At 45.6% G+C, this 142,457-nt stretch overlaps 5 protein-coding genes, 2 non-coding genes and 1 pseudogene across 18 annotated transcripts; 7 read left to right on the top strand and 1 right to left on the bottom strand.

The window, feature by feature from the left end:
- Nucleotides 1-21,412: 21,412 nt before the first annotated feature.
- Nucleotides 21,413-22,544, top strand: LOC129326895 (carbohydrate sulfotransferase 5-like; annotated as a pseudogene).
- Nucleotides 22,545-30,992: 8,448 nt separating this feature from the next.
- Nucleotides 30,993-85,181, top strand: MGAT1 (alpha-1,3-mannosyl-glycoprotein 2-beta-N-acetylglucosaminyltransferase). 9 transcript variants are annotated; one of them, XM_054976118.1, is made up of 4 exons: nt 30,993-31,035; nt 31,958-32,520; nt 35,304-35,385; nt 80,347-85,181. In XM_054976118.1, exon 4 carries the CDS (start codon nt 80,422-80,424, stop codon nt 81,769-81,771), a length of 1,350 nt encoding a protein of 449 aa, XP_054832093.1. In that variant the 5' UTR covers nt 30,993-31,035; nt 31,958-32,520; nt 35,304-35,385; nt 80,347-80,421; the 3' UTR covers nt 81,772-85,181. The 9 variants fall into 9 exon arrangements, with proteins under 9 accessions (XP_054832093.1, XP_054832097.1, XP_054832096.1 ...); XM_054976121.1 differs by having other exon boundaries at nt 31,025-31,093; XM_054976120.1 differs by lacking the exon at nt 30,993-31,035 and adding an exon at nt 31,059-31,118.
- On the top strand, nt 66,220-66,309 carry TRNAY-GUA (transfer RNA tyrosine (anticodon GUA)). Its single transcript is given in 2 exon segments — nt 66,220-66,256; nt 66,274-66,309. It is a non-coding gene; the product is annotated as a tRNA-Tyr (tRNA).
- A 6,002-nt stretch (nt 85,182-91,183) lies between the features above and the next one.
- On the top strand, nt 91,184-91,273 carry TRNAY-GUA (transfer RNA tyrosine (anticodon GUA)). Its single transcript is given in 2 exon segments — nt 91,184-91,220; nt 91,238-91,273. It is a non-coding gene; the product is annotated as a tRNA-Tyr (tRNA).
- Nucleotides 91,274-99,543: 8,270 nt separating this feature from the next.
- LOC129328388 (uncharacterized) lies at nt 99,544-110,772 on the top strand. 2 transcript variants are annotated; one of them, XM_054977418.1, is made up of 6 exons: nt 99,544-99,690; nt 102,311-102,460; nt 102,597-102,710; nt 105,772-106,353; nt 108,622-108,702; nt 110,135-110,772. In XM_054977418.1, exons 2-6 carry the CDS (start codon nt 102,427-102,429, stop codon nt 110,575-110,577), a joined length of 1,254 nt encoding a protein of 417 aa, XP_054833393.1. In that variant the 5' UTR covers nt 99,544-99,690; nt 102,311-102,426; the 3' UTR covers nt 110,578-110,772. The 2 variants fall into 2 exon arrangements, with proteins under 2 accessions (XP_054833393.1, XP_054833394.1); XM_054977419.1 differs by lacking the exon at nt 99,544-99,690 and having other exon boundaries at nt 101,252-102,460.
- Nucleotides 110,773-113,966: 3,194 nt separating this feature from the next.
- LOC129328555 (uncharacterized) lies at nt 113,967-122,676 on the top strand. Of its 3 annotated transcripts, none has more exons than XM_054977692.1 (3): nt 113,967-114,153; nt 115,418-115,531; nt 119,370-122,676. In XM_054977692.1, the coding sequence occupies exons 2-3, from the start codon at nt 115,453-115,455 to the stop codon at nt 120,740-120,742; spliced, it is 1,452 nt and encodes a 483-aa protein (XP_054833667.1). In that variant the 5' UTR covers nt 113,967-114,153; nt 115,418-115,452; the 3' UTR covers nt 120,743-122,676. The 3 variants fall into 3 exon arrangements, with proteins under 3 accessions (XP_054833667.1, XP_054833668.1, XP_054833666.1); XM_054977693.1 differs by having other exon boundaries at nt 113,967-114,251; nt 115,418-115,519; XM_054977691.1 differs by having other exon boundaries at nt 113,967-114,251.
- A 3,064-nt stretch (nt 122,677-125,740) lies between these two features.
- On the bottom strand, nt 125,741-126,223 carry LOC129329007 (histone H2A-like). Its single transcript, XM_054978389.1, has one exon. The coding sequence runs from the start codon at nt 126,221-126,223 to the stop codon at nt 125,741-125,743; it is 483 nt and encodes a 160-aa protein (XP_054834364.1).
- Nucleotides 126,224-132,923: 6,700 nt separating this feature from the next.
- On the top strand, nt 132,924-133,406 carry LOC129329035 (histone H2A-like). The gene has a single exon (XM_054978430.1). It carries the CDS (start codon nt 132,924-132,926, stop codon nt 133,404-133,406), a length of 483 nt encoding a protein of 160 aa, XP_054834405.1.
- The last annotated feature ends 9,051 nt before the right edge of the window (nt 133,407-142,457 follow it).

Genomic DNA, 142,457 nt, shown 5'->3' with positions numbered 1-142,457 from the left:
GGATGTGACCCAATTGGTTGTTGTATGGAGTTTGACCAACTGGGAATACTGCTTTGCAGACAGTCTCTCACAAGATTTTGCTTGGAGATGTATGTGTGTGTGCCTGTGTATTGGTGAGGATAGTTTTGACAGAGATAATCATGGGCATTAAGAACATAAGAACTGCTCTATTGGATATAATACCAAAGATCCACCTAATCCTGTATTCTGCTTACCACAGTGATCATTTAAGTATTTTTGGAAGCCAGCAAACAGGGTTGAAAGGCAACCCTGCTGTAGCACAGTGGTTAAATGGTTTGGCTGTGTATCAGCACTCTACTGATTCAAATCCCACTACTGCCACTCCTCTCAGCCCCAGCTCCCCAGCTGTATTGTGGGGATAATAATAACACTAACTTGTTCACCGCTCTGGGTAGGGCACTAATCTGTCTAGAAGAGTGGTATATAAGTGCAGTTGTTGTTGTTGTTTTTGTTATTAACACTCTTACCCTATTCTTGCACCCCACCAAAACTGGTATTCAGAGGCTTAATGCTACTGAATATGGCGGCCATGTTTAACTTGTACAGCTACAATAGACCGCTCCTTCTCCACAGATTTGTCTAATTCAATTTCCTTCTGCATTGTATGGAGAAGTTGTTTTTGTCCTGGCTTTGAATGATTCAACTAAACAGAGGTTTTTCTATATTAAGGAATACAAGTTGGATTTTTAAACTCTCCTGCTATGGATAGGCCGATGTATACAACTGTATAAATTTCAGCCAAGGTGTCAAGCAGCAGCACTGCTGCCCAGCAATGTGCGCAACCACTTCCTCCCTCAGAACACCAGATATCACCCTTCTCTTCTGACATGTATTGTTGACATTGGATTTGGAGCTCTTCTGGGCTGATCCATTATTGTGCAGATAGCTGAAGCCTGTTTCTTGTTCCTGCTTTGCCCTGGATTATACTTCCCCTCAGGGCTACACTTTAATAGTCCTGAACCACCCATTGAGCACATACACCTGTCCAAGACAGTGTCGGTCTTGAAGAGGAGCTTACTCCTGCCTGAAGGAACCGTCTGAGAAAGGAAGAAGCAACAACCACAGAAGGTAAAAAACTGACCTACAATCTACCCCAAAGAAACGAGAGGGGGGTTATTATTGATTAGTAGGTATGTTCACAGCCTTGGAGGTGTGAGGCCAGAAGAACTGAATACCATGGGGGGGGGAATGTTCCTGTGTCTACTAAATGTCAGTGCTGCTGAGGAGAAGCGCATTTACAGGAGAAGCAGAGCAGTAGGTAGGGGAGAGGAGGGAATCATTACTCTGCCTCTGCCAGAAACACAACTGTCTAAAGGTGGTGGAGAGGGGAGAATATCCTGAGGGAAGGGTTGAAGGAGAAAAGGAACAGTACATGGAAGGTGAAGCATGATCCCTCTCATGTCTCCAATGGACACGTCCCTCTCCTCTCATCCTTCTCCCCATAACTCACATTATTTGGCAAATGTGGGGGTTAGAGGGATGTATGTTTGATAGTTTCATGTGTAGTTCTAGTCTAAGAGAGTCACCTAGCAGTGTGTGAGTACTTAATATACTTCTCATCTGTGGTATTCATCTTGATTGGACTATTGTAATACACTTGGGTACACTTGAAGACTGTTTAGAAGCCGCAACTAGAGCAGAATGCTGCAGGGAGACTGCTCGTTGGGGCTAGATATCAGGAATGCATGACTCCATTACAGAGCCAGTTTGGTGTAGTGGTTAAGAGTGGTGGGACTTTAATCTGGAGAACCAGGTTTGATTCCCCACTCCTCCACTTGAAGCCAGCTGGGTGACCTTGGGCTAGTCACAGCTCTCCAGAGCTCTCTCAGCCCCACTCACTTCACAGGGTGATTGTTGTGGGGATAATAAAAACAACGTACTTTGTAAACTGCTCTGAGTGGGTGTTAAGCTGTCCTGAAGGGTGGTATATAAATTGAATGTTATTAATGTTGTTAACTACCGATCCACTCCTGGGCCCAATTCAAGGTGCTGGTTCTATTCTATCCATTAAAGCCCTACATGGCTTGGGACCATGGTATCTAAAGAACTGTCTTCTCCCATACATTCCTGCTCAAGAGTTAAGATCACAGGGAGAGGCCCTCCTGTCTATCCCATCAACCAAGAAGCCTGGGTGGTAGGTATACAGGAGAGGGCCTTTTTGGTGGCAGTTCCACAACTGTGGAACAATCTCCCTAGGGAGGTGTGCCAGGCCCCCTCACTCTCTAGCTTTAGGAGGCAGCTGAAGACTGTATTATTTGGGACATTTTAAATGTATTTTAACTGTGTTTTAACTCTGTTTTTAACTGCTATTTTGATATTTTATATTGTAAGCTGCCTTGAGCACCTGTGAAGGAAAGACAGGTAATAATTTTTTTTAAATAAATAGATAAATAAAATAAATTCTGTGGAGATGGATTCATGTGAAAAAAGTTTTAATGTATGCTGAGAATGGTGGCAGAGAAAGAAACTGCCAACAGCTGGGAACCATCAGGATTTGAGTTGCTTCTTCAAGGTTTCATCTTTTCCCTAAGAACTTGGCAAGAGAGTATTGGCTGCTAGTGTGTATAAGCAAAAAAAAAAAAGAAGGTCCAGGAAGTGAAAAGAAGTTAGGCTCTCCCGGTTCTAGTCAGACAGCTAGTGGGGATAAGAGGGCTCTAACTGCCCATTCTTAGCTATGTTTATTCAGAAGTAAATCTTAACTCAAAAACAGAAAAAAACAAAGATTACATACCTAGCAAATTTCAGGCTAGAATGGCCTCAATTGTCTGTGAGGGAAAGAAAGAGAAGTTTTAATTTTTTAATTTCCCCATTTAAAACTTGGCTCCCTGCTTTGATATTAGCTGCCATTGTACAAGTCTGCAGTCCTGAACATTATGGATAGAGTTGACCCAAAAGCAAGGTCTTCATTGGGTCATCTCAAGCAGACCTCTATAAATTTGCTAAATACATTCCGGATCTAAATAAATCTCATCTTTTTCCAAGTCCTGATTATATATATTTTTAAGATAACAGCCAAATGAATTATTGCTTCTGAATGTGGAAGTTCCTTTTAGCCCCCTTACATAGTAGCAATGATGGATCTCTCCTCCACGGATCTGTCTAACTCCCTTGTGGTTATATCACTACATCCACAGTGAATTCCACAGTTTAAGCACTGTTTGGATAAAGAACTATTTCCTTTTGTCCATCCTGAATCTACTGCCCGCTAATTTCATTGTGTGTCCCTAAGTTCTATTATTTTAGAAGAGAAAAAGCACTTTCTCACATTCTCTCTCTCTCTCTCTCTGCCCCTTGCATAACTTTATAAACTATAATGCCTCAGCTTTAGTTCTTTCTTTTTTAAAATGAGAAGTCCCAGACTCTTCAGTCTTTTCTCACAGGAAAGGTGCTCCAAACCCCTCATCTTCTTGGTTGCCCTCTTCTGTACTTTTTCCACCTCTGCAGTGTCCTTTTTGAGATATGGTGACCAGAATTGCACACAGTATTCCAAATGAGGCTGAACCATAGATCTATACAGGGGCAGTATAATATTGGTGTTGTTGTTTTCAATTGGCGGTGTTGCCTTTTTCACCTCTGCCACACTCTGGACCAACTTTTCCATTGACCTATCCACTAAGACCTCAAGGTTTCTTTCTCTCAGTCTCAGCAATTTCAATACCCTATTAGCTTATACTTTTTTTTTGTTCCAGTGTGCATCAGTTTATATATCAGTTTATCCATTCATCAGTTTATCCATACATTGAACTTCATTAATTTTTAATGTTATTTATAGACCTCCTTTCTCACTGGGATTCAAGGCAGATTATACAGAGTAAATTAATCCAATCAACAGGATGGGGTGTCTGATAAAAAAATGAAATAGGATTTGGACTGTAGAAATCTGGAACCAAACAGGAATCTGAAACAGAACTGAAGCAAAGCATAAGTATTAATATGATGTGTTAAACAATGCAAAAATGACATAGTAGGATCCTACATATAGCAACAGACAGTACAAGCTATACACAGTAGTGACTACGGTCCCTAACCCTTTACCCAAGTATCTTTTTGAAGCACTTTGTTACAGTGCTTTTATCTATTACCACATTGTTGTCCACTTACTCAACTTGTGGAGACAATCCTGGAGTTCTTCACAGTCAGCCCTGGTTTTGACCATCCTGAATAATTTTGCCATCTGCAAACTTGACCAGTCCTCACCACAAATTCCAGACCATTTACAAACACATCAAATAGTATTGGCCTCAATACTGATCCTTGTGGGATGTCACTGCTTACTTCCCTCCATTGTGAAAACTGTCCATTTATTCCTACTCCCTGTTGTTTAACCAGTTTTTAATTCTGACTCCTAAAATCTAAACAACACATTATGTTTTTTAATGAATTGGGTTGGGGATACCCAGATCTGATGTGGCGTCTCTGCAGTCACAGCACCTTCAGGGAAAGGCAGTTTTAAAGCCCACAGGAGCCCAATTCTGCTCAGAAGTCCAGAGTGAGAGGAGAAGAGACTCTTCCTTCCACTCCATAGGGTTTTCCCAGGCCAAAAGGTCCCTTTTGCAGGAAGGTCCCTTTAAGCAGGAAGTAATTTGCATAACTTTGGAGCTGCATGAATAATTTCGCCTTACAGCTCCAAAGTTATGCAAATAACTCTCTTCTGGAACTGTTTAAGCTCTGGAAAAACACCATGGAAAGGAAGGCAGCAGTCTCTTCTCCCATCGTGCTGTAGCTTCAGGCAGAATTGGGCTTTTGTAGACTTTAAAATGTCTTTCCTCAAGCTGTGTAACTGTAGGGAAAGTGTGTCAGGTCTGGGGAATATATCATGTAGTTTAGCCCTAAGTCAGGAGTCTTTGGTGAGGTGCCTTGTCAAAAGACTTCTAGAAGTTCAGATATATAATGTCTACCAGATCATCATTATCTACATGCTTGTTCACTTTCTCAAAGAACTCCAAAAGGTCGGTGAGGGAGAACTTTCTTTTGCGGAATCCATGCTGATTTCCCCTCAGCAGGCTTTCTTCCTCTATGTGCCTGATAAATCTATTTTTTATTACAGTGTCTACTAATTTGCATGGGACAAATGTTAGGCTAACTGCCCCGTAATTTCCTGGTTCCCCTCTGGATCTCTTTTAAAAAATTGCAGGGCTCAATTCAAGGGGGAACGCGCAGGAACGCAGTTTCGGCAGTTCCCCAAAGAGGTCACATATCAGGTGGCCCTGCCCACCTGACTCTCGGCCATTTTGGGCCCGTTTCGGCCTGGATTGGGGCGGAAACGGCCTGGATCGGGCCTCTGACAGGTGGTGGATCACTCTCCCACTCATCAGTGGCCCAATCCTGACCATTTTGGGCCCATTTTGGGCCATTTTCAGCCCCTTTTTGCCATTTTGGGCCCAATTTCAGCCCTGAATGGCCAGGATTGGGTCCAAAACAGCCAGAATAGGTGATGTCAGGGGGTGTGGCACATGCAGATCAGTTATACTAATGACACACTTCCGGTGATGGCAAGAGGTGTGGCATATGCTAATGAGTTGTGCTAATTAGTTATGCTAATGAGTTCCTCCTGCTCTTTTTCTACAAAATGACTCCTGAAAAATTGTAATAATGTTCCTGTGGTACAGAGGCTGATTTTAGTGACAACTTACATATACTGGTTAGTTGGTCAATAATTTCACATTTGATTTCCTTAAGAACACTTCGGTGGATGACATCTGGACCCGGAGACTTACTGCTTTCTAATTTTCCCAGCAGTCCTAGGACTTCATCTCTTATCATCTCAGCTTGACTCAGTTCTTTGGACTCACTTCCTGAAAACGGTGGCTTTGTTGTGGGTGTGTGCCCTGCACTTGCCAAAGTGAACACAGATACAATACATGTATTTCTATGAGATTGTTGTGACACTTTTTAAGTCCAAAAGGCTCTGGAGGTGAAGCATTGGAACCCTTTCTGACTTCAGTTTTCTTCATGTAGAGTTGCCAATAGGCCTTGAGAGAAAAAAAAACACATCAGGTCCCAACTAGAGATGGGCACAATCCGCATTACGATTGAAAAAAACTCACTATAATGACGATCACGCGATCGTGACCCGGTGGATCGTGATCGGCCACGGCCAACGATCCAGCGATCAGGAGAGGCCTGGATCGTTACGTTGAGGCTCAGATCGGGGATCCAGACACTCAGGCACCAGCAATCTATTCCCCTGGCAATGGAGCCAGGGGAAAGCCTGAGCTCTGTTTGCCCGCCTTCTGTCGCCCTGGAAACCCGAATGGAAGCCCAGCTTTCCTTGATCAGCAGGGCTTCCTTCCAACCACGGAGCAGCAAAGCAGTCACAAGTTGGGAGAAGACAGCCAGGGGAGGGAGGGGGAAGGGAGTGGGAGGGATTTCAGGGGAGTATTAATGCCATACAGTTCACCCTCCAAAGCTACTATTTTCTCCAGGGGATGGATCTCTGTCCTTTGGAGATCACTTGTAGTTCTGAGAGATCTCCAGGTCCCACCTGGAAGCTGACAACACTACTGCATGAACTGCTTTCTTTCTATAGGAAAAAGGTATGGTGACTCCTGTCTTTTCTCCTGCAGGGGACAAAAAAAGCTTCAGGAAAACTTTGACCAGAGTAACAGCTGGAAAGTAATGGGTTAACCTCCCCACTTCTCATTTGCTGAACAACAGCAGCCTCCTGATTCTGCTTTGCATTACAATGAAAATAGTTATAATTGTTCAATCAAGACATTTTTAAAAATTCATGAAACACTGCTTTATAAACATCTTAAGCAGGGGAGGGAGGGGGAAGGCTGTGTTCTGTAGCCATGGGCACTCCAATCTCATCCCTGAAAACCCTGATAGGCAGCTCTGACGGCCAAACACAGAGGGCCAAACACAAACACAGATGCCGCCAGCATCACCCACCGTTCCTGTATCGCTGGGAACAGTGGGGCACCCCTCCGTTTTTGCCTCCACGATCCACGATCCACGGCTCAGGAACAGGAGATGATCGGCGCGGATCGTTAAATCGGGATCGCCGTTGGCGCCGATCCACAATCCGCTGGATCGTTAAAATTTTTTGGATCGTGCCCATCTCTAGTCACAACTGACTCACGGTGATCCCCTCATGGTGTTTTCAAGGCAAGAGATGAGCAGAAGTGGTTTCCCATTGCCTGCCCCTGCATAGCAACCCAGGTCTTCCTTAGCGGTCTCCCATTCAAGTACAAGCCATAGCTGACTCTGCTTAACTTCTGAGCTCTGACAAGGTCTGGCTAGTCTGGCAAAATGCGGCTGCTCTTGTCTTGACCCTTTAATAGCGTTTTAATGTGTGGAAATGGACAAGTGAAGCTTTTCATCACCTGGCAAGTAACCTGCCATCCAGCCTCTATTTTTTAAAAAAAAAATTTTTATTGGATTAGAAATCATTATAATATCCATTACAATCAATTTCCTTTAAATATTCCAGCTCTAACCCCCTCCCTTCCCCCCCTTTTGTTGACTTCCAAAAGTTTTCCGACCCCTTATCCACTCGTTTCAAACTTATTTTATTCTATTAAGCATATGCTTTCACTCTCTTCTAAGCTTATCTATTATAACACAGTGCTATCTCTATTCCCTTTCCCACTTAACTTATCAACTAAGTATTACATTCCTGGCGTATATTCTTTAATAATAACAATCATTTGTCTAATTTTTGTACTCTATATTCTATCTTATTCATTCTAATCTCGTCAATATGGGACAAACAATTTGTCTCTTATTCTACATAGCTTTAAGTACTTCTATAAACACTGTATACATTCAATATAAGTCAATCAATTTAACTTGTACTCTATATGTTGCTCTTTACTTCCTTCTATCTTATATTCATTCTATTTTGATTATATAATTTCTCCATTATCCAGTTGTCAGCCGGAAATGATCAATCAATTTGACCCATACTCTACATATTTCTAAGTACTTCTGTAAACTCAATATACATTAGGCATAAGTCAATCAATTTAACTTATATTCTATATGTTACTATATATTTCTTTCCGCCTTTCTTATATTCATTCTATTTTAGTTATATAATTTCTCCATTATACAATTATCTGCCAGAAATAAAATTAGTTAGTTTCTATCCTTATAATTCTTATAATAACACCTCTATTACTTAATACTATATATAGTAGTCAAATAAAATAGTTGCTTAGAATTTCTCATTTAACTTTCCTCCCCCCCGGTAACTTTCCTCCCCCCCTCCCCCCCATGTCGTAATCTTCAACGTATTTTTCCACAAGTATTCCCACGCCTCCATTGTTATTTCTTTGTTAAAGTTTATAGCCCTAGGTATTCTGTTGTGTTTTAATAATTCAGTTCATTTATTAGTTTGGGAGATATTTGGTAGATGGGTCATTGTTGTGTCTTAAAAATCAGATTGTTGAGTCTTCGGATGTTGAGAGATGCAGTGTCCTTTTTAAGATACAGTGACCAGAACTGCACACAGTAGTCCAAATGGGGCTCCACCAGAGATCTAGAAAGGAGCATTATAATATTGGCATTTTATTTTCAATCCCTTTCCTAATAATCCCCAGCACAGAGTTTACCTTTTTCATTGCTGTAGAACACTGAGCAGACACTTTCACTGAGCTATCCGCTATGACCCCAAGGTGTCTTTCCCTCTCATTCTAAGCACATTCAGACCCTATTAGGATATAATAAAGTTGGGATTTTTTGTTCCAATGTGCATCACTTTACACTTGCCTTCATTGACCTTCATTTGCCACATTGTTGCCCACTCATCCAGTTTGTAGAGATCCTTCTGGAGGTCTCTTCACCATCCAAAATAATTTTGTGCCATCCAAAAACTTGGCCACTACACTGCTTACTAGGGATGTGCGTTTCGGCATTCAGAATGCCGAAAGAATGCCGAAACAAAAGTGTTTCGGCATTCTTCAAGAATCCCGAAACGTTTCGGGGAATGCCGAAACGTTTCGGGATTGCCGAAAGAAAAACCCGAAACGTTTCGGGATTCTTTCGGCATTCTTTCGGCATTCGAGAATCGCCATTTTGATTTTGCTAGCCGTTTGCCTTAGCAAGCGGCTAGCAAAATCCTGCTGGAAGCAAAGGCTTCCTGCAGGCTCTTAGAAGAGGGGAGGGGGGGAGAAGGAGTGAATCACTCACTCCTTCTGTCACCCCCCACCCCTCTTGCAAAGGAGGATAGGGAATCCTGCTTTGCCTTGCAAATGCAAGGTGCAAGCATTGCATTGCACTTTGCATTTGCAAAGCAGCAGAGATTCCCGCCAAAACTAACAGGTAGGGGAGGGGGAGCAGGAGGAGGGTGGCTCTTGGAGTGTGGGTGGGGAAAGGCAGGGGACTGGGGACTTTAGGAGTCACCAATCCCACTGCTGCATTCTCATGCCAGCCAATAGATTTAAATCTTTGGCTGAGGCTGCAGCAGGGGATTTAAATTTGGAGCAAGACTGTCTGGAACACTTCTGTTGCTGCTGCTGCTGAGCTGTGACCGAGAGAGGAGAAGAAGAGAGACTGCACCTGGAGCCTGGAGGACATCTGCCTGGAGGATCAACTGTGCTGGACATCCTGAGAGGACACCTGGTAGGCCTTTTTAAAATTTTTGTAAATTTTTTTGATGCTGGGCAATGTGCTGCTGTGGCCTGCCTCTGCAAAAAGGTGTTGCAGTTTATTCTTGGCATGGCCTGGGGGACAGGTTGGGCAGACAATGTTTGATGGTGGGGTGGGGGTTTCAGCATTGGTTGTTGTGCTTGCCTTCTTAAAGCTTGATCCACTGTTTTAAGATTAAAACAAGAGTGTGCCAGCTTTGGGCCTACACAGGCCAGAAGCCTTTCTTCTGGCTGGCTCTCACAGTTGTGCTCCACAATCTGGAATGGTGTGGCTTGCTTTTCTGTGTCTGGTCCCCTGCTTGCAAGGATTCCCAACAGGCTCCGTCCTGATCAACTGTGCCAGCCTGTGGGCCACACACAGGTATGGCCTGGGGGACAGGTTGGGCAGACAATGTTTGATGGTGGGGGGGGGGGTTCAGCATTGGTTGTTGTGCTTGCCTTCTTTAAGCTTGATCCACTGTTTTAAGATTAAAACAAGAGTGTGCCAGCTTTGGGCCTACACAGGCCAGAAGCCTTTCTTCTGGCTGGCTCTCACAGTTGTGCTTCACAATCTGGAATGGTGTGGCTTGCCTTTCTGTGTCTGGTCCCCTGCTTGCAAGGATTCCCAACAGGCTCCGTCCTGATCAACTGTGCCAGCCTGTGGGCCACACACAGGTATGGCCTGGGGGACAGGTTGGGCAGACAATGTTTGATGGTGGGGGGGGGGGGTTCAGCATTGGTTGTTGTGCTTGCCTTCTTTAAGCTTGATCCACTGTTTTAAGATTAAAACAAGAGTGTGCCAGCTTTGGGCCTACACAGGCCAGAAGCCTTTCTTCTGGCTGGCTCTCACCGTTGTGCTTCACAATCTGGAATGGTGTGGCTTGCCTTTCTGTGTCTGGTCCCCTGCTTGCAAGGATTCCCAACAGGCTCCGTCCTGATCAACTGTGCCAGCCTGTGGGCCACACACAGGTATGGCCTGGGGGACAGGTTGGGCAGACAATGTTTGATGGTGGGGGGGGGGGTTCAGCATTGGTTGTTGTGCTTGCCTTCTTTAAGCTTGATCCACTGTTTTAAGATTAAAACAAGAGTGTGCCAGCTTCGGGCCTACACAGGCCAGAAGCCTTTCTTCTGGCTGGCTCTCACAGTTGTGCTTCACAATCTGGAATGGTGTGGCTTGCTTTTCTGTGTCTGGTCCCCTGCTTGCAAGGATTCCCAACAGGCTCCGTCCTGATCAACTGTGCCAGCCTGTGGGCCACACACAGGTATGGCCTGGGGGACAGGTTGGGCAGACAATGTTTGATGGTGGGGGGGGGGGGTTCAGCATTGGTTGTTGTGCTTGCCTTCTTTAAGCTTGATCCACTGTTTTAAGATTAAAACCAGTGCCAGCTTCGGGCCTACACAGGCCAGAAGCCTTTCTTCTGGCTGGCTCTCACAGTTGTGCTTCACAATCTGGAATGGTGTGGCTTGCTTTTCTGTGTCTGGTCCCCTGCTTGCAAGGATTCCCAACAGGCTCCGTCCTGATCAACTGTGCCAGCCTGTGGGCCACACACAGGTATGCTGCTTTGGCCAAGGTAACCCTTTTTGGTTGCTGGCCTGGCACTCACAGTTGTGCTCCACAATCTGGAATGGTGTGGCTTGCGTTTCTGTGTCTGGTCCCCTGCTTGCAAGGATTCCCAACAGGCTCCGTCCTGATCAACTGTGCCAGCCTGTGGGCCACACACAGGTATGCTGCTTTGGCCAAGGTAACCCTTTTTGGTTGCTGGCCTGGCACTCACAGTTGTGCTCCACAATCTGGAATGGTGTGGCTTGCGTTTCTGTGTCTGGTCCCCTGCTTGCAAGGATTCCCAACAGGCTCCGTCCTGATCAACTGTGCCAGCCTGTGGGCCACACACAGGTATGGCCTGGGGGACAGGTTGGGCAGACAATGTTTGATGGTGGGGGGGGGGGGGGTTTCAGCATTGGTTGTTGTGCTTGCCTTCTTTAAGCTTGATCCACTGTTTTAAGATTAAAACCAGAGTGTGCCAGCTTCGGGCCTACACAGGCCAGAAGCCTTTCTTCTGGCTGGCTCTCACAGTTGTGCTTCACAATCTGGAATGGTGTGGCTTGCTTTTCTGTGTCTGGTCCCCTGCTAGCAAGGATTCCCAACAGGCTCCGTCCTGATCAACTGTGCCAGCCTGTGGGCCACACACAGGTATGCTGCTTTGGCCAAGGTAACCCTTTTTGGGTGCTGGCCTGGCACTCACAGTTGTGCTCCACAATCTGGAATGGTGTGGCTTGCGTTTCTGTGTCTGGTCCCCTGCTTGCAAGGATTCCCAACAGGCTCCGTCCTGATCAACTGTGCCAGCCTTCGGCCCACACACAGGCCTGCTGCTCCGGCTTTGGTAACCCTTCCCGTTTGCTGGCCTGGCACTCACTGTTTTGCTTCACATTCAGGTTGTTTATCGTTGGTGGACCTCTTCTGGACTGGACTGCACTTGGTTGACATCGGCCTGCAGATCTCTGCGTGGAGGATCAACATTGCTGGACATCTGCACTGGTGGACTGGTAGGGTTGTTGTTAAATTTGGTTTTTGAGCTTATGTCTGCTGCTGTGCCTACCTGCGAGCATATGCTTTGGCTCTGTCTTTATGGCTTGGGCCGGGGGGGGGGCATTTTCTGGTTGGGCAAGAGGATATTGTTTGGGGGTTAGGGGGGCCAGCATTGATCGCAGTGCCTGCTTTCTTTCATGTTTCATTTTTCAAGTTTGAGTGTGGGGTGGGCATGAACTGCTGTTTCACAGGACTAAAAAATGAGTGTGCCAGCTTCTGGCCTGCACAGGCCAGAAGCTCTGCTGGGTGGATGTGTTTTGTTTTGCTGCTGGTTGGCCCTAGCCTTTAAGGGGGGGGGGGCTGACTTGGCTTGTGCAACGGGGCCTTGAATTTTGGGGTTGCGTGTGCGGCGTGTGGTGTTGACTCTGCTAACATTTCCAATTTTCTTGACAGCATCGTGGAGGAGAGGAGGACCAGCTGCAAGACCGCCTGAACATCGCTGGACTGCAGGACTGGTGTTACTGTGAGCGAGTCCGGGTTCACATTGCTACTGGAGGGAGAAACAGGTTAGATAGGGATTGCTTAGGTGTTTTTATCAGATGAACTCCTTGTAAAAAAAAATTGTAGAAGAATTGTTGTACTGTTTTTTGCAAGTTGATGTTCCGTTCATGTAAAAAAAAGGAAAAAAAACCAAAAAAAAAATGTTGTGATTATGTTTTTTAAAAGTTGATTGAATGTTCATAAAAAAAAAAAACCCAAAAAAATGTTGTGATTATGTTTTTTAAAAGTTGATGTTCCGTTCATGTAAAAAAAAGGAAAAAAAAACCAAAAAAAAATGTTGTGATTATGTTTTTTAAAAGTTGATTGAATGTTCATGTTTAAAAAAAAAAAAATTTGATGTTAATGTTGGGTTTGCATGGTTGGGGGATGCGGGTAGAGTGGTGGATGGGCACCGGCCAATGATGATCTCTCACAGATGTTCCCAGGTAAATTCTGAGGCTGGTGTGGGGGTGGGGGGAGACCTCTGCAGAACCGCTCCAGAAATACCATTGTCCAGTGCCTTGGAAGTGCCCAGTTCAGCTTTGTGTGTCTGAACTGAAAGCACAGCCACAGGAAATGACATAGGTTCTGCTGGACCCTGTTGCAGTGGTTCCCCCCCCATTTAGTCATGTTATGGAGGGAGAGTTGTATTAGGCTGGTAGTTATGATCATCTTCTGTTTCCATGCCCTGTTGTGCCCGCTCACTATGTAACCTGCTGTAATGTTCAAAACTTTACTGTTTGTCCATTTCAAAAGAAAAATTGTGTTTAAGATTCTCTGATGTGTAGTTAATTGTGTTGTGTTGTGCTATGAGGGACAATAAGTGTAATATGTTGTGATTTGTTGACCACTTGTAATTTGAAAATGAGAAAATAAAGGTTTTTTAAACTTAATGATTGTGTGTCTGTGTTCCCTTCTTTGATGGGAGGTTGGTTCCCAGCATAGGGAACAATGGGGCAGGCTGGCCAGCCTGTTCCTGGGGTACTGGGTGTGGGGCAGCTGAGGGTGGTTTTGGTTCTGAGACGGGCTGAGTGGAGGATTTGGGTCTGTGTGTGGCAGCTGGGGTGGGGGAACTGGGTTTGTGTGGGGCTGTAAGGAGTAGACTATGGGGGATGAGAGCACTGGTTGTCCCTTGTGCCCAAGTAGGCCCCTGCTACTGTCCTGGTGTGGGCTTCCATGCCTCCATCAGTTGCTGGCCCTCCTTTGCCATCTTTTTCTGAAATTTTCCTAGGGCTGCCAAACTCCTGGTTGGGCTTGAGTTCAGGTTAGAGAGAGTAGTTCCCTACAGAGAAACTGGCTGCTTCCAAGGGCAATCTCTTTAGAGGGCAAATGCGGACCATGGATTCTGGGGGAGATCCCTACTCAGATTTTCCTTTCCACAAGTCCCACCCCCAAATTGCCAGTAACTTCCAAGGCCAGAGTTTGCCACCCCAGAGAGATCCCGTTCCCACCCTCTTAGCCTTGGCATGAAAGTTGTAGCCCCCATGGAACGCTTCCAGGTTCCTGATTCCAAGCCCAATGACACCAATGTAAGACAATCCAGACCTCCATCAAAAATGGATTTTAAGTAGCAGTGGGATTGGGCTGCATTTCAGTCATTCACATATCTGGTTGTGTTCCCAAACATTTAGCTTATGTTTTTTTAAATCAGCGTATGGCACTTAAGGACACTTTTAAATGGTTCTAAAAACATTTTTTTATTATGAAGTATTTAATGTGGCATTGATCAAGGGCAGGCCTTTTGGCCAAATGAGCAGTATCAGTACAGTAAAATTAAAGCTCATAGGAGGAAAAAGCATTCACACTGTGAAGTGGGAAGAAAGTTTCAATTTACATGTACCATGGACTCCGAAAAAGACATGTAAGTGGGATCCAGACCAAATCAGGCCTGCTTTCTCCCTTGAAGATATCAATTGATGATAGTGCTTATGTCACATCATGAGAAGACAAGGTTCACTAGAAAAGACAATAATGCTAAGAAAAATTGAAGGCAGTAGGGAAAAGAAGAATACCCTAGATGTGGTAGATTGACTTCGGTTTGCAATACATGGACAAGGTTTTTGGGATACTGTGGAGCTCAATATAATTCTAAAGTACACCACAAGTGATTTGAATGCATAAAACATACAGACACATACACATAAAATGTATATACCCCCTCCCCACCAAATTAAAGGTTTATCTTATGCCCCGGTTTTCTCCCCCATGGGAACCTAGAGTGGTTTACACATTGCTGTTCTCCCTTGATTTGTTTCACCCTCATCACAACCAGGCTAACAATAGACAGCTGCTCCATGCCTCACATTGGAGTGACTCCACCGATGGCCTTCTTAGTTGTTGGAGGGGGTGGAGGGGGGGGAGGAAGGAAACAACGCACTCCTGCCCACTCTATCTGGGGCCTAGGTGACCAAATTGCTTGGCCTTGGCAAGGAGCCAGTGGTGGGGCGGCACTGGTTCTGGGGCCCCGTCCAGAACATTTGTCCAGGGCCCCAAAATCACGTAGACTGCCTCTGGAAAACACAACACAATTGTTTACTTAGGCTGAGCCAAGAACATCCATCAAGCCTACAAGGCACAGAATCAGAGTCTGCCAGATTCTAGACCAACTCTCTAGCCATTGCACTACAGTGGATATCTAAAAACTGTTCATACCCCCACCAGCAACTTGAACATTTTTCTCCAAAAGGCACAACTTGGCTGGGTCTCAAAAAGGACTATGATGCATGGGCCTGTCAATGCATACTGGTACTAAGGCTCTGGCCGGGGGGAGGGGGGCATTGTGCCAATGCCACCCTGGCTTTGGAAGGGGACAGTAAAATAGAAGAAATAATCTAGCTTCAGTGCCTCCCCCCCTTCTCTGTCTCTCTCTCTCTCTATAATGTGAGTGAAAACATTACTATACCATCACTGAAGCCTACAGGATACTTAGGGTCTGTTCACACACGCATGATCATTTAATGGCAATGCTCTGGCATGATGATGTTTGTTCTAGGAGGTGATGTGATCATCACACAAGGCTGGGGAGCACGCACAATTCACAGCAGGCAGATTTGGGCCACAAGGGATCCTGCTTTGGCCTGTAGGGCCCAAATCAGCCCACTGCAAAGCACAGGCATACTCTCAGGGCAGCCAGATGACATCAGTGACATCACGGCAGCAGCCCCTGGAGCGTACCTTGAAGGCTCATTCACTGACTTTCCCCCTTCGGGGTGATAGGTGAGAGTGGGGGATCCCCCACCAAGGGGAAACGGATCCCTAATTGTGTCTGAGGTTGTGGAAATCAAATGGGTCATTACCTCCATATTGCTTCTGTCTTTGAGGGACTTACATGCACATTATATTTAACTCCAGATTTCTTGATTGTCAAGGAATGCATGTGGTGGGGGGTAGGGGGGAAGGGTGGGAGAAGGGCACCTGAGGGTGAGGGTGGCATTTGGCATGCAAAATGCCACCCCTGGCAAGACAAGCCTCTCCCAGCTGTCGGTGGTAGAGATGAGAGCAGAGCACCCACTTGGGGAGGCCATGAAATGGCCCCCCCAAGTGGGAGCAGGCTGAGCCTTGGTGGGGGGATGGGAGGAAGGGTGGGAGAAGGGCCCCAGAGGGTTGGGGGGGGGATTTTGTTGCTGTGGTTCCCCCCCATTAAGTCATGTTATGGAGGGAGAGTTGTATTAGGCTGGTAGTTATTATGATCATCTTCTGTTTCCATGCCCTGTTGTGCCCGCTCACTATGTGACCTGTTGTAATGTTCAAAACTTTACTGTTTGTCCATTTCAAAAAAAAAATTGTGTTTAAGATTCTCTGATGTGTAGTTAATTGTGTTGTGTTGTGCTATGAGGGACAATAAGTGTAATATGTTGTGATTTGTTGACCACTTGTAATTTGAAAATGAGAAAATAAAGGTTTTTTAAACTTAATGATTGTGTGTCTGTGTTCCCGTCTTTGATGGGAGGTTGGTTCCCAGCATAGGGAACAATGGGGCAGGCTGGCCAGCCTTCTCTGCGGGTTGTGGGGGGGTCAGGGGGGTGGTTGTCTGTGTGCCAGGGCAGGTGCTCTTTCCCAGGGACGATTTGGCACTGCCACCATTGTGGCACCCCTTGTCTGTGCAGAACTGCCCTGGGAAAGAGAGTTTAGGGGTTCCCAAAAGGGGAGGGCAGGCCAGCCTGTTCCTGGGGTTATGGTGGGTGTGGGGCAGGTGGGGGTGGATTTGGGTCTGTGAGGGGCTACTGGGGGGATTTGGGTCTGTGTGTGGCAGCTGGGGTGGGGGAACTGGGTTTGTGTGGGGCTGTGAGGGGTGGACTTTAGGGGCTGAGAGCACCTACTTGGGGAGGCCATGAAATGGCCCCCCCAAGTGGGAGCAGGCTGAGCCTTGGTGGGGGGTGGGAGGAGGGGTGGGAGAAGGGCCCCAGAGGGTTGGGGGGCATTTTGCATGCAAAATGCCACCCCTGGCAACACAAGCCTCCCCCAGCTGTCAGTGGTAGAGATTAGAGCACCTACTTGGGGAGGCCATGAAATGGCCCCCCCAAGTGGGAGCAGGCTGAGCCTTGGTGGGGGGTGGGAGGAGGGGTGGTAGAAGGGCCCCTGAGGGCTGGGGGGCATTTTGCATGCAAAATGCCACCCCTGGCAAAGGAAGCCTGCCTCTTCATTTTTTCCCCATAGGAAATAATGAAGAGAGATCAGCAGCAGCATGCTAACAATATGCTGCTCCTTTGCTTTCTTATGGGGAGGATGGGGGGACCTGCTTTGGGGGGCCATAACATGGCCCCCCAAAGTCCAATCTGTCTGAAACTTGGGTAGTTGTTAGAGAAGGGTTAGAGGAAGGTCCCCACCAATTTTGGGCTTATTTGGTGGGAAAATGCCTCCTCCAGGCGTCCTGAAAGACGGAGGCATTTTCCCAGCAAAAAAACCCGAAAGAATCCCGAAAGAATGCCGAAATAATGCCGAATCCCGAATCCCGAAAGAGATTCTTGTTTCGGCTTTCGGCTAATGACGGTAGAGAATCTTGTTTCGGGTAATCCCGAAACAAGAAAGCCGAAAGTTTTTTCCTTGCACACCCCTACTGCTTACTCCTAGTTCTGCATCATTTATGAACAAATTAAATATCACTGGCCCCAGTACCAATTCTTGTGGGACCCCAGTGCTTACTTCCCTCCATTGTGAGAACTGTCCATTTATTCCTACTTTGCTTCCTGTTGTTCAACCAATTTTTAATCCATAAGTTGATCCATCCGCTTATGCCATGACTGTAAAGTGGTGTAAAGCTAAGCTTATTCAGAAGGCTTTTGAAAGTCCAAGTACATAATGTCTACTAGGTCACCACTATCTACGTGCTTGTTCACATTCCCAAAGAAGTCCAAAAGGTTGGTGAGGCAGGACTTCCCTTTGTAGAACCCATGCTGATTTCCCCTCATTAGGCTTTGTTCCTTTATGTGCCTAACAATTCTATTTTTTATTACAATGTCTACTAATTTTCCTGGAACAGACATTAAGCTATCTGTCCTATGATTTCCTGGTTCTACTCTGGATCCCTTTTTAAATATTAGTGTAACATTTTCTAATCTCCAGGCTTCTGATACGGTGGCTGATTTTAGAGACAAATTAGATATACAACAATCTCACATTTGAGTTCCCTAAGAACCCTTGGGTGTACGCTGTCACATGCCATTACTTCCCTGCATTAAGCATCTACTAAAGGGACAGAAGTTTTTATTTTCTCCAGGTTGTTGGCAACTCTGTGGACAATAGATTCTCAACTGACAAAAGGAAGTACTTCTTTACATTAATGAGTAATTATATTGTAGAATTAACTGCCAATGGATGTGAGCAGATAGCTTTAAAGGGGGATTTGACAGATTAATGGAGGAGAGATGAGTTAATGGCTGCTAGCAATGCTGACTATGGGAACCTCTGCATCATGGGCAATAAACCTCTGAATATCAGTCTTAGGAAACAAATATCAGGGGAAGGTCTTGGCCTCTGTGCCGTGCTTATTGGCACTGTATGATGGTGGATGCTGGACTAGACAGACCACTGTCTAAGGTTCTTCTTACGTACTTGTGTTCTCGATGCTGTAATAGATCTTTTACCACATTCTCCATTCTCTCTTGCTATTCCACTGCCCCTTTACAATTCCCCTAGGGATAGGGTTGCCTGATTGGTTCAACAAAAATACTGTACAAACCTAACAAAAATTAGTTGACCTTGCAGGTACCACATGGCTTCTCATGGCAGCTCGCTGAGCAGGAGGCAGAGAAAGAGGCAAGCCGTGAAGTGCCACCGCTGCTTTGTGTGCCTCATGCCACACCAATGCTGGCAGGCAGATCCTCACCAGACAGGGGTGGTTTAGTGATTCTGGGGTCCCACCCACCCACCCACCCACCAAAAAAACCCACCCACCAAAAAAACAACAACACCCCTCCTTTATTCCTATCCAACTCACTGACTTGAACATACCTCACAGGTTTATTGTGAGGAATTTCATCTTGGCTGGACAGACTGTTATAGGGCATGATGGGAATTTAAGTTCTTCATCTTGCCCACTCCCATTACGTCCACTTTGACTGTACTTCCCTGTTCTTTCAGCAGCTACCTCCCAGTGAGTGAGTGAGTGAGTGAGTGAGTGAGTGAGTGAGTGAGTGAGTGAGTGAGAGAGAGAGAGAGAGAGAGAGAGAGTCTGCTTTTTTGCCAATTGGGAGCCGGAAGAGGCCGCTAGCTTGGAGAGGGTGCTTGGGGGGGCAAGGCAAGCAAAACAGCTCCTGAAGTGAGAAGGGGACAGGAAAAACACAACACAAATGACCACTACTCTGTACCTTGCAGCACAGGGGAGAGCCACATGCCTTGCAGCAGGGGAAAAGCCTCAAAGCAGGGACAATAAACTGTACCCACCTCTTTTTTGGGGGGGGGGGAGGAGAAAGCATTGTTGTTCCTTGAAGAAGGGGAGCTTCATCTTCTTCTCCCAAGTGGAAAAAAATGGAAATGCTAGAAACAGCTACATTTTGCCTTCTACCAGCCCACCCTCCACAGCCATTTTAACCAACCCTCCGTTTCCATCCTCCCGAATTTTCTCTTCATTTTTTTGACATACACTTTCAATATGAAAGCTGCCTTAAGTCTTCTGAGAAAGGTGCAGTACAAATGTTTGACATACATACATACCATACATGTATGCATGTATACATATATTCCACAATGGCGGTTTTAAAAGAACTGGGCAAAATACTATACCTAATATACGGAGAGGGATAGTGATATAGTGACAGAGCATCTACTATGTATGCAGCAGACCCCAGATTTAATTCCAGACATCTCCTGTTGAAAAGGATCAGATCTTAGGATCTCTACCTGAGACCCTGGAAAGCCACTGCCAGTCAGAATACACAGTACATACCTTCACTGACAAATGGCCTCAGTAAGTATAAATAAGGCAACTTCATGAGTGGATGAAAGTGTATTCTGCTTCTGAAACTTCTTAAAAACTTTTCTTTCCTATTTTCAATTTCTTTCACCCTTTCAGTTTAAGAAAAGCAGTCATTAGGGAGTTGCCATAAACTAAAAGAGCAACATTTTGCAGATACAACAGTTTCCTCCTTTGTCTTAGAAAGTCTGGTGTTTTCCTCTGCTCCCATCTTCTAGCTCAAGATTACTGTGCAAACTGATCCCAGTGAATATGAAGTTGCTGCCCATTTTCTATCCATCACATCTTTTTCTTTACATTACAGAACAGGGTGATGGGCTTCGTGCACTGACATCTTACTCTGCATCGGTTGCTCCTGAAAATACACGGCTTCATTCTTTTCCAGGCTGGTTAAACAATATTTTTCTATCACAGCGCTCTCTCTGTCAGCATCATGAAGCTAAAACCTTACCTTTCTTCTTTTCTCCCAAGCCACTGAACTCCTGCCAAGTCTCTCAGTTGGGCCTTATGCCTATTCATAAGAATTCCCATGGCAAGCGACCCAGTGAGCAAGAAAGTCAATAAACTATTTGCAGAGGTTTTCGCAGAGCATTTCTGAATTGATTTGCCAGTTCTGGAGGGATTCCCTTGTTCCTGTCTTTTCCTGTTAATCTTGCATATATACCCATGCAGCTTCTTCACTTCCAAGTGATCCCAGAAGGATGTACCTGCCAGATGTCAGGAAAGCCACTTAGGTTGCTTCCACAAGGGACAATTCCCCATTTTACTTGTATTGCTGCATGGAGACACGCCCCCCCCACACACTGCTTCCCTAGTATTTCCTACCTGATGTCCTTTAATTAGAGTCACCAAAGGCTTTCTGCATGAAAAACTTGTGTTTTATCACTGAACCATAGTTAGGGTTCCAACCTCCAGATGGGGCCTGGATATCTCCCAGAATTAAAACTGAATTATAACTGATAGCCCGATGACAGAGATCTGTTCTGACAAAGAGAGCTCAGACTCTCAAAAGATCATACCCTGGAAATCTAGCTGGTCTTTAAAGTGCTACTGGACCTGAATTTCGTCCCTGGAGAAAATGGCTCCTTTTGAGGATGGACTCCATGGAATTAACCTGCTGAGCCCTCCTCATCCTCAAACCCCTCCCTTCCCAGGATCCATCCCTAAATATCCAAGGATTTCCCAAATCAAAATTGGCAACCCTAACCATAGTTCTTTATAGAACATGTAAATGCTATAAAAAAGCATGTCTATATAGAATTCTATATGTCTAAAATACCGAGAGGAATGCATTTCTGATTCTGGTTCTGTTTCCTGCAGGCCACTCTTCAGCCTAGAAAGATGCTTATTAGAGTCAACACATGCTACATTCTCACTGTCTCAGCATTGCTCCTGCTCTTCACGATCTCATCTTGGAGAAGACTTCAGCAACACCAAGGAGTGCAGCCCTGTGCTCCTAACAAGACCCATGTGCTGATTCTCTCTACCTGGCGTTCTGGATCCACTTTTGCAGGCCAACTTTTCAACCAGAACCCAGAGGTCTTCTACTTGATGGAGCCAGCAAAACATGTATGGAACCGCATGCCTTGGGGCAGCCCTGAGCTCCTCCAGGGGCCCCTGAGGGACTTGCTGCGCTCCATATTTCTGTGCGACATGGCAGTCCTCTGCTCTTACATAAAACAGCCCAGGAAGGTGTCCCATCTCTTCATGTGACCCATGAGCCGGGCCTTGTGTTCTCCTCCAGCCTGCGAGGACTTCAGCCGATCTGACATTATAGATACAAAGGACTGTAAAGCCCGTTGTGGTCACACTCCCATACAGAAGATTTCAGAGGCCTGTGTCACTTATAGCCATGTTGTGGTCAAGACTGTATGCTTTTTCCAGCTGGAAGCACTTTATCCACTCCTGACTGATCCTTCCCTCAATCTCCATGTTATACACTTGGTTAGAGACCCCCCGAGCGGTGTATGCTTCCCGTCAGATCATCTCCCTTTTCCCCGATGATCTGCTCATCAGCAATGCCATCAATGTCACCCCTAGTACCAATGCTGTCATGCGCAAGATCTGCCACAGCCAGGCCATGATGTACCTCACGGCCTTGTACCAAATGCCTTCTGCTCTGACTAAGCGGTATCTCCTAACACGATATGAAGATCTAGTGAGAGATCCCCACAGACAGTTGGCTGAGTGGTACCATTTCACTGGCTTGACTTCTTCCCAGAAGCTTGAGACTTGGCTGTACAACATAACTCACTGGCCCACCAGCAATTCTGACAGTATCGAGCCCTTGGGAATACAGAAAAATGCCAAAATAGTATCCCAGGCTTGGAGAAAGCACCTCAGCTTCCAGGAAGTGAAAGAAGTGCAAGCCATCTGCAAGCTAGCCATGAAAGTCTTCGGTTATAGACAGGTGGAGTCAGAGGAGGAGCAGAGAGATTTGACACTGGGTCTTGTCCTTCCCCAAAAGGATTAAATCCTAGGCAAGAGAACTGTAGACATCACATGAGGGAGCATGAAGAAGGTGAACAAGCCTTGTCCATTTCTGCCACATTCCTTACAGAAGTGTTGTGCTGTACGAAATGTTGGTGTAAATGTTCCAGTCTTCTCTGGACAGTCTCTAGAAGACCAACCAAATTATATCCTTTTTGGATTAAAAAATGAAATAAAGATATAAGAAATATATACATCGGTGTATACTCCTTGTGCCCTCAGAATCATTCCATATACATAGGATTTGAAATTTACCTTTCAAAACTGGTATCTAGCCTTCAGAGGTCACTTTGGAGACACATTAAATGTCTGTCAGATACTCAGTAGGGAATTGTTGCACCGCACTCCCCCCCCACCCCAATTCAGCAGTTTTAAATTGGGCACCTTTTAAAAAATCATCCCTCTTCCAGGATTTCTCTCACTCCATTCTGCAGTTTCCCAAATGTGTTTTGATATTAACTTTCCTGAAAGATTGTACTCAAAGTAGATTTGGGGACAGGGCAGATGAGAAGATTTAAATTTCCACACCTCCCTGTCCACACCCCCGACAAGGGGAAAGAATGGAGAAAATCTCCATTTGGAGGCTGCCTTGTACCTGTTAAATGAGCAACAGTGAGAGCAAGAGAACCAGTGATGGCTTGAGTGATGGACTAGGACCTGGGATACCCAGGTTTGATTCCCTGCTCTGCCAGTGGAAGCTCGCTGGATGACCTTGGGCCAGTCACATACTCTCAGCCTAACCTACCTCATGGGGTTGTTATGAGGAAAAAAATGGAGGTGAGGAAAACAATGTAAGCTGCTTTGGGTCTCCACTGTAGAGAAAAGTGCAGTATAAATATAGTAAAATGAAAATAAATATATAAATAAAAATGGGGGCCTGTCCCTATGCAAAAGCCACCTCAGAAAACAAGTGAATTTTTTAGGGGGGAGGGTTTCCAGTAATCACCAGTCCTTCCCTCAGACTATTGTATCTGCCTTCCCACAGCTTGCCTATACTAAACTAAACTAAACTGTACCACTTTTCCCTGCTCATATTTCCCTTGCTTTCTTTTCTTGGGGGGAAGCACAAACCTAAATGCCATACAAACTGTGAGAAGCAGAATAATTGTAGTAGAATTCTTCTGCCCCATTGCCACCAGTAAATAAATGCAATTTGCATACTGTATTTTGAGAAAACGATTTTGGATTTAAGACAGAACCAAAAAGAAGGAACAGTGACAAATACAACTGTGTAAACTGGGCTCTCAAAACTTCTGCTCTAGCTGTGCTTCAATGCCCACCTCTGACATGACTGCTTTAATGTTCTTGTGCTTATGGGAAATACCAAATGGACCTTTTAGCCATCCATATACTTGAGGTGGCCTTCAATTCTCACAAACTTCAAATAGCCACAGGCCAATCCCAACAGTAAAAGTTATGAAGTGTCTTTTACTAAGACTGACCAAAATATCACAATATACCTGATTGTCATTTTTTCAAATTTTCATATTTAAAAAAAACTAGTATCAGGTACATCAGAGTGCTAAATTGAGGGAAAGGTTCTAGAATGAAGCAGCATGGTTGTGTTAGTGCCATCCACAATGGACCAAATTGTCTTAAAGAACAGGAAGAGGCACTTGGAGACATGATACCAATAGAGCAGAAGAGTCTCTTGTGCCAACATTTTCAAATTCAGGGGTCCCTCTAGCTTTCAACATAGAACCTGTTTTTAATTCTCTCTCTCTCTCTCTTTCCCTGGGTTTCACCTTTTCTGTTTGTTTCTCTCCATCTCTTCCTCTTAAAAATACTGTATATATATATATATGGACAAGAAGAAGAGAAAATGGAAACAGTGCCACAGACCAGTTACAACCAGTTCCAAAGTATGTTTCATCCCCATACACAGTATTACATTGACTATCAGGTGTGTAGGTATGTGATTTTTTTTTTGCAATTTTGCAGCAAACCAACTATTTTCCTCCTCCCACATTTTAAAATAATTATTTGTTATGGTGTGCTAACAATAATAAATTCTGAGGTAAAATGAAATAAGTGGGAGCAAACAGAGAGAGAGAGAGAGAGAGAGAGATCTGGTCTGTGGGGGTGGATTTTTATGGAGAATACAGGACTTTTAAGTGCTGCATCATGTGGAACTCCCATTTCAAGCCCGCTTGTGGGAAAAGGATGACTGAACAGCAGATAAATGTTGTAGCATAGAGCCAGCCTTGCTCTGATTTTTTGTTAGATATTTCATCAGCTGTCCTGCACTGTGGAGTGATCCCTTGTGATATAAAAGGACTACCTGCCTAGCCTGATTTTTAGGTTGACTTAAATTGCTTTTTGTTTCTCTATACAAGGTGAATTATATGAGAATGCTCAAGTGAAAGGAGATGCAATGTTAGCTGGGAAGCTGAGTTTTAAAAGGCAGATCGGAAGGCTCTGTCAGTTTCACCTCTCTAGAGCCAGCAAAGATCACTCCTCCTCACAGGGTTTTTTAAAATTTCATCTTCATGTCCCCGAAGGCTTGGTCAATTTCACCTCTGTGACAGTGCCTTCTGATCTGCCTTTTAAAACTTGGCTTCCCAGCTAACATTGCGTCTCCCTTCACTTGAGCGTCCTCGTGTAATTTGTCTCATGTAAAGAGACTTGGGGATGTGTTTCATATAAATACATCAGAGAACTGTTTTCCTTCCTACAAGACCACTCCGTAGGGGGTATGCAGTATACCCCTCCTTAGTCAAAGCAAAGGTCAGCCACTTATGAGAGCTCAGTCAAATCTGTCTTCATAACTCTGAAGTGTAATAAAGTATAATAAAGTATAAAGTATATAAAAAACGTGTCATTTTTAGAACTTTTTACCTTACCAATGTCACATAAATTCTGATTTCTTTTATAATAAATTCATTTTCAATTGTTGATTGCTGCAATTCTGTGCCTGAGATCATTCAGACTGTACCTATAATCTCTGCAGGGTCACGTTAACAAGCGTAAACCCAGATAATATAGGGGTACTTTTTTTATAAGGCATGTTCAAGGCATTTCTACGGCAATTTATGACCATTTGGTGGCACCTCCAATGACATTTTTAGCACTTTGGGGGGGGTCAATGTGATAGAAGGGGGTTGAGAAAGGACAGAAATAACTGCAGAACCACCTGTAGGGCTGCTTTGCTTATATGGGGAGGGGGGAGACTATCAGTGTAATATTCCAGGAACCCAAATCAGCCAGGACAGTCAGGTAATGTGCTGCTGAGATAGTAGTAACATTCCTATTCTAATCAATTATTTTTGTTTGCATTCTTCTGAATAGAAGGGATTCTCTCCCCCCCCCCACCCACCATGGGTCCGATAGTGCTGGGGAAGAGGGGTGGTGGATTTCCAGAATGGTTTGGGGAGAAAGGGTTAAGTCCTCTTTCCCCAGCATTGTGTCCCCAATCCAAATTGCCCTCCCTCGTGGCCACTTTTTGCCTTTTATAAAAAGGAAGGCGATCCTAATCAAGCCTCCCTCCCCCAGGTCTCATCTTGTGTGGGTTCCCTTAAAGGATACCTTTTTGTCTTTTGTTTTGGAAAGAAGCCAACTTTCCTTTTCCAGCACAGATGGCCCATTTGGCAGAGCTGCTGAATCCAAGAATGTTCAAAGAAGTTGTTACTTAGGTCTACCCCGTTGGGAGAAGTTAACAGTATCACACTGACCAGTGCCCAGACTACGAGGAGCCTCAGCACAATCTGGAAGTAGATATATTTGGAGACAAAGGCAGGGAGGAAAAAGGTAAAGCTCCCAAATGATTAAGTGTGGTCAAGGATTTCATTATTTGGCATGAATCAAACTAACCATGCCTTTTCACATGGACAAGTTGTGACTTTGTGTTGCAATTACTCACGGACAGCCTTGTGCACTAGGATCCTCCTTACATATTATACAAGTTTGACTGTTCTAATTGTATATCTCACATTAATACTTTAATTAAGTGGTGGTACTTCTGCTGTGATTTGGAACCCAAAAATGGGTTATGCCTTTCTCATAGGTGGATCGCAAAGCCAGAAGGAAGGAGGTGGGATGGGGGAGATGAATGGGGAGGCATTGAAGGGCTTGATGGCAAATTGGAGTTTGCCTCTGCAGAATGTGCAAAAAGACCGTGGAAATACAGCCTCTTGCTCAACAATGCAATGCATTCACAAATGCTAAAAGTGAAAAATAAAATTTGTTCATTGTTAAGCTGACATGATATTCTTGCATGTTATGTTGTATGGAGCTTCTTCCCACATGGTTTTGAAGATGAGTTATGTCTTTCACATAGAAGTCTGTTTGCACTATTTGGAAAATAGACACATCCCTCAATCTTGTTTAGGACCCATGGACTTCTGATGCCTCCTACCCAATTATTTCTTTGGTTGTCAGACTGGCAGTTACACTTGCATTAGCTAGGCTGGGGTATTATTATCTTTATATTCTAACTTCCTTCTCCCTTACATGAGCTCCTTAGAAGACCTAATGATCCTGGCACTGACCAGACCCAAGCCTGCTTAGCTTCAGTAAGGGTGCTGATCACAAATCTTTCAACTGTTCTTTGGTATTCATGCCCTTTGTGCACACATGAAGACTTGGCTAGAGACCCAGGACAGCTGCGTGAGTTGTATAACTGAATCAGACTGCTCGTCCCCATCCAGCTGGGGATGTGGATCCATAAAACCACATACTGGGCCTGGCCATTTCCCAGTTCACTCCCTTTCCTTCAGTGTGGAACGATGTCTGTTGGGTTTCCCAGGTCTGGAAGCATCACCTTAACTTTGAAAGAATCCAGGTGGTGCAAGAGCCCTGCGTGTCCACCCCTGGAAGCATTTGCATAAAAGACCATTGAATCAGAGAAGGAGCAGAGGGACCTGTATACTGTTCTCTAGTCTCAGGTTTCAGAGGGGGACTATGAGAGAGATCGAGAGGTCTGTTAATCCTTCCTTTCTACTATCCTGGTGCTATCCCTTTAAAGTTCAGATTGGTGCTCTTAAGGGCTTCCTCCCTTCCAGTTTCACCTCCCTCTCTCCTCCCTCTTTGTTCTCCATCTGGCAGCCTCCTGCATCTCTCAGCATCCTAGCTTACATCAGAATGCTCTTTTTTCGGCTCTACTCTTTCCTATCCAAAGTGGAATTCCTTACAATAAAGGACTCTTATTTGCTAAAGTTAAAGCAGGCTCTGTATAAGCTTATTTCCTCAACAGCACACATGCGCGCACTTAGCTACATCAACCAGGATGTTCTGCTTTCAGGACCAAACTTGGAGTAGTGTGACCAGTGCAGTGTAATAATGACTACAGTGACAGACTGGGAAGCCCTGGATTCGAATCCTACAAACCAAAGCTTACTGAACCAATCACTCTGTCTGCTTAACCTACTCCACAGGGTGGTCCTTGACTTGTTGAAAGAAAGGTGGCATAAAAATGGTATTTGCTACCATTGAACCCCAAGGAAACAGCACCCTGCCTGTGAATTCAGCCTAACACATACATGCCTGAGCTCTATATTCACACTCGCAAAGTCCTAATGTCTTCCACTGGGCTTACTGACAGAAATGTTCTGAGTGTTTTGTGCTTGGAATTTAATTATTTCCAAGTATGCAAGAATTCAGCTTGGATTGGGACTGTGGCACATAGGGCAGGGGACATAGCTCTCCTCCCTGCAAGAGTGGACTGGCTGTTATGGCCAGTGGAACTTTCCCAGTGGGCCCATAGCCTCCCCTCACTGGGGTCAGGCCAGCCCAGTGGCAGAAGGGCAGCACCCAGGCCACCTGGCAAGGGTGAAGCCACAACTGATCTGCTGGAGCCTTGCATGGCAAAGAAAGGCCACACCTGGTCCACTAGGAGGCAGGGAAAGGCTTTTCCAGGGCTGTTTTGCTCTCTTAGACTGCTCCTGCCTTCCATCCATGCCCTTTTCCCAATCTGAAATGGCCCCTGATGAGCTGCTATTTGTCTGGTTAAGGAAATTTACATGTAAGCACCACATGTAAGTTCCCAGCAGTGTAAATAGCTTCCCAATAGTCTGTCATTCCTTTTAGGATTCTTTTTCTCAGTAAAAAGCAAGACTTGTTTCCAAAAAACACAAAGGGTATGAACCAACGTAAGTGGGGCAACAACCACTCACCAGTCACAGGCACAACTCCCTACCAGCATCACCCCTGTATATTCTGGATTCTATTTGTTGTGTGTGTGTGATCCTGTTTAGCTTCTGAGATTTGGCAAGATTGGGCTAACCTGGGCCATCCTTTCGTCACTTGAATAAAAATAACATAATTTTGCACCCTGGCTTCAGCAGTTACCATCTGCATATCAGAAATATTCAGTCAGTCATTTATTATTACAGCAAAAGCCAATAAAACAAAACAAATCTGTGATAAAAAAATAAGTTATTACATCAGGGCATAACAATAAGATCAAAGCATTAGTGATGGGAGAACTGATGAAATAAAAACAATGAAGATAAAAGAGAATTAAGAAAAAATTGCAAAAGCAATTATACCACATTTTCAGCTAAAGTCTCCGTTTCCTAATGGCTAAAGAACAAAATCTGGCCACGGCATAAGTCACTGAGCTCTGAGTGTCTTCTAAAAGGAAATTATGCAAGATTTCTGGTCTAAAGTCAAGATAGGACTGCAAGGGGTTAAATTTAGACAAGAGAGGCAGTATAAGATAGGCCCTTTCCTCTTGATATAGTTCGCAGAATAAGAGAACATGAGTGACCGATTCCACCATGTTGGTCATGCATGGGCATAAGTGTTCATGCACTGGCACACAAGCAAATTTACCCTACAATACGGCAGAAGGAAGTGCCTCAAATTGGGCTCTGTAAGGCTCATGAGTGATATTGGAAAGGTAAGGAGCAGCAATAAAACTGGGGCTGGATTTTAGACATTTGAAGTACTTGGGCAACAGAGCTTCTTCATTTTGTAATTCAGTATCAAGAAGTCTCTATCAGAAATATTACTATAGGAAGGCTATCTGCAGATTCTTTCTTGGCCATCCTTTGAGCATATTTGAAGTATGCCCCGCTGAACACAGCAGGACACACTGTGCAGGTTAAACACGCAGAGGCGCTGAACTAACCATGGTGCAGTCCTATACAGCTCGGAACTTTCATTAGTGGACGAATATATATATAGTTTTGCCATCAGCAAAACTTTCGTGCAGCAGTTTCAAGACTAAAATGTCAGTCGCATGTAGGGTTGCCAGCCTCCAGGTAGTGGCTGGAGATCTCCCAGAATTACAATTGGTCTCCAGGCCACAGAGATCAGTTCACCTGGAGAAAATGGCTACTTTGGAGGGTGGACTCTATGGAGTTATGCCATGCCAAGTTCCTTTCCCTCCCCAAACCCCACTTTCTCCAAGTTTCTCCAGCTTTCGCCCCTCAGATCTCCAGGAATTTCCCAACTTGGAGCTGGCAACACTAGTTGCGCCTGGCACCCAACCATCTCAACCAAATACACACACGCACATTTTGCATTCGTATTGCCGTCTAGTGGTCGCATGCTATTGATACAAGGATGGAAAGCGGCAAGAGCTGGAAGGAAGTTCTCCCCATGCTGGGCTTCGATTTGGTTTCTTCCGTATTCTTCTTGTCTATTCCTGGTCTGACCTATCTCACAAGACGGGGCAGTATGGGGAGAATGGGTAATTCTTCCTCATCCTGGCAAGACTGAGACGAAAAAAAAATCTGACACGCGTTGAATTTGGGTTTATTTCATCTGTATTGGCTTGACACTCTGAGAAAATACCATCTTCCCCCTTTATCAGCGTATTCGAAGCGTCCTTATGTGGTCCAACCGAAAGAGTTGGGCGATTCCATTTTACTGAGTTCAGCTCGGAGGAGCTTGCAATGTGATTTAAGGCATTCATAAGACTTATGTGTTCTAGCCTGTTTCGAGATTGTACAACTGTGATTCTATTTGCAAACAGCCGTTGAAAGCCATTAGGGGGCATAAGAGGCACGCGAGCGAGTGGAAGCTCGAGCTCTGTCGTGATTGACAAGAGGCAGGGTAACATGGGCGTGGCTTATGCTCTGTGGGCAACGGCTGGAAAGCGGCGTTACACCCGCAACTCACGTCCCGCAGCGCTTACTTCCCTTCAGAGCATGCGCACACAGGAGAGACATAAATGGACCAGTCCTTTTTGACTCCTCCCCTTGATGCGAAGGAGGCGGTGCTTTTGACGTGTCAGGTCGGGGATGGAGGGAGTCATTGGATATCGTATCCACCTGGTTTAGATGCGCCCCCTTCGTTAGAGGAAGGAAGGGGCGTGGCTGCTGTTGAGATAAGTGGCTGCCATGGAAACTCCCTAGGGCCTGCTTCTACGGCTCTACTCATAGGAAGTGGGAGGGTAGGCGTGGCCTGAATTGAGTACCGGAGAGCGGGGGTGGGTGGGACAGCTGGTTGCCATGGGTTCGCTTCCGGCGCTGCCAGGCGGAAGTGGCTGGAATTCTGGTGCTGGCAGGCGTTTGCTGCCGTTGCTCTTGGTCAGTGTGAAGAGAGGGAAAGGGGAGAAGAAGAGGGGAGTCGCGCGTGTCCTGCCTCGTAAGGGGAGAGAAAGGGCCAAGGGGTAGGGAGATTGTGGGCAACGGGGGCGCGCGAGGGACATGGGGCCGGGGAAAGCGCAATTCTCTTTCTGTGTTGTCTGTCATACTTTATTTAACCGGACTTGCAGGAGAGAAGGAGGCGGCGAGTGTGAGGAGGGCTTGAGACAGAGGAGAATCCAGTAAAAGAAATGGGTCTCAAAAACAACCCAAAGAGAAGGGCAGCAGTGTACTATATTGCTCATCGTTTAATATATTATAGACTGATTCTAGCGGTGTGTCCATCTAGTTGCAGATGATCAATTTTGACTATTTCCCTTCATACACATTTAGTATGTTTATGTATAAAGACGTTGTAGGTAGTTACATGGGTCCAAAGCAGTTTTTTTTAAAAAAAACCATAAAGGCCCATAATTCCTTTTGTTATTTTGGTTGCTACTAATAATAAGTATTAAGTGTTTTTTCCTTTTGTATATACATAATTATGGGGAGGGGGGAGAGTGTCAAGCAGCCCTTTTCATCTTCAGGTAAAGGCAGCATTTTTAAGAGGATCTGGGTTTCCTCTGTCTTTTAGGCTGATACTCCTGTAGCATGTGTCTGTGTTCTTCAAGGAAAATTGTACACTTTATGGGCAGGTGGAGAGGCGAGTGTTTCTGGGTTTTGATGCAGGGTTAAGATATATTTTTCTTTCTAAATGTAGATAGTGCAAATAGTTTTTAATTGAGCAGATACTCTGTGAAGCAGTAGATCTGGGTCAAGGGAAAGTTCTCAGGCCAGGTCATAATCTGGGTAATATTAGCAGCAATCCGCTTCACGTGGGCTTGGTCGTCTAATGGTTTCTAATCCAAATTTATATGCTACACAGGAGCATGGTGGCTGAGGTTGGCACAACAGGAGGTGCCATGTTGTGCCTCCTTCTGGGAGATCACCCCTGGACAGTTTAAATCCAGCAGAGAACGTAACAGTTTCTTGAAACTGAGTTTGAAAATAATTGCTGAAATACATACAGAACTGCATGTGAGATCACCAACTGTTCAGAGCAAGTGGATACTAATGACGAAGAGGTATTGTGGTCTGTGGATTTTCAGGGGCATCGCTAATGATCTCTGGTGAAAACGGGACATCCTCACAGTGTGATGGGAGATTCTGCAAGAGCTGTGCATTATATTTGTTTCAAAAGACCAGACTGCCACTTCTTGGGGCAGTAGTGGAAACTACGAAAACAACTTTATTTCTGCATTTGGATATATGGGAATTGCATAACCAGTTGAAGAAGCAACAGGACCTCTTCTGATTTATCCTCCTGCACTGATTCTTCAAGGTGGAGTCTTTGAAGGGGGAGGGGGGTGCCAAGAGACCCCCCCTCCCCCAGGAGAGAAGAACTTTAGGGTGGCCACCCTGCATCTGTGTAAAGATGTCAACTGTCAGGTGAGAGTCATTATCTTGGATGGATAGCTACAGTTCATAGATACCTTACATTTGTTATATACTGTAGCAGACTTTCTCTTAGCCTGCTTGCCAGTTACTTTTAAGCATTAGTCACTATTTTATTATAGTGTGCAAATGTGAAATAAATGGATTAAGCCCTAAGCTTTGAGCCCTCACTTTAGAGTCTCCTGTGAGGTTGGCTGGGTGGGACTGGTGGGTTAACTTTATGTTTTTCTACATAGTTTCTAGTCTGCTTTCCCTTCACCCCTTTTGGTGTTGCAGTTCAGCCCTAGTAAATTGAATAAGTTCAGTAGATCTATGTGAATCTTTCTTTTTCTGGATTTGTTCTAGGCTCAGAATTGCCATTGACTTGGTGCAAAATAGTGGAGTTTTGCTCTAAATAGGTGAATTCTTATGCAGAGGAAATAATAGAAGAGATTTTTGAATGCTCTTTCATTAGATTGGTATACTTCACTGTACCAATTAAGCACAGTTATAAGGAGGTTGGGACTTATTCTTTTCATGTGGGTAATGTAAATGATAATGTTATGGGCTTCTGTATATACTTGTTCAGTATAAGCTGTTTCCAGTGGGTCCTTTGTAAGGACATATTGCTATTTACTAGTTTATATAAAGTGAAGAAGCATAAAAACAGGAAGAAAACAAGCACTCACAATTTAAGAGCAGCATAAAATAGAATAGAGGTATTTGGTTCCTAGCATATTAGCAGCACTGTAGAATCAATTCAAATCACTTTAGATCAGCAATATAAAATCCGGTTAAATCCGTTTAAAAGATCTTCAGTCAACCTCAACTCACAACAATTAAATATGAAAGGCCTTTCAGAAAAGAGGAGGTTTAAAGATGTCCCTGGATTGTCAACAAAGAAGAGTCAGTGTGTGGTGTAGTCGTTACAGTGTTGAACTAGGGTTTGAGACACCCAGATTTGAATCCCCACTCTGCCTTGGAAAGCGTGTTAGGTGACTTTTGGATTGAATTTAACCTGCCTCAAAGTATTGTTGTAAGGATAAAATGGAGGAGAGGAGAATGATGTTAAGCCACTTTCCATTCTCATTGGGGAAATAAATAAAAAGGGATAGTCATCATGTGTTGATGGGGAGAAAGTTCCACAGTTTGATGAAGCCCCTGCAACATGGTCTGTGTATGAGCTTGGGACCATTCAGATTCATATAAGCAAAGATGGTCTTTCTGGGGCAAGATCTTCCAGAGGACATGACAATTACAAGTTTCCTACCCAAGGAAGCTGCTACCATTGATTTCTGAAGGGCTTGATAGTGGTGTAGCAGGAATAGGATGGGAAAGACAGTGGCAGAGGGTTGATGATTCAGGCGAGCAGATATTAAGGGATTTAAAAATCGTAGAGGGAACTGACACTGAACAGCGAGGGCTAGTCATGGCAGTAATAGGACACAAAGGTAGGAGATAGCAGATGAGCTACAGCAAAACAGAAAGAGCTAAGATGAGAAGTGTAAGGAGATATAGGATAAAGTATTGTGGTGCCTTAATTCTAAAGGCTAAGAGCTTAAAATCAATGCATATTTCAGGGCTTGATGCATCCTAGGTGCCATGGTGCCCAGAAATGTTATTGTAGCACTGGTATTTTCAGTGGTTGATTTTTGTAATGGTTCTTGGTGATTCTCAGTAGAAGTACAAAGCTTATTTAGGTGATGGATAGAGGTTAGCTTTTTGTGATAACCAGGGTTACCCTGTGTTTATTTATATGCTACAGCACTTTTGTTGTAACTGTTAAAAAATGACAAATTGTGAAGCGTTAGGATAAGACTTTGTGGTCGCAGTTATTAGAAAGTATGGTCATTTAAATTATAAAACCCTCAATGTTAATAATAATAATAGATTTATATACTGCCCTTCAGGATGACTTAACACCCACTCAGAGCAGTTTACAAAGTATGCTATTATCCCCGCAACAAAACACCCTGTGAGGTGGGTGGGGCTGAGAGAGCTAGAAGCTGTGACTGACCCAGGGTCACCCAGCTGGCCTCAAGTTGAGGAGTGAGGAATCAAACTCGGTTCTCCAGATTAGAGTCCCGCGCTCTTAACCAGTACACCAAACTGTTGAAAAATGAGTGGCTGGGATGGCTTGGAAAGCTGAAGAAAATTTGTCAAGGCCTGGCACAGCTTTTCTTATAACTGATGTGCGCTACACACTTTAGTGTACCTGTCCACTTTGCCCCAATTACTTTGGTATCCAATGTGGAACATGTAGCAAGAGTGCTGTTAAGAAATGCAGACTACTGATAGCTTTTCCAAGTTGGGTGGCAAAGGCCTATGAAAGGGTTCCCAAGCAGAGCAACCTTTTCCTCATTTGTGGCAACAAATGAGTAGCTTGGCCATGTGCTACAAATACAAGAAAAGCCCTGCAGAGTATTTTGCTTCATAGTCAATATCCAAATGGTTTCAATTTCATAGCAGGAATGAATTTTTCTGAACATCATATTAGTGCACAGCTCTGGGAGGCTTTGTTTTGCTTCACACGTAGTTTGGCTCACTCACTTGAGTCTTATGGATAGCTTCTTACATAGTTTACTAGAACCAAACAGATGCTTCTTGCATCAAGCATCTTGTTTACTTCTAGTTCCTTTATTTTCTTCTCCATATATGAAAACTTAAATTAAAATCATTCTTGCCCAGCCCACAGCTTTCGGATGAAGCTCTTGTATGTGGGTGGTGTTAATAATAGTAGTATTTACATACTTGCTAGAACTTTCTAATTGCTTTACTTTATTCTCTGTAACCCTTAGGGTAGATCAGTTTTGTCTTTCCTGTACTGAAGCTTATGATGCTGAGAGACGGTTCCTTGCCGCCTGCTGAGTTCATTCTGAGGTGAGATCTGAACTAGAAAGTTCCTAGTTGAAACCTTGACCACTTTTGCTACAGTTGTTTGGGACCTGTCGAACCTGAACCCCCTCAGTCCTGTTGTGTCTGTGAAGGACTTCTGCAGCTGTTTCATGTTCTACTACAAATGCGAACATCATTTTGACTATCTGGCACTCATGATTTTGAGTTACCACTCAAGATTTACAGTCGTAGTTCTGCACTGGAGGCAAGAAAAATGGGGTAAATAAATAGTGGTCTAATTGATACAGATAGAGTTGTACTCAGTGCTTTCTCTGCCAAGCTCCTGACTATATCGACAAGTGGCACAGACCATGCAGTGCCTTGTCTTGATGCAGCTTGATGTTTGTTTCAGAGGGTTTTTAACCCCACTTCATTACCATATATGGTCTTCAAAGCAGTTTATATCAAAAATATCAGGTAGCAACAGAAATGTAGTGGTAGTCAGCTATTCTTTAAGTTCCCATTTAAAGTCATGTGCTACTTATGCTAAGAGCAGACAAAATCACTTTTCATAAATGGTACTGGGTCCTGACATGATGGAGGAGTGCTTGACTACTTCTTTCCTTCACTCTGAAGGTGCCATTAATGGTGTTTGGTAGCAGGAGTCATCACGAACTGAGGGAACACCACAACTCATGATACTGCAGAAGTCTGTATCTGTATTTTCACTTTTGTAGCAGACCACAGAATCAGGTTGTTAGTCTGACTTGGGTAAACCTGGCAGAGAATAGTTGGTCACGTCTGAAAACTTGACCACTCTTCCATCATTCTTTGCTTTTGATGTTCCCACAAGCCTCATTCTTATATTCCTACTCCGATCCTTGCTAAAATAATTTGTTTCTCAAAACCCTGATTCTTGTTAGAGGCTAATATGCATATTAAATCTCTGTGCGCTTTATTCTGAGTACATGATTTATTCTGAGTACAGCAAATCCATAAAGAGACAGTTTATTCCTAGAGCTGGATTTGGGTTTTCACAGTAGAGAAAACAATTGTGCGTTTAGCTTAGCTCTGGATATCCTGTTATAAACTGGCCAGTTTTGAATTGGGGTGTGAGAAATATTAGGAGATATCAACCGAATAGACCAGGGTGCAGATCTATGCGCCTCTGCTCTTCTGATACCATGGAGCAAAGATTATCTTGTTCTCTATGTCTGATCAATAATCACTAGACTGTGGACATCCTCCATATTTTCATGTTCCAGTGACTGCCTTCAAATGGGCCCAACTTGGGTTTACCATAGGATAGAATTGACCACATACAGTCAGTCAACTATACAGCTTAAACTAAACTGGCATTTTGGGTGTTATCTCAAAGATCAGGGATACTGAAGTGGTTTCAGTGGTAGATGAGGCTTCTTGCATGATGCTTCTGCTACACCCTGTTATTCACCAGAGGTTTGCAGCTGGTTCTGAGATCCACCCATTTCTAATTACTGACATAGTCATTAATACTGACAGGGAGCAAGAGGCCCTGATTATCTTTTATATCTCACGATGAAGGAAATTAATGCAGCTTGGCGAATAGTTGTGGGCACTGGCTCTGTAGAGTTTGTTAAAGGATCTCACCTTGTGTTACCTAGTCACTGTCTCACAGCTTGAGTACAGTACAATATTGGTCCCTATCCTAACATGAGCACAATTGGAACAGTTAAAAATATTATTTGAGCTGTTCTCCTCTCTGCTGCCATTTTTAAGGGTTGGTTTATAATTCCTGTGTTAATTGTGTGTGGTGGCGGGGGAGCCAAACTTTCGTAGTGTGCTACCCTTAACCCGGGACAGGTGAACCCACTCAACAACTAATGGTTTGACTGAATTTCTTACATTCTTATCCCCTCTTTCATCAGTCAAGGCAGTATAATTGCTTGGAGACAGTTGCAGACAAATACTGCGTCTGTACAAAAAGGTATTTCAGTTATGTTTAACCTGTTTACCCTTCTAAAAAGCAGTCTCAGGTACTGACCATCACTAGTTAGTGGTTATCACACAGCTGAGACTAGGTTGAATCCTGTATGTTTGGAGGCTTGTGATTGCTCCTGTACTGTATGTAAGAATTCTTTCCATTAGTGTTAAGTGTTAGTGAACGTAATTTAAAATAAAACTGTTTCATGGCAAAATGGCAATGTTTCTTGCATTCAAAATCTCGCTAGTCTTTCTGCAAGTTGGTTTATAATCCAAGGGTCTAGAAACCTAACTAGTTAAGATGAAGTTTATGGTTCAGTTATTTGTGCCCCCCAAATCTCTTGGTCAAATATTAGTAAAATATTACGGTGTTATTTTTTTAGAATAGTAGCAGCAGAGAGGATTCTGCACAGTTGCAGAGACATCTAGAATCCAATAAACTTCAGGCTTCAGTGCCTCCAAGGAGCATCAAGAGCAGATAACATGAGGGCCTAATTCAACTCCTAGAGAAACTGTCTGGAGCGGTACAGTGTGCAAATGTTTGCAACTGCAACGTAATACTTTTCATGTCGTGTGTGCATGCACTACACTAATAGCCCAGATCTAAACCCTGGGTACAGATCCATTGGTGATTCTGCTAACAGGTATTCGAGGTTCACTCACAGAGGGGGAAATGTATACAAAAAGACCTAATTGCTCTGAATTTTGTAGCAGCCCTGCCACAACACATCACTCACAACTGGCATGGTGGGGATACCCCAGTAACAACCATGGATAAAAGCAGCCAATCAAAGTATGCTGTTGCCAGCATGTCTTCCTGATATTGCACCTGATCTGCCCAACTATACTCAGACACAACATAGTAGAGAGAGCAAAGGAAACAGAGTGTCTCCCTCCTGTAAGTTGGACTGTGGCAAGATCAGAGCCCTAGTCAGTATCCTAAGTTATTCTGAGACTGAATTTCAGATTCCCTGGGGGAAAAAATCTGTCACCACTTCCATGCACATTAAAAGCAAAAACTGCTATGGTGGAATTCCTTTCAGCTTTACACCCTGTAATACTGACAGCTGGCTGAACTGGTACTATTATGATCAAGTTGGTAAATTTAGGATAGCTGGCAACCTGTTTGTGTGCTTGCTACCTGCTCCTTTTCTGACCTATATCTCTGTTCCTGTTCAGAAGTTAAGCAAATAACCAGTGGGAGAAGTTAGGTCATGCAGGTTAATTGAGGAAGAAGACAGAAGCACAGTCTCCCTTACAACCCCTTTCCTTCTCCAGTTGCAGGAGGGTGGGGGGTGTACATATGCATGTGTAATCATGTCTGCTACAGGCCTGAGGAACAAGGCGTCTTCACTCTTGCTATCAGATGACACCAGAACGCAATAAAAAAGGAAGGCTGCCACTTAACACTAGAATGTTTTTGACTATATGGTATATTTAACATTTGAACAGTATCAAATAATAGACTGTTACTTGATATTTAAATTGTTGGCTGACTGGCATCCTGAGCACAGCAACTTCAGTGGACTGTTCTTAATATCATACCATAAGCCTTTACTGATGTTGGTCCATTTTCTCATGATTCAAACGACCTCTTTCTTATTTTATTATTTAACCACCTTTATTATACCTTTTATCTTTACTAGGTGTTAAGAGATACCAAAACTGACCTGTCCAATCATCCATTAAACGAACTATGGTTCAAGTCCCCACACTGAGAATCTCACCTGATTTCTTATACTATACCTCTCTCTGTTGAACTCCTCCCTCTTTCCCTCTCTGCTTCTATAATTTTCTGTAAAAATGAGGAAAACAAGTTTCTTCCCCTTATAACTGAAGAAGGTAGTTCTGCCTCACAAACACTCATACTGGAATGAATGTTAGTCTTTTTTCATTTTAAATTTTTATTTGAAAGTAGAGAAAAACAATAAACAACAAAGACAGTGAACAATAGATAAAATAATATAAGCAAGCTATATTCTGTTTTTATTGTTTTTGTTTATTGTTATATATAACAGCCTATTGTACTACAAAACTATTTCTCCTCTCTGTTCCCTCCATTAGGGTGCCACTGGACTTCTGGTTTTATTTTGTTGCAGTAGACTAACACACACTTAAATTATCTTGAACCCAGACAAATTAGGTTAGAGTCTGGTGAGCATACTAGCTTTTTAAAAATACAAACACTTGAAATTCAGGGAGCTTCTAAGTTTCATGTTTTTAGTGAAAACCTTGTACAGGATAATACCATCAGAAAAGAGCTTTTAATCACTGATGGGGCGAGGTCAAGGCATAAGTGCATCATGTGTTGTCAGAAGGCCCTGAGTTATTTTCGAGGAACCCACAATGACCTCTGTGACATGAGTTTGGGCATTCTGAAGTGCTTAACACCAGCAAAACCCCATGCAACTGTTCCTAATGGCGTAAAAGACAGATGCTGAAAGTGAAAGGCTAATACAGAGGCTAATTTCCATCTGAGATAAAAACGTCACAATTCAGAGCATAGATCTTAAAATATTTTCACAACAGAATTAGGACTACTTTATTCTGCTCTTCTTACCTTTGTGCTGTATCTTGGGGCAAACTATATGTGATACAAGTGACTCGATTCCCATATGTTTAATTTAGCAGCAATTACCCCCTAATTGACATCCCCTAATATGTATTAGGACCACAAAACTGGGGAGGGCTGTGTGTGCCATGGTACAATAGGGGCACCTGTATTTTTCTCCTTGTAAAGAAACGGGATTGGAGGCCCCCAATATTAAAAAGTAGTATTGTTGCCCCAATCATTCCTTTCCTTCTGGGATCCATTCACGCATATTCAGTATTATATCTACTTTGTTCCTCAGCAATCAAAGTACAATACTGAGGTCATTGTGACGCATGTAGAGGCTTAAAGAACACGCCATTGTCACATCTATTTTTTTCTCGATACTTTTGGGAAGAGCATGTAACCTGAACACCTCGAAGAGTGGGAATTATATTACAAGTTGTACTTAAAAGCATGAATATTTTGTCTGTTTCTGAGAAAGGAGTAGTTGCTGGTAGTTCACTATGGGTTCCAAATAGGCACATGTCTCTTTGGGAAATAGAAAAATACATACCTGGCACCTGTTTACACTTGGAAAATGCCTAGCAGCAACACTTGTTTTGACAAACTTGATTTAACGAGTAGCTCTAGAATTGATCTAAAGCGCTTATTTGGATGTAAATCAGTGGCTATGTTCAAAAGTTAACTCTGCTTGCGTTAATCTGACTTCGTTCAATGAAAAACTCTTCATAATGTACTTGTAGTAGTGTTTAAGACATTCTTGCAGGGTAGCTGTATGTTTTGTATCACAGAAGGGAACATACAGCCTGTGCAAATTCTTCCACAGCCTGACTGTTCTTTCAATCAATTGTTGCATGTCAGAAGCTCCAGCATTTTCAGGCTGTGGTGAGGTTGGATTTGGCATATGTTGATTGCCCCTGGCATGAAGTGCCTTAACTGCAAAATAAACTACAGCATAGGAAGCATAGTAATTTGTGAACTGTTAATAAAATCTAAACTGAGCAAAATTGGGGTTTCAATTTCTAAAAGTGACGTACCCTCTGAATTCCCATCTCTGTGACTTTTGAGATAAGGATGGGAAAGCAAGTGCCATGGTTTCTTATAGGCTAAGAATCCTAAATCTGGTACTGTGCCAAACACATCTTTTTAGATTCCACAGTTCCTGTACCATTCAAGCTACTGAATGGTTTTATTCCTGGCTTGTTAAAAAAATGTAGGGAGTCCTAAATATCCTGTCCTATATATGCAGTTTGATCTTCTGTGTCCATTTATTTGCTGCCTAGGAAAGCTTGATAGCGTCCTGCCACCGCTCTCCTAGAGTTGAGCACAATGTTTCCTTTTTGGTCGTTCTCTGTGGAGATTTCAGATCATCTTCAAACATCTTTAGATTCAGTGTGTTGCTTAGAATAAAGGCAGCTGCTAAAGGAAGGTAGAATAAAGCACGGAAGGAAGTAAATGCATGACTGCAGATTAAACAAAAAAAGAATGTGGTAAATGTCGGATTTTAGAGAATTTCTGCACGTTATAAATGAGCAGTGTATAGTAAAAATAGCTTGCTTGAAACTTGCAAATTGGCTACTGACCTCTGTTCTACAGCGCTTCTGCTGTCCCTCTTAATCCCTTAAAGCTGTCCAGGCCTTTCTTAAACTAATATTATAGTATGATTCCTTTAAAAAGACAGATCTTTAACAGGCAGAAAAAAGCAAACGTAGCACTAGGTGGCCAACTCTAGAAACGGAGTTGAAGGGTGGCAAGGTACTTGGCCTACCAAGGTCAGGCTGTTACGATATTTGAAGAATTATCATACTGTGTCTCACCAGTTGACTCCTTCAGCTACTGCTTGTAATTGCTTGCCCTAATATCAAATGGTGAAAATTGGAAAACTGATGACTAATATGGAGTGGTAGCTGCATGAAACTTTGACAACTGTGTTCTTTGAGAAAGAGTTTGGAAACGGATATAATGGTGATCTGGACCTTCCGTTAGAATAATGATGTCACAGAATTATCAATGTACACCTAAAGAATACACGCAAAGGTCTACTTGTGATCTGTGAACTACACAGTTTATTGGAACCAAATCTTGGACTATACCCAACTCCAGTTGGAATATAAGGCGAGCTTGTATGAAATAATTAATGTGTACATGGTGCTAGGAAGCATTTGCACTTTAATACCTGTTGCAATATTAATAGAGCACTTGAAGCACTGGACACTTTATGTATGGACTTTGGAGCATATATGACGCCTGCAAAATAATTTTTCCTAGAACTGGTTACATGTGGTATAGTTCTGTTAAATTATGCAATTACTGTAAATAAAATAGGGAGACATTGTTATTGCACGGGAAATTGTGTTTTGTTGCTGCCCTAATATCCCAGCATGGTTCTACCCAGCTTCTTATTTTTATTACTCCCCCCCCTCAAATGTATAAACCTGTTTCTCTGATAGGGTTTCCAAGGTAGCTGACAATTCATTTAACCATACAGTACAATAAAACCAAAGTAGAAAACCACTTTGGTAAAATAACCGAACAAGGAAACAGCTAGGCAAGAACAAATAGTATTATAAAGGAGTGTATAGACAGAAGCTTCTAAAGTTGCTCCAGAAGGGAAAATGCATTCTGGAACAAGACCTGTTTTACCTGTCTCCTAAAGCATATAAAGAATTGGTCAGCAAACCAGAGTCTCCAGCTGGGGCACCATGATCAAGAAGCCTGAGATCTCACAACCACCTGCTGCATTTCAGATCGTGAGGAGTAGTAGTAATAACTGTGCTTATATACTACTCTTCTAGACAGATTAGTGCCTCACCTAGAGCGGTGAACAAGTTAGTGTTGTTATTATCCCCACAGTATAGCTGGGGAGCTGGAGCTGAGAGGTTTACCCAAGGCCACCTATTGAGCTCATGGCAGAAGTGGGATTTGAACCAGTAGAGTGCTGATTCGCAGCCAAACCACTTAACTACTGTGGTAGTGCCGTAAGCCCTTCCTTGGAATATGTTAAAATCATGAGAGAAACCTGAAAAGCATGAGAAAAAAAATAAATGTTTTAACTTTATTTTTTTATGTATGGTTGGGAAAGTGTTTCACCTTCTCAGCCTCTTGTGCTCAATCTGTAGCCAGCTGCCTTGCTGCCAGCTAGGTCAGTATGACCCAGGAATGGGAGATTAGTTTCATTGCCCATTATGTCTTGGGAAGGTATCTGTCACCAGTTTGTTTGGCTAGGAGGGACAGTGTGAAGTAGGACAATGAGTGGTCACAACAGCCTGCAGATCGTATTTTTCAGAAGAATAAGCAGGGGCTCCTGTCAGTGGTGTGCATTATTTATGTATTTCTATAAATACAAATTTTATATAGTTTATTGTGCTCCTCTTTCCAAAAAGATGCCTCAGATAAACTTACAAAATGCATAACACAGCAATCAACCTGTGGGATTTGTTTTAAAAGAAAATGTCAGAATACCAGCATCTTAAAACCAAGTCAAAAAACTCTTTACGAAGTTTTCATTTGCCTCTTATGAATATAGAGTTGGGGGTCGGTGAGCCTTCCTAGGAGGAGAATTCTACAGTTCAGGTACCAGATCTGAGGACACCACTCCTGGCCCCAAATTTGGCATATGGAATTTGAAGAAGACTTCCTTATGAATCTGAATGGGTGAAGGCCTCATGTTAAGGGAAGGTGATCTTGCAGGAAGAATGTGTAGGGGAATTGTAACCTTTGTCACCTTAAACTGGGCCCAGATAGTACATAATTTGTATGCTGTTAACAGCTTGCCACCAGTAAAGTTCAATTGAAGGTTTTGCAATTGCTCTAGTTTCCAGTGTTCAAGGACAGGTCGTTTACAAAACCATTAATGACAGTTGCCCAATCTGTTTCTCTAAGGATCATTGGAAGTGGAGAAAAAACCCGTTTTTGAGACTCCCTTCCCCTCTGCATTGAGGATCACTGTAACACAGTGCAAGTAATTGTAAAGTGATGCACTTGAGGCAAACAGAAAAATCCTTTTTCTCTTGCACATTGATGGGGTGAGGTATGAGCTGATGGTGGCTTACCAAGAAAGGGATCTGGGGTCCTAATGGATAACTCTTATTAGAACATCAACTCAGTGTGCGGCAGCAGTGAAAAAGGCAAATTCTGTGCTAAGGATTGTTAGAAAAAGGATTGGGGGGTGGAAACCCAGTTAGTATAATAAACCCCTGGTATAGAGAAAGCAGGGAGAAAGAGAACTTTATCTCCCATAATAATGAAGGTATACTCAATGAAGTTGATGAGTAGTATATTAATGATGGGTAAAAGGACGTCTTCAAAAAGTACAGTTATGAAACTTACTGCTACAGGATTCATACGGTCTAAAATGAGGATTAGGCAAGTACATGGGTAATGGGTCTATCCATTTCTATCATGTAAGTGGAGCTTCCATGTTACGAGGCAGAGAACTTTTGAATGCCACTTGTTGGTGAGGACAACAAAGCAGGGTGACTGGCCTCCGTGCCCTTCCAGGAGTATCTGGTTGCGCCACTGGGGGAACAGGATGCTTGACTAGCTGGACATTAATCTGATGCAATAAGGCTTCCCCCCTTTCCATTTTCCAGAGGAGGGGGTGGAAAATATGTGTTAGCAGTTGCAGGATTACAAAGAGGTCACTTCTCTTTGAGACTTTCAGATAGTATCTCTCAACCCACCTACAATCTGAATCTACACTACTTGAAGTAAAATTATTATGCCTATTTCTCTCCTGTTTGTCCTTTAAGGAAGTCGGAGGAGTGAACACACACCACCACACCATATTGATTCCAGTGTGTTTAAGGTTGTGCATGTTCTTTTTAATGTGTAGCCCTGCCCTAGAACCAGACCCAGGATTTGGATGCTTTAGAATCATATTTACCAATTTCCTAAAACAGCAATGTTTCTAGCCCTCATTGACTCAAAGCTGTGCAGGTAAAAGTGACAGGAAGACATAGAAACCTGTAAAGGGGAGGGGGTCCTTATGGAAGGCTTTCGAGGGGCAAGGTATCTAATCTACATAGCTTTTGCCCCAGCTTGCATTCTTTAGCTCTAGTGGTGCAATCAGTCCATGTTCTCTTGCCAGTATTTGTAAACGGATGCTAAATCTCAGCCTATTTTTTATTTTCCAACTTGAACCTGTACCACCTTGATGATAACACACTGTCATATTTGTTTGATTCCATGTACCAAGCAATCCATAATACCTTGCAAAATGTTAGTTTTATTCTCCCAAGTTCTCTCTTTCTAATTCCCACCTCTCCATGTTAGTGGCTACAGGTTAGATCCAGTGAAAACTTCTGCTAACAGAAGAGGAGAGACTATTTTTGTCAGTTTCTCCCTCATGCTGTTTTTGGAGTCTCTTGTTCCAGGAGCAGCATTTGGGCTGCAACTGGAGAAGGGAGGTAAGAAAGTCTTGTTCCACAGACCATAATCTCTTCTACCAACCTAAATTATCGCTGCATACAACCCAGGATGTCACTACAGTAAGGAATCATATTGTTTTTATTTTCTCTGTTCTGGAAGCTGATAACTGAATGTAACGGAGTTTGTCACAAAGGTCTGGAGGGAATGTGTGTTTTGTGCACCTGTGAAAAAGGTGCTGGCTTCTTGAGATCACAGTCTTAGAAAGGGTTGACTGGGTAAGTGAAATTGACAAGGAAGGTTGGGTGGGAGCTTGCTGTTCTTGTTAAAGCCTGCTACATCTGTAGGGTAGAATATCCAGATTTCCCCCCTGATACCTGTGGCAGCAATGCCTAGGATACTGAGATTTGGAGGGTTTAAGTTAGGTTTAAGGATTCAGTCTGTTTGGAAAGAGGCTACTTTTGGTTGTATTGTGCTCAGTTCATAAATATGATCTGGAAATACTCTCTCCTCTGTTCTGGATGGTGGTCTGCCTACGTTTTGGAGGTCAGAATCTAGAACTCTGATTATGAGTCCTGATGAAGACTGGGGAAAATTGAAATCCTTCAGAACCTGGTCAGAAACCATAGTGTGAACTCAGCAAAGATTGAAGGACTCTGGTTAGTATAAGCCAAAGAGCTCTTTAACATGTTCTCCCCTATAATGTATCTCGGTTGTTCAGTCCCTTGTCAACAAGCAAGAAACAGGAAAATGAGAGGGAGCAACTGAGGTTTATAGGAACTCCGCCAAATTTTTTAAGCATGGAGGAGTGAATTAAAGAACATTTTACTGATGCTTGAGCACATGTGGAAAATACTGACAGAGGTTGTAATAAGGATTCTTTGGGGCTGTGTGAGAGATCAGCGGGAAACACACAGGAACTGTATTGAGACCTCAGGCCACTGGTTGTCTGTCTTTCCCCAAAGCCTTTTTAGAAGCTATCCCTAAATGAGAGGGCAGGGCAATTTGGACCAGGCCTCACACTCATGGAGGGCCTCAAATTTAGACTTCTGACATTATCTCCAAATGAAGTTATATATACAGTTGCAGAGATACACTGACAAGATTGAAAGGAGACATTCATCATACAACTTTAAACATGAGTCCCGTTACCAGGCCATGCCAGAAGCCTCAAAAAATGACTCAGGCCTCTCTCAACTTCTGAGAAGCCCTGCAAGAAGGTTGAAGTCTCTCTCTTCCCTAGGCTGTAACAACTGTTTGGGTGTCCTGGTGATCTCATCCGGTCCCCCACCCTTTCTGCTTTAATCAACACTTTACTCAGGGGTTATCTACCAGGTAGGGAGTGTAACCAAGGAATTTAGTTGTCCTTCTCCTCTTGCTGTAGCCATCCAGACTCTGGGGATACAAGCTGTTTCCATGTACAAAAACACACCGCTCCTTTCTATCCATGACTGAATCTTATTTCATTTGGTCCCTTCCGTATTTCGAAACAATTCACTGGAAATTTGTCTCATCTCCAGGACTACTCATTGATCTCGATTTCCATTTTTGTTTTTGCTTTTTTTGCGTGTGTCCATTCTGTCCCTCTCTTTCCCCACTCGTGCAGTTATTCAGGGAACCTGGCAACCTGGAACAGAGTTCTGTTTCCCATTAGTGAACAGACAGCTGTTATGGGCATAGGGTTGGGCGGTCTGTTCCACGTTTATGTCTGGCTCTCTTTGTGTTCAGTTGTGGCCTTGATCTTCTGAAGCAAACTGCATCCAAATTATCCAATCAATTTATTTATTTCATATGTAGCATTTTTAAGTGCACTGCAGCTTGATTTGTTCTCCTAACAGTCATGTAAAATTATTGAGGCCAGGAGGTATGGGGGAACTTGAAGTGTCTGGAACCTGGGGCTTCCATATAATACAGGTCTTCTGCCTTCTTAAACATATTGGCTCCCAGTGGAATAAGTTTTTCTTTTTCATAACTTCTCTTTGATGAGTACTTAAAGCTGCATGCAAGCTTTTCTGTCAGAGAGCGCCAAGAGGCCTATCTTCATTGTCTCTCCAGTTCCTTCCTCCCCAACAGTCACTTCCCTTTTCTCACAACCATGCTGTGTTGTTGCGGGAAGGGAAGCTATGCTTCCAGCCACAGGTAACATTGCTGCCGCTTTGCCTTTGAAGAGGGTGGACCCTGCCGGTCACTCTATTTTTTCCTCTTCCCAGATTCCCTCAGTCTTCATCCCGTGATGTCTGTGTTGCACCCCTAATGCACAAGAGCCCCGGCGTCTGGTTTCCATAGGGTTTTGCTCTTCCTGTTCTGTATCCTGTTTATCTCTCCACTAGTTCACTCTATTTTCCCCAGCAGAAACTGTCTACCAACTGACTGGGGAAAGATCAGTTAATGGTTAACAAAGCTCCACAGGGAAATGTGGTGGCAGAAATTAGCTCACTGTGGTTGTAGCTTGCTTTAATTATCTAATCATCTCCAGGAAAGCTGCTTCTCGTCTAAAGCCTGTTCCCTGCCTTTTAGAAACCTTTGAACCAAGGGCTATGACTTGCTAAAGTTCTCCTCTTTGGCTCTTTTCCCTATGTGTTGCTTTTGCTAACAGCGAAGCGAGGACCCGGTAGTCTGTTTTATCTGCTCTTGTAACAGCGATCAGAATCTGACCCCAGTTTTGACTTCAGAGGAATCACTGTGACAGGGTAATCGTGCCAGTAACTTAAGATCAGAACCCAGCCCCGACTCTTCAGCTTTGCCCATATTGGTCAGTGAAATGGTTTCAAGTTCACAGTGGCCTAACTGAAAACACAGCCCAGTGCAAACTCAGGTGTGTGAACTTCAGTCAGGCAATGGGCTGCGTTCTGGTATAGAAGCTTTTGTGCTTGCCTTTGAACCATCAGTGCTTTTGTGTATTTCTGGGTGTGTGAGGGCTACGCCTTCCCTCTTCAGGTTGAAGAAGAGAAGGGCCCTGACTTCCTGACAGAGAGGGCTGCTCTGTGGCAACCTCATTGACCCTGCCCTCTTTCCTCCTACAAGGGAGTGGCCATGTTTTCTGAATTCCCCAGAGAAGTGCAACCGGCATTCAAGGCTGCAAACTTCTTCAGGGCAGCATGCGTTGCTGTTCTCTCAGTCTGTGTCCCAGACGAATCTGACAGGGTGCAAAAACCTGGCCTGCCTTCTTGGAGCTGGAAATTGGAAACCAGCAGAAAGATTTTCCTTTTTTCTTCCAAGTGATTAAAGCTGCCAAAGACTGAAAGTGAGTTCATAACTCTGAACTTGGACGGTTGATTGAAGAGTAATGCAGAGAGAGAAAGTCAGAGAACAGAAAGGCAGAAGTTAACAGCAACAAGGTATCCTCGAGCTGGAGTTTCCTGTGTCATAGAACAGCAGATGTCTCCAAAGTTGGACTTCGGAATCCAAGAGCAACAGTGTGTGTTGAGACCGCAGACCTTCTGATAGAAGTAGAAACACTGGCAGCCTGGGACAAGAGAATGAGAAAGAGGATTGTGGTATTTTTAAAACTCTGATATATCAAAAAGGGAGCTAAGCAAAACAGTGCGAGAGAGCTTTGAATTGGTGAGGATCTTTGAATATCTTAAACCCAATGGATTTTAGGCTTTTCCTATGATTAACTGAGCCCATGTGTGGCATTGATACTAAAAGATGTATGTACAGTTGTGCATGTGATGTTAGGGCATATGACTAACATGTGCGTTTTCTGTGTGTCTGCATAGTTGTGCTTACATTATATGCAAGTGGTTTTATGCTTGTATTCAGAGTCTTGATGTCTGACTATATGAGAGCATACAACTTTCGCTTCAGGGTTGACTATGTTCATATTTGCCGTACCAGACAAGTACAACATTTTTCCGACTACATACACACTAACAGCCATCTGTGAACTCTAGGATGTGAATATAGGTAATTGGACTATTGCTTTTTTTTACAATTTAAATTTGTTTTTTTGAAATCATGGGTAGGTAAAGGGGCTATTACACATGGGCCTTGTTTTCTGTTGTTGCCATTTGTTCCTTAAAGGATTGGAAGGTGGTAGAAATCCTTTGTTGGCTATCGTGACTCTTGAATATATTGACATACACACCAGTACAACAAATTTGCAAAGTCTACTGTACTTTGCATAGAACAGTAACTAGGTTGAAGTCCAAGGCTGAAGGATGGCGGGGCGGGCCCTCCTGATATGCTGTGTCTCTGGGCTGCCTGGTGGTCAGATGGTAAGTGTTGCAGTCTGCAGAGTACCCGAGACCTTAGAATTGTGTGTGTTTGCTATTTTGGGGTTGCTTTGCTTTCTCTCTTGGTGTCCCAGCATCTTCTAAAGCAGTGGTTCCCAATCTTTTTGGCACCAGGGACCGGTTTTGTGGAAGACAATTTTTCCACAGACCGGGGAGGGAGGAGATGGTTTCAGGATGATACAAGTGCCCACAGAGCCAGGTGCTCTAGCGGCACAGCAGGCGGGGAAGCGGGCTGCTGCACCACTCGCCTTCCTGCCACTTCGCTGGTGCTGCTGGGCGCCCCCGCGGCACGGCCAGCGGGGAAGCAAGTGAGGAAGCAGGCTGTCTCGCTGCTTGCCTTCCCGTCACTTTGCTGGCGCTGCCGGGCACCCCAGCAGCACAGCAGGCGGGGAAGTGGGGAGGCAAGCGGGGAAGCAGGTTGCCTCGCCGCTCGCTTTCCCACCCCTTCACTGGTGCTGCCATAGAGTGGCGCTGGTGCGGCCCGGTTGCTAACAGGCCACGGACTGGTACCAGTCCATGGCCTGGGGGTTAGGGACCCCTGTTCTAAAGTTCTAATGTATTTCATTTCTTTGTCCACATAAAATCGGCTACATTGTTATTGCCAACTTAGCAGTCTTCTTCTCCAAGACCATAAAAGTTGCGGAGAGGAGGATTTGGTGCTTGTGAATGTGAAATCCAATGTGGAAGAGGTTCTCACCCCCCCACCAATTGCTTTTGATTATAGTGATATCTAACCATGATCCTCTATTCATTGATACAAATGTCGTTGTTCTGAAAAACCCATATCTGTGCAAAACAGTAAAGAGTCCAGTAGCACCTTTAAGACTAACCAACTTTACTGTAGCATAAGCTTTCGAGAGCCACAGTTCTCTTCATCAGATGTATGACAAATGCATATCTGTGCATTTAACTTCAATAAAGTGTGAGCACAGAATTTGCTTCCTCTGGGCAGGATGCCTTATCTAAGCAAATCTCTGACATGATGAACTGGTTTACAATTTGCCTTGAGGCCCCCTTCCTAGCATATCCTAAACACACCTAGCTAAATCTCTTCCTTTCGGAGATATGACTGTGAGCAAATATTTAGGGAGGAGATTTTGCTGTCTTTTAGAGATATGGACACTAATCTTTGGCAGACCTGGGAAACTAGAGTCATTCTGACAGATGGTGGTAGTACCACAAAACTTAATGTATTATTTGGACCTGGGATTTGTTTTTTTGGTCTCTAGATGAAAATTGCACTGGGCTTTTTTGTAGTTAATGCAGAGCTGTTACCTTGGTCTAAACACATGCTTGCTCACACACAGTAAAGGTACTGCCTCCAGTCTTGAGATGGTATCAGTGAATCCCCAGAGCCACGTTTCTGTCTCTCTACAGAAGACCCTGTTGTGGTCTGAAGTTTTGGTTCAGTGAATTAGATAGGCTTTAGACCATGTTCCTTTGCCATGTCACTTCATGGAAACTGCCAGCACAAAATAAGAATGGCCAGTGATCTAAGGCATCTCTTGTTCCATCTTGTAACTTGCTTAGTCATCTGATTTACCTATTGATTGCATTATCATAGCCAAAGCTGACAGGTTTTTTGCCTTAAAATTAATGAAGGTAGAAGCAAGCCTGGAGAATATGAAGCACGGCTGAAGCCTTTTGCTTCAGTGTTCTCTCCGTGTTTTGCTGTGTCTGAGAAACTCTGTTCCCCTGATCTGACCTTGAGGTCACAATCTCCTCTGTAAAGCACTAGTAACGTGATTGTGTAAACAGTCTGCTGTTAGGAATTTAGAAATGTTCTCTCATAACCTTCCTGGAACTGATATTCTAATGCATGAGAGAAGGTTAAATTGTTAAAACTGTCTACCTGATCTGCCTTACAGATTCCTAATGTTTAAGGCTTTGGAACCAATCAAAATCGCTATATTAACAGGGGGTGGAGTGTGTCATTAGTCTGTTGCTGGGAACAAACTGTTACATATTCCTTCCCGACAGTATGAAGAAATGGGGCTAGTCATGGAATTGGAGCGTCTTTGCATGCTGCCACGAATCACTTTGTTTCTTTCCCCTTTCCTGTGCTAGTCATATGTTACCTAGGAGAACTCTGTGGAGTGGTGGAGAGTGCCCTCAAGTCATAGCTGATGTATGGCAACCCCAGTGGGATTTTCAAGGCAAGAGACTAACAGAGGTGGTTTGCCATTGCCTGCCTCTTTAACCCTGGTCTTTGCTGGAGGTCTCTCATCCAATTACTAACCCAAGGCCGACCCTGCTTCGCTTCTGAGATCTGATGAGAGCAGGCTCACCTGGGCTATCACTCTGCAGTGTCTATGTCTTAGTGGGGTGTGTGTGTGTGTGTGTGTGTGTGTGTTGATGTGAGCTCCTCCCATGTGCAAATTGCATACCCTCAAACAATGGCTGTAATTGTTACCTTGTACTTGAGTGCTGATCACATTAAGACTTAAAATGCCTCTACAGCAGTGGTGGATGAGAGAATATATATTTGTGCTTGTGTGTAAAAATAGGAAAAAAGCAAAATAATGCTTCAAAATTCTACCTGTGGCATTGGCAAGGAAGTCTTACTGTTATTGCATTGAAGCATTACTAAAACAAGTGGTGGTGGGGAGAGTGCCCTCAAGTCATAGCTGACTTATGGCGACCCCAGGTGGGGTTTTCATGGCAAGAGACAAACAGAGGTGGTTTGTTGTTGCCTGCCTCTGCAACCCTTTGTTGTAGGTTCCCCATCCAATTACTAATCAAGGCCAACCCTGCTTAGCTTCTGAGATCAGGCTCACCTGGGCTATCCAGATCAGGGCACTGAAACAAATAAGTTGCTGCAAACATAGAACTGCAGGAGCAAAATGGCTCCAAGAAATTTACTTGGGATTAGCATGTGTTGGTAGGTTGAATTTGGGGCAAGGTTTTTGGCATATGGCTACAGTTAGAACCGTGCTAATGCAGAGAGAGCAAGGACCTCTTGAGCTTTCCACCTTTCTTTATGAAATCCAGGCCAGAGTTCAGCTTTAGGCAGCTAAACTAGTTTAGCCACAGTATTTCAACTGAGAAAAACTTTGGAGGCTGCAAGATAGCTGTTAGTCCTGGGATGTTGGTATTGGGTGGGAGTGGGGGTGGTGGGGGAGAGATTCTGGCTTTGCTAGATGGAGTTATCTGCAGCTGAGCTTCTGGTGAATTAATGGAGATGTTGTTTTAAAAAACTATTTGTGTGTGAAGCAAGGCTGTCTTTTACCAGACACAGATTAGTCCAGATATCTGTTTTCATCATGTGATATGGCTGGAAGAATGCCATTGACTTGAAATTTCTGTGTATAAACAACTCTTATAACAACAACAACAATAATACCCCCCTTCAGGACAACTTAATGCCCACTCAGAGCAGTTTACAAATTATGTCATTATTATCCCCACAATAGAGATGGGCACGAAATGGGGGGAGGGGGGAACGAACCCTGAGTTTCGTGATTCATCGTGTACCACGAACTCTCACGAAATTGTCCCGTTTCAAGAAATGATTCATTCAGTTCGTGATTTGTCAGATCCCGGGGCCCTACAATGGCCACCATACCCAGAGATGCCAAACTCTCAGGGAGACTTCAGCAGGCTCCTCTCCAGCCATCCTCCAAGTTTAGTGAAGATTGCAATACGTTGACCAGGAGACCGCCTCCCTTCTGTCCTCCTGGGTGCCACGGGGGTAGGGGTGGCCTCTGTTAAGCTAGGCCCCAGAGCCAGGCAATGCCTTGAGACTGGGGTGGGGTGGAGAAAAAAAGACATCCTCAGCCAACAACCTTCCCAGCAAGGACAAGAGCAGAAAATAAGAGAGAGGCTTTTCAGTCTCTTTTGAAGCAGCATCAAATCCAGCCCAAAGCTCTCAAATCTACTCTCACTCCTAATCCCACCAACAGGTCCTCCCTCTCCCTCTGTCTACTGAAACTGAATGCAGGAGATACTGAACTGTGCCTTATATAAGAAACACATAGAGCAGAACAGGACCTCTCTGGTTAGCAGACAGACCTGTCTAACAGGGTTTGGAGGGATGAGATTGGTGTTCCCATGGCTACAGTCCCCTTTATCACAAGCATCTCTCTTAAGCCATTTCCTCACAGCACAGCCCTCTTACCTTTGTAAAAACAAAATGTCCTAAATAATTCAGTTTTGCATAGCTTGTAGAAAGCCAGGTGAGTGGGAGCTTTCTTAACCTCTTCAGGCAGACCATTCCACAAGCTGAGGGCTGCTACAGAGAATGGACATGTGCAGACAGCTGCTGATTTTGCCATTTACAGAGTGGAACCTGCAGAAAGCTTTGTTCAGATGACCTAAGCTGTTGTGGCAGACCATAGGGAGCGAGGTGGTCCTGCAGATGTAAGGGACCAAGCCCATGAAGAGTTGTGTATGATAGCCAGAATCTTGACTTGAGCCCAGTAACTGATGGGTAGCCAACAAAATGACTGCAGAGTGGGAGTAATATACATGGTGTGCCCAGCTCCTGATAATAATCAAGCTGTGGTGTTCTGCACCAGCTGGAGTCTCAGAATTGACTTTGAGGGGAGAGCTATGTTAAATGTGTTACAGTAGTCTAGTCTGGATGTTACCATGGCATGAATCCAGGAGGCCAGATGGGCCATATCAGGGTATGGGGCCATCTTCCCGGCTAGCCTGGGTTTGGAGAAAGCCTTTTTTTGCAGCCGCATTAACTTTCTTCTCTAGCAGAAGTGCTAGATCCATTATAACTTCTAGGCTCTTAACTGAGTCTGCAAGAGTCAGTTGAAGACTGAAGGTTTTTTTAAAAAAACACCTGTTTTTGCTCTTCATCTCCTTTAGGTGGTTGATTAGAAATGAAAATTCTTACTAAACCTGTACTGTGTTTTAATCCACAACTGTTCCCACCAAGCTATTAAGGGTGAATTTGGTGCCCTAAAACAGAAAGTCTAGGGAAGAGCTGCTTTAAGGGCTTGGGAGACTTTTATTGACCCCTGTCAGGGTTTCCCTTGATATTCTGCGGATAAAGCTCTTTCAAAGAAAGAAATCTAGGGCACCAGTTTTTGTAAAATGTGGGTCCAAATGTCCAAGGGTTATCCTTGGACTGAATTCATATATACACAGCATAAAGAAAAAAATACTATAAAATATAGGATTAGGTAGGCAGAACAAGGAACTTTTGGAAAGTATTGCTTGATTTTTACAATTCAAGCCATTTCACAAAATAGTTGTGTAGCTTCTGGCCAACCTTTGATTTGGAGCTGCTCCCACCAAACTGTAAAAGGTAGAATGAGGAGAAAGCACTGCTCCTTGGATAACCATACCATCTTCTGGTTACAAAAGTAGCATTTCAGTTTGGAATTCCAGAAAAGGAAAACATGATGTGCAAGTTAGGAATATAAGTGGCAACTACCCAGAGCTAGTGTATATATTTCAGTGAACCTGTGGTAATCCCTAGATTTGCAGAATACTTATATAAAAACATAAGTAGCTAAAACATTTATGGACATAACCTTCAGAATCTGCTCATTTGCAGATTTCACATTTTAAAAGGTGCAAAAATGTAAAACAAAATAGTTAGGATCAGATAAAAGGAGGAAAAAGGACACTGGAGTGGGTAGGGGAGGGAAGAAATCATGGAACCTTGCAACAAGACAGGGCAAATGAGGGGTGGGGCTGGCAAGGAAGGTAGGATTTCCCTTCCTTGTACAGCCCTTTCTGTGCACATGCATGTATTTTTGCTGTATTGCACATTATATTATTATATTATGTTTGCATAAATTTGACAGCTGGGGTAGTATGGCGGTTAGAGTGTCAGATGAGGATCTGGAACAACCAGATTCAAATCCCCACTTTGCCATGCAAACTAGTGGGGTGGTTTGGCCCTGTTACCATCTTTCAGCCTAATCTACTTGCCTCGAAAAGAGGTTGTTGTGAGGATAAATTGGATTATGGAGGAATGATGTGATAAACTGCTTTGGTTACTGTTTGTTATTTATAGTCCGCCTTTCTCATGGAGACGCAAGGCAGTTTGCACAGTGTAAGTCAACGCTTATTATCACATCAAGTGTCCCCTTCCCTTTTTGGAGAGCATGAAAAGCCCCAATCTGCCTCTTGAATCAGACTGGAGAAGGGAATGTTGAAGTGCATTGGAGGTGCTCAGAACACTTTGGAAGTGCTGCACAACTAAGAGAATGATCCCCCAACCCTCTCTCATGCTTCAGGCTTGGGAAGGAGGGGTAGGGTTCAGCTGAGATATGCTTCCCAAGGCACTTGGAACACCTCTGAACCCCCCCCCCCCGCCCCAGTTTCCTGTCTCCAAACTTTAGTGGAGACACAATACTTGTTCACTGTGCTTTGGGGGCACTCTCATGTAACACGACTCAGATGAGTTCCAGTCTTCTGCTGTTTAGGACACGGAGTATACCATCTGGCCCTCGCACTGTGCTTTGGAGGCACTCAGAGCACCTGACACCACAGTTTGTGGATCCTTGCTAAATACAGGCCAGATTCTTTTCTGTTGCGAGTTGTTCCTATTAAAATGGAGGCCACATGTCCAATGTTAGGCAACAGACTGATGCTATCCAGGCCCATTTAGTTTTTGGCTCACATACTCTTGCACTCTGCCTCATGGAATCTGCATTATCAGTTGTCATTTTTTTTAAACAGTACTGAAGCACACGTCAGCAGTTTATGCTCAGAGTTCAGCCCCTGAAACCAACCAACCCTCCTTCCTGTAGTTGGGCTGTATGGTATTTTTTTTGTCCTTTAACATTTCCTGTCTGTCTTGATGACTCCCTGTTTCTGTGTGGCAACACCCTCTCGCTCCTCCTCCCCTTATCCTTTTGTATTGTTTTTTTTTCAAAATCTTCAAGAATCACAATCAGAATAAACAGTGCCCCAATCCTTTGAAAAAGAGACATGTTTTGGGTGTGCTGTTCCTTTAGTCATTGTTTTATCTTAATTCCACATGAAAATAGAGGGAGAAAAATTATGCTAGTGGGTGGCTTTTTATCTTTGCTAAAATTAAGATCATGGAGTTTAGAAAGTCACTAAAGAGCTAAGAGGCAGGGTGGAGTTTCAGGAAAGATCAGTCTCTAGAAACAGCTCTAGTAATGTATATCCTGTGGTTGGAATTTGCATGCCTTGCATCTGGCCTTTTCCATTCTTGATGGCTGTTTCATGCGACACCACAAAAAATATGAATTGCCTTCTTGGCTATAGTGAGCTCCTATTATTCATCCCAAACATGTTGCTTTGAGGTTTTTAGTGGGTTGTCATAGCTGTTAGGCCCATTCTTCCTGAATCCATCCAATTCTTTTAAAAACCCATCACGACACAGCGGCCAGCACCGTCTAGGGGTAATGATGACTCTCTTAAGTTAATTATGCTTGATTTAAGTACTTCCTTTTGCCTGTCCTTACTTAATCTGCCCTCACTCCGTATCATCAGGTGACTCTGCCTAGGTGGGGGTGTGAGTGAGAGAGAAATTTCTGCCCAGCTTCTGCTCCATTCTGCTCATAATTTTGTGACTCTTTATACCCCATAAGAGCGGGCCCTCATGCTGGATTAAAAACCCTTATAGAGAAGGCACTCCAGTCCCTTCTTTGATTCAGTTCCTGTTTTCTATACTGTTATCAGCTGTAAGGCAGCTTTTTTGAAACTGAACAATTGAAAATCTGTGCAGTATTCCAAACACTGGCCATGTCAAGCTTTTATATAATGGCATTATGATGCTATATTACAATCTTGTCTCGAACAGTTCCCAATGTTAAAGTTTCTGTTTTATTGCCGTAGATCATTGACTTACCATTTTCAGTGAACGTTTCACCACAGTGGCCAGTTCAGACCCCACCAGTTCATGTGTGATTGTAGAAATTTATGTCCCAGTCCTTTCTGTTGGCCATTCATCCACTTCAGAGGGAAGTTCTAATTCCCCAATTAGAAAGCTAGCCTAAACATTGGGTGCTTGATTAAAAGTAGCAGTCATATCAAGACTGCCCATTTTTAATCAATCACATGTGGGCAGAAGTGTTGCAGGATTGGCTGAGAGGGGGTTCCTGAAAGAGGGAGGTATAGTAGAAGGGATTAATGCAGTCAAGGGGTATTAGTCTAACCAAAGCACTTGAGGTAACTTGGGAATGTGGATAACTCTGATTTTGTGAAATTAGAGTCAGCCCTGGATCTAGCATTCATACCCACAAAGCAGTGCTTCCTCTTCCTTGGCTTTCGGCCTAAAATAATCTTTAAGTCTTGGTGCCTTTCAGCTGAGTTTTTCTGCTTGTTGCCAAGTTTCCGACATGTCGTTTTTTGTCTCTGCAGAGAGCACTTGAGGCATGCAAAGCAATTAAATTCAGCTCATGTCTTCATCTGGCAGGCAACTGCTCCTATCCCCTGGGGCACTGGGTCAATTTCATAGCTTCAGTGGGACTGTGTGTGTATGAGCATGTATGTGTCTTAATGTTTGAACTCCTTTTAAAGGGATGTGCTTTTTGACTAACCCAAACTTCTGACTACTTCATTTTGGTGGTGGCATTGAAGTGGTAGATTTCCATAGCCTGAAAAGACATGATACCTGTTTGAGTTTAGGAAAAAAATTCAGAGTCATAAGAAGAGACCTGTTGGACCAGATCAATGGTCCATCTAGTCCAGCATCCTATCTCCTCCAGTGGCCAACCAGTTACTCTGGAGGGCCAGCAGCAGGGCATAGAGATGGAGGCCTTTCCCTAAAGTTGCCTCCTGGCACTGATATTCTGAGGTTTACGGCTCTGGATCCCTTTAGTCTCCCTGGCTAGTAGCCACTGGTAGACCTATCCTCCATGACTCTGTCTAATCTTCTTTTGAAGCTGTCTGTGCCTGTAGCCATCACTACATCCTCTGGCAGTGAATTCCACATTTTAATCACCCATTGAGTAAAGAACTGTTTCCTTCTGTCTGTCCTGAATCTACTGCCCATCAGGATGCCCTTGAGTTCTAGTATTCTGGGAGGGGAGAAAAAGTTCTCTCAATCTACTCTCTCTACCCTGTGCATAATTTAATAAACCTCTGTCATGTCCTCCTTTGTCATCGAAATTGAAAAGTCTTTTTCTGCCATTCCTCATTGGAAAAGTGCTCCAACTCCTTTTAATTGCCCTCATCTTCTATACTTTTAAAAGCTCTGCAGTTGTCTTTTTTTGATCCAGTGACCAAAACTGCACACAATATTCCAAATGAGGCCGCATCACATCTATATAGAGTCATTATAATACTGGCTGTCTTGTTTTCCGTCCATTTCCTAATAATTCCCAGCAGAGTTTTTTACTTATGTGGTATTCTAGGCCAGTATTTTCATTGAGCTACAACCCAAGGTCTCTTTCTTTCTCAGTCTCAGCAAGATCAGACTCCATTAGCATATTCTTAAAGCTGTGATTTTTTTGCTCTGAAGAAGGGAGCTCTGACTCATGATGAAAGCTTACACTCTGAATATCTTGTTGGCCTCCGAGGTGCTACTGGACTAAAATTCTGCTGTTCTACTGCAGACCAACATGGCTACCCACCTAAACTTTGTCCCATTATGTATCACCTTACTATTGCCTTCGCTCAGTTGCCAGCACTGCTTCCCACTCACCCAATTTCCGGAGATCCTCCTAGAGCATTTCACAGTCAGCCTTGGTTTTCACCAAGTTGGTTAATTAATCGTGAGAAGAAGGGGTATAGGAGATTTAGGGAGAATAAAGTTGGTGACGGTGAATCTGAGAAAATGATGTTTAATTATTCATGTGTAGAATGAAAGATGCAGGAATGTGTGAAAGAATGCATGTGTGTATATATGTAAATATCATGTCTGAGGATTCCGGAGGTTTGAGACTATGAAAGTGCCTTGGGTGGTGCTACTTAATATGTTGTCGGCTTATTCTTTGACAGAATGGTGGTATATAAATTTAAATAAACTGGCCGGAGGGCTACAACTATAAATGTGTGCATAGTTGTACTTGCATGTAAACTGCACGTGCATGGGAGAGAGATGTGCAGTGCTGCAAGCGTCTATCCTTTCCCCTCCCCCACCACTAGTTTGAGTAGAAGCTTCCAGAATAAATCTAAAGCTGTTTCTCAGGAGGGACTAGTTGGAAGGGATTCTGTTCTAGTTTTTGCTTCCAGTCATACTTCTGCTGTTTCCCTCCAAAGCTGGTCCTTAACTATGTTCCTTAGAAACCTAGTTGGCTGATAGTTTCCAGTGGGTAGCCATACTGGTCTCTAGTAGAAGAGCAAAATTTGGGTCTAGTAGCACCTTAAAGACCAACTACATTAAGTTCATCTTCGTTCTTCTGTGCCTCCACACATGGGACTGCGCAGGCGCAGGCCAGCCGCCGGAGAATTTTCTAGAGCTTCTATGGCTCCGAAGGGGCCGTTTGTCGCGCGCCTCAGCGACCGTTTTCCCGCCCAAACGGTCACGTGATCCTCCAGCGACCAACGGCCCCTTCCCTCAGTTCTCTTCTTGCCGCCGCTTGGAGAGAACGTGAGCTTCGTTGCTCTGTGCTTTTTTGTGCTTCGTGCTTTATTCTGACTGATTGCTTGGCTTTTGACTTCGGACTTCGTGACCTCGACTATTCTTCGGATCTCGTTTTGGACATTGTTGTGGACTCGGTAATTTGACTCGGACTGTTTTTGACCTTCCTTTCGCGTGCCCCTGAAGATGGCCTCAAAGGCTCTCTTCAAGCATTGCCTCCAATGCCACACGAAAATGGCCAAAACCGATGGCCATGAACTGTGCCTGTTCTGTTTGGGAGAGACCCATAATGTGACGGCCTGTAAAATTTGCCAGGGCTTCACCAGCAAGGCCCGGCAGGAGCGCAAGGCCCGATTGAATTCCTCCCTGTGGCAGAAGGTCATGTCCGGAGGCGCTCCGTTGCCCTCCTCCAAGGCCGGCCCAAGCCCCTCTGCCGAACGGCATTCCAGAGCTGGCTCAGTGGCCTCCGCGAGGTCGGGGTCGAAACCGCGTCCCCCGAGTACCTCGGCGTCGAGAGCGGCCTCTCCAGCGCAGGGACCGGTGCGGCCGCCCCGTAGCGCTTCATCTACCAGGTCGGATCCGAGACCAGCTTCGGAACCGAGGATCCTGGTACCGAGTCCCCGGTCGGAACCGACGGCCGGATCGGTTCCGACGAAGCCTAAGAGGTCGAAGCCGAGGTCCCCTTCGAAGGCGAGGAGCGCGTCGGTTCCGAGTTCTTCTTCGGAACCACCGAAGAAGAAGAAAAAGACCAAGCACCATCGGTCGCCGCGTCCCGCTCCTCAGGAGGAGGTCATCGTGCTTCCTCACACGCCTTCCCCTCATCTGGGCTCCCCGGAGCCAGAGGACATCTCCGTGCAGGTGCCGGATCCGATGGCCTTCGAGACGGTGCCCGCGGAATTCTCGTCGGGGCCGGAGCCGAGCCCGCACCATCGGAGCCGACCATCGCTTGCCCTTCGGTCGCCGAGGCTGGAACCGAGCCCGTCTCCTCGTCGGAGCCGTCCGTCGCCTGTCCGTCCGTCTCCACCTCTGGTCGGTCGTGAGCGGCATGGTTCCGGGGACAGTGTCCGATCAGTCCGGTCCACTGCGTCCCGGCATCGGCAAGCTTCCTACCTCCCCTCGCCATACCGTTGCCAATGGGAGGGGGCACCTGCGGGCTTCTCCGTGTCGGAACCGAGGCCTTCGACGTCGAGGTCGGCGTGGGCTCCCCCTCCGCTCCAGGTTCCGGAATCCCAGCTCGGTTCCGATGAGGAGGATGTCGAGAGCTTTGGCGGCTACCAGTCGGAGTCCTGGTCCGAACCATCGCCGGCTGAGGAGCTAGTGCCATCTGCGGACTCGCCATTCGAGGACCTCCGCATCTACGCCGATCAGATGGCAAGGATGGCCAAGGCTCTCGAGATGGACATCTCTTCGGCACTTCCCCAGACCAAGGACAAGCTCCTCAAACGTATCTATGGAGATAATCCGGCGTACGTAGGCTTCCCCATGCTCGAGGGTATTGAGGAGATTGTGGAGAAGGTGTGGCAGGTGCCCTGTGATCAACCTCCAACGTCCAAGCGCATCGAGCAGCTTTACAAGATCAAGCAGGGCACCTGGCCGGCGTTGGTGAAACACCCTCCACCTTCCTCCTTGGTCACAGAGGAGTTCAACCCCCGACGATCGGGTCACTCCTCGGTGCCTGCCGATAAAGAGGGCAAGAAGCTTGATGCCATGGGCAGGCGCCAATACATCGTCGCTTCGCTGGGTCTGAGGATTGCCAACTACCAGACCATCATGGCAGGGTACCAGCTGTACCTCTGGGAGAAGTTGGCATCCTATACCCGGGACCTCCCTCCTGAGCAGAAGGCTGTGGTGTCCCTGCTACAGACGGAGGCTGTGAGGCTGTCTAAGCAGCAGATGAACGCTGGGAGCCACGCTGCTGACACTGCTGCTAGAGGGATGGCGTCGGCGGTGGTCCTCAGGCGCCACTCCTGGTTGCGGTCTACGGCCCTGTCCCAGGAGGTGCATTCCAGGGTGGAGAGCATGCCCTTTGAAGGGGACTCGCTGTTCTCCAAATCGACCGACGAGACCCTGAAAAAGAAAAAAGAGGACAGGCAGACGGCGCGGTCCTTGGGTCTGGCTCCAGCGGACGAGCCCTCCTCCAGGTCACGGTACGCTCCCCGGTCCGGCCCTTACCACTACCAGGGCAGATACCAACAGCAGCGGCCGGGCTATCATCAGTATCCTGCCTACCAGCAGCGGCCCTACCCTCCCGCACAACAGCAGAGGAGGCGTCGGCCCTTCAAACCTCGTCAGGCACAGCAACCGGCCCTGCAGAAAGAACAGCAGGGCGCCGGGAGGCAGTACTGACAGGTCACGCCAGCCGTATCCCTGAACTTTTCGGACAGACTTAGTCCACTCCTCTCTGAGTGGGAGTCAATAACATCTGACTCATGGGTCTTAATTATTGTTGAACTGGGGTACGGGCTGGAGTTTGTTGAGCTGCCTAGATGCAGTTCACCCCTGACAGCTGTCAATAACACTATGGCCGAGCTGGATGCGGAGATCGTGTCGCTCTTGGCCAAGGGTGCTGTGGAAGAATTGCCCTATGACGACTCTGTAAAGGGTTTCTTCTCTAGGTTCTTCCTGGTCCCTAAGAAGGATGGGGGCTTACGTCCCATCTTAGATCTGAGGGGCCTTAATGCCTTCCTCAAGGTGACCAAATTCAAAATGGTAACGTTGGCGGCTGTGATCGCCTTGCTGAAACAGGGGGATTGGTTTGCGGTTCTTGACTTAAAAGACGCATACTTTCACGTGGGCATACGGAAGGAGCACAGGAAATACCTGAGCTTTGTTTACCGGCAAAGGGTTTTCCGGTATAAGGTGCTCCCCTTTGGCCTGTCCACTGCCCCACGAGTGTTCACTAAATGTGTGGCCCCTGTGGTTTCCTTCCTACGGGAAGAAGGTTGTACTATCTTTCCGTACCTCGATGACTGGCTCATCGTGGCTGACTCAGAGTCTAGGCTGGTGCAGGACATTGGCTTGGTACTTAGCACGTGCCAACGCCTGGGGCTCCTGGTGAACTTGGAGAAATCCAAACTGGTGCCCAACTGCAAGGTGTCCTACATTGGTGCACTTTTGGACTCTGTGGAGGGTAAGGCCCTGCTCCCCTTGGAGAGGGCTCGGTCCCTAAGGGGTCTAGTGTCCATGTTTAAAAGGAACCGGTTCCAGTCTGTGCGCGCTATCCAGTGCTTACTAGGGCATATGGCAGCGGCCACCTCTGTGGTGCCTTTCGCTAGGCTGCGTATGCGCCCTCTCCAGAACTGGTTTGTGCAGAGGTACGATGCTCTACTGCACCCTCCGTCCCTCAAATTCTCTATCCCGAGGGTCATCCTCTCCTCCTTGGACTGGTGGCTGTCTGATGACAACTTGTTTAGAGGGACCCCTTTTGGGTATCAACACCATGACATCACGGTTACCACTGATGCCTCTCTGATGGGATGGGGTGCTTACTGTGGTGATGTGGCTGTGCAAGATGTCTGGTCTGACAGGGAAAAGACCCTCCATATCAATGTGCTTGAACTAAGGGCCATTCGTTTCGCACTTGTGTCTCTTACAGCACTGCTGAGAAATCGTCATGTCTTGGTGCAGACGGACAACACGACTGCCATGTACTACGTGAATCAGCAGGGGGGCACAGTGTCCATGGCCCTGTGCCGGGAAGCCACACTCACTTGGCAGTGGGCTATCAAGAACGGCGTGTCGCTCCGTGCTATACACGTGGCTGGGTCAGACAATGCCCGGGCAGATGCCCTCAGCAGGGTCCCTTTACTGGAACACGAGTGGGAACTGAACGTAGAGTACGTTGGGCCGATCTTCCAGATGTGGGGTCATCCAGTGATAGATGTGTTCGCCACTGCGGCGACCACCAAGGCCCACACGTTCTGTTCCAGGGCAGGGAGCGACCCCCTCTCTATTGGGGATGCCTTCCAGTTTACGTGGACGCAGGGCTTGCACTACATGTTTCCTCCGTTCCCCTTGATTCCCAGGGTCCTGTGCAAGATAGAGGAGGACGGGACGGACTGCATCCTAGTGGCCCCCTTCTGGCCACGGCAGGTTTGGTTCCCGAAGCTCCTGCGGATGTCCAAACGGACGTATGTGAGTCTGCCTCCTCGGCAAGACCTTCTCCTAAACGGGAGCCTAGTCCACCACGATCCCAAGCAGCTGCACCTAACGGCTTGGCGGATCGTTCCTCCCCGATAGGCTTTACTGACGAGGTACAGAGGGTCCTCCTGAATGCTCGTCGGCCATCCACTAGGCGCGCTTATGCGGCCAAGTGGCGCAGGTTTGAGCTCTGGGCACTTGCCAGAGGGGTGGTGCCTGACAGCAGTCCCTTGGGGGTTGTATTCGAGTATTTGTGCCACTTGCGTGGTATGGGCTTGAAGGTTTCCTCCCTCAAGGTCCACCTGGCAGCGATAGCAGCTGCTCACACCCGAATTGAGGGTGCTACGGTGTTTTCTCACCCACAATCCCGCCAGTTCCTTAAGGGCATGTACAATCTTTACCCACCTGTGTCTGCGCCAGTGCCTCGGTGGTCACTGTCCTTGGTGCTCTCACATCTCATGTTGCCTCCATTTGAACCTATGGCTACATGCCCCTTGGATATGCTATCCTACAAGGTAGCATTCTTGGTGGCCGTCACGTCGGCCAGAAGGGTCAGTGAACTGTCTGCACTGCGGTCTGACCCTCCCTTTCTTGTGTTTCATCCCAACAAGGTGGTCCTGCGTCCCTGCCTTGAGTTCCTGCCCAAGGTGGTGTCCGCCTTCCACCTCTCGCAGGATATCTCACTGCCTGCATTCTTTCCTCAACCCTCCTCTAAGGGGGAAAAGGCCCTCCATACCCTAGACTTGAAGAGGGCCCTAGCCTATTACCTGGATAGGACGAAGGGATTCCGCTCCAGTCCTCACCTGTTTGTATGTTTTGGGGCCAAGGACAAGGGTAACAGGGCTTCCTCACAGACCCTGTCTAGGTGGATTGTGACGGCCATTAGCAAGGCCTATTCCCTAGCAGGGGTGGCTTGCCCGCTTCATGTCAGAGCCCACTCCACGCGGTCCCAAGCATCCTCTTCGGCACTCCTCAGGGGGGTGCCCCTGGTTAACATTTGTAAAGCAGCCACATGGTCCTCTGCAGACACCTTTGTCAGGCATTACGCCGTTGATGTCAATGCGGAGCAGGATGTATCTGTGGCCAAGGCTGTCTTACACTCCCTCTTTTCCTGAGGGAGTTTTGGTATGACTTTCTTGACGTACCTGTTGGGTACCCTTGAGTGAAAGTGTGTATATATGTACCTGGGGGTGTGTATATATGTAAATATTGAGTATTTATGTGTCCTTACACAGTATTTTTACATAGATGTATATATGCATATCTATTTATTGTTGATCTTGTTTGCTTAATAAAATTGTGTTGGACTTCACCCCCGCCTTCCTTATTGTGTGAAGCTTGGTACACTCCCATGTGTGGAGGCACAGAAGAACGAAGATGAAAACAGGGTTAACATACCTGTAACTTATGTTCATCGAGTTCTTCTGTGCTGACACACAACCCTCCCTCCTACCCCGCTGTGAACTCCAATGCACAATACTGTGATGGCTGTAACGGATATTGGTGTTTTTAAGGTGTTATGGCTGAAGTGTGTTGGTCAAGCGGCGGCAAGGGAGAACTGAGGGAAGGGGCCGTTGGTCGCTGGAGGATCACGTGACCGTTTGGGCGGGAAAACGGTCGCTGAGGCGCGCGACAAACGGCCCCTTCGGAGCCATAGAAGCTCTAGAAAATTCTCCGGCGGCTGGCCTGCGCCTGCGCAGTCCCATGTGTGTCAGCACAGAAGAACTCGATGAACATAAGTTACAGGTATGTTAACCCTGTTTGTTTTGACTCTCGAAAGCTCATATCCTGGAAATACAGTTGGTCTTTAAGGTGCTGCTAGTTGCCTGATGTGATTATAGAGAATTCCATTTTTAAGGTCCAGCGGCATTGCAGTGGGTGTGATGGAAAGGAAGGTAAATCTGAAATTTTCCATCTAAAGTTTTAAAGGGTGTCTCTGTCACTGACAAAGCAGAGCAGTTGTATAAAAATCTGTGAGTCAAGCCACTAGTCCAACACTGGTCTTTAAAACAGGAGTGGACCAGGAACTTTCTGATCTCTCATTGAAATCGCATTCAAATAAAGAGAAGGTGGGACAGATGGGGTAGCATGCCCCACACCATACACTACTGCCTGCAAATCCAGTATCCCATTATTCTGAACAACAGGATTGTGTTCCTTCGATAGCTCAGCTGGTAGAGCAGAGGACCGTAGAGTGCATCTGAATAGTCATCCTTAGGTCGCTGGTTCGATTCCGGCTCGAAGAAAATAATTTTGGGAGTTGGACTAGATGACCTTGGAGGTCCCTTTCAACCCTATGATTTGAATCCAGTGGCACCTTAGAGACCAACAAGATTTTCAAAGTATAAGCTTTCAAGAGTTAAAGCTCCCTTTTAAAAACTTGTTGGGCTCTAAAGAGCTACTGGACTCAAATCCTGCTGTTCGACTTTGGACCAGTACAACTATTCACCTAAATCCATAATCCGCCCTGAGCCTGCTGGTGTGGGCAGGGTGGAATATAAATCAAATAAATAAATAAAAATTATTCTGAGTGCAGATCTTGTTTTTGTTGTTACACCATTTACACATATTACTCTTACCTTTTCCAGCTTGGTTATAGTCTCTTCTGATTTTCTTAAGGCCTTGAGGAACACTACTGAACAGTCTCTTGGCGTATATCTGGTGGCTTGGTGAATTTGGCTTTTGGAGCTGATGTGGTACTAAGATGGCCTTGGCTCCCTTGTAGAGAAACGTGGCAGTATTAAGCAATTGTGGCAATGATATCTAGCTCCATCCTGCTATCATGACCCTCAGCCAAAGTCCCTTTGTGTATTACGTGTTGCTGAGCAGCTGAGTTGTTTCTGTAACGCAAGCTCCTGCTTCCAAATTGCTTCTTCTGGCATCCATGGATGGAACATGGAATATATGCTTGGTTCCAAAACTAAAGGCAGCAGAAGTGCCAAACTCTTGTTCTTTTATATTTTTTTAGTGGCCTCAGGGAAATGAAGCTTGTTGCTGCTTTTATTCTCAGCTCATCCATCCCATATTTTGTAGCATTGACCACCCTTGCAAGAGCCTCATGTTTTCATCGTTTTCAGGCCATAAGTGGATGCTCTCGCTGTGTCTGCAGCCCTTTGGTTCTCTGCAAAGCATTTTGGGAAATCATCCTTCCGAGCTAAAAGACTTGAATGGTGGTGTGAAGTTTCGGGAAACAAACAGTAATGCTATATAAATAATGTCATTAGAAGTCATATATCAGCACTGACACACACACACCCCCACTTCACAACTTCTGGTCTTTGTTTTGTAAGCCATAGGAAAACACATCACATTTTGAGAGGACCTCTATTTTTTTTTTAAGTAGGAGAGAAAAATAGCTCCTCTTCAAAGGTTTGAAAGCAAACATGTTTTATTGTGCCAGTCTTGCTGGGGCTGGCATTCTTCCTCTTGACTGTTCTGTCAAATTGAAGAAATGTTCTACCTAGATATCTGTACCATATACAATATATATACCCATGCAGAAACACTTACCTGCCAAAGAATTTGTTCTAGAGTTAATAGTAATAATTATGCAGATGTGCACCATTGGCATAGGATACCAATCACCTTACCCGTACGTACTTTTCCAAATTATGTTCCCAAGCAAAGAATGGCCATTGTTGGAGTCTTAACTTACTGGCATATTGGTTCAAGTTCTGTTTTGAACCCCAAACTCCCATCTTCCTTACAAATATGCCTTAATTAACCTTTCCTGGGAGGAAACTATCTTTTTTTTAAAAAAATGTTTTTTATTGGATTAGATTATAATATCATTCAGCACGTTCATTACCCCCTTGTAAGTCTATTTCTAACCCCCTCCCTTTCCTCCCCCCTTTTTAGTTGACTTCCAACAGTTTTCCAACCCTTAGTCTATTTTATTACTTAATTACTTAATATCTCATATACCCTGTTAAACACACACTTAATACTCTTTTCTCTAAGCTTATTAAATCTCTACTAAAAATATCTCTATATCTCTATGGTACAAGTTTCCCTTTAAATACCTCAGGTAAACCATATATTCTACCTAAAATAATGCTAGCATAATCATATATATTAGCAATCAAGATATTAAAAATATAACATTACATCCATTTTACTTTCCGATTATCTAAACTCTTTACTTTCCACAATCCTCCTCATTCTAATATTAACTTAAACTCTAATATTCTATTACACACCCATCTTTTACTTTTTCTTGTTCTGAGCTTATTTTAAGTCTCTAAGGTAACTGTTATACTCAAATATCTATTATATACTCTTTACTTAAACTATATATTGTACATAATATCTAGCTAGCTTAATCTTATATATCTTATATATCCATAGTAAAACATCTATTATTTAATACTCTATAATTTTTACTTTTATCATAACCCCAATGGTAGCTTAGATTTCTATAATTATATTCCCCCTTTCCCGGTAAAGTCACTTCTCTCTTCTTCTTCTATTACATTTCAATAATTATCGAACTACCACAGTTCCCCTTTCACATCCCATTTTTTTTCTAGATATTGTTTCAGTTTCTCCCAATCTGCATTAAATTGTCCTGGATCAAGATCTTTAAGTTTTCTTGTCATTTTGTCCATCTCAGCCATGTACAGCAATTTATAGATCCAATCTTCTGTAGTTGGTATTTCTTGTACTTTCCATTTCTGCGCATATAAAAGTCTTGCTGCTGTAATCATGTAAAATAACAATGTTCTATACTGCATTGGAACATCTTCCATTCCCAAGTTCAGTAGCAGCAATTCTGGGTTCTTATTTATTTGGGTTTGCAAAACCTCATTAATTACTTCAATTATATCTCCCCAGTATTGCTTCGCTACCTCACAAGTCCACCACATGTGGTATAATGATCCTTCATGTTTTTTACATTTCCAGCATTTATTCGACATACTAATATTTCCTAGCGCAATTTTCTTTGGTGTCAAGTACCAACGATAAATCATTTTGTAGACATTCTCTTTAATACTTGTACATGTTGTAATCTTCAAAGTCGTTTTCCACAGGTATTCCCACGCCTCCATTGTTATTTCTTTGTGAAAATTTATAACCCACTTCACCATCTGGACTTTTACTGTCTCATCCTCTGTAAACCATTTTAAAAGTACTTTATAAATCCTTGAAATTTCCTTTTTACCTTCTTGAAAAATTACATCTTCTAATTCTGAATTCTCCATTCTTATTCCTCCTTTCAAACAGTCCGAATTGTAAAGATCTCTGATCTGTCTATATTGAAACCATCCATAACATGGAGACAGCTCTTCTTCTGTTTTTATTCTCAATTTTGAAAATTCTACTCGAGTTATCTCCTTGTAGGTTAAACATTGCTGCTCATTATCAACAGCTCTCGGATCTATTACTTCATACGGAACCACCCAAGAAGGAATTCCATCTTGTAGGTAATTTTCATACTTCTTCCAAATTGTGAAGAGGCTTCTCCGGATATAGTGGTGTATAAACATAGAATCTGCTTTTACTTTATCGTACCACAAATATGCATGCCATCCAAATGTTTTTTTGTATCCCTCCAAAGCCAATAACTTGCGGTTTTTCAATGTCATCCATTCTTTTATCCATGCCAAACATATTGCTTCGTGATATAGTCTTAGATTGGGCAGCTGCATTCTACCTCTCTCGTTAGCATCCTGCAATACTTTCATCCTGGGAGGAAACTATCAAAGCTCTCTCAACTCTGGAAGTTAGACTGATCCCTTCTAGAAGCATGTTTATTTGATGTAAGCTAAGCATTTCACATATTTACTGGTTTGGCTCAACCCTTTGTGGGGGATAAGTGGGTTCTCTTAGTTGAGAGACAAAATTGTGGCTGAACATGTTCAGCATTAAAAGCTTTGGCAAAATAGACAAACGTTAGTATTGCTGTTTAAGTTCTGGGAAGCAAATAATTTTTTCCTAACTGGCAGTTGGTGTCAGGACGTTCTTTTGTTATAATGTTGACTCAAAATGCCAGCCGGTGTTTACTCAATCAGTGCTGCTTGTTGGGAATTTCTCCTGCTAATACACCTTTCCTCTTCAGGCTGGAGTTTTAAAAGAAACAGATGAAAAGAAGTGGATTTTAACATGGTAATCTTAAGTAGTGTTATAACCTTCTGAATACCTGCACTTCCATGAACAAATCAGAAATGCTCTTGTTTTTTTCCCGGCACTTACAAGTTCTGTGTGTTCAGGTGTCTTGTCAAATCAGTAAAAAACTACAATCTTATAAGCTAATGTGGGACTGACTTGGGGATAATTTTTAAAAATCCATGATCCAAGGAAGTGACTTTGCAAATCTTTGAGTTTCCATTACTTAGCCGACTGCGATGAAATACACTAAATTTCCATATTCTACTTCAGCTTTTTCAAATATGTCATAACTGGCAATGGTGAGGGGCACAAACAAGAAGAAAATTCACAATTTTGATCACTTCTTCCATCACATCATGCAGTGAATTGCAAAGTTCACAGCACAAACTTGCCTGATGAATGATGCAATGGAAGCAGGGTATACCAGCCTTCTATTTTAACTTGAAAAAACTGCTGAAACCATCTGTGTTTTCCCCCTCTTTTATTTTAGGTTCCCCATTTGTGGCAAGCAAATTAATTTTTTCCCATGTTTAATCCAAACCTCTCACATTTCTTCCTGGCAAATTCCAGTATATCTGGCCTCACCACAGGTTTTAAGTGGGGACAAAACTAGTAATTCTTTCTGCACTTCAAAGTTTTCAGATACCAATCTTATCCAGATACAGAACTGTACTCTCTCATATTGGTGGACTCATTAAACACAAAACTAAATACCAGAGGGGAGTTCAGTTCCTTTTTCAATTGTTCTACCGTGTTCTCAGCCAAATATTTCCTGCTTTGGTTGTTGGGGGTTTTCCGGGCTGTCTTGCCGTGGTCTTGGCATTGTAGTTCCTGACGTTTCGCCAGCAGCTGTGGCTGGCATCTTCAGAGGTGTAGCACCAAAAGACAGAGATCTCTCAGTGTCACAGTGTGGAAAAGATGTAGGTCATTTGTATCTACTCAGGAGGGGTGGGGTTGAGCTGAGTCATTCTGTAAGAGTTTCCCAGGGTGTGGAATGCTAATGGCGGGAGGCTTCACTGTATCCTGAGGCGGTTCTTTTGCATATGGATTGGTGCTTGATGTGCTAATCTTCTCTGCAGGGCTATTGTCGGGTGTGGAGTGTTTTGTTGGCCTGGTGTTTTTCAGAACTGGAGCCCATGCTCTGTTCATTCTTAAGGTTTCTTCTTTCCTGTTGAAGTTTTGCTTATGCTTGTGAATTTCAATGGCTTCCCTGTGCAGTCTGACAAAGTAGTTGGAAGTGTTGTCCAGTATTTTGGTGTCCTGGAATAAGATACTGTGCCCTGTTTGAGTTAGGCTATGTTCAGCCACTGCTGATTTTTCAGGCTGTCCAAGTCTGCAGTGTCTTTCATGTTCTTTTATTCTTGTCTGGATGCTACGCTTTGTGGTCCCAATGTAAACTTGTCCACAGCTGCAGGGTATACGGTATACTCCTGCAGAGGTGAGGGGATCTCTGCTGTCTTTTGCTGATCGTAGCATCTGTTGTATTTTTCGGGTGGGTCTGAATACTGCTTGAAGGTTATGCTTTTTCATAAGCTTTCCCATCTGATCAGTAATTCCTTTGATATATGGCAAAAACACTTTTCCTGTGGGAGACTGTTTTTCTTTGGTTGTTTGATTCATCCTGGGTTTGATTGCTCTTCGGATTTCATTTCTGGAGTAGCCATTTGCCTGAAGTGCGTGGTTTAGATGATTAATTTCCTCATTGAGAAAGCGCGGCTCACATATCCGTCTTGCACGATCCACTAATGTTTTCATTATGCCTCTTTTCTGTCGGGGGTGGTGATTGGAGTTTTTGTGTAAGTACCGATCAGTGTGAGTTGGTTTCCTGTAGACCTTGTGACCTAACTGAAAGTTTGCTTTGCGGATGACCAAGGTATCCAGGAATGAGAGTTTTCCCTCACTTTCTTTCTCCATTGTGAATTGTATGTTCAGGTGGATGTTGTTGAGATGATTCAAAAACTCCATCAATTCTTCCTCCCCATGGCTCCAAATGATGAATGTATCATCCACAAACCGGAACCATACACTGGGTTTGTGGGGTGCTGATTCTAGAGCTGTTTTTTCAAAATGTTCCATGTAGAAGTTTGCTATAACTGGGCTGAGTGGGCTCCCCATGGCCACCCCATCCATCTGTTCATAGAATTCGTTGTCCCATTGGAAGTAACTGGTTGTCAGACAATGATGGAATAAGGCTGTTACATCCTCTGGGAAAATCTGATTAATCAGTGCAATAGTGTCTTTTACTGGAACTTTGGTAAACAGGGATACAACATCAAAACTGACAAGTATGTCTTGTGGATTGAGTTTCAGAGAACTGATTTTGTTGATGAAATCTGCTGAATCTTTGATGTAAGACGAGGTTTTCCCGATGTGGTCCTGCAGGAGATCTGCCAGATGTCTAGCTAATTCATATGTCGGTGAACCAATGGCACTCACAATGGGTCGGAGTGGGACTGAATCTTTATGTATTTTGGACTCCCCAAAATACATAAAGATTCAGTCCCACTCCGACCCATTGTGAGTGCCATTGGTTCACCGACATATGAATTAGCTAGACATCTGGCAGATCTCCTGCAGGACCACATCGGGAAAACCTCGTCTTACATCAAAGATTCAGCAGATTTCATCAACAAAATCAGTTCTCTGAAACTCAATCCACAAGACATACTTGTCAGTTTTGATGTTGTATCCCTGTTTACCAAAGTTCCAGTAAAAGACACTATTGCACTGATTAATCAGATTTTCCCAGAGGATGTAACAGCCTTATTCCATCATTGTCTGACAACCAGTTACTTCCAATGGGACAACGAATTCTATGAACAGATGGATGGGGTGGCCATGGGGAGCCCACTCAGCCCAGTTATAGCAAACTTCTACATGGAACATTTTGAAAAAACAGCTCTAGAATCAGCACCCCACAAACCCAGTGTATGGTTCCGGTTTGTGGATGATACATTCATCATTTGGAGCCATGGGGAGGAAGAATTGATGGAGTTTTTGAATCATCTCAACAACATCCACCTGAACATACAATTCACAATGGAGAAAGAAAGTGAGGGAAAACTCTCATTCCTGGATACCTTGGTCATCCGCAAAGCAAACTTTCAGTTAGGTCACAAGGTCTACAGGAAACCAACTCACACTGATCGGTACTTACACAAAAACTCCAATCACCACCCCCGACAGAAAAGAGGCATAATGAAAACATTAGTGGATCGTGCAAGACGGATATGTGAGCCGCGCTTTCTCAATGAGGAAATTAATCATCTAAACCACGCACTTCAGGCAAATGGCTACTCCAGAAATGAAATCCGAAGAGCAATCAAACCCAGGATGAATCAAACAACCAAAGAAAAACAGTCTCCCACAGGAAAAGTGTTTTTGCCATATATCAAAGGAATTACTGATCAGATGGGAAAGCTTATGAAAAAGCATAACCTTCAAGCAGTATTCAGACCCACCCGAAAAATACAACAGATGCTACGATCAGCAAAAGACAGCAGAGATCCCCTCACCTCTGCAGGAGTATACCGTATACCCTGCAGCTGTGGACAAGTTTACATTGGGACCACAAAGCGTAGCATCCAGACAAGAATAAAAGAACATGAAAGACACTGCAGACTTGGACAGCCTGAAAAATCAGCAGTGGCTGAACATAGCCTAACTCAAACAGGGCACAGTATCTTATTCCAGGACACCAAAATACTGGACAACACTTCCAACTACTTTGTCAGACTGCACAGGGAAGCCATTGAAATTCACAAGCATAAGCAAAACTTCAACAGGAAAGAAGAAACCTTAAGAATGAACAGAGCATGGGCTCCAGTTCTGAAAAACACCAGGCCAACAAAACACTCCACACCCGACAATAGCCCTGCAGAGAAGATTAGCACATCAAGCACCAATCCATATGCAAAAGAACCGCCTCAGGATACAGTGAAGCCTCCCGCCATTAGCATTCCACACCCTGGGAAACTCTTACAGAATGACTCAGCTCAACCCCACCCCTCCTGAGTAGATACAAATGACCTACATCTTTTCCACACTGTGACACTGAGAGATCTCTGTCTTTTGGTGCTACACCTCTGAAGATGCCAGCCACAGCTGCTGGCGAAACGTCAGGAACTACAATGCCAAGACCACGGCAAGACAGCCCGGAAAACCCCCAACAACCATCGTTCTCCGGCCGTGAAAGCCTTCGACAATACATTTCCTGCTTTGTTTCCCCAGATTTGGGTAGAAATCTTTTCCCAGCTTCATTATGACTCAAGACATAAAGTCCTTTAATGTTGTACTTTCCACCAACAGACAGAATCTTGTGGCAAAGCAGGCAATACTGTTCTGCCTTCTTTTCTGTAGCAAAAACTTGCCACTTGCAATTTTCAGCTTACAAAGCTTGAATCTTGTTTTGGTGGTTTGTGAGTGACCCTTGTCAGCATGTTGCTCTGTCATGTGGGATTGAGTAAGAAGGGAGCTGACATCCTGCAACTCCTGCGCCAATAGTAAGGCCATTATTTTACTTTTACTGTAAAGGAGCTGAGCTTCAGCTCTTTTGCCCTAAAAGCCCGAGTTGAGAGGCTCCATGCTTGGTGTATGAATATTGTACTTGACTCAAACATGAGTTCAGTATCCTGGAGTCTTTACTTTGCTTACCTGTTTTTCTTTTGTCACAACAGTAGTCATGAGCAGGTGGTTATGTACCACCTGGATTTACTAGTTCATGTGTGCCAGCTTATTAGGTTTTTAAAAATTGCAAAAAATGTCAGACAGGCTGCATTTAACCTGCAGGCTGCATGTTGGGTGTCCTAGATTCAGGGAATCAAACTGGTTTAGCAGGAATTCTCTGCTGAGCAGGACAGATGGACAGCATACAAATACCCAGCACGCCCTTTGTCTTCCTCTGCCCGAGGAATCCCTCCTTCAGTCATTGGCTCTTTCTTCCTTTTCCATACCAGTATTGACAAAGGTGTTTGAAGGACTGCCTGCTTCTATATATTCCTGCCCAGAAAGATGCCATGTTTTCCATCACATGCCCTGCTAGGGGTCATCTGCCTTCAGAAGTAAGGTGGGTGAGCACCAAGGGTAGGGCCTTCTCAGTGGTGGGACACCCTTGCCCCTGCCCTTCGCCTGCCCTGTCAGTGGCCAGCTTTAGACACCAGGCTATGATCTTTTAATGTATTTTTATATTTTTAATGTATTTATTAGTAGGAATAAGTATTCTGTTGATAGTGTGGTATTAGTGTTCTGATCTTCATTGTTGCTGTGGTTCTTAGTTTTGGTTTTGGTCAGTTTAGGAGTTTGTATTATGTTGTGAACAGTCTCAGGAATGAATACAGAAAAATCAGCATATAGTGTTTTTACAAAAGAACAGTATTTTATTTATTTGAAATATTAGTCAATCGTATCCTCTTTCAAGGAGTTGGATTTTGGCAAAATTAGGCCCGAGACCAAAAGGGAAAACAGGTGTCAGTTGGGTTCTTTGTTCTTGGGGGTATTTGAAGCCTTATGTTATGCCCTGGTCTGCTTCGGGGTACAGGGGAGCTGACTAAGAGGCATCTTCCTGTAGTGTTGTTGCATTCTCTCCCTCCGCCCCTATATGCAGTAAAGGGGTAAGAGTGAGGTTTAGTGTGGAATTCTTTGCCTCTGAAGCCAATTTAATTTTCAAATTTACCTTCTGGTGTGAAAAGGAAGGGCTACGGCTCAGTGCTCTATCTGATTTGGATGTAGAAGGTCCTCGGTTCAGTCTGTGTCATCTCCAGTGAAAAGGATTAGGCAACAGGTAATGTGAAAGACCTCTACTTATAGAGCCACCACCAGTCAGAATAGCCACTACTGACCTTGATAGACTACAAGGAAGGCAGCTTAATCTGTGAATATTCTATAAAACTGTTAATATTATTTGCTATGCATGGACTGCAATCTGATATTCATAGAATGTCACACGTGTTTCCTTGTTGCAATTACGACATATTTGCACACTGGTCAATAGTATTACTGCCACATTTTAGCTGAGAAAGAGTGCACCTTTCTGAAGGCTACCTAGTGGGTTCACCTCAGAGTCACAAGTTGGGGGCTTTATGATTTGTAGCTCTCCGCAACGGTGCTATACCATATATTTTCCACTGATAAAAATTAAGGAACAAGTATTAAGGGACAAGTATTTCATATGCTCAGTTGTGCTGTAAATCATATGGATTTTAAGAGAACAGGGTTGAGATTCAAAGGTTTTGCAGCCTACATCCGACCTCATCAGGGCTAGAACTGATTGGTCTTCAGAATGCTCTAAGACACATTGTTGTAGCAAACTAACACATTGCTATCCCTCTGGAATTTTGCTTCATCCTGACCCTGTATTTCGGCCCTGGTTGGGTGAACCCTGTACAATAACTGGCATGTGGCAGTAATTGAACTGCCCCAAATTAGCTTAAGCTTTACTAAGATTCTCAAATGCAGCTATCTGCCGCTTGAATAGAGTGTCTGTAAGGTGCTAAGACCTTGAAATGACTAAGTTTGCTAATCTTTGGCTGTGAAGACTATGCAAAACTGAGTGTGGGAGGATTAGGAAGTCTACTGATAGAGATGCTAAGCAGCAGGGGCAAGAGGGCAGTCAAAGAGGTAAGAGGATTGAGGATTAATATCTAAGGAAGGAACAGGGTCTGCAGCTAGGGATCAGTTATGAAGTTGGGTAAGGTGCTGGAACATTTTCAGGCCATTCAAGCTGTACTCCATCACACGAAGAATGAACTATTGGCTTAAAATTGAACCATAGCTGTATATCCTCCTTCCTCTATTAACCTTACCTTATTGAAACAGTAGAGATTATGATGCTTTGAGTCTTATTAGAGATGTAAAATTTCTGGAAACTTTGAAGCCATGGAAAAACAAATCCCTCCCCCAGCTGCTTTTGAAAAAAGTAGAAATTTTAGGGGAAATTGAAATATATGAAAATACTTTTCTATCAAACCTATATCACTCTTACTGATCTAGTAACATAAAGTGCATCATTTATAATTCAGTGTATAAAATTGTACTATTTGGCATATTTCTTGAATTTAAAAGCATAAATATCTTTATTTTCTGTAAGAGAAACTGCAGGTATACTAAATAACTGTCAAAGACAAATTGCTGCATCTTACGCTACCACAGAAGATGTATCTTTAATTTTTACTGTCTGAGAGGTAGAAAAAATTTGAGTGGAGAAAAAAATTCTGTAGTAAATAATAAAGTGTATTCGGCCTAAAACTGAGTTACAATAGGTAGGACTACCGGCATATTTTGATATTAAGCTTTATAACACTGAAAATGCTGAATAAAGAGCATAATAGTTCTTTATGCAGTGTTTTTGGTGTTATAAAGCTTAATATCAAAACATGCTTAATATCTAGCATCATAACTCTTTATCATCACTTTGTTAAACACATAATTATGTTAATGGTTGCCAAAATTACTTTAACAAAAATATTTTTTAAATGTTGTATGTGTCTATAGGATGAGATTTTTTCAGAAATTAGGTTGGAACTAATTTAAAGACCTGGGAACAATTGCTACTGCACATTTTTAAAGTGATTCCACATGGAATTAGCTTTACACACTTTACACACAAACATAACAGGGCCCATCTTTTACTGCACCCAATCTCAAAGCAGCTGCTACTCTAGACATCCGTTCTTTGCTGATGTTCCCCTGCCCTGCTTTCTTTCATGCACACCACAGTACCAGTAGCTTCAGACACAGGCGTGAACAAGCATCCCCTGAACTTGTAAGTAACCCTACCAGTTAAAACGTGGTCTGAGTGATTAAAATGCCCCTGCCTGTTGATCAGGTGATACTAATCTAACAACTAAACTGGTTAATACAACCTTAAATATAAGCAATGAATACGATTAATTTGCTCTGGAGGGGAGAGTTAATCCATAGAGTAAACAAAGCCCTGGGAATAGTAAGGGTCTGCTTCACAGAGTAGTTTTAAAAATAAACAAAGAACTTAGCTCATCTTAAGTCTTGTCACATAGGCCATCCAGCCCCCAGACCAGCAATGATTTCTGTCAGGTAACGTCCCACTCCATTTCAGCAGATGTATTGGTTAAGGTTGGGAGAATTAGTTTAGCGGAGGGCAAGATGACGCATGCCAGACTGAACACAAGTCTTGGCTTTGACCCATCTTGGTTTTGAGCAGCTGTCCTGTAGCCACAGCCTTGCGTCGTTGGGTTATGCTTTGTGCCAGTCGATGCCAGGCTCTATTCTGTTGAGTTTTTTGATTCCCTCAGGAAGTTAGTGGCGCCTTTTCTTAATCTGAAAGGGGAGCTGTTAATACTTTGTCCACCAAATGAATTATGCAGATGACAGTGGCATGGTTTGGCTTGCCTGTGTTTGCTTGAGATACTCCCTTTGTTCTTGAAGTTGAGGTTTTCTGGACCAATGGCAAGGATCTTCATGGTGTTCGAAGCGGGAATGAAGAATAGTGAGGATGTGGGGAGTTACAGGCACACTGTAGCTTTTGAGGAGAAGGAGCTTGGGACTTCGTGTATTGGCCCAAACACGGCAGCAATCTTGCCAAAGCTTCTTGAACCCTGGAGGAGGCAGTACCTCTCCCTGCACCCTTAAAAAATTACCCTTAAAAGACCAGCCTAGCTAAAAAGGCAGCCTTCTCTGTGTCCTAGCTCCTTTTTCTTTTCTCTCCCCCCACCCCTGCATCTAAAATGAGAACCATGCTTTCCTAGTCAAGACTGGAGCTTGACTGGAGCCATTTCCTGTCATTCCTTTTCTACATACTACAATTCCCGCCCCCCTACTTCTCCCCTCTCCAGAAAATGTTGCTTTCATCCCCTTCGGGGTGGTGAGAGAGGAGATGAAAAGGCCTTTGCTGACTGTTCAGGGCATGTTTGGGACATAGTCAACTTCAGCACCCTTTTCAGAACCTCTTGCAGATGAGGACAACATAAGATGGGCAAGGTACAAAGCAAAGCACCCCTTGTGTGGCGGTTGCTATTATTATCTGCCAATACCTGTCCTTGAACAAAGAGGCTGGATCTTTTTTTCATTCTCTAGCTTCATAAACATTATTAATTCAGAAAAAAACACTTTGAAGTGTTGCTGCATCTTATATTGTACTGTGGACAGCTATTTTTATTTTAAAAAGGTGTATACCACCTCTTCAAAGAAATGCTCAAGGTGGCTTATGAGTAAAACAATACAATAAAATTCTAAAAACCCCACACCTGGAAAACAAGTCAGGGCATCCAAACAACGTAGAGCAGGTTAAAATGATAGTCATAAAACCATCCTCAGCAGACCATAAAAGTGGCTTAAAGATGGAGACTTTCCGGAGGCCAGGGGTCTGCATCGAAAAAGGCTGTTCTCTGGTGGCCACCTGCCTCTCTTCTGCTGGTTGCAATCTGTTCTATTTTTGCAGATTTTCACTTCCCATTTGAGTACGCTGCTGTGTCAAAAACTAAATGTAAGCCTAATTTGGACTGTTCTGCATGTCTGTATTTGCAATTTTCACTGCTAAATTCAGATCTCTTTCCTGTTTTAGAATGGTTTCTTACTGTATCTCAGGAATGCAAATGGCCACTGTGGCAAGTAAGACCAAGCAAAGAGATCTTGCGCAAGTTAGTCCCTAATTTTTGAAGGCCACACATAATTCAAGCAAGCAAGCTGATAGAAATAACTGTGGACTTAATTATAAGGCTGCTGATTTACGTGATGTGAAAAACATGTCTGTCTTTCCTACACAGTTGACTTTTCCTCTAAAGCAAAGATCATTCATCAGCAGGTCACAACAGTCTAGTGGAAGACTTTTCAATTATGTTTCGGGTGCTGTAGGGCATTCCCTGTGGTCACAGTCAAGCCCTCCAAATTTAACTTGATCCTATTGGTTGCCATATTGACTTTAGCACCAAGTTTTCTTTCTTCTAGCACAATTTTGCATTTTAGTATTCAAGAATACTTGGATGCATTTGAAAGTTGGTTACGCTATGACACAAGATTTTGCTTTCTCTGACCCTTCTTAAATAAATGTTGTGGCTATATAGAACGAAAGGCTACAGTGCAGTGAATTTCTAGGTTGATGTGGAGGCATTATGTAGGATGGGATGGAGGGAGGGGGAAATCAGATGAGGCTGATTATTGGTGAGATTTCCTCTAACTCTCTTATTTTACCATGCCTTCTGCAGGTCCATGGTGGCAGTGTGATACCCGTCATAGGGGAGAGCACAAGAAGACAGTGTGGAGGCCTGTGCCTGTGAAGGATGCTGAAGAAAAGCAATCTGGTTCTCTGGGGCGTGGTGCTTTTTGTGGCCTGGAATGCCCTGATCCTGTTCTTCTTGTGGACCCGGCCTCCGTCTCTCTCAGAGCATGGCCATCTCACGGAAGAAGTGATCCGTCTGGCTCAAGATGCTGAAGTGGAGCTAGAGCGCCAGAAAGACCTCTTGCAGCAAATCTACCGTTACAGTGCCCTCTGGAGCAGGAGGAAGGCGAAGGAGGCCAGGCTTCACCCACCGGTTGTTGCTGCATCGGCCCAGCTTTCCACAGCTGCTCCTTCATCCCGTCACTCTCAAATCTCTCCAGATGCTGTATTGCCCGTGCTGGTAATCGCCTGTGACCGCAGCACAGTCCGCCGTTGCCTAGACAAGCTGCTGCATTACCGTCCCTCACAGGAGCGGTTCCCCATCATTGTGAGCCAGGACTGCGGACACGACGAGACAGCCAGGGTCATCGCCTCCTATGGAGATGCCATCATGCACATCAAGCAGCCCAATCTGAGTGACATCCCTGTGCCGACTGATCACCGCAAGTTCCAGGGCTACTACAAGATTGCCCGGCACTATCATTGGGCCCTGAGCCAGGTCTTTCGGACCTTCCAATACCAAGCAGCTATTGTTGTGGAAGATGACCTGGAAGTGGCACCAGACTTCTTTGAATACTTCCAGGCAGCCTTTCCTCTCCTGCTGGCTGATCCAACACTATGGTGCATCTCTGCCTGGAATGATAATGGCAAGGAACAGATGGTTGATGCTGCTCATCCAGAACTTCTCTACCGTACAGACTTTTTCCCTGGCTTGGGCTGGCTTCTGCTGTCTGATCTGTGGGATGAGCTGGAGCCCAAGTGGCCCAAGGCCTTCTGGGATGATTGGATGAGGCAGCCTGAGCAACGGCAGGGCCGTTCCTGCATCAGGCCTGAAGTGTCGCGCACCATGACTTTTGGCCGCAAGGGTGTGAGCCATGGTCAGTTCTTTGATCAACACCTGAAGTTTATCAAGCTCAACGACCACTTCGTGCCTTTCGCCCAGATGGACCTTTCTTACCTCAAGAAGGATGAGTATGACCGCTCATTCCTGGACCAAGTCTATGGTGCCCCTGAGCTGCGGGTAGAAGAGCTGCAGGGTAACCAGCGCCGGGATTTGGGCACCGTCAGAGTGCAGTATACCACTCGTGACTCGTTCAAGGCCTTCGCAAAGGCTTTGGGCGTCATGGACGACCTCAAGTCGGGAGTGCCTCGTGCCGGCTACCGGGGCATTGTCAGCTTCCTTTACCGAGGCAGGCGTGTTTACTTAGCACCCCCTTCTGACTGGACAGGCTATGACCCCAGCTGGAGTTAGCAGCTGAGGATCCTTACGCATGTGGGACTCGAGGGGGAGGGGTGCCAGGGGTGGGAGGGAAACTGTATTTTTTTTAACCGTGTGGCATTCGAGTGCATTCCAGAGATGAGACTTGTTTTTGTGCACTTAAAATACTGGATAGGGTGGGTTGGGCTGTTGGAATATTCTGATGCCCCAGCCTGGTGGGTGAGATGGAACCTTCTGAATGTTCTTGGTTTTTCTCTCCAGTGCCTGTCCTCTTTTTTTTTTTTTGATGTGGCAGTCTGTTTACTTGTTGGATCCTTGGTGGCTTCTCCAAGTTGGTGATTTGAGGTCAAAGCCAACACTGAACCAAAGCAGTAACCCACTAAGGTTTCCCCCAGCTTCATTAGACCTATTGCAGGCCTGCACAACTTGTGACTCAGCAAACCGAAGGCAGCTCCATCAGCTGTGTATTGTGACCTGCCAAAGTTTTCTTATGTTTTTTTCCCCCTAGTTCCAGGCACATGAAGGTTTGTTGTCTGCCATACGCGGCTGATATACTGCTCAATGGGCCACAGTTTGTGCAGGCCTGAACTGTCGGGGAGAAACAAGGGCCTCTTCTCACCTCTTGGCTACCAAATTAGCTCTTACATTAAATGCAGGTTTAGAAGGCAGGGAGCTCCTTCTGATGATCATTGCGCCCATTTGAAAGATCATCTTTATTTGACCTTGTTGGCCTCTTCCTTGGGCATCCTGGAGAACCTAATTACTGCTTTAATCATCTGGGATGGGAAAGTGGGAAAGAGGAATGCCCTGATAAATTCCAAGTGGCCATCGTTCGGTAAATTTGGAGAGGTGAGCCATTTTGCGGTCACCTGGACATTAAAGTAGACAGGGTGGGCGGGAGCATGAAAGCATGCTGTCTTCATGGCTCCGTGCCAGGGCCTGTTCACTTTGGTCTACAGGAAGTCTTTTAAAGAGGCGGCCGTTTTTCCTGCGACTGTCTTCATTCACTCCTCTGGTTCTGAGATGCACATGGTCGCCTCTACACCCAGTGCTGCTCAAAGGAACATTCAGTCAGCTGACCAGACAAGCAGAAACTTCATGGGATGTAGCATTTCATTTGGCAAGTCTGGGGATTAAATGCTTGAAAGCTTCCTGACGGGAATGTGTGTGCAGAACCAGCATGTTGGTGAGAAGGTTGTGGGCTAGGTTTTTTCCCTCTGGCATGCTAGGGGTGTGTGTGTGCATGTGTTTGTGTAAAATATTATATGTAGAGGAGTACTCAACACTCAGGCTCCCCCACCTACAGTCTGAAGTGCTACAGCCAAAGGTGGGCTCTATCCTGTGGAGATTCTGGTTGTCTGTCAGTACTGAGTACACATTGTAGAAAAGCTTCATAGTATTCAAAGGGGAGTCTGACTTAGTACGTTCTGAGAGGTGATAGCAAGGACATTAGCTCTCAGAGCTGCCTTAATTCTACTGGCAGGGCAGTGTTCTTTCCCAAATAAACCTGACTGCATTTCTTGCCCCTCGGTGGCATTTCCTTGAAAGTGGTTTTTTGGGCCACAACATTAGAACTGATCACCGCCACATCTGTGGGAGGAACCAGGGGAGAGAATTCCCGCGACCTCAGAAGGGGGCTCTCTAGTGAAGGGGCCCAGCCTTAGACTGCGGCGCAGAGTCCCCCCTCCCCATCATAGCCTTTAGGAGGTGCTGCTGAGCTGCTCCGGAGCCACTTGGAGAGGTAGGTGTGGGGGATGGGGCTTCAGACCTCAATTGGCCAAAATTCAGACCACACCAAAGGGTAATATTTTGTTTGGATGCTGTATTACTTTTTGTCTTTTTCTTTAAAAAAAAAATCTGTCCCCATGGTGAGTGGAGGACAAAAGACTTTGGCTCTGCTTTGGAACTGGATTTCAGTCAGGAACTTCCTGTGACCAGGTTCAGTGAAGGTTATGTTTGCGTGCGTGCCCGTGTGCACATTGGGGTGGGGAGAGAGGATGGATTCTTCCTCCTAGTGACTGATGGAGGGAGGACAGGATACGGTGCCTTTGGAGGGGAGGCAGACTACGATGAATGAATGACATGATGTATATAGCAAACTCTGCTTTCAGCGATGATCTGGAAAGCACTAACATTTCTATCAAGAACTGCAGTGTTTAGAAGAGGAAGGCTGTCATATCGAGAATGTGGTATATGTCCAAAGGGTGATTTGTTTTAGAGGGTGGACTTCAGTGAAGAGATATCTATGGAGGAGGGGTTCTTGGAAACAATTCTGTTTGAAACAGGAATCATGTAGGACTGGGATTCATCTTTGTATTCGTGGGTTTTTTCATGGCTGAGGAAGACCTTCGGGGTGGTACCTTGTGTCCATCCTACATTTTTACTTGAGTGTGCAGGAATGGGAATGATCTCCTAGAGCGTGGAGGAGTGGGGTGTGTGTTTGTGTGTGTGTGCACGTGTGTGTGTGAGAGAGAGATGTTCCACATGCCAGCCCCTGCAGCTTTTAATCCCAGCTATTGTCAGGGTTCTGCAGCATTAAAACTAGAAGTGACTCCAAGTCTGTTCTAGCTGTACATTCTTTGACTGATCCAGTTTGCAAAGGAGCACCTACAGAAATGAAACCGCTAATCTCTGAAAGACAGCCAGAGGGGCCGTTCTGCTGGGTGGGTATGCCTGGAGAGGGATTATTTTCTGTTCCTATCTGCTTCCTCCTTCTCTCCTGAAAGATACAGGCAAGAGGTCAGCGTTCCTGAGCAGAGGAGATAAGAAGCCAGTGAAGCGGCCTCTCTTCTACCACATCTGCTTATCTTGCCTACACTTCTGCCCTCTTTCCCGGAAGGAGTTAGTTGTCCCTCTGTAGAACTCTGAAGGATTTCCCTGTCCTGTGCACTTTCCTGCTGTTGCCGCCAAAGGTGGAGGATGGACAGTGTTTTAAGAAACTGACTCAGCCATTCATTCCTGTATAAAAAGAGCCTTTTCTGTGAGGACTTCTCTTCTTCCTGCCCTCTCCTTTTTGGATGGCGTAGTCCTGTGTCATTTCTTCATTCATGCCATCTGTTGCCCAGCCTCTCCTGTGATGTTTTGTTCTAACTCATGGTGCTGCTTCTCTCCCTTTTCATTCCGGGCAGTAGGCTTAGTTGAAGGGCAATGGAGAGCGGTCAGCCAAGACCCCAGGAGTGAGAGCAAGATTGAGTCCGTTGGGGAGACTCCACTAGTAGCCCTCAAGGTGTCCCTTCCTCCTTCCCCAGCCTCCCTCCACTTGTAGAACTGTCTTCTGGAATGTTTACCAGCTTGAAATAAAAGTGTGCAAATTTGGGGTGGGTGAGCAAAGCTGTTTGCTGGAGATGCTCTTTTAATGTCCAAATTTCAACCTGTGAAAGAAGAGTGCAAAATGCAAAAACTTATTTTCCAGAATAAAATAAAAGAAAAACTGGTTCTTTTCCAACAAACTGTGTCTCTGGTTGCTGTTGAATCGTTTAGTCTATGCCTGGACCAGTCCAGGTAGCACTAAAGAAACAGGCCTTAAAAAAACAAGTGAGAATTGGTTGGTTCAGATGAATGGTCCATCTGGTCCAGTCTTCTGTTGCTCACAAAGCTCAAGGGGCTGCTCATGGGAAGCTCACAAGCAGGGCACCATAGGGATGGCTCCCCCTTCGGTTGTGTGTTGCCAGCATCATTTGATCAGATGCATGCAGCTTGAATGAAGTCCCGCTGCCTTCTGAAAGTGAAGTTTGTTTTTGTATCCGGGTAACTGTCTTTCATCCTCTTATGACTAAACCTGAAATGTAAATCAAAGACTGTGGCTCTGGGCTGTGGTAACATCAGTGATTCTTAGTACCAGCAAAACCTTGACATTTGTACTCTGATTCAACTTGGAACTGTGCCGTCTCTCCTACTGGAGGCATTCTGTGCCACTGAAGAATTGGCACTCAAGTATGAAATTGGGTATAGAAACTTCTGTGATTCTGGAAAACGATGAGATTTATAGGAAACCACAGGGATAAGCTTAAAGATTTCCTGGGTGGAAGTTGCTGGTGAAATCCCAGAAACCGTTGAAAAGCACAGCTTGGAGTCCGTTTGTGATTTCATTGTATTGAATATGTTCATCCTTCATGACTGTAGTTGTCATACTCCCATCCCGCCCATCCCTGTTTTTCTACTTCTGTTTCTCTAGCCCTTTACCCTCCCACGAAGCCAAATGCTTCACAGTTTGAAGTTTGTGCAAAATAACTGAGAGTTTGATCATTCAGATTAATTGCCAAACAAGACCTCCCAAGCAAGCTTCTCCATTAGAAATGGTCATATTTGAATAAGAATATAATGAGCTTTTAATGCTTCTGGAGTACAGCCTCCATTGTGGCGTTGCACACACCCTGTGTTCTTGGCCAGTTTTCATGCACAAACATACTGGTTGCAAGGTTTGGATTTGGCAGAGTGCGTTATGTAACTAGAAACTCTTAATGGTTCTAAATTTGTTCTGCTTCTGACTCCAGGAGCAACTCATCATCTTCAAGGTAGCTCTGGAAATAAGGAGGCTTTGCTTGAAGTGAGTTGGATCCTGCTTGATATTTTCTGCTTGATATTTGATCCCCCGGTTCACCACAGCTTATCCTCGGTTCATCACTTTTCCCTGTGGACAATTTGTTTTGGTTGATCACTAGCTGAAAATCTGGTAGGATAACCCATTGAGCATTCTCATGTCATTTTGTTTGGAGCAGTTATAGTAATGAAAATTAGGGATGATTCTAGTTTAGCTGGTCTTATTCAGTCACTTCTTTGGTAGAAAGGGTTAATCCTGTATTGCTGGCATACTTCTACTTTTTCCAGTATCTTTATTTTTCAAAACATACTTTCCCTGAGGAAGACGGGGCAGCTGGCACTGGGTAAAGGCCGTTTCCACACGTCTTTCCTAGCGCAAAAGTCACGGGACGAGGGCGTCTTCCTGGCGCGATTTCTGATGTCATGCCACAATGCATGGCATGATGACATCAAAAATCGTGCCAGGAAGACTCCCTCGTCCCATGAGTTGTGCTAGGTAAAGACGTGTGGAAATGGACACAAAGTGTGTGATCCTTTGAGGAGCAAGCGCATTCGACAGTCCCTGTCTCCTGAGGCTGGCAGGTTGAAAGGGCTGGGTTTACCCACCCCCACCATTAGACAGTTTGAAATAGTAGCCTGCATCCTTTTCCTCCTTTGAGTAAAGTATGAAGCTGCTCCAACTTAGATGGCTCTTCCTCCAGTGTAAAGTGATGCGTGCTGATATATGGAACACTCAAAAGCAATATATAAATGTTAAGTGCTCCATTTAGGACGTTTCGGAGGGCATTCGTTCAGAGCGTTGCCATAAGTCAGAAACCACTTGACTGCACATAACACACCCGTGCTTGCAATCCATATGACATCATTGTAAAAGGTCAGTATTTCTGAAACGGAGAAGCATTCAATTAACTCCTTTGAGCACCCCTGTCTGTCCAGTAAGGCTGTGTCAGCCCACTCGCCGCATTCTCAGTAGGTTTTGCAGTCAATGCAGTTACAACTTTTTTTTATATTAAGTTCGTTGGCATGGGAATCAACTTCAGCCTCTGCCCTTCTGTGCAAAAAACTCTTGGAAGAGAAATACAAAGCCAAAAGGCAGGTCTCAAATTGTCCCTGCCGTTCTTCCAGGCAGCTTAAAACACCCTGACAATAAAAGGGATTGCTAAAAAGTCAGGAGGAAGAACATTTCCCAACTAAAACTGGCTATTAAAGCAAATCCAGCTAGTGTCTGCTCCAATAAAAATGCCACGGTTGTACTCCTCTATAACAGCCCTGTATCTAGAATCAGTTGCTGGTATATGCTGGTCAAGATTTTGTTCTGTATGAGGGATTCCTTCTCAATGTCCTGCACAATGGAGAAACTTTCTGAATAAGAAGCACTCCCACCTTTCATGCCATGAACCAAAAGGCACAAAATGTTAAAGTGTATCAGTTAGAATTTCGGGGTGGTTATAGGTCACTATTTCTGTTCACATTTGCAGCTGTGAAGTTCTCCTTACTGAAATAACAGCATGTCAATACCTGGCATGGAACACTTTGTATTCGTGTGGTATAACAATCGTCTCTACAGCTGCTTTATTAGCCAGTTTTCCATACTAGAGAATTAGAAAGGATGGGCCCCAACATCTGTGCTACCCCCTTCCCATCCTAAAGACGCAACTGTCCACCTAGCAGTAACACAATGTTCAATCTGTCATGCACCAAAACAGATGCTGACCTAAATGCTTCCAGATGTTTCCTGAGAATGGGCCAATCTCACTGCATGACACAGGGACAGGGGAAACCACCAGCCAGTCCATTCTGGGAGGGGAAAAATTCTTTCCTGACCCAAGCTGGATCAATCAGCTATTATCACAAAAAGTGTGGATCTTGTTGTCCTCTTATGAAAAGGATGCAGCTGTATTCCACAGAGCTAAGAACCCCAATGGTAATCCTTGAGGGCCAGGAGGATGCTTGGCTTAGCAGTTGAGCAGCTGTTTTTATACCCAGAAGGTCTCTAGTCTAGTCTTTGGCAGCTCCAGTTCTGCAGTTTGGGGAAGCACATTATGAGAACCTCTTTCTCTGATTCAAGTCCTGGAGAGCCCGTCAGGCTAGAAAAAAATGAGTGAGATGATGCAGTGAGCCAACTCTATATAAGGCTGGTTCCCATCTTTTGAAAAAAGGGTGTGGATATATGAGTATATTTCTTAAGTCTTAAAGAGTGCTACAATCACTGACGAGCTTGAGTCAAGTCTGTTTGGAGTCAGGATCAAGGTATGTATGTGAAGTGCTGTCAAGTTGCAGCTGTCTCGTGGTGACTCCATAGGATTTTCAAGACGAGATGAACAGAGGTGGTTTGTTCGTGCCGGCCTCTGCAAAGGTGACTCTGGACTGCCTTGGAGGTCTCCCATCCAGATATTGACCAGGGCCAACCCTACTTAGCTTCCAAGATCTGACTGGGCTGACCTGGGCTATTCAGGACAGGCACAGCATAGGTATCAACTTTTTCCTGCTTTGTTGGTATACAAATCTGGATAATTCATGAGCGGCGGTGGGGCAGACCCAGGACACAATGAATTGGTGACTAAAGCAAATATAAAGCTAGTGTACAACTCATACCAGCCGCAAAGGGTCAAATCCTACCTTTTATCACAGGCCCCTACAAGCAAATTTGGCCAGAAAATGTTTGTGTTGCTTTTGGAATATGGTAAGGCTGGTGATCAAATAGTTTATAGAGGAGAAGGTGTAACTTGAAGGGAAGACCATTACTGAGCTATTTCTCACCAGAGCTGGCATGACTCTAAAGGTCTGTATGATCTGAGACCATGCTGCACAAGTTTCCGACATCTTGTTAGCCCCCTTTGACTTGTGTTTCCTCCTTGGCCTGGTTGTAGTCTTCTGCTCTGCTCCTTCCAAGCATAAAAAAGAGATTTAGTTCTCTTCACTTGTGTAAAAGAAAGCAATGCAGCTTGGATATGTGTTGGATATATTCACTAACACATTGATTCCCACCTCCCCCAAGACACTGTCTGGAGCTCCTGGAATTATGTTTTCCTAGATAACTGCTTATGCTGGCTGTTTTTAAAAATTATATTGCTGACTTTCTGCCATAATGAGGTCACTCAAAGGAGTTTAAATGAGGAAGGCCTGAAAAATATCAAGCAATATAAGCCAGACATACATAAAAAGCAGGAGCAATAAAATCAAAAGTAGTAAGTTGTCCAGGCAGAGGAAGAGAGAGAGGCAGAAGCATCAGTGGCTCAGGACAGAGTTTGTTTAGCAACTAAACAATACCAAAGTAGGGGCCAGACAGACGGTAGAAAGCAGTGTCATAGATGGGGCATAACCACCATGGGAGAGTGTAGTAAGAGTGCCATTGAGCATGTATAGAGTGTCTTCCTCTTCTGCCAAATAAGTGCAATTAGCTAACTGCATCCTCCTCAAATCTGAAGCTCAGGCTTCCATGGCGGAGGGATGGTTTCTATGCACGTCTGAACCTGATCATTTAAAATGAGAGCAATCTGTCGACTCTTTAAAGGGTGTTATAAATTGATCTCCCACATTTGTGAACTTGCAGTCGGGTGGGCTTGCAGGAGCAGCAGAAAAAGAAGAAAAGAAGCTTGCCTTTCTCATTGAGATCCAAGGCAGATTACACAGTGGAAATGAAATACAATATAATCAACAGCTAGGACGTTCACTGAGCAAAATACAATAATGAACAACGGCATTCAGTGAACCAATATAAGGAATGGTAGCAGAAAGAATGAAATTAGCATAAAGTCAAGGACAGATGAAATCTTTCTGAAACGAAGCATAACAAGTTAATATGGCATGTTTAGCAACGTGGAAACGAGCAGAAGCATATCTACATCAGCAGACAGTGCGCAGTGGCATAGTCTATAGTCCCTGTCCTTACCAAGGTATCTAAGCTATTTCTTAAGATGTTTCAACCATCCAGAATTCAAGAGCCAAGCCCATTTGCCAGATCAAGGAGGTGTAAGACCAGAAAGCATTGATGATACCGCTCTATGTTCTAAAGATTAAAAAGCAAATGAAATATATACACGGCAGGCGCGGAACACGTTCCGAGATCCAGCCTCACACGCTTTGTTTTTCAGAACTTCTCCTCTCACTCCTCCAGCGCAAGTCTGACCCTCAGGTCTTTATTTTAAACAACTTATCTCCCTGCCATAAAGGCACTCTGCGCATGCTCAGAAGCTCTCAGGTACCGCCTCGACAAGGTGGGTTGTTCCATAAACAAGTCCTTCCATTAGCCCAGCGAAGGATCCATGCTTCGCAATTCCGTTCGCAGCCGTCAATGGAAGATCAATTGCTCCATTTCCGTGCTGCCATCGTGTGGCTGAATGCTGGAATGGCAACCGGCTATTGCAGTGAAGCTTAATATTTTTTTAAAAAGAAAAAGCTTTCCTCTTGAGCCGCGTCCAAGGATCGGAAACTGGCTTGTAGGAACGGCGTTGTTTTGTTAACGCTTCCCGTTTTAAAATGTCTGGCAGATGGCGGAGAAAGGGGTTTTCAAGGATAGCCAAAAAGCGGAAACCCACGCCTGCTTATATATTTTTTTTCTATTCTGCCCCGGGCCCTGCCGTATATGGTGGCCTTTCACTCCCTCGACTAGGCAATTAGCAAAGGTCCCTTTCGGCTGCATTCTTAGCACTTTTCCTGCTGAATATGAATAACAAGCATTTTCAGTTTCTATAGGACGAGATTAAATGTGACAAATCATCAATGGGACGGGTTACCATAATATCACGAACATGTAAATCTTTTTCATCATAGTGGAAGGTGGTTGTCTGTACGCTCGCAAAATGCATAATTGTAAAGGAGGAGGAAGAAACAGAAAAACACAATTGAATCGGTTATACAGAAAGAGAAGTAGTTATACTGTGTGAGAAAAGCTTTCTGACGTGTTCCTTCGATAGCTCAGCTGGTAGAGCGGAGGACTGTAGAGTCTATCTGAATAGTCATCCTTAGGTCGCTGGTTCGATTCCGGCTCGAAGGAAATATTTTTTCCCCCATTCCTTCCGTAACCCCCAGCACAACTACCCTCACCTTGTATTAGGCTACATTTCCTGATTCGGGTGGCTACACGCGAAGTCCGGGAGTGATTGTTTTTGTTATTGTTTTTGTTACTTTGTTCGAACTGAATTTGCAATTTGTTAGAACTGAAACCACCTCCAAGGTTATTTGCCATGGGGAGCTCGCCCACGCGATTGAATGCCGAGGAATAAACGGGCTGCCCGCAGGGGCTGTGAAGAATCCTGTTAACCAGCCGGCGCTGCTTGGAAACTCTCTTTTCTTCTGCTCCAGGCTCTGGAGTAATATCAGTAGATCGAACAGTGAAGTGGCTGGCCCGAAGGCGGCTGATCAGATGAGCAAAGCCAGGCGACCGACAGATCAGGTACTTGGGAGGCTCCCCAGTTATGCAGAAAAAACATGACTTTGGAAATCAACCAAAAGACACACACGCCCCTTAAAAAAAACAACAACCCTAATCTGATAAACGCAAACTGTTGAAAGCATCTTAGCATTAATTAAAAGGCAAAAGAGGCGAGAGGGGAAAGGAGCCTCTTCAACGCTCGGAAAGTTCGTGTGTGAGAGAGAAAGCATTTCCAAATTGTGCACGCGCACACACACCCGATTCCTCATAGCCCTTAGCTTGTCACTACTAGCGCTAAGAGTAAATTGGCCGGCGCCAGTGCGAATGAGAGGAGTGCAAGAGCGCCACCTACAGGCACAGTTGGGGGTCTTCCTTTTCTCTGTGGATTCCCCCAGCGATGCAGTAAAATGGGACTTTTTAAATAAACCCAAAGTGGGGGGAATCCTCCAAACCCGAAGAAGAATACTTCCAAGAGGATGGGATTGGGGAATAGCTGTGCCACAGTGAAAGGGGGAAAAGGAGGGAGACAGAAGGAAACGGATCTTCTCAAAGCCCCGGGGAGCTCAGAGAATCCAGGAGGGGGATTTTCAGGCTGGCCTCCCCGTTCCTCACAGGCACTCCTTTTGTTACTCTGAATCATCATGTTTGAACACATCATCCTTTAAGACCCCCAAACAACACAGTTTGCTTTTTAACAGACACCCAACCCAAAAGCGACGTCTTTGAACAAGGGCCTCATTGTCTGAGAATTGAGTCCCTTTTACAGTCAAGATGACTCAGTCTTGTGTGCGGAATATTTTGCCCTGTGGATTAGTCCTTTAACTAAACAATAAAGCAAACTTTAAAAGGTATGTTCATTTGGACTTATGAACTGATTTTTTTAATCGTTCAGTTCCTTTACTCCTGATGCAGATTCTTGAAGTGGCTGACAACAAAAAATACCTCTAAAATTAATTACAAACCAAGAGTTTTTAATTTTAGCATAAAACAAGGGAACTCTAAGAGTGCAAGGTACTCTTTTCAAAAGTAAAAGCAGCATTGCCAAGATAAAGGTAAAACAAAATAAAACATAACTTTAGTGGCCCATTAAAGAACAGCAACTCTTCATTAAGAGTTTTCATGGGTCACAGCCCACTGCATCACATAGATATATGATGGAAAACTGTACTGGGGGTGGGGGGGTTATGGTGCAGGTTGAAAGTGAGACTCTAAAGACAAGGTGTCACAACAACAACAAAAAGACCCTGTTTCTGGTAGCCTCCCACAGAATGGAGGTCCCTCTTAGCTATGAATACTTCTAATCTTTTTTTAAAAGCCACCAAAATTAGCAACCAGCACCATTATTTTGTGTGCTGCAGCCCATATGTGCTGTTTGATGTATTTCCTTTTGTCAGTCCTGAACAGACTGTTGATCAGTTGCATGGGGCCGTGGCCATCCATACATCCCTAAGGTGGTGTGGGACCTGGGACAAACCTGTCTTCACGTCTCCCTCACTTACCTTCACCTATATGAATGCTGTAAAGTAGGCAGGTCTGCCCCAAGGCCTAGCAACGATGTCATATCACTGTGACTCCCTCTCCTGAGAGAAGCTCCTGCCTGCCGCATGGCACTTGAGTCTGGACTCTTACTAAAAGCTGCCTAGAACTCACTTCAATTACTTTACCCAAGGAACAGTTTTGTAGCTTAATACAGGTAAGTGAGGCAACACAAGACAGGGTTCTTAATATCAGAGTTTATTCTTCAGTCCCTCTTACAGTCCCTGCTCTATTTTCTTCTCCATCTTTCTTCTTGCTCCCTCCCTACTCTGCTTTCTCCTCAGTCTTTCTTTTCTCCTCCTTATTCGGCTTTTCTCTTTTAATATAGATGGGCCTAGTCTGCCCACCAACAGACTAGAGTCTCCCAAATTCTGATCAATGTCTGCAATTGGAATGCAGACTGTCTTGACCTTGTCCTTCCTTTGCATGCCCTAACTAAATATTAACATTCTTCAGAAAGGAACTCATGCAGATAAAACAACTTGACTCATTTTCCCAGTGTGGCGTCTTTGTAAGTAAGGTCCACATTTCAGCTAATTGGCTTGGCTCTGAGAAATCTATTTGACATGACACAACTCCAGATGCCAAAGGAATGCCTGTCCCTAAATCTCTTATAGAGCGTTAGAGACAGGCTGTTGTGGGGAACACAGCACGGGCTTAGGCGAACTGTGGTCCAATCTAGCAAGGCCATTTTGTATCTTTGCTTCCCCAACACAATCCTTTTCACATGGGAGACAGCATAAAACTTTTCAAAGGACCAATTGGTTGGTTTTGGAGAGTGCTAAAAAATTGTCTTTTTGATACTCATTTTTATTTCTCAAATAAAACAAAACAACTTATTTATTTATATTTCTTGCATGGAGCTTCAAGATGGATTATACCGTGTAAGTCAATATAATCAATGACTGGGAGATTAACTGGGAGATTTACTATAGCATTAACTTTCATGGACTACTGCCCGCTTTGTCAGAGGCAACAAGAACCATAAATACCTTCCTTTGCACACAGGACAGAGTTGTACACTAAGAACATTTAAAAAGTGCATGAAGCAAGCCATAATAAATGCAATACAGTTCTTTTGGAGAGGGTCTTCTGTTAAAGTGACAAATCAAGTTCATTTGTTTACAAACATAGGCCATCACAATCCATAAACTGAATTGGCAAACAGTGTTAAATTGTGGAGGGAGGGGCTACACGTTATGAGAAGCAAGTTAATGCAGCTGCAAAAAAGGCCTTCTTCCAACTCAGTATATAGCCTGGAAGGGACCCTTACCTTGTCATGGCCAATCTGGCCACCTGGATCCACATCATGGTAACATTAAGACTAGATGACTGAAATGCACTCTATATGGGTGTTTAACAGACCAATATTGGAACTCCAGAAAAAATGGAAAGATTTCTTTGATTACGTAGCTCGAAGTTAAGAAAAATTAAGAGTAGTTAATATGGAAACAGATTACTTATAATATAGAGACCTTAAAATGTTGAGTATAAAATAAGAAATAAATGACGGATTAAAGACTACTGATATTAAATTTTAGGTATTAGTAATTAAGGAGAAGGAGAGGAGAAATATCCCATAAGCTAGTGATGTTGCCACATATTTTTTAAAAAAAATTATGTCATTTATAGTCCGCCTTTCTCACTGAAACTCAAGGCGGATTACACAATATGAGATTAGTACAATCAGTATCAAGTACATTTCAATACAGTATCAAGGACATTTCCATAAACAATGCCGTAGAGTAAATAGATACAAGTTTAAAAGACATAGTATTAACAAGAATCCAATACAGAGCAGAAAAAATACTGAAACAGAACATAATTGACAGTAGACAATATGGAGCACAGGTGATACATAGGAGTACATATTTAAAGCAACAGATAATATGTAAGGCAATATAATGATGAAGTCTACGGTCCCTAACTCTTTAGTGAAGCATCTGAGACCCCATCCCAACAATACAATCCTCCCATTTGAGTAAAAGCCTTTTTGAATAGTTCGGTTTTGCATCATTTACGGAAAGCCAGGAGGGGGGGGGCTCTTCTGGCTTCCTCAGGCAGGTCATTCCACAGGATAGGGGCCACCACAGAGAAAGCCCGTGTACGGGCTGCTGCTGACTTCACCTGTGTGCAGCCTATATATTTTTAATATAGTTTTCTGTTGTAGTTTAAATTTGGTATTTTCTATTTTGTATAAGTTTCTATGCACTTTCTATTGCTATTTGTAATTTTCTTTTCAAATATTTTTTTAAAAAAATACATAGGTCTCCCTTTGAAGTCAGCTTAGAGGATCTGACTGGTGCAGAATGCCACAGCCTGGTAATTACCAGGAGCTGGGCAGAGCATTCATATTTCTCCCATTCCACAGTCACTCCACTGGCTACCTATCAGTTACCAGGCCAGAAACGGAGCTGGCTGACCTGAAGAGGGCTAGAAAGACGCTGGTGAAAAACTCTCACGGAAGCTGATAGAACTTGCTACGGAACATTCTGGAGAATCTACGAAGCGGAAGTGAAAGTGGCAAAGAAAAGTTACTTGTCCAGCATACCTACAGGACCGCCTCCCTCCCTATGTCCCTCCACGGCAGCTTCACTCTTCTGAACAGGATCTCCTGCAGGTGCCAGCCTGTACATGGGCGAAAGCAACAGCAGCCCATACATGGGCTTTCTCTGTGGTGGCCCCTATCCTGTGGAATGGCCTGTCTGAGGAGGTCAGGGGAGCCCCCTCTCTCCTGGCTTTCTACAAACAATGCAAAACTGAATTATTCAAAAAGGCTTTTCACTCAGATAGGAGGGCTGTATTGTAGGAAAGGGATCCCAGATGCTTTGCTAATGAATTAGGGACCATAGACTATGTTGCCTTACCTATTATCTGTTGCTATAAATCAGTACTATATACTACCTGTGCTTCATATTGTCTAACGTCAGTCCTAGCTGACTATGTTCTGTTTCAGCAATTTTTCAGCTCCGTATTGGATCCTTGCTAATGCTACGACTTTGTAAACTTGTACTTATATTTACCCTATGGCATTGTTTATGGAAATGTCCTTGACACTGTATGGAAATGCCTACCCTTGCTACTGATGGTACTAATATCATACTATCTAATCTGCCTTGAATCTCAGTGAGAAAGGCAGACTATACATGACATAAATAACATAATAAATAACATAATAAATAAATAACATAATAAACAAATTCAAGGTTTTGGCTATTACACACAAAGCCCTTCATGGCCTTGGCCCCTCATATCTTCAGGACTGCCTCTCCTTCAATGTTCCACCATGGCAGCTTCACTCATCTGAGCAGAGCCTTCTGCAGATACCACCCTGTAGCTGGGCAAAATCAACAGCTGCGAGCGCATCTGTATTCTCTGAAGTGGCCTCTGACTTACGAAACAGCCTGCATGAGGAGGTCAGGCAAGCTCCCCCTCTCCTGGCTTTCTGCAAACTATGCAAAACTGAATTATTCCGGAGGGCCTTCTTACATAGGTAATAGGGCTGTGTTGTAAGGAAATGGCTCAGAGAGATGCTTTGATAAAGGGACAGGGACTGTAGACTATACTACCACGTACTGTCTGTTGCTGTAACTATGCTTCTACTGTGTAATATCTGCATCATTCAAAGTGTCAAATTTAAAAGCTTATGCTTTGCTTCAGATTTCTCCAATCCAAACCCTATTGCACTGTTTATTTATTGTCCTATCCTGTTGATCATATTTGACTTAGACTGTGTAATCCACTTTGAGTCTCAGCAAGAAAGGTGGCACATAAATCAATCAATAAATTTTAAAGTGGGAAATGGGGTCCAGGTGAAGAAAACACCATGAGTATAAAGCTATGGTGGGTCTGATGATGAAAGAGGCTTGGAGGTTCCCATCTGGGGAGAATGTCTGAGGGAGGGGGCGGAGAGAGATCGACTATTCTCCATCTTTCACAGTAACGCTCACTTTGCCTGAGGTTTCAACTGAGGTGCACCTATACCCCGCTTTTATAACCTGCACGGCTGTAACCAATGTACCTTCCTTATGGTTCTGCTGCCACCTTGTGGCTACTGTGAGGCAATTTTCTATTCAGATAAAAATGGGCAGAGCCAGGAAGTTACGCAGCGTTGCCCAAAATAAGTAGATCAGATCTCTGTAAGACTACAAGGGGAGACCAAACAGTCGCCCATCTTTGGTGTCTGGGATCAGTGCTCTGAATCCTTTGTCCATCTTACTAGCTATGATTTCGCTAGTCATTTCTGACCATGTTAATTTTGTGGGCAATCCCACCCCTCCCAAAAAGCTGGGAGGCCCACAAGCTAAGTGTTAATTTTGAGGGGCCTGAACATGTCCTCTGACTAAAGAAACCCATAACTGCCGTGTGAGGAACTGCTGGCAGACATAGCCCTTGTGAAGCACTCTGTACATGCCCAGAGGCATTGTCTTCTTCATTAGTACTTTGCATGTCACTTGACTGAAGACTGATGTTGAAAACAAGCGGCACATTTAGAGAGCTGGAACTCATTAAAGCTGTTGGAACTTACAGGCTTGGCAGGTTCTCCGCCACAACTATTCTGATGGCAGTAGTGAATGATCCCTCTGAGGGATTCTGTTGCCTTTTCTGAAGTGCAAATATGCCTGAAGGGAAGGAGGCGTATCTCCTCCAGAAATTCAAATGCACCTCAAAGAACAGGTATTTCCGAGAAGAACAGTTTGAAATAACAAGGGATGGCTGGACAGGTTACTGTCATATTGCCTGGGCAGAGGTTGTTTCATGGGTCTCGCCAGCGCTGGTGCTAAATATCTGCACTGGCTGCCAGTTGACTTCCAAGCACAGTTGACTTCCTTGGCTGCATCCACACAACACTTGCACTTTTCAGATGCAGAGTTTTGGAGCTAGGGTTGCATGCCAACAAGCCTAGAGAAATAGACCCTGTCCCTTTAAGAGAGGCATAACTGGTTCTTTTTTTTAAATCAGAGGGTGTTACTTGCCATGCCATGAAAAGCTTCAGCTGCCCCTTTCCCACTTTAAGAGCCTGTGTGGTGCAGTGGTTAGTGTTGGACTATGGTCCAGGAGACCTGGGTTTGAATCCCGAATCTGCCATAAAAGCCTACTGGATTACTTTGGAACAATCACTCACTCTTAGTCTAACCTACCTCATAGGGTTGTTGTGTATGGAGGAGAGGAGAATGATATAATTTGCTTTGGGTTTCCATTGGGGAGAAAGGCCAAGATATAAATGAAGCAAATTTTAAAAAGCTTTTAGTAAAGAGGCAGGACATTTTTTTCTCTCGAGGTCTGTCGGCAACCCTATTTAGCATCCAACGATTGCAATGGAAGCGTGTGTTATGCACAATTTCCAGTGTGCATGGTTGCCATTTTGTGAGAACGGGGGCAACACATGCATTTTCCAAGACCCATTTAAAATAGGGGGGAACTTTGTTCCCCTATCCAGCACAACAGTGCTGAATTTCTGTGCACTGGGCTGCACAGGAAAGCTCATGTTGGAATAAATGAAATAACTGAATTAAATAAATAAATGTTTAAACTACCACCGGACTTTTTATTTTGCAACTATAAACTATCATGGGCGTTTCTTTTCTCTTAGAAGACAGAAGGGGGGGAGCATGAGTTTAAATTAACCTTAAGTTAATTTTATTTCAAATACCCTTTTTGTATACATCTTCCAGGGTCCATAAATTCCTTTTAAACACACAATTTATCCTTATAGACTCTCCTTCCCCACCCAAAATGGCAGAACATAATTCAGGCATAACTTTCAGCTTTCCATAAAATACGGACTCCGAGCCATATCGGTCCGCAGCAAATTCCACAAACAGCCGTGCCGTACCTCTTATTAATCACAACCGAGACACAACACAGTGTGTAAGCTCCTCAGAACGCTTCAGTAGATTGCATATGCAAGAGAAACCTCTCCCTTGTTTTTTTAAAAAATCCAGTTTAATGAAAAGTTCTGGAGAACTCAAAAGCTGGCAGACGTCGTGCGTTATTTTGGTTGGTCTTAATAAAAGGTACTGCAGGGACTTTGTTTGTGGATCAGCTGTCCACAAACGCTCTTCTTGAAGTCGAATGTCCTTGTCTGTAAGCCCCATTTCAAGGCGTTGGTTCCTTGATGGTTTCTCTGCACATCTACACTACAAACACAAACTGGTTTCCAAACTGGTTCAACTAGAACGAACTTCTTCCGAGGCACCCTGGGAACTGTAGTTTCGGGAGGCTCTTCCAGAGACATGTCTAACAGAGCCGGGCCGCTCATCGAACTACAATCTCCAAGGTTCCTTGCAAGGGAAGCCACGACAGCTAAAACTAGAGGATTTTTTTTTTTTTACGTTTGTACTCTCTGTGTGCAGACGTGCTCCCAAGTCTTCTTCGGCACACTTCCTCGGAAGCAGCGCCGCAGCCATTGCAAAAGCAAGACTTCTTCCCAAGTGAAGCGCATGGTCGATCGGAGATCCTGGGGAGCCCCCTGGGTTTAAAATCCTGAACGGGGGGGAAAGGTACGTCTCTAGGACCTGGGAAGAGTTGGGCGATGCGTGACTCATCTCTGGCATCCAGCTGGCCCGGCGCTTCCTCCAACAGGAAGTGCCGCAGAGTTTGGCTGCCCACCTGAATAATCGCGTGTCTGCAGCTGGCGACCCCCCCCCCCCCCACACCGTTTTTCTGTCTCTGGCTTGCAAGTTCTCACGTGTGTTGAAATCTGCTGCAACCCCCCCCCCCCCCGTTCTTTTCCCGAAGATCAGATTGCATAGCAAATCTTGCCTTAAAAAAAATTCTGGGTCCCATGCCAAAGGAAACCAAGTCTGTCCCCTCCTGTTCTCAAAGGAAAGGGGATTTTCTGTCCCCCGCCTACACACTGTAGCGGAACACGAGAAAAGGCGGTTTAGGGCTGAGGTCCTTTCTTAGGAAGAACTAGTAACCTGGAGAAGGAGGGGTGGAAAAGGTAAGTTGGTATTCCAGGTGGAAGTTTCCCTCGCGTTCATAGTTCTGCTGGGGATCTTTAAAAAAAACAAAGCTACTGGATCTATGGCTAAATCTCCGGGTGGATTGTTTCTTCCGCTGTTTGCTGGAGAAGGAGAAGAGAAGATGTGTGTTCGTTCCTCTTTGATACAAAGCCCTTAAAGAAAAAAATGAGATGTATACCCCCTCCACCCCTTCCTTTTCCTGGCCGAGACTCTGGCACGTCCTCCTCTAGAGGAAGCGCTTGGAGGCTGTTCTCTGTGCACATCCATATGTGCCTCCCTCCCTCTCCCATTTCTGTGTTGTGATTCCCACCCACCCCCAACCTATGTGACTGTAGACAAACGATGAATTTTATTTATTAAATTGCAGGTGGTACAGTAGAGTCAGCCTCATTTGTTGAGTGTGTTTCTGTGTGTGTTTGTGTGTCCTCCCACTGTTCTCTCTGGCTAAGCAAAGTTGTACAGGTTTTCGAAGCAGGAACAAAAACCTGCAGAACTGTTCAATCAGAGATGGTAGTGAGATGAGTGTGTACATTTGTCGGGCAAACTTTGCTTCTCTAAAAAAGGATTATGTGTCTCTAGCTTTGATCCCCCCCTCCACCCAAGAGCTTGATTTTAAGGTTATGTTGATCACTAGACTTGATTGGGGAGGACTGGAAATTGTATTATTGTTGTTAAAGTTAGATGCACGTGTGTATATGCATGCACCCATACACACAAACGTTCCTCTGCAGATGTCTGAGTTCCTGCATGTGTAGTCCGTATAACTGGTTTTCAGTTTGCAGAACTGGTATGTTTTTTGTTCTGTGGGGGTAGCCGATTCTGATTTCGACAAGGGACGGGGCTGGTGTTCAGTCGCTAACCTTTCCAGAGGCTCGGAGGTGACGGCTTCATAGTCGTTGCTCAATAGATGTGCCATACTCGCGGGTTGTTTTTCCTGTGGTCTCTGCTCAGACTGGTTTTGCAGGCTTCTGTGTAGCCCTTCAAGGCAACACCTGGGGAAAGAGCAACCCTGAAATTGCTGGGGTTAGGAAGCAAACCGGGTTCCTACTCTTGGCAGGCTGATCTGGATTGTGAGAGGTGGGGCTGGGGAGGGGGGGGCTGGCTGTCAGATTGGTGGTTGTACCTTTGGCCTAGCCTTTGGTTCTTCAACCCCTTTTTTTCTCTGCAGTTTTAAGATGAAGTCCAAATAAGACGGGACTTGTTTCAGGTTGGGGGGCAACCTTTGAAAATTGGTTCAGAATTCAGCTGCAAGATTGCTGGTGGGTATAGGTCACATGCATTGCATTTCCTCTGCGCTCCAAGAATTGGGCTCAGTTCAAAGCAGCTGGTGACTAGTTTTTATAGAGGCCTGTATGGTTTTCAACCAGGGTCCATAAAGGACTGCCTGCCCGTATGTGAATCTCCCCTAGTTTTAGGATTATCATCTGAGGCTCTGTTTTCTTTTCCCACCCCCTGCCCCCATTCTCAGAGGTGGCCATGTAGGATGGGGGCTTTTCTGTTGTGGAACCCATACACACACACACAGTCCTGGTGCCAAATTTGCTAACTTCTGAGCACCAGGATTTTAAAATGGGCTTTTTAAAATGTGGGGGTTGATCTTTCTAAACTGATTATGTTTATTAAGATTAAAGTTTTAGATTTTATAAAAAAATCTTTCCTTTTGCGGACACATTTAATGTAAACTTTTAACAATGCTGTTTTACAAAGATAATTTATGCTGATTATATTGAATCCCACAGATTTTTGCTGTGACCCCCTCCCCCTCCTCACAGCAGACCTCTGAGTATTCTTGGCATTTTCAGGGGCATTTTAGGCTGCAGTGGAAGGGGGAGATGAGGAAGAGCCACTTCACTGGCAGAAATCCTTTCCATAAATGTCCTGTGGGATCTAAGCTGTTGTTCGTGATCTGTGCCTGTGTGTTGTGGATTTTATGTTTTATTGGAAATCACGTTGAACAGATCTGGCAGTAGAATACAAATATTTTAAAGGGTGTATAATGACGATCCTGTCTTTTTTTCTTCTTGGACACTCCGAGCAGCTTGCAGGGTGCCCCTTCCTGTCCTGGCATTGATCAGATCCACACCTAAACGTGGGATAAAATATAATGTAAAGGAGCCTGACCGTTTATTATCCTTTGCTTGTTCTGCCGCTGCAGTTCCCAGGACCAAACTGGGGGAGCAGACTTCAAGGGCTGTGTGTCCCGCTGCATGGTGGTGGCCCTGGGGCTTCACCAGAGAGGCTTCTCGGGTCTAAACCAAAGATCTCTACATCATGCAGAATAACATTGCGACTGTGGCCTTGCTGGGTAAGAATCCCTCTCCGTGCTTGTTACGACAGTCTTAATGTCTCAGGCTTGAGATGAGGCAGTGGAGGGCAGTAGGTTCTAGCAGTGTGGTTTGGGTTGCAGCAGCCTTGTCACTTTTTCATTCAATCTTGTGCAGGGTTGCCCATTGATGAGCCGGAGCTGATCTGCAAGATTGAGCCGGGGGAAGAGCCGTGGATCCCAAGTGATCAAGCCTCTAGAGAGAGGCGGATCCTGCCTGGAAACAAGTCAGGTGAGGAGCACCCTTTTTCCCGGAAATAATGGAGGATGGGTAGGCATACCTTTCTGACGGAAATGCTTCGGGGTACTCAGGAGCTGGCTGTGGTTGTCCAGCAGTGCAGAAAATGAACTCTGCACATGTTCAGAGGCGCTCTCTTTATGATTATTTCCTCACACCTTAGATGCGAAGGGTCCTCCCAACTCCCAGATAACTGGGGTGTGCCCTTCATTTGAACATGTGTTGGTTAGCAGTGTACGACGCTGCCTTGTTGAGTCTGCCCATTCCTTAAACAGATACATTATTCATTTATTCAGACTTGTCTTCCTCTGCCCTAAAGGGTTCAGGGTACATTACAGTGACACACCTGGAAATTCTTCTCTGTCTTGAAGTCTCCCAATGTGCGTTGCTCCATGCGTCCCTCTCCACCCCATCCTGCTTCTTACTCTTTTACTGGGTGACTATGTCAGTATTCCAGACTCAGATGCTTTGCAATATCTCCTCTTCCATGCAAACAATACAGTCTAGTTGTGCTTCCCTACACTCTAAACATTTTCAGGATGTCTTGCATTGAGATGCAGTGCCAATGTCATAGAAGACAGAGGGTGCAACGCATACTCCATTCTCTATCCTGCCCTATTTTCAAGGAGCTCAGAATGGTATGCATGGTTCTCCTTTATGTATTTTAGCTACACAACAGCCCTGTGCGGTATGTGAGGCTGAGAGAGGGTGATTGGCCCATAGTCACTCAGTGACCTTCTGTGGCAGAGTAAAGGTCTGAACCTGGGCCTTCCTGAATGTAGTCAGATACTCTAACCACTGTACCATGCTACTTGCTGCTCATATCTTATAAGTCCCCTGGACAGGACAGCAGCTGCAGGAGGAATGAACTTGCTTTGCTTTGGTGGAACAGGAAGCAAGAAGGCCGAGCCTCACTGGCTGCTAGAAGCAGGCATTCAAGTGTTGGCAAAATATGTGGATCCTTGGGCCTAATGCCACACCTGGACTTTGGGCAGGCAAAGCAGAAAGGCCTGCTTGGAATGTAAGAGAGCATTTAATGGGTATAAAGGAAAGCTGGATCCTTGAGAGTGAATGGTCTGTCAAAAAGAGTTATTGATGGTTTACAACTCTGATTTTTTGATGGTACAATAATACACGAATGAGGTTTGCATGGTCCTCAGTACATAAAACACCTCTCTCAGAGTTCATGTTAAACCAGGTTTAGAATGGTACTGGTTTGAAGAAGGGCAGATTTTTCTGCTTCTACTCACCATACTTAAACATGTTCTGTCAGAAATCTTTCAAATCTGATATTTTGGTTATTGCCCATGGGTGGAACCTGTTACATTCACGCTGGATGGGGAAGTTTCATACAGAGCTGCTTTCCCCTGAGCCAGAACAAAGGCCTATGCGATCTAGTCCTGCTTAACCCACCCAGCGAGAACTCTCCACGGGCTCAGCAAGAGGGATTTCCCAATCTTGCAATCTGAGATGGTTTATCTGGAGATGCTGGGGATTAAAGATGGTAAATTCCTGGTAAATAATTCAGACGATGGACGGTATGAAAAGAGCAGCTGGATCCATGCAGTGTTAGATATTCCACTGATGTTGCAATCCAGCAGTTATCCACGACTGGATTTTCCTACGTGGCTAAGCAAGTCCAGTGACAAATGACTGCTATCACACAGTATCCAAAAATGTATGGATCGGTCCTCTGTAGCAGTCGGAAGACTGAACGTGGGCTGCTGCTCTCCAGACTCTTAGTCAGAGAAGGATTTTTCTCTACCTGTGTTTCCTTTAAGTGGCAATGCCACTGATTGAACTTGGGTGCTTCTGCACACACACACACATGTACAAGAATGCTCTATCACTCATCTAAGCCCTTAGAAAGGCTGGTGGGGCATAACTGGGTGGCAGCACTGCGCCTTGCAGGGGGAAGCTTTCCGGTTCAACTTAAGCATCTCAAGCTTAAACAATTCTTGTATATCAGAGCTGGGGAAGACCCAAGAGCGTTGTTGCCCATACTGTACTAGGTGAACCCACAGTCTGACTCTTTGTTGGGCCGCTTCATATGCAAGATCCAGAAATTCATCAGCAGTAAGCGTTCTCCCTTCTCAGCAGACCTTGGAAAAAATTTTCCTGGGTTTGTGGGACCCACAAGGACTAGCAGCCATGTGGGTTGGTGGACTGGGGATGGGAAGGCAAAATCTTCCTTCCAGCCTCTTCCGTCAGCTGAGCTTCACTGGTCCACGAGAAACAAGGGAGCAGTTTTTTCTATTCCCCACCACCACGGCAGTCCACCAAACCACATAGCTGTTAATCCACACAAGTCCTGTTGACCCCACAAATAAACTTCCCTGGAGTCAGAAATTATTGCAGGGGGTGAAAGATGCAGGAAAGATCCATGGTTCTTGCTCTGGATCCAGCATAATGTCTAGTGTTCAGATCCCTTCTTGGCATCAAGCTAATCTGGAGAGCCGGGTTTGATTCCCCACTCCTCCACTTGAAGCCAGCTGGGTGACCTTGGGCTAGTCACAGCTCTCTGGAGCTCTCTAAGCCCCACCCACCTCACAGGGTGTTTGTTGTGGGGTAATAATGGCATACGTTGTAAACCGCTCTGAGTGGGCATTAAGTTGTCCTGAAGGGCGGTATATAAATCGAATATCATCATAATCATCATACATAGACGAGTCTAGGTCAGCCACCAGCTCTCATCCTGACGGATTTCACAGGGTTCAGTGAGTAACGTCACCTGTGACATTTTGCACTCCTTGCATTTAGGCCAAGATAGGATAATGGTTACACAGCTGACAGGTGGCCCTTCCCCGTGTTTCCTCATATGTCCTTAATACTCAGTTAAAAAGATGAGGAGCATAATTATGTGAGCTTTAACATGGTGTTACGAATGCACCCGAGCTGCCTGCCTGCTAAAATTCTCAACTTACCTGCCAACCATAGGTGCTTGCTGGGCTACAAAAAAGTGAAACATTTTAAGTGTCTGGTTGTATTCACTATGTGTGACCCGGTGAGGGACTATTTACTAGCTTGCTTTAACCCTTCTTGTCCTCTCCCATAGGTGGTGTAACTCCAGAACCTGCGATTGCTCCTTACAGGCAGTATCGTGGCACCACGTGGACCTACCCAGAAGTCATTGACCTCCTGGTGATCTGGAGGGAACGGGAGATCCAGCAGGAGCTTCAGAGGAGCCACAGGAATATAGAAACTTTTCAGGTGGTTGCCAGCAAGATGGCCAAGAGAGGTCACAAGCGTTCTGCTTTGGAGTGCCGGTCTAAAATCAAAACCTTGAAGAGGGACTATAGGATTGCCAAGGCCAATAACTCCCCAGGCAAAGGGCATTTAGCTTGGCTTTTCTATGATCGGCTGGATCACCTCTTGGCTAATGATGCAAACATCCCGCCTCCGGACAAACTGCCCAATTTCAGTCAACGTGGGGCGTCCCTAGCAGACACCGTCTCTCAGTGTTCCACAGAGGAGGAGCCTATGCTGGATGGGGCCAAGGAATGTAGCCCGGCCAATCGGGAGCTCTTTGCTCTGAGAACTCAGTCGCCCACAGAGATCTCCAATATGACAGGCTGCTGTCCTGTCTTGCAAATCAAGGAAGAAGCCCCTGATGATAGCCCAGTCATGCCTCCAGTGGGTGAGTGGTGCTCTTAATGACCTGCGGCACGAAGTTTCCAAAAGGGCCTTTTGGCATGAATTCTGGAATTGTTGACTTGCAGTGGCAGCAAAGCCTGGACTTGCTTTGGCACTTCAGGGCATTTGTGCTACCATGCATGTTTTAGATGAAATTGACAAGTCTGGAGAATGTGCTGTGTTGATGGCCGCCTAGGGCTCTTTGCCTACGCTACCACTGTAATATTTAGACGAGTGAATCTGTGATTTCATGTTATCATGGACTTCCTCCTCTTGATGTGTAGGTGGCCAGTGGTTGATGTACACTGGGCTTGTAATTCAAATTGGGACACCACAGACATTTCTGTGGCATGGAGGCTAAACAGTGAATGCTCTTCCCACAGACATGTCCATCTGATGATTTGGAAGCTAAGGGCAAAACAGATGTGCAGAAACCACATGTGAGATCATTGTCAATGGGCTGTACTATTTCCCTGTGTGGGTGTCTGAATGTTAATGTCCTATCACCTTGTACATGTCAGCATGGAGGTTTGTAGGCTAGCCTTTTCCCCTGCTAACTGTAATTGTCGGGAGTATTTTATAATTTTGTAATTGTGGGGAGTATTTTGTATAGAGGAGAACAAAAAAAATCCAGCCCCTCTATCTGCAGTGCCCATTGACATGAAGCTTGGGGGTCATCAATAGGTGTCTGCTTTGAAGTGAAAGAGAGAGAGGGCCAGAGCAGGGGGGAGGGAATCTAGTAAATGGGCCTGAGCCCTTGAAGGGTGTCTGTGAAGGAAGACTCTTAGTACACTGGCATGAAAATCAGGAGCCTGCTTCATGAGAGTCACCAAGAGAGTTGGGTAGGTTGCTCAGCCTGACCTACTTGACAGGATGGTTGTAAAACGGAAGAGGGGAGGATCTTGTAAGGTGGCCTGAGCTTCTTGGAGGAAGGGCAGGATAAAAATGTGATGGAAGATAGAATGCATTCACACAGATTATGTTACAAGAACATAGGAAGAGCCCTGCGGGATCAGACAAGTGGTCCATCCAGTCCTGCATCTGTCTCACAGTGGCCAAACAGTTGCTAATGGAGGGCCAACAATGGGGCACAGAGGCTGAGGCCTTCCCTTGAAGTTGCCTCCTGGCACGAATTCAGAGGTTCAGTGCCTTTGAATGGGGAGGTTCCCTTTAGTCCCCATGCCTAATAGCCACCGATAGCCCTACCTTCTGCGACTATCTAATCCCCCTTTACAGCTATCTCTGCTTGCGGCCATCACTACATCTTCTGGCAGTGAACTCCACATCTTAATCACTCATTGTGTAAAGAAGTATTTCCTCTTGTCTGTCCTGAATCTACTGCCCATCAACTTCATTGGATGCCCTCGAGTTCTAGCATTATGGGAGAAGGAGAAAAACTTCTCTCTGTCCACCCATCTACCCTCTGCAGATCCCAGTGTAATGGAGGATGAGCCATACTAACACGGGAAAAGTCAAAGAGGGACCTAAATCTCCCTCCATGATGACTGTGTGCTTAAGTGTGTTTTGTCAAGGAAACAATATGCAACCGAAATGGATTGTGATGAGCAGGAGAACCATCCCTTAATCCTTGTTTATGTCCTGAGCGATGCCATTGGATTTTCAGAGGGATCCCTATTCATTGGACGTCCCCTGCTTTTGCCGTGGGGAGGGGTTGTAGCTCAGCGGCAAAGCATATGCTTGGCCTGCAGCAGATGCCAGGTTCAGTCCTTGAAGGAAGGTGTGACCCACTGCCTGAGCTCCTGGAGAGCCGCTGCCAGTTGAGTTGATAATACTGACTTGGATGGACCGATGGTCTGATTCGATACAAGGCAGCTTCATGTGTGTCCCACAAGTTCTGCCATAATCAACAGAGAGTCCCACCTCCAGATATTTGAAGGCTTCAGAGCAATCTTAGAGGACAGGTGCAGGGAGATGGCCCCAGAGTGGAATGTATTAAAGGTTTGAACAAGGAACCTGTGGTGGCTTCTGTGTTGCATTCGTGATGATCTCTTGCACATACAATGTCTGGATTAGTGTTCTGGTAATCAGGGTGAGCTTTGTACTTTCCTCTTCTTCATCCTCTGCAGTTACTCAGCCATGTATGTAAGTTCCCAGCATCGCTCCAAGTCTGTGATGGACCACTTGGTTGCCTGTGTGCGCTTTTTGCTACAACAATCAAAGAGGTTTTCATAATGCCTTGACTCTGGGCTTCTTGCTGCTGCGGATGAACACACCTGTCCTTCTGGGAATAATCAAGTGTGTGTCTTTTCAGGCTTTGCAGAAGTCAGCAGTCCCGCTCCCCCACCGTCCTCTGCTCCCTGCGAGAAACCAGCCAGCTCCGCCTCAACAGCAGGTAAGAACAGACAGTTCCTTTGACTGGTGCTTGGACTGCCTGTCACTTATGTTTATAAGTAGCCAATTGCTTGGTTGCCTAAAGCATGCAAGAATCTCCTCTAGGGGTCCAGAATGCTGACCCATAGTACTTAGCCCCAGATAAGTGCATAGGATTGCAGCTTAAGAGAGTTATATATGGTACTTTGAAGCCTAAACAAAGATAGGCAGGGCCCCAACCTGATTGGGAGAAAACAGAAGCTGGGGAAGGGATGGATCATGAAGAAGCTACCTTATACTGAGTCAGACTATTGTCTGCTCTGCATGGAAATGGTTCTCTGGGGTCTCAGGTAGAGGTCTTCCACATCACCCTTATTCTTTTAACTGGAGATGCCGTAGTTTGAACCTAGGACCTGCATGCAAAGCAGGAGCCGTGCTACTGAGCCATGGCAGAAGCAAGAGTAATAATAAGCAGCCTTGCAAATAAGTACCCAGAAGTTACTAGTCCAAAGATGTCTTTATAAGCTCAAAATGGGTAGCCGTGTTAATCTGTCTGTAGCAGAAAAGAGCAAGAGTCCAGTAGCACCTATAAGACTTAAGAAAATTTGTGGTAGGGTATGAGCTTTCATGAGCCACGGCTCATTTCTTCATTGTCAGTCACATGTAGCCCAGAAGATGAAGATGTTTGCAAAAGCATCCCTGCCTGGGCTCCTGAAAGTAATTGCGACTTGCCACAAATAACCTGATGAGTGGTACTTCCAAGCCTAGCAGCAAAGCATGAGTTGGAGCAAATGCTGTTCCATGTCCCTGTGGCTCATCTCAGATATTACACCAAGCTGCGGTTAAGGAAGTTTCACTGTGACTTGATGGAATGTCTGAACTGACAAACTATAGTTTGTGATCAGGCAGAAACCAAAACTGGAAGTTGATTGTTTTGAAATCAGTTTGCAAACTAATTAAGGTTCAGTGAAGGATCTGAATGGGAAAGGCTATGAGTATTGCTCTGCCTTCCAAAGGCCCCGGTATCATGGGAGTATTGAGGAGGTAGAATGGCTGAACTGAATGGCTAAGCTGTAGCTTGGATCCAGCGATCATTTCTGCTGCAGAGAGATTTCCACTGGCAAAATGGGAATTTCTTGCCTCTCCTGCCCTGTCGCAGCCCAGCATGGTTCCCCAAATACTAGATCTGTGGAGCAGCATGAGGGGTGAATTATGGATCTGCAGTAAAAGGGGAAAACCAGCTAAAATTGCCTCCCCCCTGCCCCCCCGCCACCGATCCATTAGCAGAAATTACTGCTGAATCCAACTATATATATTTGGGAACTTAAATGACTGTCTGTGATATCTGAATCTGAGCCTTTCTTGCTTATATTTTTTGCTGCGTGTCTCAGCTAGGGCGCCTCAGAGTCTCCCATGGTATTCTGGTTTTAAATTTCGTGTTGTGTTTTTTCCAGATGGGGCAGTAACACCCTCCCAGAGTCCCTCGCCCAGTCCTGTAAGGTCTTACGCTGCGGAAAGACTCGCCAACATCCGGAAACGGAAGCGGAAAAACAGGCAAGACTTGGCCTTGGAAATCACTCAGGCAGCTGACAAACGGGTGCAAGTAGCCACTGACCGAATCTTGGCTGCTCTCGGGGAATACGCCAGGGCAGATCTGGAGGAGCGAGAGAGAGACCGCGTGGACACCGAGCAGATCATTGCGCTCATGAATCGGCAGACGGAACTGCTGGAGTCGCTGGTGCGGAAGCAGGCTGAGGCCCAGGCGCCAGCAACCCCCATGCTGAGCCGGCATGCCCGGTTGCCACGGCTTGGGCAGCCCAATCATTCTGTGGAGCCTTCTCCCTTGCGCTTGGCTGTTCCAAGACGGCCGGTTTCCAGGGCGAGGTACAGAAGGTGACTCTGGAGCGACACGACTTTCATTGAACAATTTGTTTTTAGAGGTTTTTGACATGCTGGACCTTGGGCGGCATCTTTGTAACAGGTTGTGATTTTACTTTTCAGGAATTTCAGATCTTTTTATGATAACGAATTGTTTGCTGATTGTGTAAAGAAAAGAGAGAGAGAGACAATTAAAGTAGCGGTGTGTCCTTTGTGTGTATGTGTTATGAGCATGGTAAACAATGAGGGAAGGTGGACCGCTGAGGCATTTCCATAACATGTTGGATCCAATTGGATCATTTCGTAGTTAAAACTGTTGTGTCGTATTAGTAAAGCTGTCCAAGGCCTCCCATGAGTTCTTTGGCTAAGCAGTGATTTTGTAATGAGAGACATTCATACAAATCAAAAGCATTTATGAGGAACCCTAGCTCAGTGGTAGAGCATGTACTTTGCATTTAGAAGATCCCAACCCCATTCCACAGCATGTCTGCTTGAATTTGCCCAAGGAGCAGATACAGGGAAAGACCTTTGCCTAAGACCTTGGGGAGCCTTTGCCAGTCCAGTGAAAACAGTGCTGGATCTAAATGGGTCTGGCTCTGTATAGTTCAGATCCACAGCTGCAAAGAGTAGGGTTGGGGGAAAGGAAAAAGTATATATGCTATAATGCAATAAAACATATCAACAGTCATAATACCAAAAACCAGGGAGAAGGCCAATAAAAGTTAGTGAGGGTATGCCAAAAAAACCCAAAGAAGTCTTCATCCGCTGGTGGAAGACAACGAGAAAACAGATTAATCTCCCTGGGGACGGAGTTCCAAAGTTTTGGCACCATGAACAAGAAGGTCATTTCTCAGGTTGCAGCCTGCCTGGCTTCCTATCGGAGGGCCACCTGAAGCAGGGCCTCTGCAGATGCCTGGAGGTACATATGGGAGAAGACTTAGGGTATGCTGGTCTCAAATTGTATAGGGCAAAGATTAACACCAGCACCTTGAATTGGATCTGGAAACACGAGAGGGGAATGATACGGTCCCTGCAACCCATTTCAGTCACATTCTGGTCAGTCTTCAAAGGCTTCATGGTATATTGCAGCAATCTTAATCTAGATGTTGAGGGAAGGTGGCATGGTATAGCCCCATCTCGGAATATTTGGATGGGCAACCACCAAGGAAGACTCTGCAGAAGAAGACAATGGCAAGCCACCTTTGCTTCTCACTTTCTTTGGAAGCCTCATGCCATAAGTTGGTTGAGACTCAACAGCATGCACACACGCAATCTAGATGTTACTCGGGACTGTGCCACAGTGGTAAGATATCCCTTTCCCTGGGAATGGCTGCCACTGGTTCACCAGCTGAAGTTGGTGGGAAGCACCCATGACCTCTGCTGCCACTTGTTTATTCAGCAGGAGGCTCAAGTCCAGGAACACCCCCAAACTATGAGCCTGCTCTTATGGGGAGTCCAGAACAGGAGATAACCCATTTCCTGGGTGAAACCTTGCCCCCGCCAGTAGTACCTCCATTGTGTTGGGATTCAGTTTCAGTTTGCTAATTCTCATCCATCCCAAACTGCCACTCTGTCTGCTGGGGATAGCACACATGCTCATCAGCGCAAGGGGCAACATGTCTGGCCATTTCAAACCTGTGCCAGTATATATTTTGGCTAGTTTGTTTTTCAGTACACCATTTCTACTCACCTGCAAGGATAAGCTTCTGTCCACTCAGAAAACAAACAATTACAAGGCAGTATTCAGATGAATTGACCTTAGGCAGTTGAATGAAAACCATTTACAAACTGAGGAAAGGGCTCAGTGGAGGTGCACTTGTTACAAAAACCGTCTTTACAAACTTGCCCATATTACGGTGTGCAAGACAATGGCTGAACAGTGATGGGAAATTTTGGAGCAAACCACATTTTGTGAGGGCTGCCATTCCCCCTTTGCTCAGTGTGACACAGAGTGACGCATGCAAGCAAGGTGCAGTAGCAAGATCATAGGGGCTACCAGGCAGCTGTCATGGGGGAGCACCACAAATGATCAGGGTGCAAGATGCACCCAACTTTCCTCCATGGCCCCTGTTCAAATTCAGGAGCTTTGTCTTAAAGGGAGGGCAGCTCATGAAGAGAACGCAGACCTGGAGGCAAAATAAAGTAAACTCTGGGAGAGCCTGAGAGCCAGAAAGGGCCGCAGCCCTAACAGCAGCGTCAGCAAAGGTGCTTCCTTTGGAAATTTCATCAGTAAGAGCAGTGTGAGGCTGTGAGCTTCACATTTCACAACAGAGATTTTAGCAGGGAGCAATATAGCACCAAGAACAGCAGCAACATAAGGGCCATTTTTAACTGGAGTACCAAAGGAAGTAAGGAAGCCACGTTGCACCATATAGGAATATAAAATAGGGTTGCCAACTTTGGGCAGAGAAATTCCTGGAGACTGTAGAAGGTGGGGTTTGGGGAGAGCAGGGGCCTTATCAGGGGCCATAGAGCCCATCCTCCAAAGCAGCCGTTTTCTCTAGAACTGATTTTTGTTGCTTAAGGCAAAGTTTATGGTCTGAAGATGCAAGACGTAACAGCTTTACTGAAACAGATCTCAGAGTGCAAGCTTATGCAAAAATTTTCTAGTCCCACCCAGTTGACTGGAGTAACTTTGCACAGAATTGCACTGTAGGTGTGTCTGAGTGCCAGACTTCCAGGAATCCCAGTCCCAGAATGGAAGAATATGGGATGTGAGTGCAATAAAACAAATAAATGAAATTATTTTATTTTATTTACATCCGTCCTTCCCCCCAGTGGGGAACCAAAGCAGCTTCCATCATTCTCCTCTCCTCCATTTTTTCCTCACAACAGCCCTGTGAGGTAGGTTAGGCGGAGTGTACCTGATTGGCCCAAGGTCACCCAGGGAGCTTCCATAGCAGAGTGCGGAACTGAACCTGGGCTGCCCGAACCTTAGTCTGTCTCTCTAGTCACTATATGAGGTAATTATTGTAACACAGAGCAAAGTGTTCATGGACAGAAATAGAAATGCTTACAGTAAAAGTCAAATATCGTTCTGCTCGGGAGTGGGCATTCTTGATGTAAACCATTTTAGCTATTCTTGGGGTGTTAACTAGCGAACACTTCATTCGATTTGAATTTTATATAATTACATTTCATTCTGTACTTCCCCTTCACCAGTTGCAAAATTTCTTTTCTTTTTTTTAATGCTTAAAAAAAAGACTGCATACGAGAGAGCCACTCGGTGCATCTCAAAGGCATGCTGGAATAAAACGTTGCTGCTGGCCTTTAAAACGACATCTGGTTTTGCTTCCATGGAGTTTGACAGTCTTTAGGACCCTGGGGGAGCTGACATGCGGTAGACCTCTCAGCTCAGTAGCCGAAGGAAGAGAATCGGCTGCCGCAGCTTTGTGGCGGACTGTGGATCCGGGTTGCTCGCACGCTTCCTGCTCTGCGATTACAAGATCCCGGGATCGTCGCTTTGCTTATAGCGAGCAGGGATTCCTCCTCCGGGTCTGGAAAAGAGATTTCTCCTGCTGCTTCGGAGACCGAGTAGGGGCAAACAACCTCTGCTTGGTTCAGAGGGAAGAGAACTAGGGCTACCACGATGGAGGTAGTAGGTGGCTTCTGTTGTTATTGACGTCCCTGACTGTGAACTCCCAGGGGCGGAGGGTGAAGAAATCAACATTTCACAGCAGAGAGTGGGTGGAGGTAGGAAATGATCCTTGCTTAGATTTCAGTTCCATCTTTTGTCGGGACTGCTTAACAGAGACGGGCTCTTTCCTTCCCAGGTGACGCTGTAGGAATTGCGTATCTAACCGCATCTCTTGAATCCCTACAACAACCAGGTCCGCTGCCTGTTTATTCGGCAATCAGGCAGGCCTTGTTTTGCACAGCAGGAGGAAGAGGTTGGCGTGAGATGGTAGAATCGATCCCCGTCTGCACGGGGCAATTTCGCAGGTTCAGTTCCCATACGGCAGCTTTTTTTTCCTGACCACCTGCACCCGTTTTGCCACCCTGAGTAATCCCTCCAGCTACCATCTGTGCGGCTTTTCTATGGCTTTCCTGGGAGCTCTTATACCCAACTTTAAAAAATAAATAAATCCGTTTTCCAGACTGCTGTTTCCCCATCCCCCTGCACACTCTTTATCCCGTCTTTTAGCATTCCACCCACTGCCAGCCCACTTCATTGTGACTGGCCACTAAAGTGAGAGGATAGCTGCTCTGAATTAATCATCAAGAGCAATCGCTTCTTTGAAAACAAAGAACTCTTTGGATGAAGATTTAGGTATCAGCAAATGTGTTACTGGTGAGGCTGTATACCAAAAAGGAAGGAAAAAATGTCAAAAAGTCCCTTACCAAAAATCCTTAAGAAAATGTTTTCAGTCACAGGTAAAAAGGACAGGGCATTTTATGGACAGATGACTATAGCAATTTGATCGATTCATCAAGGGTTTAGTTAAATTGGTTGATGACACCCAATTATTCAGGATGGTGAAAATCCACACTGATTATGAAGTGTTCTGAAATGGGCTCTCCAAAGTGCATGAACAGGCAAAATAATGGTAAATGGAATATAACATAATGCACCTTAGGCTAAAAAAAAAAATCTATTTTGGGATTTTGGTCTGAAATGGCTGTGGATATCCAAAAAAAAGAAATGTTGTGGATGGCCTTGCTAGAAAAAGGCAACTCAAGTTACAGCAACAATGAAAACGGTGGACTCTCTATTTGGAATTATTACAAAAGTGACACTCTCCGTGGCTCCTGCTTGGCTGCCTACAGACTGCACACCCTTCCATGTTCTTGCAATGATTTAAAATGTTGACTTGTTCTCGTAGCACCCTCTGACTGCATTTCTTCTTTTCCCTGATCAGGATTTCCAAACTCAAAACCTAAGCTGATCTCCAGCATGGAGAGAGGGGAAGAAATACAGAATCTGGATCCGGAGAACCCTGTGGAAGGGAAGATCTCAGAAGGTATCAGTTTGGGTAAGGAATTGGATTTAAAAAAGAATAGTGTACCCAGGAGTTAACACTGAAGTATTTTAATTGTATGGTTTTGACTTTTTGTGGGCTGAAGAGTAGAGTAAAAATGTTTTAAATTTGTCTGATAGAGCTGTTGAGCACATGAAACTTCCTATACCGTATTGTTTAGTATCGTCTACCCTGACTGCCAGTGACTGGAGTGAGAAGGGCCATTCCCAGCACTGGTGGCCTGACGTCTCCAGTCCACAGGATCTTCTGCATGCAGATAATGTGCTCTCTTTCCCTGAGCCTTCTACCCAATACAGGGCTCTTTCACGGAGAGTGTCACTTTTGTAATAATTCCAAATAGAGAGTCCACCGTTTTCATTGTTGCTGTAACTTGAGTTGCCTTTTTCTAGCAAGACCACTGTGCCTGAGTGGTTGTCAAGGTACACCTTGCTAGTTTGCTAGTTCAGGGGGGAGCCTCCTCAGAGGAACCCCAGACCCCAGCCTCTGTTGCTGCAGCCAGTTCCCCTACTAAGCCATAGATAAGAAGCTGGAGAACCAAGCCTCTGGCCTGACCGGGCTATACCTGGCAGTCAGCAAAGCTGAGTCCCACCCCAAAAATTAGAAGGGAAGCACAGGTACTGGTTCAGATTGAAGCTATACTGATGAAACACCACACAGTAGTATGAATAAATAAATATAAGGTGAATAGAAGATTACTTTCTAGAGAAAATGCAGGGGGGGGATAGATAAAACAATAAAAGCTAAATAACCTAACACTTAAACATACCTGGCAGAGTCTCTTGCCAGGCTACCCTTACAAGGGTAGCATGGCTTTCTGCTCCACATAGGCTTGCCAGGTGCCCACTGGTGATAGGCAGACTCCCAGCAGTTTGGCCTTCTGCCCACCTATCGCTGGGGGTCGGCAGGAGGTAGCAAGCCACCCAGCAATCACCCTCCACTGGCAGGCACCCGGGCAAACACGTAGCATGTGCGCTCCCAGCTGGCAACGTGACGTCACTTCAAGAAGTGATGTGATCATGTGTCAGCCAGGAGCATGCACATGAAAACTGAAGAGCCTAGTGAGTACTGCTCCCCCACCCCTTGCAGAGGAGACCCGGCAACCCTAGCTTCACAGCCTCCAGGCCTCAAGAGCATAGTTGCCAGACAAAGTGGCCAATAGGCAGGAATCCAATCTGGCTCCCTGTCTCGAAACAAACAATTTGGGATCTCCAACTGATTCCAAATTGCCTGGCAACATGGGGAGACCTCACGGAAAAGTCAGGGCCCTGCAATGACATGCAGGCATGACGCTGTGCAGCTGTATCATGTCCACCCCTCATTGCTCTGATCACATGCAAGCTTCAGCTTGGGAACCCAAACAGAAAAGCGAATTGAATGGAGTGCTTCGGCCTTGGCTCGCCTGGACTCCCACCTGAATGATCTCAGATCTTGCACTTGGACCAGGAACAAGTCTCAGCATGGCTCTGGAAAATTCTCACTCTTTGATCATGCTTACCCACAATCCATTTTGACTCTACTTTAATAGGCCTCTACTTTACTGCAGACTTTGAACAGTGGCTACCTCTGGACAGGGCTTTTTTTCAGGGGGAACACACGGGAACAGAGTTCCGGAACCTCTTGAAAATGGTCACATGGCTGGTGGCCCCGCCCCCTCATCTCCAGACAGAGGGGAGTTTAGATTGCCCTCCATGCTGCATGGCAATCTAAACTCCCCTCTGTCTGGAGATGAGGGGGCGGGGCCACCAGCCATGTGACCATTTTCTCTGACCACAATCTACTGAGTTCCGCCACCTCTTTTCCCAGAAAAAAGCCCTGCCTCTGGAGGTCTCTCTCAATTGCCCTGGTTCATATTAAGTCAAAAGTGAAACTGAATAGTACACAACTGAGAAGCAGTGTTGTGTAGTGGTTAAAATGCCTGACTAGGATCTGAAAGACTCAGGTTCAAATCCTCACCATGCCAAGGAAGGTTGATGGGTAACCTTGAACCAGTTTCACTTTCATAGCCTAACCTTCTCTACAGAGTTGTTGTTAGAGTAAAATGGAGGGACAGAGAGCCATGTCTGCTGCACTGAGCCCCTGAGAGGAATGTTGGCATAAAAATGTATTAAACACATTATAGTAGACCATAAAAATACATTGTTTTTTATCACATTTTTTGATCCTGGCTGTAGTCTTGAGATTTTTGTTCTGTGGTTGTTAGAATTCAAATGAATGTCGGGTTTGTGGATGAACAGGAAGAGCCTGTAATGTGTATGAGTGTGAGACAAAGTGATCAGCTATGCTGCTTTCTCTTTTCTCTGAGATTCCCAACCTGCCTTTGACTGGAGTCATTGTGCTTGATTGTGCAGTGCATTCCGGGATGCTTTTGCCTTCAGCTTTGAGGGAGATGTTTCTGTTGACATAATGAGCCAAGAAGCATGTGTGCATCTTGCTGTTTAGGTCTGTCTGTCATAACTGATGTAATAGATCTATTTGATAGGTCCTTGGATGATGCAAGAGCGAAGAAACAGCTTAGTCACCTCACCTGATGTGCTGGGATTGGACACTGGGGGGTGCTATAGATGTATATAAGCCAGCTGTGTCTGGTGTAAATGTGGAGCTTGTTCCCGTAAGTGCATGGCGGAGCACTTTGACACTGAGAACAAAGTCTTGTAAATTAAGTCACTGTAAAATAAACTGTACATACACTTTTGCTACAACAAGTGTGTGGAAGCCTTATTTATAGCTCAGCTACAGTTCAAACCACGCTGTGCCAACAGTTTCTTGATCTTTCCTTCCATTGCTTTCCATGAGTGGCAAAGCATACTGTCAGAGGAGTCATGTGGAGCCCAGTTTTTGTTGGGCTGCACCATTTCAGCTTGCAGGTAGGAGACCAAATACACAAAGAATTATGTGGTTGGATCTCAACGACCACCACTGTTTTTTGCTGTGTTTCCCTCCCAGCAGCAGTTCTTTCCAACTCTCAAAGGCTAGTTTCTGGGGATCGGAGGACCATGTGCATTAATACCTCTGTGGATCTGGGGCTACAGTGGGGAATAGGAAAGGGGCAAAATGGGGCTCTACTGAAAGGAGAGATTTTGCTCCTTCCACAATGCAGTCCTCTAACCTGCAAAGGTTGTTAATCCACACAGATCCAACCCTTTGTTTTGAACACAAGGGAGTATTCAAACATTTGATCTTCCTCACCAGTTGTTCTGAAGTGATACAGTCTGGCAACAGAAACATCACCTGGATCGTGCTGATTTGTGTGTTTTGACTCCTAAAATCAGTGCTGTGTGAATTTATCCATGTTGTGCATGTATGGAACTTGATAACAGGATCAGAATTCAGTATCACTTTTATTTTTTAAAGTAAATTTCTAGTACTTGCAGCTATGGCAAACTTGAGAATATAGGAGCAATGTGAAAACATCCAGGCCAGAGGTGGGCTGAGAATGATATCCAGCTTTGTTATTTATTTCAAATATTATAATTTGACTTTCCCCATATGGGCTCAAGACAGCTTACAACTAGGCTACCAAGAGCATCCATAGAGTCATACATACAATCAGTAGTAAAAATTGTTAGGCCATGATGGTATACAGTGCCATGTGTAATTCTTTGTGATGACTTGCACAGGCAAATGAAAACTCTCTCATACACATATTTGTAAATCCATACTTTTGATTCAGTTGTAGATATGTTGCCTTTCCTTGAAACAAAATCACCTCTAACTCTTCGAAGTTCATACCCCGGAAATCTAGTTGGTCTTTAAGGTGCTAGTGGACCTGAATCTTGCAAGCATAAACTGAAAGTAACAAAAATTGCTTTAAGATGTTTTTCCTTTCCTTCAGAATGGGGCCTCGCCGATGACAAAATGGCTTCAGCTGCCATTACCGTTGCCACGGCAGCAGTGGCCGCAGTGAAGACCATCATTGGGATTCAGTCTCGTATCTTCACAAGACTGGCCATGCGCCAGAAGATTCTGAGACGGGAACACGACGACTTGGAGGAACTTGAGCAGATTGTACAAAATACGGCGGCAGCACGCCTTCGAGCTGTCGTCGAATCGAGCATTGACTCCTTGAAAGCCCTGACATGCTCCTGCCTCTTCCAGTCGCCAGCTGTCCTTGCCGGCTTGATAGATGAGCTGTACATCATGGAACGGGCTTTCTGGGTGCAACCAGGCCGCTCTGAATGGTGGGAGAAGGTCGTCTTGCCCCATTGGGATGACCCGCTTTGGCAAGAGAATTTCAGGATGAGCCGACAGACCTTCATGGAGCTGTGTAACATGTTGAGGCCAGTCCTAGAGCGGCAGACCACCAACATGCGAGCCCCGATTACTGTGGAGAAGCAGCTGGCCATTGCCATCTGGAAGCTGGCGACTCCAGATAGCTACAGGTCGGTGGCAGAGTGTTTCGGGGTCGGACGCTCCACAGTCTCGAGGATAGTCATGGAAGTTTGCCAGGCACTTTATGATGTTTATCACCATGTGGTCCACCTAACCTGTCCCCACAAGGTGATGAAGGGGTTTGCAGCCAAAGGCTTTCCTCACTGCATAGGGGCCATTGATGCAACACATATCCCTATTATCGCTCCTGCACACCGAGCAACAGAGTACATCAACAGCAAAGGCTATTACTCTATGGTCCTGCAAGCATTGGTGGACCACGATGGCAGGTTCACTGATGTGTACGCCGGGCGGTCTGGAAAGGTGCATGATGCCAGGATCTTTCGTGGCTCTCCCATTTTCCGTGCCATGAATCAAGGCACATTTGGTCCCCATGCATTGATGAACATGGAAGGTGAGCAAGTGAAACCGGTGATCCTTGGAGATGCTGCTTATCCTCTCATGCCGTGGCTAATGACTCCTTACAGTGGCCACTTGGACACTTGCAAGCAACGGTTCAATGATACCCTAAACCACTGTCGAATGGTGGTCGAATATGCTTTTGAACGCCTCCGGGGTCGTTGGCGGTGCCTGCTGTCCCGCCTAGACGTGAGGGAGCGCTATGCCCCCAGGGTCATTGTGGCCTGCTGCATATTGCACAACATCTGTGAGGCCAAAGGGGAACCCCTTCAGGATGGGTGGGAAGAGGTGGTGAAGTCTGTCTCGAGATCTTACCAGCAGCCTGAACGACAGCCTGTGTACGTGTCAAATCCACGAGCCCGGGAGATCAGGGATCTTTTCAGTGCCTACTTGCAAAGGAGAGAGCAGGGAAACTAAAACTTAGATCTGTCCCTCCGACCCAGAAAACTTCACTGCAGGTATAAGTAGCAAAATGCTGTCTCTCTTTTGTTTTCCAAGAGTTTTTGAAAGAACCTTGTTGACATTATTTGATGGCAGCTACTGATTTGTCACTTTCTTGCCTTGGGCTGTCGTGATTCCATAACCCCGAGCAGACGGCCTGCATCAAGGCCACTAAATTTTGAGTGTTCATCCCTTTGTGATAGAACTGGGATTTTGTTGGTGAACCACCCACTCTGCTGACTAGTGGGGCCCTGCAGCTTATGAGCTGGCCTTGGCATTGGTCCTAGCGCTCCCTGGCTGTTAGTCTTGGGGCTGTGCTATCTAGAGTAGCTCAGGACCGCTCAGGACTTAATGACCATTGAGGGCCAGTCTCAACTGACATCAAGCTCAGTGTTTATAGCAGGTCACACTCTGGATTTCATGGTCTGGGCAAGTGGGTAACAATGATCTGGGTGTGTGTGGGGGGGGGGGAGTCCTTTTTCAAACTCCATTGTCATAGATCAATCACCATCTGGTTAGATTTAGGTTTAAGAAAGCACAGAGCTCTTGCAGGAATGGAGGATCAATTACAACGATCCCCCTTGGGGAAAAGTGGATCCAAAGGGATCTTAACTGCATGGGCAGGCTTTCTGTCTGAGAGCCAGAGTGTAGTAGTTAACATTTGGATCTGGGACACCCAGGTACAAAGCCCTGCTCTTCCATAGAAAGTTGGTAGGTGACCTTGAGCCAGTCACACACATTCAACCTAACCTACCTCACAGGATTGTTATGAGGGTCAAATGAAGGAGGGAAAAATGATGTTGCAAGCCACTTTAGGTCCCTACTAGGAAGAAAAGTGTTATATCAATGTTTAAATGAATATGAGTAGATGACTGGCAAGCACTGCTGATACAGTGGGCCTTTGGAAATGGGAGCCTCATAAGGGATGGCCACAGTTGCTCCCGACTGCACTATCACACACATGGTTCAAGTCTTCAACTACCCTCAGTCTAGGTGAGTGCTGTGAAGCAGTGGAACAATGGTTGGAGCGATAGGGCAAGAAGTCTCAAAATATCCTGCTCTGCCATCACAGCATCCTTGTAGTGCTGATCAACAAAGTTGTCCCAAATTGTATGAGGCTGGTTGTATCTGGGGCCTTTAAAAGCAGATGTTTGAAACACTCTATTTAATGTGCTAAACATTTCATAGATAAAATCACACACATGCTGTGTTGTTTACAGGCATTTGGAATGCTCTCAAGGCCTCCATTGGTTAGGGTTCTGTGGGTGTATTTCCTTAAGTGCAGCCTGAGACTTGAACACAATACTTGAAGTGTTAAGGCCTATCACATGCTTGTGGGCCGTTAATATGACCTGCAAGGCAATGGTTATCTGAGTTGATGACAAATATCAATACATTTCAATACAATCCCTCCCAGCTCTCAAAGAAGCGGTTGTCTAGCCTTTTGAGGAGTGGGGTGGGGGGGCAATGTAATTAGATCTGTTCACTGTGAATAATTACAGGGCAGATGAGTGGTGAAGGGGCGCATTTGGAGGAAAATAATAGAAGGCAAGATGGGGAATGCCCAGAAAGACGTGAAGGGTGAGAGGGAAGCGGGTAGAAAACAGAGTAGCAGGTATATGGGTTAGAATCCCTAATTCCACCACAGATGGGGAGTTTGAAACAGGTTTTTAAGCAGTATTTCTCCAAACTCTAAGAGGCTTTTATATTCTGTTGAATTAACCTTAGCACAATGAAACAAGTCCCTTTTCTCCCTTCTAACTGTGTTCAACTCCATGGCTGTTGTGAAAATGTAATCTCTTTCATCCTACTGCATGAGCTGGGTGTGTTTTCTTTGCAGGGGGAGGTAAAGTTGGGGCACTGTTATGGTGGTTAAAACTGGAACACCACAGCAAGAACCTCCTCTTGGAACTGTGTTACTGTTAGAAATTTATTAAAATTTCTTTTGATAAAAGCTGTCTTTATCGATCTTGCTGGTTCAAACCCAGGATATTTGGACTTGCTTTAATACTGAAGAGTCTCACTCCAGGGCCCCAGGTTGGGGGCAGGAGAGCAGACCTCTCAGATTGAGGCAGGTTAGCCTTGACAGGTGCTGATGCCTTGAATACCCCCCCCCCCGGTGCCACTGTCATAAGCAATGTGTTCTCTACATTATACCAAATGTTCTGCTTGGCGGTGGAAGTTGTCAGGGCTACTGAAGAAGGGTGGAGTGAACTAGCGTGTCTCTTGCTGCCTATCCCAATTCAATTACACACACACACACCATCTCCCATGTGATTCTTCATTACTGGATTTTGTGAAAATGTTCGTCTCAGCCCAAGATCCTTGCCTCAATCTTTCTCCATAAATCGATCAGCACGGTGATTATTTGTTTATTTACATAATACCTTGTCTTTCTCCCCACTGGGGACGTGGTTTACGTTGTTCCTCTGTCCTCCCATTTTATCCTCACAACAGCCTTGTGAGGTAGATTAGGCTGAGATTGTGACTGACCCAAGGTCACCCAGCAAGCTTCTGTGGCAGAGAGGGGATTCAAACCTGGCTCTCCCAGATCCTAGCCTAGCACTCTAACCAGTATACCACACTGGTTCTCAGAGGAATAATTCTTCTTGGGTGGGCGGAACAGGAGGAGAAGTAAAGACAGAGATTTTGCTAATAGATTTATAAAAAAGGCAATAGTTTTTTATTGGGGAGATGGGAGTCAAGCACACGCTATAATGTTCCTGGTTGGGTTGCCAACTGGCCAGGTGAAAAAAAAGTGTGTTTTGTTGCTCATCATCTGCAGAAATTAACAGGCTGGATCTAGAACTTAACAGAACTCACCCCGCCTCCAGAGGCAGGCTATTGATCTTGTCATGCTGCTCTTAAGGAATTTCAGGAATGGCATGGGTGGAGGGTCTATAGCCGGAAGTGGGAGTTGGTAGAAATTACATTTCCCCTTCCATTAGCAGAAAATATTATCCAACCGACTGGATGGAGCTTTTTAAAGCAAAGATTGCCAGAATTCACTTACTAATATCTGCTCATCAGTCAACCACAACGGCTGGCTAAAAAAACTGGTAATCAGCCCCCTCACTTATAACTTTCCCTACTGAAACCAGCAATGTGAGGCGTGCTCTGACTGGCTGAAGGTCAGTAAGGAAGCTTCACAGCTGAGTGAGGATCTGAACACAGGTCCAATCCTATTCTAACTACTCTACCCCACTGTATCTTATGTAAACAAGCAGGCAATGTGTTTCCAGGCTCCAGTTTCTCCACAGATTGAGGACAACAGGATGACGAGATGCTGACATGGGTTTTTGGCTCAAGTGAACTTGCGAACTTTCCCAAATTGAGAAATTTTATTTTAATAAAGTATCTTGAAATAGTGCACTAAATATTTTTTTTTGCTTAAATCAATACTGTCTCAGTGCAGTCATTACATGAATTGCAAGCTGAATACAGAAACGAGAGAAAGTTCAAATTTGTTCAAAGTACAAATTCTGTAATAAAAATGTTTACTGAATTGTCTTTAACCGCATAAGAGTCCCTCACAAAGGAAAACTGACATGAGAAAATATCACAGATTGCTTGTGGCATTCTGTTGGTCTGGACATATATTGCATGTCAGCACTCTGGTCTTTTGGAAGCAAGGCGTCCCATTTGCCATAAAAGGTATCTGGTTAAAATGCAGGCTGTGTCATGCAAACTGGAAAAGCAGAGTTATGCCAGATAAAATTCCAGACAACATACACAGAAGGTCCAATATTCCTGTGTAACATTGGTTTTAATTTTAATTTGTATGCTTTAATTCGTTAGCTGCCTTGTTAGCCCTATGAGGGCAGAAAAGTGGAATAAAAATCTTATAAATAAACTGGCAAAAGTCAACTACAGTAGGATATAGGGGGAAGAACCTGACCTCAAGTGAAACTTCTGAACCCTTCTAGGTAGGAAACTCTGCTACCTATCTCAGCTCTACAGTTAGAACCAACAGGATATAGCAAAGAGAGTGTAAGCTTAGACCAGGGTTTTTTATTGCTGTGCCCATGAGCACCTGCCACCACCTTATCTGGTGCCGTTTTTTTAAGGAAGTGTGTAGGGCCAGCAAGAGCTTTTGGAAATGTGATGGGACTGTGGCAACCTTTACAAATGTTCCTTCTGCAGCAGGTATTGCCACAGCATAAATATCTTCACTGGGGACTGAAAAATAAGTTGTCTGTATAAATATTTTAAGACATTCATTTAGAGTATTTTGTTAAGCAAAGCTTCAAGAGTTATTAGAATTATACATATTATCACTCCTTATTCTGTGGTTGGCCCCACTTCCCACAGTGGCCATTTTGTAGTCACGCTGCCTATGCTGTGTTAGAATTCCAAAGGGGCCCACAGCTCAGAAGGATGGAGGCCTCAGGCTTGGACTCAGAGAAACCACCTCCAGTACTGTTACTTTGCAACAGAGGCCTATGGGCCCTCGGGCACTGTCTCAGCTGTCATGATCTGGCAGCTAACTGAGGGTGAACCAAATACAGTGGTGAGCCTACTAGAAAAGACAGTATATGCATGTTAACAGAGGGCGGGGGAGATGGACTGTGTGATTGCCAAGCGAGACCATCAGATTAAGTCTGGTACGTTTGGGAAAAACGGGCGGAGGCCAGACCTCTTCCCGCCCAGCGCCCTTCGGAATGCGGGGCCCGGAAAGAAGCCGAGTCCCGCGTAGGTAACGCGTCCTTCCCATGGGCAGGAGGGAGTAACTTCGGCTGTTTGGCTACTTCACTCCTGAGGGCAACAGCACTTCAACTAGTTGAGCGCCCAGAATGACCCACGTCGCTTGGGGTCGAGGCTCCCATCGTGACCCCAGTCCGCCCCCCCCCCCCCCGGGGAACGCCTGGAGCGAAGCAGCAGCCCTTTCCGAGAGTCGGTGGGTGGCTCTGAAAAGAGCCTTTGGGTTTTCGCGGTTTCTGCCCCGGCCGGGGCGCTGGGCCTCTCTTCCGCCCTCTACTGAACGGCTACCGCGGCGGCCGAGGGCTTGATGGCCAGCTTGGAGACCTTGGTCGCCTTGCTGGCCCCGCCGGAGAGGGCCTTGCTGGCGCCGGCGCTCCCGCCGTGCAGCACCTCGGTCTTCTTGGGCAGCAGGACGGCGTGGATGTTGGGCAGCACCCCGCCCTGCGCGATGGTGACGCCGCCCAGCAGCTTGTTGAGCTCCTCGTCGTTGCGCACGGCCAGCTGCAGGTGGCGCGGGATGATGCGGCTCTTCTTGTTGTCGCGCGCCGCGTTGCCCGCCAGCTCCAGGATCTCGGCCGTCAGGTACTCCAGCACGGCCGCCAAGTACACGGGCGCCCCGCCGCCGATGCGCTCCGCGTAGTTGCCCTTGCGCAGCAGCCGGTGCACGCGCCCCACCGGGAACTGCAGCCCGGCCCGCGACGACCGCGACTTCGCCTTGGCACGCGCCTTCCCGCCGGTCTTCCCGCGCCCAGACATCACGCCACAAACTACTTCTTCGCAAAGCTCCACCTGAGAACAAGTGCCAAGACACGCGCCCGCAGCTCTTTTATACCTCTCGCGGGAGACCTCGGCGGACCACGATTGGTTCACGAGCACCGACCAATCGCAACAAGGAGCCTGTCTCCGCCAATCAGAGCACGGCGCTAGCAGAACAGCGAAAAGAACGCCTGCTTTCCTGCCTCCCTTTCAAAGTCAGCGCCACAGACAGTGCGGCCAATCTGACGAGCCACCCCGCTCAGTGCCAGCCACCCCGCTCAGTTTCATCTAATTATCCTCCCCGGAGGATGGACGATCCGATCGCCCTGCCCTCAGTCTGCGGGCACGGCGCGGGAACGGACCCTCCCGATCTTTTCGAAATGTGGATTTCTGCGCCTGAAGGAGCACAAAGCGTGTATAGGGCGGAGAGGTCCGTCTTGCCCCGGAGAGTGAAGGCTCGGGGCACTGCACGTTTCCCTCCCTTTCTACCGCTTTGCCACGTCCTTCACTTGGCCGCCGCAGCTTGGAGACTAAAAAATTTCACAGGGCACTCGCGAACCTGGGCAGATTCAGACAAGTATTTTTCAGCTGAACACAACGCAGATAGAAAATCAGCAACTTTTAAAAGTAGGACAATGCCCGCTGTAAAAGCTGTACCTGTTGAATCGTTGCCTGCCCTGCTGGGAAATATAACCTATGAGAAATATAACCTATGTGGAAGCCTGAACTGAGTATGTTTGTGAAAGAACAGTCAGTCCGGAGAATGCAGGCAAGTTGTGTGTGAAGCCTTAGAAAAGATCTGAGTGACTGGGTTTAAGAAAGTAGCTTTAAGAATTGAGAACTACTCTTTGAAACAATCAAGTTTTAGAAATAACATGAAACCCATACCTTCTTAAAAAATAAAAGTATACTTTGTTTTTGTTATATCCCGGAGTATCTGTCATTGCTATATCCCATTCCTATCCTCAGGGCCACATAGAACCACGAAGGAGCCTGACGCTTGGAGACTTACTAAAGTGGAAATTTAAATAAAATATCTTGGAATAATATTCCTGGTGGTAGCAATCTACCCAGAGGGTGTAAAGGAAAGATTAAAGGCAAAATCTACCCAAGATCAAAATCTAACAGTCCAGCAGGGCTTTTATGCTGCCAACTAAAACAGGGGAAAGGAGCTATCCTAGTGCGCAAGATTTAAGAGCTGGCCAGGAGTCCGAAAATCTCTTCAGCTAATCAGATCTTATAATAAAGAGCGTATTGCATCGGAGCAGTGCAAATGCTTCAGCTGTGTTCCTCTGGAACACATTATGTGTTCCTCTGGAACACATAATTCCTCTCGAAGGAATTATGGCTCAGGAAGACTGCAGAGCCACGTCTGGGTGAAGTAACTCGAAGTATTACACAGAGGCCACATGGCTTTCTCTTATACTGATGTTTCTCCATATCGTTTATAGTAAATTCTTATCTTAACTGTATCGCCCAGTCCAGACGAAAACAGCAAGCGAGCCAGCGGTGCCTCTCCTGACCAGATGAAAAGCTGAGTCGCTGCGAGTGCCACGCCCCATCACCCTTTGTAGCCAATCGCGTTCCATTTCGCCGCCTGATATTGAAATTAGACAATCTTATCGTCGGCCTTAAATTCAGCTCCTCTCTTTGGTTCGTCTTGGCTAGCTGGTGAGGTTCTGCATGTTCAAATTTTATTAGTCGCCATTATTTTGCCTTCCCACGCCTCGGTGACAGGTTGGTTAGGTTCTTTGATTACTGTTGGATTTTCCTGTGTCAATACTGCTCTTGGGAATAAGCCGTGTTAACCTTGCTGTTACTTGCTTGTGTATGATAGCACCTATACGCTCATATTAAGACGCTTGTCTAAAACTCAAGGGAATGATTGGGGGGGGGGAGTCTAAGAGTTGTGATGTAAACATGGATAGAAGCTACTAACGAATGAGAAACCTGTATGTGAATGAAAAGCTGTTCATTGTTTCCGCACACACACCACACACACACACAGCGCTGCTGGATTGGAAATTTCTAGATGGTGCAAGCTGTTGTAGCAGACAAAAAGAACAATTAAAAGTGTAAACAAACTGTTAGAAGGATTCTGAGTAGACCTGCTCAGGATTGCATTGTATATTTGCTTTGGGGGACTTAAAGAGCTAAATGTGAAGTCTTGTTAGGACATCTGGGGGCGGATTTCATGCGACTTTTTCAGTAGGAGAAGCAGCTGTTGGTGCTGCTGAGCTTTCCCAGGAGGAGGAGGGAACGCAGGGTTCCTGCCCCTTGCACTGGCTCACAGGAGAAATGCACTGAAACTGAACAGGTGGACCTTCCTCTTCTTAGTATAGAGATGAATTGCAAGAGAAGCTCCACCTGATACTTTTCAACAAGTTGCTGTTAACTGTTTTTAAGGTGCAAGCTTATTCCCTACTGTACAGCTTCCTGAAAGGAGCAACGGTATGTCATCATCTTGCCATCTTCAGTGACCTGAAGAAACAATATTAGATTATCTGAGGTTGTCAATAGACCTGGAGAAAAAGCATCCTCTCCCTTTAATAGAGGCTTAAGGGAATGCTATGTACCAGGTGATGGAATTTAACTCCATGCCATGAAAATCTTCACCTGCCAACTTCCATCCAGTACGCCTCTGTTAATGGGACAGGAATGTTTTTTCTTCAGGTTATTGGCAGCCCAAGTGAGATGCTGGGCATAACAGAGTCCCTAAGCTTGTTGTAGCACCACAACTCTCGCACACACACACAATTGATGGACTTCTATGGATTGCAGTATGATACAATGCTCACTTGAGGAAAAAAGAGAAGGAAGTTGATAGGATTTCAGAGCATATGTATAGGGTTAGGTTGAAAATGGTTTGTTTAGAATTTTTTGATCTACACTTAAGTTATCTGACTGTTGATGCTCAGCTCAACACAGAAGTGCACAGTGATGTTTTTGAAGGGATGCCATCTTGTGGGTCTGGAGAGGCAAGGCTCTAAAGATACAGTGTTCTAAACCAAGCAGAATACAAAAACCAATTAGCGTTATATAGAGAGTACATTAGTACCTTCAGGTGACCTAGCTGTAGCTGGAAGCATCCCTTGGTGATTGTGAAAATTGGTGCTAATTAAGGGCAGAGCAACAAGAAGTATGTACTCTTTTTGTCTCGTGCTTCCTCTAAGAAACAACTCTTGGAAGTATATGTCTTCTGAGGCTACATCAAACACTCTTTATGTCTCATCAGCTACCATTATCCTGAACTTGTGGTTCTTATAGTTGTTCTCTAGGGTAGTGCTGAGTTAAATCTTGCAGAGTAGGCACCCAGCAGGCTGAGTCCAGAGACAAATTGACAAGGTAGCTTATGGAAAATTGGCCAAGGAACTGAATTTAAATTGAAGCAGTAATACAAAGATCTCCATGCAAGAGATAACTAAAATAATTTTGGAAAGGCCATAAACTGAAGTGCGTCCTAGCCAAGCCATACAGACCTAATTCACAATGTCTGATCTGAACAAGAAACGAACAAAGTGAGTTTCTTGACACCTTTGGAGGTACTACTTAAATGTTTTGTTAAAGCTTAAATATATTGTATCATATAAATGGGGGTGGGGAGTGTACAGGAGGTAATTCAGTCAATCATTTCAGTTTATGTAATGTGTAGATGTGTATATAGCTCTCTTAATGAGAAAGACAAACTATAAACCAAGTCAACATAATTCTGAATAAGCCGTTCAAAACTAGTAACTCTTCCTGGTCACTCGCTTAAAGAATAGCAGCTATTACAGAATAGAGTATTTTTTTCCTTGCAAGCTTTCAAAAAAAAGAGGGGGGTTGGTTTCTAAGATCATGAGCTGTTCACTGGAAATCCCTGGTACAAGGCTTACTTTTGTAATAAGCAACCCACTTTCTTTCAACCCCTTCCTGCCTCCACTGCTGCTAGCCTACACTGCAGGGCTGCAAGGGTTACTAAGAAGTGCTTAGAGCACTTATGAAAAGCATTGTACAAATAAGTAGTATTATGGCACCTGTTATAGGGTGCTTCAAAATGCAAATGAAGAACTGGGCAGATCTATACTTCTCCAAACTTCTCCAAGTATGTTCTGGGGAATCTTGAATTTTATTGTAAGTTTTTTGGGGGGATTCCACTGAAAGGTAATGGCAAAGGAGCTTCTCTGAAAAACATCTTCCTCATTACTGATCCCCCCGCCTACAATGTGCAGCTGCTCAGCACTGGATATGCTACAGGAGGCACTTAGAGTTCCCATGACGACGACTTCAAAGCATTGCGAAGTAAATGAAAGGTTCATCCTCCTTCCCAATGTTCCAAAGGACTTGGAATGCACAGCTAAATCCACACACACACCCCTTTGCAAACATTCAAGCAGCAACCAAAATTCTGTGTACTACTTCTGCACACTTTTGAATTGTGGTTTCCAAACTTTCTTCATATGTTAAAGGATATGGGGAGGAAGGTTATGAAAGCAGTCTCTTATCACCAGCATCCTCAGCAGACAAATCAAGGTTGACAAATATTTAGGAAAGAGGAAGAGGGTGATAACCGTCGGATAAAATGATCCACTGGTCCACTTGCGTAACTCTGTGACTATTGATATTGTGTCTTATCTTTCAGAGGTGCATCAAAGCCAGCTTGGTAGCTGTCAACTGCTAGAACAATGAAGAAGTCCCAGAAAATAGCAAGCAAAAGCAAGCCACAGAACAAGGCTCTCCACAGGTTGGGTCACAAGCATGCAACTGGCCATGCTGCAGAGCAGAAGAAGCCGCAGGTGCCTGTCCGTCAGAGAGTATCTGTGTCACAGCTATTCTGCCGGTATCGGAACGCCCCTCAAAAGGCTCTTGACAGGCTGCTGTTTCTGAATTTCACCAAAACGACAACACACAGCTTTGAGAAGAACTTGCACTTCCACACTCCTGCTGTTCTAGCACTGAGAGAAGCTGGCCAAGCTTATTTGCTAGAGTTGTTTGAGGACTGGAACTTGTGTGCTATTCATGCCAAGAGATCCACCATCACAGCCAGTGATATTCACCTAACCAGGTGCTTGCGGGGTGGGATGATCTGAAGATCAACATCGGTTCTTGCCTGGCAGTGTCTTAAATTAAAGCAAATGACTACCGAGTAAGAATAGAATCAGCTCCTAGAACTTCTTTTTTTCAACGCTTTGTGTTTATTTAAATGTGAGTACTTCAGCTTTGGTTTTGACAAACAACTTTGGTTAACCCCTGGACATCTTAACATCTTCCTGATGGCCTGACCTATCTTAAAAATGTAAACTTGGATGAGAAGGCTTAATTCTGGGGGCTAACAAAAGGCAATCAGGAATGGGTTTGGGTTGAATGAATAAATGTGTGGACGAATGCTTTAACACTGAACATAGTGTGGCTGCTCTGTGGTGACAACCAGGGTTTCTTCTTTGAGTTTGTTCTAACAAAGACATTGTAAGTTTTGTGGGTTGTTTCTTATCATTGTAATCCAATAAAACTGAGCTGTGCAATCAAAAAGTCATTAATAGATTGTTATCAGTCATGGTAGGAATATGCAAGCATTTGGAATACATGGAATGCGAGACATGGCAGGAGTTCTGTAACTTCAACTGGCCTCTTCCTTTATTTTGCATGTGTTGCTGGAGAAAAAAGTTCTTTCTTAGCCTGCTGGGGCTAGTTTTTGCAGACAGACTAGCATTGTAGAGCCCCTGGGTGGCTTTGCAGTAATGCAAGCCTGTACAACTGCCTTGTATGTTTATCTTGATATTTCTCTCCATAATATCTTACCACCTCTCGTCTCCCTATCATATCTCTAACACTATCCCTACTTTTCAGCCAGCAAATCACTTCAATCTCAGATACGCAGTCTAGTAAAAGGCTATGTACAAGCTTATTTAAAAGAAAGCCCCAGCAAATGCCAGTCTGTGTATGTATGTAACTGATGTTGTGAAAATGGAACTGGGAGAAGGGGAGACCCAGCCCTGCTCTTAACAGCCCCACCAGCTGCTACTCAACTTCTTTTAAAAAGTTATAAGAAAGGTACTTATGGATGCTCCAGCATTACTCATTACAACATCAATAAGGTCACCTGGGCACAGCCAGGCCACTGTGTGCTGCAGTTGGCACTTGGTTGATAACTGACTGCACTTAGAGCTGTTTCGGGAGTGCCCTGTGAAATTCCTTAGAGGCGGCCAAGTGAAGGACGTAGCAAAGAGCTAAGGAAACAAGCGGCGCTGACTGGCAATGCCCCGAGCCTTCACACTCCGGGGCAAGAGGGTCAACGCCGCCCTATGCACGCCTTGTGCTCCTTCAGGCGCAGAAATCTACATTTCGAAAAGACTGGAGATGTCTGTCCCCGCGCCGTGCCCGCAGACTGAGGGCAGGGCGATCGGATCGTCCATCCTCCGGGGAGGATAATTAGATGAAACTGAGCGGGGTGGCTGGCACTAAGCGGGGTGGCTCGTCAGATTGGCCGCACTGTCTGTGGCGCTGACTTTGAAAGGGAGGCAGGAAAGCAGGCGTTCTTTTCGCTGTTCTGCTAGCGCCGTGCTCTGATTGGCGGAGACAGGCTCCTTGTTGCGATTGGTCGGTGCTCGTGAACCAATCGTGGTCCGCCGAGGTCTCCCGCGAGAGGTATAAAAGAGCTGCGGGCGCGTGTCTTGGCACTTGTTCTCAGGTGGAGCTTTGCGAAGAAGTAGTTTGTGGCGTGATGTCTGGGCGCGGGAAGACCGGCGGGAAGGCGCGTGCCAAGGCGAAGTCGCGGTCGTCGCGGGCCGGGCTGCAGTTCCCGGTGGGGCGCGTGCACCGGCTGCTGCGCAAGGGCAACTACGCGGAGCGCATCGGCGGCGGGGCGCCCGTGTACTTGGCGGCCGTGCTGGAGTACCTGACGGCCGAGATCCTGGAGCTGGCGGGCAACGCGGCGCGCGACAACAAGAAGAGCCGCATCATCCCGCGCCACCTGCAGCTGGCCGTGCGCAACGACGAGGAGCTCAACAAGCTGCTGGGCGGCGTCACCATCGCGCAGGGCGGGGTGCTGCCCAACATCCACGCCGTCCTGCTGCCCAAGAAGACCGAGGTGCTGCACGGCGGGAGCGCCGGCGCCAGCAAGGCCCTCTCCGGCGGGGCCAGCAAGGCGACCAAGGTCTCCAAGCTGGCCATCAAGCCCTCGGCCGCCGCGGTAGCCGTTCAGTAGAGGGCGGAAGAGAGGCCCAGCGCCCCGGCCGGGGCAGAACCCACGAAAACCCAAAGGCTCTTTTCAGAGCCACCCACCGACTCTCGGAAAGGGCTGCTGCTTCTCTCCAGGCGTTCGCCGGGGGGCGGACTGGGATCACGATGGGAGCCTCGACCCCTTGTCGGTTGCTGCCCCAAGCGACGTGGGTCACTCTGGGCGCTCAACTAGTTGAAGTGATGTTGCCCTCAGACGTGAAGTAGCCAAACAGCCGAAGTTACTCCGTCCCCGACTCGGCTGTCTTTCGGGCCCCGCAGTCTGAAGCGCTGGGCGGGAAGAGGTCTCGCTCGCCTCCACTAGTGTTTTCCCACCAACGCACCAGGTGGTCTCTGACGGCCTCCCTCGGGAAATCTCATCGGGCCTTTCTCTAACATACTTACAGCGCAGAGATGTGTGCGGGACCGTGGTGCGAGTAAAACATCTCGGCTTCTTAGCCCTGCTTCTCCAGGCAGGTTGGTTTCCTCTAGAGATTGGGTCGCATTCTCCCGCCTCCTTCCCTCGAAAATCAGGGAGGGCGGGAAGGGTGGGGTTTTCCCAGTTCATTCTTGCCCAAACCCTATAAAACAAGTTAGACAGCGAGTTTCATGGGTCATTGCTAGAAGAGCCCTCTTCAATCTTACCTTCTTTAGAGGCTGTTTCCTCAGGAACAAGGTTTTGAAGGAAAAACACAGACCTAAAATTTAAATAGCGATCACAAAGGAGACCTCAGGCTGCCAACTCTTGCTTAGGAAATTTCTGGACTTTTCAGGGTCGGCCAGACAATTCCATGGAGCCTATTTTCTGAAGCTGTCATTTTTCCAGGGGAACAGATCTCTAGTCTGGGGGGATCAGTTGTCATTCTGGGAGAACCCCAGGCTCCGCCTGGAGGGTGGCAAGCTTAGGACATATCCCCACTCTGTCACAGAAGCATGGTGGGTGGCCTTAAGCAAGTCAAACGCACTCAGCCTAACCTACTTCACAGGATTCTTGAAAGGATAAAGGAAGGAGAGAACCATGTAAACCTCCTAGGAGAGAGGCAGCATATAAACAAAAATATCCTTCCTTTTCTGAACGTTGGACAAATACTTGGGAAAGGTACTAGGTGAAAGCTGTGTAGTTCTTTCAATTGTTTTGCAGTATGTGTACCTACTTTTAACTTAAAAGGGCATCTCACCATTGGGAATATGTTACATTTTCTCAGCAGCACAAAGAGAACTTCCCCTAGTTTTCTTAGGAGTACTGATTGGATAGTGCATATGCCAGTCACTGATGCAAGGGACCAAAAGTTGATCTGCAAGAACTTGTAGACAAAGCTTTGCACACATATACAAACACATCATTGCTCACCAAGTGAAAAAAATCATGATCACTTTTTGTGTGGAAGCCCCTGAAACCGTATAGCTCCTTGCCCTGTAAACAGGCAGTCTAGGAGGGTCTCCAAGCATCTCTGCCTTTCTTCAGCCAAGTGCCCAATTTTTTCCTAAAGATACAGCCCCTTGTGGCCGCCTGCAACAGGTCCCGTAGCTTTCTGTGCTGCCAACAAGAGTTCTGCAGGCAGCCTGTTATGTGCTTTTGGCCTCTTTTTGCGCTTTGGAGGTTTCCTTGTTGCTTTAGGATCGCACAATGCATCTTACAGCATTCTACTGGCAATGAAACAAAACAAAGCCAATGCCAGTAGGTTAAGAGACAGCATGCAGATTTTGCAATCTCTTGTCCTGGGTTCAAGCTCTTGACTAGCACACTGTTACTTCCTGTTTTGCTGCCTTTGAGGACCAAGAAGGCAGTGCCAACAGGCCGAAATTTTCTGCAACAAAAACAGGCACAATGAGGGAGGGATCTGCGAAGAGTACAAGAAATCCACTGTCCATCACCATCACCCAGCTGGAGATGTCCCCGCGTGGGTTCAAACCACTCTGCTGGTTAACAGCTAGACACACACTTGCCAATTGCCTCTCAGAAACCAAGTGCATCTGGCCCTGTGACTGGTATTTGACAGATCTTTGGGAAACTGGAGCTGATTGGCTATGGCCAGCTGTCAAACAGCAAGGCAAACCCTAGGGAGGCTTTTTCAGAAGGCAGCTGGGATTGGGGGCAAAGGGAACCAATCCTGGGTCCATAACTCAGAGGTTGGTGGATCAAAACCAATCTGTGCTGTGGATTTCTGGATTCTTTCCTTTTACATTTGAAGACTTTCTTGCTGCTGCAGGATCAGGTAAAACCAGAAAGAACAAAAAGTTCATCTTCGTTCTTCTGTGCCTCCACACATGGGACTGCGCAGGCGCAGGCCAGCCGCCGGAGAATTTTCTAGAGCTTCCATGGCTCCGAAGGGGCCGTTTGTCGCGCGCCTCAGCGACCGTCTTCCCGCCCAAACGGTCACGTGATCCTACAGCGACCAACGGCCCCTTCCCTCAGTTCTCTTCTTGCCGCCGCTTGGAGAGAACGTGAGCTTCGTTGCTCTGTGCTTTTTTGTGCTTCGTGCTTTATTCTGACTGATTGCTTGGCTTTTGACTTCGGACTTCGTGACCTCGACTATTCTTCGGATCTCGTTTTGGACTTTGTTGTGGACTCGGTAATTTGACTCGGACTGTTTTTGACCTTCCTTTCGCGTGCCCCTGAAGATGGCCTCAAAGGCTCTCTTCAAGCATTGCCTCCAATGCCACACGAAAATGGCCAAGACTGATGGCCATGAACTGTGCCTGTTCTGTTTGGGGGAGACCCATAATGTGACGGCCTGTAAAATTTGCCAGGGTTTCACCAGCAAGGCCCGGCAGGAGCGCAAGGCCCGTCTGAACTCCTCCCTGTGGCAGAAGGTCATGTCCGGAGGCGCTCCGTTGCCCTCCTCCAAGGCCGGCCCAAGCCCCTCTGCCGAACGGCATTCCAGAGCTGGCTCAGTGGCCTCCGCGAGGTCGGGGTCGAAACCGCGTCCCCCGAGTACCTCGGCGTCGAGAGCGGCCTCTCCAGCGCAGGGACCGGTGCGGCCGCCCCGTAGCGCGTCATCTACCAGGTCGGATCCGAGACCTACGTCGGAACCGAGGGTCCTGGTACCGAGTCCCCGGTCGGAACCGACGTCCAGATCGGTTCCGATGAAGCCTAAGAGGTCGAAGCCGAGGTCCCCTTCGAAGGCGAGGAGCGCGTCGGTTCCGAGGTCTTCTTCGGAACCACCGAAGAAGAAGAAAAAGACCAAGCACCATCGGTCGCCGCGTCCCGCTCCTCAGGAGGAGGTCATCGTGCTTCCTCACACGCCTTCCCCTCATCTGGGCTCCCCGGAGCCAGAAGACATCTCCGTTCCGGTGCCGGATCCGATGGCCTTCGAGACGGTGCCCGCAGAATTCTCGTCGGGGCCGGAGCCGAGCCCGCACCGTCGGAGCCGACCATCGCTTCCCCTTCGGTCGCCGAGGCTGGAACCGAGCCCGTCTCCTCGTCGGAGCCGTCCGTCGCCTGCCCGTCCGTCTCCACCTCCGGCCGGTCGTGAGCGGCATGGTTCCGGGGACAGTGTCCGATCAGTCCGGTCCACTGCGTCCCGGCATCGGCAGGCTTCCTACCTCCCCTCGCCATACCGTTGCCAATGGGAGGGGGCACCTGCGGGCTTCTCCGTGTCGGAACCGAGGCCTTCGACATCGAGGTCGGCGTGGGCTCCCCCTCCGCTCCAGGTTCCGGAATCCCAGCTCGGTTCCGATGAGGAGGATGGGGAGAGCTTTGGCGGCTACCAGTCGGAGTCCTGGTCCGAACCATCGCCGGCTGAGGAGCTAGTGCCATCTGCGGACTCGCCATTCGAGGACCTCCGCATCTACGCCGACCAGAAGGCAAGGATGGCCAAGGCTCTCGAGATGGACATCTCTTCGGCAGTCCCCCAGACCAAGGACAAGCTCCTCAAACGCATTTACGGGGACAACCCGGCGTACGTTGGCTTCCCCATGCTCGAGGGTATTGAGGAAATCGTGGAGAAGGTATGGCAGGTGCCCTGTGATCAGCCTCCAACATCCAAGAGGATTGAGCAGCTCTACAAAATCAAGCAGGGTACCTGGCCGGCACTGGTGAAACACCCTCCACCTTCCTCCTTGGTCACAGAAGAGTTCAACCCCAGGCGATCGGGTCACTCCTCGGTGCCTGCCGATAAGGAGGGCAAGAAGCTGGATGCCATGGGCAGGCGCCAGTACATTGTTTCTTCCCTGGGTCTGAGGATTGCCAACTATCAGACCATCATGGCAGGGTACCAGCTGTACCTCTGGGAGAAGTTGGCATCCTATACCCGAGACCTCCCTCCTGAGCAGAAGGCTGTGGTGTCCCTGCTGCAGACAGAGGCTGTGAGGCTGTCTAAGCAGCAGATGAACGCTGGGAGCCACGCTGCTGACACTGCTGCTAGAGGTATGGCGTCGGCGGTGGTCCTCAGGCGCCACTCCTGGTTGCGGTCTACGGCCCTGTCCCAAGAGGTACGTTCCAGGGTGGAGAGCATGCCATTTGAGGGGGACTCGCTGTTTTCCAAATCGACCGACGAGACCCTGAAGAAAAAGAAGGAGGACCGGCAGACGGCGCGGTCTTTGGGTCTGGCTCCAGCGGACAAGCCCTCCTCCAGGTCACGGTACGCTCCCAGGTCTGGCCCTTACCACTACCAGGGCAGATACCAACAGCAGCGGCCGGGCTACCATCAGTATCCTGCCTACCAGCAGCGGCCTTACCCTCCCGCACAACAGCAGAGGAGGCGTCGGCCCTTCAAGCCTCGTCAGGCACAGCAACCGGCCCAGCAGAAAGACCAGCAGGGCGCCGGGAGGCAGTACTGACGGGTCGCGCCAGCCGTATCCCCGAACTTTTCGGACAGACTTAGTCCACTCCTCTCTGAGTGGGAGTCAATAACATCTGACTCATGGGTCTTAACTATTGTTGAACTGGGATACGGGCTGGAGTTCGTTGAGCTGCCTAGATGCAGTTCACCCCTGACAGCTGTCAATAACACTATGGCCGAGCTGGATGCGGAGATCGTGTCGCTCTTGGCCAAGGGTGCTGTGGAAGAATTGCCCTATGAGGACTCTGTAAAGGGTTTCTTCTCTAGGTTCTTCCTGGTCCCTAAGAAGGATGGGGGTTTACGTCCCATTTTAGATCTGAGGGGCCTTAATGCCTTCCTCAAGGTGACCAAGTTCAAAATGGTTACGTTGGCGGCGGTGATCGCCTTACTGAAGCAAGGGGATTGGTTTGCGGTTCTTGACTTAAAAGACGCATACTTTCACGTGGGCATACGGAAGGAGCACAGGAAGTACCTGAGTTTTGTTTACCGGCATAGGGTTTTCCGGTATAAGGTGCTCCCCTTTGGCCTGTCCACTGCCCCACGAGTGTTCACTAAATGTGTGGCCCCTGTGGTTTCCTTCCTACGGGAAGAAGGCTGTACCATCTTTCCGTACCTCGATGACTGGCTCATCGTGGCCGAATCGGAGTCTAGGCTGGTGCAGGACATTGGCTTGGTACTTAGCACTTGCCAACGCCTGGGGCTCCTGGTGAACTTGGAGAAATCCAAGCTGGTGCCCAGCTGCAAGGTGTCCTACATTGGTGCGCTTTTGGACTCTGTGGAGGGTAAGGCCCTGCTCCCCTTGGAGAGGGCTCGGTCCCTAAGGGGTCTAGTGTCCATGTTTAAAAGGAACCAGTTCCAGTCTGTGCGCACTATCCAGTGCTTACTAGGGCATATGGCAGCGGCCACCTCTGTGGTGCCTTTCGCTAGGCTGCGTATGCGCCCTCTCCAGAACTGGTTTGTGCGGAGGTATGATGCTCTACTGCACCCTCCGTCCCTCAAATTCTCTATCCCGAGGGTCATCCTCTCCTCCTTGGACTGGTGGCTGTCTGATGACAACTTGTTTAGAGGGACCCCTTTCGGGTATCAACACCATGACATCACGGTTACCACTGATGCCTCTCTGTTGGGATGGGGGGCTTACTGTGGTGATGTGTCGGTGCAAGATGTCTGGTCTGACAGGGAAAAGACCCTCCATATCAATGTGCTTGAACTAAGGGCCATTCGTTTCGCACTTGTGTCTCTTACAGCACTGCTGAGAAATCGTCATGTCTTGGTGCAGACGGACAACACGACTGCCATGTACTACGTGAATCAGCAGGGGGGCACAGTGTCCATGGCCCTGTGCCGGGAAGCCACACTCACTTGGCAGTGGGCTATCAAGAACGGCGTGTCGCTCCGTGCTATACACGTGGCTGGGTCAGACAATGCCCGGGCAGATGCCCTCAGCAGGGCCCCGTTACTAGACCACGAGTGGGAACTGAACGGAGAGTGCGTTGGGCCGATCTTCCGGATGTGGGGTCATCCAGTGATAGACGTGTTCGCCACTGCGGCGACCACCAAGGCCCACACGTTCTGTTCCAGGGCAGGGAGCGACCCCCTCTCTATTGGGGATGCCTTCCAGTTTACGTGGACGCAGGGCTTGCACTACATGTTTCCTCCGTTCCCCTTGATTCCCAGGGTCCTGTGCAAGATAGAGGAGGACGGGACGGACTGCATCCTGGTGGCCCCCTTCTGGCCACGGCAGGTTTGGTTCCCGAAGCTCCTGCGGATGTCCCAACGGACATATGTCAGTCTGCCCCCTCGGCAAGACCTTCTCCTAAGCGGGAGCCTGGTCCACCACGATCCCAGGAAGCTGCACCTAACGGCTTGGCGGATCGTTCCTCCCCGATAGGCTTTACTGACGAGGTACAGAGGGTCCTCCTGAATGCTCGTCGGCCATCCACTAGGCGCGCTTATGCGGCCAAGTGGCGCAGGTTTGAGCTCTGGGCACTTGCCAGAGGGGTGGTGCCTGACAACAGTCCCTTGGGGGTTGTGTTCGAGTATTTGTGCCACTTGCGTGGCCTGGGCTTGAAGGCTTCCTCCCTCAAGGTCCACCTGGCAGCGATATCAGCTGCCCACACCCGAGTTGAGGGTGCTACGGTGTTTTCTCACCCACAATCCCGCCAGTTCCTTAAGGGCATGTACAATCTTTACCCACCTGTGTCAGCGCCAGTGCCTCAGTGGTCGCTGTCCTTGGTGCTCTCACGTCTCATGTTGCCTCCATTTGAACCTATGGCTACCTGCCCCTTGGATATGCTATCCTACAAGGTAGCATTCTTGGTGGCCGTCACATCGGCCAGAAGGGTCAGTGAGCTGTCTGCACTGCGGTCTGACCCTCCCTTTCTTGTGTTTCATCCCAACAAGGTGGTCCTGCGTCCCTGCCTCGGGTTCCTGCCCAAGGTGGTGTCCGCCTTCCACCTCTCGCAGGATATCTCACTGCCTGCATTCTTTCCTCAACCTTCCTCTAAGGGGGAAAAGGCCCTCCATTCCCTAGACTTGAAGAGGGCCCTAGCCTATTACCTTGATAGGACAAAGGAATTCCGCACCTGTCCTCACCTGTTTGTATGTTTTGGGGCCAAGGACAAGGGTAACAGGGCTTCCTCGCAGACCCTGTCTAGGTGGATTGTGACGGCCATTAGCAAGGCCTATTCCCTGGCAGGGGTGGCTTGCCCGCTTCGTGTCAGGGCCCACTCCACGCGGTCCCAAGCATCCTCTTCGGCACTCCTCAGGGGGGTGCCCCTGGTTAACATTTGTAAAGCAGCCACATGGTCCTCTGCAGACACCTTTGTCAGGCATTACGCCGTTGATGTCAATGCGGAGCAGGATGTATCTGTGACCAAGGCTGTCTTACACTCCCTTTTTTCCTGAGGGAGTTTTGGAATGACTTTCTTGGCGTACCTGCTGGGTACCCTTGAGTGACAGTGTGTATATATGTACCTGGGGGTGTGTATATATGTAAATATTGAATATTTATGTGTCCTTACACAGTTTTTTTACATAGATGTATATATGCATATCTATTTATTGTTGTTCTTGTTTGTTCAATAAAATTGTGTTGGACTTCACCCCCGCCTTCCTTATTGTGTGAAGCTTGGTACACTCCCATGTGTGGAGGCACAGAAGAACGAAGATGAAAACAGGGTTAACATACCTGTAACTTATGTTCATCGAGTTCTTCTGTGCTGACACACAACCCTCCCTCCTACCCCGCTGTGAACTCCAATGCACAATACTGTGATGGCTGTAACGGATATTGGTGTTTTTAAGGTGTTATGGCTGAAGTGTGTTGGTCAAGCGGCGGCAAGGGAGAACTGAGGGAAGGGGCCGTTGGTCGCTGTAGGATCACGTGACCGTTTGGGCGGGAAGACGGTCGCTGAGGCGCGCGACAAACGGCCCCTTCGGAGCCATGGAAGCTCTAGAAAATTCTCCGGTGGCTGGCCTGCGCCTGCGCAGTCCCATGTGTGGAGGCACAGAAGAACTCGATGAACATAAGTTACAGGTATGTTAACCCTGTTTTCCTTGAAGACAAGCCAATAGAGCCAAAGCCAACACCCGATAGGTAGGAAAGACAGAACAGCTGCTAACCACACCTGGAATGTTAGCTCAAGATGGTATAACACCTTGGAATAAAAAAGAGACGTTACACAGGAGTAAAATTATCAAAGTGTATTTGCAAATACTAGGTGCACTTGCCACTCTTTTATTATTTAGAAAAAATGTTACGATGCCTCTCCAGGAACCTGCGCAAGGCAGCTTACAAAATAAATATAATTTAAAAACATTAAAAAGATACTAAAATCTGGCTTAAGGGAGAAAAAAAACAGCCCAGCAAAAAAACAAAAACAAACCCAGGCTATAAAAACAGGTCAGAGTTTAAAATAAATTTCCAGACTGAAGTAGTTTAAAAAATCAGCCCCTTAATTAAAAGCCTAGGTGAACAGAATTTTGGCCCAAGTACCAGCAAGAGTCCCTTTTTAAGAGTACAGATGTCAGTGTGTGGGGACATCTGGAATTGTATAAAGGTTAGTTTGGAGTATAGCACCCCCCCCCCATCTATCTGCATTTCTCCTGAGAACCCTATTTTGGAGCAGTTAGCACAAGAGCTAGGCTTTGGATCACCCAACCAATCACATAGGTCTTCTTGTAACGCAGTCTACTGTATGTCAGGGCATTCGTTGTGATCTAAAGCTTATTTTGAGGTGCAAAGCCCTTTAAGT

The sequence above is a fragment of the Eublepharis macularius genome, chromosome 4, assembly GCF_028583425.1.
Source record: "Eublepharis macularius isolate TG4126 chromosome 4, MPM_Emac_v1.0, whole genome shotgun sequence".
In the NCBI taxonomy this organism is placed as follows: Eukaryota; Metazoa; Chordata; class Lepidosauria; order Squamata; family Eublepharidae; genus Eublepharis; species Eublepharis macularius.
This window is presented reverse-complemented; position numbering and strand designations above follow the sequence as displayed.

Excerpts from the sequence above, each read along its gene's own strand:
- MGAT1 (XM_054976122.1), top strand. The coding sequence starts at position 80,422 with ATGCTGAAGAAAAGCAATCTGGTTCTCTGGGGCGTGGTGCTTTTTGTG.
- LOC129328388 (XM_054977418.1), top strand. The coding sequence starts at position 102,427 with ATGCAGAATAACATTGCGACTGTGGCCTTGCTGG. Across the intron at positions 102,461-102,596 it reads TGCGACTGTGGCCTTGCTGG|GGTTGCCCATTGATGAGCCG; the intron begins GTAAGAATCCCT and ends AATCTTGTGCAG. Across the intron at positions 102,711-105,771 it reads CCTGCCTGGAAACAAGTCAG|GTGGTGTAACTCCAGAACCT; the intron begins GTGAGGAGCACC and ends CCTCTCCCATAG.
- LOC129328555 (XM_054977692.1), top strand. The coding sequence starts at position 115,453 with ATGGAGAGAGGGGAAGAAATACAGAATCTGGATCCGGAGAACCCTGTG. Across the intron at positions 115,532-119,369 it reads CTCAGAAGGTATCAGTTTGG|AATGGGGCCTCGCCGATGAC; the intron begins GTAAGGAATTGG and ends CCTTTCCTTCAG.
- LOC129329007 (XM_054978389.1), bottom strand. The coding sequence starts at position 126,223 with ATGTCTGGGCGCGGGAAGACCGGCGGGAAGGCGCGTGCCAAGGCGAAG.
- LOC129329035 (XM_054978430.1), top strand. The coding sequence starts at position 132,924 with ATGTCTGGGCGCGGGAAGACCGGCGGGAAGGCGCGTGCCAAGGCGAAG.